Source organism: Lynx rufus, unplaced genomic scaffold (assembly GCF_022079265.1).
Source record: "Lynx rufus isolate CCGP_SWC_20201006 ecotype Redwood Valley unplaced genomic scaffold, mLynRuf1.p SCAF_1, whole genome shotgun sequence".
Lineage (NCBI taxonomy): Eukaryota > Metazoa > Chordata > Mammalia > Carnivora > Felidae > Lynx > Lynx rufus.
In genome coordinates this window covers 158,920,977-159,065,155 of record NW_025814823.1, presented here as the reverse complement: position 1 = coordinate 159,065,155, position 144,179 = coordinate 158,920,977, and the positions used below count along the sequence as shown (strand labels likewise).

General features: G+C 36.9%; 2 protein-coding genes across 2 annotated transcripts; both read left to right on the top strand.

Annotated features, from left to right (window-relative positions):
* The first annotated feature begins 56,401 nt into the window (after positions 1 to 56,401).
* On the top strand, positions 56,402 to 78,470 carry RIOK2 (RIO kinase 2). Its single transcript, XM_047089552.1, has 10 exons — positions 56,402 to 56,556; positions 58,892 to 59,030; positions 59,890 to 60,006; positions 62,053 to 62,228; positions 65,608 to 65,696; positions 67,879 to 68,070; positions 70,515 to 70,607; positions 71,783 to 72,307; positions 73,802 to 73,898; positions 78,184 to 78,470. Exons 1-10 carry the CDS (start codon positions 56,491 to 56,493, stop codon positions 78,346 to 78,348), a joined length of 1,659 nt encoding a protein of 552 aa, XP_046945508.1. The 5' UTR covers positions 56,402 to 56,490; the 3' UTR covers positions 78,349 to 78,470.
* A 2,155-nt stretch (positions 78,471 to 80,625) lies between these two features.
* LIX1 (limb and CNS expressed 1) lies at positions 80,626 to 139,865 on the top strand. Its single transcript, XM_047089549.1, has 11 exons — positions 80,626 to 81,683; positions 83,230 to 83,295; positions 83,511 to 83,613; positions 86,947 to 86,995; positions 88,419 to 88,549; positions 88,754 to 88,899; positions 107,159 to 107,322; positions 124,587 to 124,727; positions 127,020 to 127,115; positions 135,354 to 135,431; positions 137,330 to 139,865. The coding sequence occupies exons 5-11, from the start codon at positions 88,437 to 88,439 to the stop codon at positions 137,615 to 137,617; spliced, it is 1,026 nt and encodes a 341-aa protein (XP_046945505.1). The 5' UTR covers positions 80,626 to 81,683; positions 83,230 to 83,295; positions 83,511 to 83,613; positions 86,947 to 86,995; positions 88,419 to 88,436; the 3' UTR covers positions 137,618 to 139,865.
* The last annotated feature ends 4,314 nt before the right edge of the window (positions 139,866 to 144,179 follow it).

The window sequence follows — 144,179 nt, the reverse complement described above, 5'->3', positions numbered from 1 at the left end:
AGCTACCCAGGCACCCCTAAATTTAAAAATCACTTAAAGGCTTAGCACCATTCCTAGCACTAGAGTTAGTGCTTACTCAGTGTGCGCTAATAATAGTAGTAATAGTACCGCCTTAGATTTATGTCAGGAAGCTCACAAGATGGAGTTAAGGTTCTCCCCTGAGCTCTTTTGTTATGCTGGCATCCATGACATGAAATTTATGTCATATTTGAAAGCATGTCAGGGAGGATGGCATGCCTCCCAGTGTTCTCCAGGAGCAGTGGTGTTGCACCACACACACAGATCTAAAAATCTAAGCAGATTTCAAAGTTGCTTAAATAGCTTTCTTGGCCAAGAGTCATGTAAGTCGCCAACTGGCAATGAAATGATTTTCCACTCAAACTTGGCAGCAGCAGGATTTAAACGGAAAACTGGGGGGGGGGGGGTGGACAAAGGAAGTAATATGCTTCCTTCCTTGGGGTAGTTTTGGACTCTTTGGCAACACAGAGAAAAATTGTAAAAAATTTCATGAGTATTATAATATTTTTAATGTATCAAAAGTAAATTGAGATGCAATTAATTGCTAGCTACCATCAGAACCTCCTTTCTACCATTTTTTCATATTCTACAAACCCTTTTTCAAAAGACAGCAGAATTTCTTCATTTGACTGCTCTCAGTCAAGTAGAATGAATCTGGATATATTGAGTCAAATAAGAGACACTTTTACTTCAATGATCCTGCATAAGTTATTCTCTTCTTTTAAAAGATAAAATAGAACCCAACAGGAAAATAAGTCCATTCGTATTGACATTATCCTTAAGACTAAGAGAAAGAAGATATAAGGTAAAGGCCAATGGATGTTTAAATCTTCTCTAAGCACAATTCCAGCTCAAAGTATTCTCATAGTATCCTAACCAAATTAAAAAACTTGTAAGGATAAAGGTTCTATACGTTTCTGCAGAAAACACTACTCCTAAGTACAAACGGAATATTTTCTTATTTATGCATACTTAAATACCAAAAAGGATTTAAGGCAAGGCGTAAATACACATATACTATATTGAGATGGGGCAAAAAAAAAAAAAAAAAAAAAAAAAAACATGAATGAGGAAACCAGGAAAAAAATAAAGCAATTGCAAAAACAAATAAATAATAAAGATATGGATACTAAATGTGGGGCATAAACTTGGTCTAAGCATCCTAGTAGTCAAGTACAAAGAGGTCAGTCATATTATTGGATATCTATAAAATTAACAACAACAACAATCATTTGCTCAAGAAAAGTTACCTTTATGTAACATATTCCTCCTGCTGGAGTTCACAACAAATTTCTTATACTTGTTTGTGAAAAGGAAATTTTTTTTTATTTGGGCTCTAGAGCAGAATGTTCTTATATTTCAGAGATTTCTATTATGTTTAGGGAGAAGATGTAATGATATCAGCAAAAATAAATAAATGTATCTACCTAAGAGAGAGAGATCACCTAGTAAACATATCCTATAATATTCCTCTGTATAATTATTCTGATACTCCTTTATAAAAATCTGTAAGAAAGATTGCTTCATTTTCAATGATGAAATTGATTTACCATAAAATGCTTTAAATCAGAGACTAGTGGTTCTATACTTCATGGAACTATATGTCTGTAGTAGACAGAATAATGGCTCTCCAAAGATGTCTACATCCTAATCCTGGAAACCTATAAATGTTACCTTACATGCAAAAGTGACTTTGCACGTGTGATTAAGTTAAGGACTTTGAGATGGTGAAAATATTCCGGAGTATCTGGATTAGCTCAATATAACCACAAGGGCACAAGGGTCCTCATAAGAGGGAAATAGGATCAGAGTCATAAGGCAGGGTGATGACAGATGCAGAGGCTGGAGTGATGCAGAGGAAGAACCACTAGCCAAGGAATGCAGGCAACCTCTAGAAGCTGCAAAAAGCAAGAAAATTGATTCATCCACAGAATTTCAAAAGGAATGTAGCCCTGCTGATATCTTGATTTTAGACTTCTGATCTTCAGAACTATAAGATATTAATTTTATGTTGTTTTAAGCCACCAAATCTATGGCAATTTGTTAGAGCAACATTAGAAAACTAATTCAATAATTTCGAACTAACGTAGCTTTCTTGATAAGTATATTACTTATCAATTTCATGAATTTCTATGTGTCAAAAGTAAGGAAAATGTATATAACTTTTAGAAATAATGCTCACTTGAAAATACATCTCCTATATTTTAGCTAAACGACAAAATGAGCCACAGGTTTATTTAGATACTTTAACAATTTTTAAGCAGTGCTTCACAGCACACTAGTTCTGTGGTATATTAATTTTTGTATTAAGCACAAAAAGAATTCTAAGGTCAAATAAATTGGCAAAACTGTATTATTTCATAATAGAATAAAGTAATTTTGTAAAAATTACCCCAGGAGTCTAAATCTACTGAGAAAATTTCTGGATTATTCAAAGGATCCACATAAAACCAACTCTGCTATAAAGAGTTGGTGGAAGACAAAGGCACAGTAGTATAAATGTATTAATTATAAGGGGTGCCTGGGTGGCTCAGTAGGTTGAGCGTCCGACTTCAGCTCAGGTCATGATCTCACAGTTCGTGGGTTTGAGCCCCACATCGGGCTCTGTGCTGACAGCTCAGAGCCTGGAGCCTGCTTCGGATTCTGTGTCTCCCTCTCTCTCTGCCCCTCCCCCGGCTCATGCTCTGTCTCTCTCTCTGTCGAAAATAAAAAAAAAAAAAAAAAAAACATTAAAAAAAATTTTTTAAATATACTAATTGTAAGATGAAAGTGTCATTCCAGGCTTAAAAGTCTTGCTTATCAACCCTCATCACAATTTCACACTCCTCAGCTCATGCCCAGCAGCCCCCTCTGTCATCCTTTCTCGGCAGGCACAAGGTCTATTCGGTAAATAGACTCTTGGATAACATGCCACTGACTTTGATCATGGGAGCAAGCTTAGACTTTTATTTCAGGAATTATATCTGTCTTTCTCTGAATGACTTATTTTGCTTAGTGTAATACCCCCCAGTTCCATCCACGTTGTTGCAAATGGCAAGATTTCATTCTTTTTTATTGCTGAGTAGTATTCCGTTGCATGTGTGGGAATGAATATATATATATATATATATATATATATATATATATATATATATCTCACATCTTCTTAATCCATTCATCAGTTGATAGACATTGGAGAAATGACACCAGGACTGCCTGCCAAACAAAGTGAAAAAAGTAAGTCATTTATCTCACTTATGTAACCCACCACCTTACAACTCACTCACCCAACATACTCCAACCTCCCTCATCCAGTTCTCTCCAGCAAAAAAGGGAAAGAAATTTGTCAAGAATATTAGTGGACCACAGTGGCTCCTGGGTGGCTCAGTCAGTTGAGCCTGACTTCAGTTCAAGTCATGAACTCACGTATCGTTGAATTTGAGCCCCATGTCGGGCTCTGTGCTAACAACTCAGCCTGGAGCCTGCTTCAGATTCTGTGTCTCCTTCTCTCTGTTTCTCACACACTTGCACTCTCTCTCTCTCTCTCTCTCTCTCTCTCAAAAATAAATAAAGGTTAAAAAAAAAAAGAATATTAGTGGATCACAAACCTCAAACACAGACATTGATTGCATAAGCTTCAGCCTTCTCCTAAATAACAAGATTTCAACACACTCAAAGTTCCTCAGACACAGAAAAATAACTTCAAAGATTGTCAACAAGAGTCAAACTTGCCCTCTCACAGAAATGCTACATTAAAAATTTTAATAGGTTTACCCACTGAAAAACTAATGACTACCATGAATCCTTAAGAGAAAAGGAAAACTATACCATATTTTCACACATTATTTATGACCCAGGAACTTTCTTCTCTGTAGCATCTACAAAACATTTGGAAAACAACTTGCTAGTTAAATATGAAATTTCCTACAAATTGGTCAACACCTTGAAAGATTATTAAGGCCGGGGGGGTGGGGGAAGAAGAATCCACAAAAAAAAAAATTCTACATGGGCAATCTGAGATCTCATTTTGGCCAAATAACATGGTAAATTAAAGAAGCTTGTTTCTAGATAACAGGGAGGAGTTTGGGGCCTTTACTACTAAACACCTGCAGCCAGGTTAGTTGGAATTAGGATAGACTAAGAATGCCCAATTGTCAGGCATGCAATTAAATCGAAAATTATGGTCATGAGGCCAAGATAGGATCAAAATCAAGGAGGTCAACATCTGGCATGAAATCAACAGAGATAATAGAAAGACAGGTCACCCAAATTCACCCTAACCTGCCAACTCATACACAGCACAGAAGCTAAAATAACATGATGCAAAATTAGTACCTCAGCAACACCCCAAGTACTAAAAGTTAAGCTTTAGGAGAAAATAAAAATATATCAGGCAAAATAAATGATATCTTGAGAAATAACTGTCACTATTTTTGAAAATCATAGAAAATAGCCACATATATTTGACAAACAATGATTCATCAAGCTGGGAAATCCATAGACTGTAGGCCCAAAATAATTTCCTTGTTTATGATCCTCTTGTTTTTCCTTAAGAACCAAAAAAAGAAGAAAAAAAAGAACTTTCAAAAGAATCAACCATTAAACCTCTTTCCTTAAAATGTTATCAATTAAACTTTCTTATTCCAAAATATTTTTAAAAGAATAATGACTTATCAAAATTTTATATTCCAAGAAGAACATAATTATAAACACAGTTGTTTTTTTTTTAACTTGGAAAGCCTGTAAACACCTACAACTACACACACCAAAATACAAAACCCAAATCAGTAGTACACAGTATAGAGTCTTTTGGAAAAAAACTTCACATCAAATGGCCACCAGGTGTGACTTTATTGTCTTAGGTGAGCTTATTTTTCTTTTGTGCATCAATGATGTGATTAATTTTGAAACCAAATGATGTATATCAAGCTTACATTACTTATATTTTCACAAAGCAAACTTTAAATATTATCACAATAATCAATCATTAAAACTCATTCATTCATCCAACAGATATTTAATGCTTTCTCTAAACATTGAGCTAACAATGGTGAGTACTAATCTATGTGTCTGTCTTATAATTTCATGCATTTAATTCCTCTCCTCACAAACATAAAATTACTTGTGACAAAAAATAAATAAATATTTTATAGTTATGTATCCTTAGCTCTTTATGGAAATCCATATAGGGAAGATAATTCTTCTAAATCTTTTAGTGGGACAATCTTTGAAACTGTGTATTCTGGGAGGTTTACTATATTTTTATACAGTTTTGGATGGCATGTTTTTTAAAATATTAAATTAGTTTACCTTTTTCCTCAGGTTTATAGATAGCACAGAATTTGGTCATTTATTTTGTGACTAAAGAAAATAAATAATTTCAAAGAGAAAAAAAACGTTTTAATGCATGCTTTCTTAGTAAGATGGTAGGCATTTGTTTTTTAAAAATCAAACTAAATCTGCAGAGGTTTTGTGCCTATTTTCACTTAGTGTTAAAGTCTGATAGCATTTCCACTTGATAAAGTATTTTAGCAGAAACACTTACCATAAAAGCAGCCGTGAAAACTGAAATGATATACTGCAACCTGAAATACTTTAAAAGAAAATTGCCTAAACAAAAGATTTTCCAGTAGCTAGACAACCAGCTATATTTGTAAAAATAAAATTGTTCCCTGAAGTAATAGGAATGAGACCTAATTTATTACATTTGCAAATTACTTTTCCAAAAGTGTTGTGGCCTTGACCCTAAAATGATGGTTAGACTCAATATTTCTTTGAACATATCATAACTGTTGATTTAATAGAATCATGTTTTTTACAACCAGTTATCTCTTTAATGTAATGTCTTATATTATGTAAGTAATTTCAGGACCCAAAGAAGGAGCAATGTCATTGTTTATAAGAGCAGTTAAAAATAATATTATGTAATTTAAGCATCATTTTCAGGCAAATCTATTACCAACCAACAAGGTTATTCTTCACTATGTAAGAGACATTATATTATATGTGAAAATATTATCTCTACTCCTGTGAATCCTAAATACTGAGGAGGTAAAACTAGCAAGTTTTGTCTGCAGTTTTTTTAGTATGTCAGTTTGGAGGAGGTTTCATTTTTTATATTTTGCGTAAGTAAAACCCTCTTACTTTTGAAATTACTCACTACAAAGAATTAGGTGTATTAATAGAAACTTCTTTAAAAATAAAATTATTTGGGGGGGCACCTGGGTGTCTCAGCCAGTTAAGCGTCCAACTTTGGCTCGCGTCATGATCTCACAGTTAATGGGTTCAAGCCCCGTGTCAGGCTCTGTGCTGACAGCTCAGAGCCTGGAGCCGGCTTCAGAACCTGTGTCTCCCTCTTTCTCTGCCCCTCCCTGCTTGCTCTCTGTTTCTCAAAAATAAATAAAAATGTTAAAAAAATTAAAACTTAAAAATAAAGTTATTTTGGGCATAGAAGTGTCTGGAGAAAGGGGATCAGACATGCAGTTCATTCAGTTTAATAATCTGCAAACAATATAACATACTATGGGGAAAGGACATATTTTTCTCAACATTATTATTCACATCATACATCATACACATGATGAAATTGCAACTGAGAGATGTTAAGTAGCCCAAAATCATGAAGCTTTTGAATGGCAGCACTGGGCTTCAACCACCATAGATAGCTAAGATCACCACTTAGCCTTTTCCAACAGATTGGGACCACCTAAATTTCCTGTTCACCCCACAGTGAAACTTCACTTTCAATGGTATTCTGAAAATAAATAAAAACACAGAATGCATTCTATAAACCAGCTATGCTCAGCCTTGCAAAATCACTACAGGAAATATTTATGTATTCTCAGGCTAGAAAAACATTATATAAGTCATTTAATTTTGATTGTAATAAACTATTTTATGCCTAAGTTTTCTTTCAGGAAAACATCCTAATTCAGGTGCATAGCAAAGGCAAGTTAGAAGAACTAACGATGTATCCTCCAAAAATCTTCTAGGGATAGAATCTCTAGTTCCATTTTTAGGTCTCCCCTCAAACACATAAACCTCTCATATCTAACCTTGATTTTCATACCTAGCCATGATTCTCATACCTACTGAATGATGTCCTTCTCAAGTCAAACCTCTTGGCCATATAGGATGGTCATAGAGGCAAGCCAAAGGACACCACAGTAACTAACCCCCTTTAGTAATATTCTTCACTGATTATTTTTAATTAAAAAGAAAAAGAAAGGCATTTTATACACAAAAAATAATTTTCTTTTCCTTTTTATTCAATTTGTTATGCTTACTCCAAGCATAAATTAAGCATTCCCATTATAAAATATTTAAGGCTTCATTTAAAATTCTTTTTTGTGATTCTAGTAATTCATATTCAGGCAGTTTTGAGTCCCTAAAAGCAGCATAAAACTCATTTTGAAACCAATTTTCTTATTTTGCAAAAAATCAGAGAAGGTTCAAACTGCTCATGTAATGAGATTTTTATAATTAATAAAGGCTTTTTGAATCAATAAAATCTACTTGTGTTTTCCTAGTAATCTTAAGTCTTTTAATACAATACTTAGTTAAATTTCTAAAGAATTTGATGTAAATGTTAGTGTTAATCAACCTACTCTGGCCTCCTTTTTACCTGTTTAGATTCTTCTATTTCTTCAAAACCAAGCCCTTTCATCAAAACTTCCCAAAGGCCTCTGCAAGACGGGATAGGTGTACTTCCAACCTGCCACCACAACGTCCTAGGAAAAGCTCTGTGTTATCATACTATACTGTACTAATACCTTTACATGTTTATCCCCACTTCCAGAATGTAAACCTCTGAAAGGAAGGAACTTTATCTTATTTGCCTTTTAACTGCATTTAATAAATGTATTTGGAAGAAAAGAAGTTATTAAAATCAAATATAGCTCTTTCCTTTTTTCCTTTCATCTTCTTTCTTTTCTGAACATTTCAGACAATTATTATATGGGGCAGAACAAGACAGGCATCTAGGTACAAAATCAAGTGGGGTGAGAAAAGTGTCCAGGTAGAAGGGCTGCTCAGAAGGTTCCTGAGGACTACTCATTACCTGAGTGGGGTAAGTGGGTAACCAGGGACAGGAGGTCAGAAGCCAACTGTGGCGACACAGGAGTCCCTGCAGAAGGTTCAATTCAAGGTAGGATATCAGAGTCAAAGCAGGGTTAGGAAGGAGTCCATGGGTTGTGGAAGCCCAGTATGAAAAGTCAGAACCCAAAGAGAATAAAGGAAGCATCCACTAAACTCAGATTATCAGGGCCCTGGTAGGGTAAGGAGGGTGTCCTGGCATGGAGTATCAGAGCTCTGGCAAAGTGAGGAGGGCATTCCTGTAGAGAGGCTAAGCCCAAGTCCTATGATGAGGGAATCTATGCAGCACAATGTTTAGCACAATGCAGAGATCAGAGATCAAAGCAGCTAAGCCAGTGAGCAGGGCAAGAGGGGTGGCAATAAGGCACAGGAGTTCTGAGCCTGAGCAGGGAGAGGTGAGGCTACCAAGTAAGGAGCTGGATGTGAGGTGCTGCTTAAGCATGGAGGTTGAGAGGTGCTGGCCAGGTCCCTTCAGTACTGGATGCTAAGACCTGGCCTGCAGTGTTGTAATATGGATGTGGTGAGCAAGGCATCCACATAGGAAGCAGTGATGTTGGTTATGTCCAGAAGAATTGAACAAACAAATAAAGTGAACAAAGTTATAATAATTATAATGGGAGCCAAGTTTCTCATTGTCGATGAAAAGTAACAAATACAGAAGATGCCAAAACTTAAATGAAACCTGAGGAATTTTGTTTTGGAATCAAAATTTATCTGGGAGACTAAATGGGCAAGTATAGCTTAAAATTGTTCTAAATTTTAAAATAATCTGAGGAACTGATTATTATCATACTTTAAATATTAATTACAGTATATTTTAAATAATATAAAATTTAAATATTACATGGCATATTAATCTTAGTATATTTATTTATTTTTATTTTTTTATGTTTATTTATTTTTGAAAGAGAGACAAAGCGCAAGCGGGGAAGGGGCAGAGAGAGAGGGAGACAGAATTGAAACAGGCTCCAGGCTCCAACTGTCAGCACAGACCCCTACATGGAGTCCGAACCCATGAACCATAAGATCATGACCTGAGCCTAAGTTGGAAGCTTAGCCAACTGGAACCACCCAGATGCCCCAGTTTTCGTATATTTAAAGCTTTGATATAAAGATTCAAAAATAGTGGGGAGGGATGATAATTCACTAAAGGTGGTAGGTCCTGACCTGAGGAGATCTAGGGTGGCTTTACCTTCTTCCAGCTCCCCCTCCTCTCTGGCTCCACACCCTGTAGTACTGGGCATGTATATCAAGCCGTATATCAAGCCTTTGCCTGAGTGCTAAGTGTTACAGCACTCTCCTCAATGAGCAGACCATCATCTGAGGAGGTAATGGCAGGATGGCTTAAGCCCATCCATCCACTATGGTGTCCAGGTGCCCCACAGAATGCACACATACCCCTGCCACACCAAACCACAGGAATACAGGCTGACTTCTACAGCCTCTTGTCTGTGTTCATTGTCTCTCCCTAGTTCTCTTGCTCAAATAGACATAGTAAATCAGCCTCAGCTGCAAATCAATTGTTCTTGCAGTAATTCCCATGCTCTATAAGCAATTCACTTGGAAGCCAAATATCTCATTCCCTCTCTCTCTCTCTCATTCTCTCCCCCCTCAGATATATGTATATATATGTACTCCCTCCCTAGAGTTCTTTTACAAACCCTGGAGGGAGGGGTGGCATAGAGTCAAAAGGAGGGTGTTTTATATGGTTGCAAATTGCAGGTCTGGTTTGAGCCCTGGAGGGACTGTCACACTTCTACTCCCTTTAGAATATGAGATACTAAATGTCAGGTATGTTGTTGGTTTTGCGCCCTAGTCCAGAGCAACAGGAAAAGTCCCGCATTCAAGAGCCTAACACATACGTTAACGTAAAGAAAAATGTCAGGAAATATACACGCAAATCTGGTGACCATGGTTAAAATTCAGTAGGGGACTGGCATGAAAAAAGAGAACATACATAGGTACTATCTAAATCTTTTCCAAGACTATATTCATGTATTACTAGTGTAATTTGAAATAAATCAAAAGCAATGAAAAATTTAAAAAGTAATCATTGTCAAAAAGAACATAATAGTGAATATAAATCATAGAATAGGCTTTGTCACCATAAAAATCAATAAATAAAATTAAAATATGAACAGACCTGCCCATATAAGTAAATTATACACACACACACACACACACACACACACACATATATATCATATAAATACATTTTTTTAAACATTAAAACCCTAATGGGAAAATGAGTTAGAAACATGATTCAACTATCCATAAAAGATGAAAGACAAATGTGTAACTAAATTTGAGAATTAATCAGTATCTACTGGTTGTCTCGGGATATTGGATTATTGGTGAGATTTCTCCCCTCCTTTTTTTTTTATAAAATTTCCACAATGAACATCTATCTTTTATTTAATTTTAATGTTTATTTATTTTTGACAGAGAGAGAGACAGAGCCTGAGCAGGGGAGGGGCAGAGAGAGAGACACAGAATCTGAAGCAGGCTCCAGGCTCTGAGCTGTCAGCACAGAGCCCAACGCAGGGCTCGAACCCACAGACCTCGAGATCATGACCTGAGCCAAAGTCGGACGCTCAACCGACTGAGCCACCCAGGCGCCCCAAACACCTATCTTTTAAAAATCAGGAGGAAAACAACTGCCGAGCCCTACCTTCCCATCCCCCCAAAAATTAGCATACTAAAACTCCATTTTGGTGAGAAGAAAAATTTCTCTCCTTCAATAATTGTGACATTTGATATAACTGTTTCTTTTTTTTTATTATTTAAAAACTATACCTGCTTTTTCTGCCTTCACTTAATTTTTATATGAGGGAATGGACTACTAAAACCAAAGATATCATATATTACAAAATTAAAATGTCAATCTATTTATAGAATAAGTATAATGAAATCTCAATACATTCATTGCAGTCATGAAACATGAATAACCTTACATAGTATATTTCCCTAAGAATAAGTGAACTATAATTTTTTAAGAACTTTTATAATGCACTTTATTTCAAAAAGAAAAATGCACTAAGCTTGTAGAGCTAATCGTGTGTAAAATTAACCTGAGACTCAATTAACAAAATGAGTATGGTCTATATCCATGTATTCATGGTAAAGAATTTTCTTCAAGAAGCTAACCCATAACAAAATCAAACACCAAGACACTTGTATCATTCAGACTAGCTCCCTGCTCTGAACAAGGAAAGCTGGAAATGGAAGAAAGAAGCAATGATCAAACAGAAGACACGGAAGCACTCCTATGAATGCAAATGGAGAAGCCTGACTTACACCAAAAAGCATTCTCTGACAATTCAAAGACATGAGATCTGCCAGTGGATTCAGTCTTTCTATCCATGCAGCTGATAAAACCCTATCAACTGAAAAAGAAACCATAAATTATATATTACCTGAAGCAAAGATAAAATCAAGGAAGTAATATAGTTTTATGAGATCATTTTAATAGTTTAAATGAATCTTGGGTTATTCCTACTAATTAAATCAAAAAGAGCCAAAGGTTTGTTTTGGGGGTAGGGAATTAACTTAACATGATATTTTGACATATTCCTTTTTAAAAGAGTGGGAAATGTTACCATTTTTTTTTCCACATTTAAAAGTATTTCTTTCATTAGTCTAGTGTGGACTCAACTTTACTAAAACTGAAGAAGATAAACAGGACAGTATTAAGCAAAATCCTCTTGGCGAACTAGTAAATATCTCATCCAATTCTATTTAGAGCTTGTTAAAGAGAAGTTAGAATTTTAGCAAGTTGAAAATTTGTCACATAAAAAAAATAGCAGGCAGTCCTTCCCAGTGCTGGACACTTAGTGAACAAGCAAAGTGCCCCTGATCACAGTGGGAAGGTTCACAGACATGACACATTCAGTGCCAAAGCAAGGGCTCTAATTAGTGAAGGGTTCCGGTCTGACAGTAAAGGGCTTAACCTTCCTCAGGAAATAATGAGCCGGACAATGTTTGAAGCCTCCATGCAAGTTTTAGAGAAAAATGGGGGTTGCTGAGAACTGCCTTAAATGCCCTAAATGGACAGACACAGATGACCGAACAATGAACTGTACACTTGGCAAAAAAGGAGAAAATACTTGATATACGCTAGCATCCTCCAGAGCAGCATTTCTCTTTTGTCCCTGAATTAAGAGAAAAAACAATTTGATAGGGCATATTATTTGGTTGAATTACTTTAAAGAAAATAGAAGACTTGGTGGAGAAGATAAATTCTCTGAAAACTATTCCTAGATACCAACTTTTATGATAAGGCAACATCTGGAAACTTCTCTGAAGATCAGAGACTAGTCTCAGTTTAAAGGCTAAAAGTTCATTAGCAAACATAAACATTCAGTGGTTAGAATTACCAAGTATGATGTCCAAGCCAATGATCCAAACCCTAAGTAAATGAGAACATATCCTTCTTCTCTTCTAATCTAAAAAATTACTACTGTTCTCAAAAGTTGCTTGAATACATGACTTTTTACTCTTAACTGCACAAACTCTAAGGAGTAAAAGAATAAATGTACCCTGACTTTTATTTAATAAAATTGAATCTGGGGAAAAAAATACTCATTTTTGATTGTTCATCAAAACAATATCCATTCTTTAATAAACTTAATCATTGGTTTCCCCTACTTTACCTACTGAACTTGTTACACCTAAAATACCCAAGCCTTCCAGGATATTTACAAACTGAGATATATACATACATATATACATTATATATACATATTCTATATATAAAAATATGAATGTTTTACACATTCTAGTAATGCAGAGTTGTGTTCCACTATTTGTTTAGAAGGTATAAAAACTCTTGACTGAGTAATAAAATATTAATTGCATTTGCTAAAAGATGCATTTAAAGAATTATAAATCCTAAGTAAATAAAATTTATAAACCACCCAAAATAGTATTAAAATCAAGAAATAGAGTTAGAAATTTTAAATAAAGAGCACTGAAAAAAATAAGTATCTAGTATAGGCATTGTATTAGTTTCTAAATGATGAAAAATTCTGTATTCTAAAATACATCTGAACCCAATGATTTCAGCTTTATCGAATTGAGGCATTAAGAATTATACATTCATTTTCCCAATTAGGAAATTAGGACACTAGGAAGTGGGGTTTTTGTTGTTTTTAGTAGAAATATTTCAAATAGCATACATACATAGACTCCAGAGAGAGAAGGAGAAAAATTTAAGACTTGCATAGAGTTATCTATGTTTGTTTCTTTTTCCTTCTCTTTTTTGCACAAGCAACAATTTTCTCTTAGGGCAGAATAGTAAAGGCTCTGCTGTACCATGACTCTGGGGGGGGGGGGTGGGGGAAGAAGGCACTTTATCTGCCTCATCTCTTATCAGGTGAAGGGAGAATTATATCCTGGTGAATATTTAAAAAGCACCTTTCCAGCAGGCCTCAGTGTTCAAAGATCTCATGAAACAGAGGTTCAGGTTAACTAGAATGCTGGGCAAATGACTTGGTATTTTAAAAGACAAACTAATAGATGCAAGCTACATTATTTGGAAGAAGGCTATTGAATTTGAAAACCGATTGCATATAGGGACTAAATATAAACACTGAAGAGAATCACAGGTTTCAATTGCTCAGGCTTATAAATTTGGCTGTTTTAAGTTTATACCTGATTTTTTATTTGCCAACATAGTGTTCAAAATCAAAGCTTATATCTGGAAAAATAAAATGCACCTTTTTGTGACCAAAGAAGGTAATAGCACTTATCACCTTCCAGTAGACTACACTATTTACTTACTAACTCTCTCTATAAAAATTTAAATAATTAAATTAATATCATTATATTATTATCATTTTTCTCTCCTGCTGAAATGTAGGCTCTAGTATGGCAGAGATTTTCATAGTTGTTCACAAACATGTAGAACAGTGCCTGGCACATTCCACAAAAATTGTGAAATGTATAACTAAAATATAAAAGTAAAAATTAAAAGGAAAATAATTCCACTGAAAACACTTTACAGTACAACAGAATTAGATATTACTTTTTTAAATAATCTACAAGAGTTATTTTGTTCTCTTTAAAGAAAGGGTGCCATACAACCAGACCCTCTGGCATCACCCTCAGCTGGAGAAAGCCCTTTCCATGGTGACCAAGTCTTACTGCCTGGGTCTCACCACCCTGTAGACCTTGGCCCTAGTTCACCACTCGTGAGGTAGTAAATCCCATACAGGGCTCTGGTACTTTGCATCTGAACTGATTCTACTATAAAATGTATACTGCTACTTATTTAAGGAAATAAACATGGATTAAATGTTTAGCTCCTTAAAGTCCTGGAAACAGATTTGAATAAGGCTTAGAGCCAAAAAATTAGACACAGTTTGAGACTGTAAGAATTTCTATGTTCTTGGGGCACCTGGGTGGCTCAGTCAGTTAAGTGCCAACTTCAGCTCAGGTCATGATCTTGCGGTTTGTGGATTTGAGCCCCACATTGGGCTGTGTGCTGACAGCTCAGAGCCTGGAGCCTGCTTTGGATGCTGTGTCTCCCTCTCTCTCTCTCTGCCCATCCCCCACTCATGCTCTGTCTCTCTCTGAATATATGCTAAAAGAATTTTTTTTAATAAAACAGAATTTTTAAAGAAGAATTCCTATATTCTCTCTGCTTACCCAAGCATTGGATTTTGAAGTAACCAATGTAAAGCACAACTGCAATTTTTGGTTTAATCATAATTTGGTCATTAAATATCATTTGAAATATGATCTATAGCCTATTGAAATATAAGGATAATTCAAAATGTTTGGTAAGCTATAAATAAAAAATGAGGACATTAAACATCTTATAAAAGATTATGATAAATTTTGTGAGGGGTAAAATTGAATCTCTTCTCACTAATTACCTCTCCATCTCAACACATACTGACTTCAATCCTCTCCATCACCCCCATTTTCACCACACAAGAAAGTATTGTCTTAAAGACATCAATGACATCCTTCTTGACAGATCCTCTTTGTAATTATTCTTTGGTCAGAATTTCATGATTTTTACTCTCTAAGTTTAGGTGGCACTCCACAACCCCAGATATTTCCCTGCTGTTATAAACAGATCTTCTGAGATATTTCACACCCCTTCTCAGTGAAGTCATCCCATGGAACCAAATTTTCTTTTTTTTTTTTTTTTCTTTTATTTCCATTGACAGCTCACACATTCTTGCACTATTATCTACTAGAGAGTATTCTTGGAACAGGTACCATATGACACTGGGTGACTGTTTGCTAGAATGAATGATTCCTATTCTGGCCTGTCATCAAGCCTATCGTATTTATCACATGAGATTATGAGATATTGATTAAAAATATGCCAATAGAAAAAGATAAGAAATATAAAATGCAAACCACCAAAGAATATGGAAACTTACAGAAAGAGTAACACAAAGCAAGAAATAACACAGCATAACCCCAGATAAAGGAATAGGCTTCCCACACCCTCAAGTCCCCCTAAAAACAAATAGTGCAAGTAGGAGTTCCACAGAGGGTGAGTAGTTCAGTCTTGCCATCCTCATTACTACCTCACATGAGTCTTCACTGTGCTTATTTGCTATATAAGCTAGTGACTGATGTTAAAAGCTCTAGCCCATTCCTGACTGTTCACTGTGAAACTAGAAGAAATGAAGATATAACATTCCACAGGAGGCCCTCGGTTTAAATCTGTCCTAGATCCATTTCTGCAGGCCTCCAATACCATTTACCTACGGAACAACTTGAACTCTTTCATTGTTTCAAAAGTAACAGGTTCAAATATACCCTCCTGTTCAGAACAAAGTTTTTTTCCTTTTTTTAAAGTTTTAAAAAGATGTTATCCTGCAATATAAATAACTCATCTTAATGATTCTTATTTTTATTGGCTAATCTGTCCCCTTCTATCCCTACAGCCACCGTATGAGGCTAAGTTCATAGACAACTTGAAGTAAACATGTCTGTTATGGGCTGAACTGTATTTCCTCCCACTTAAAAAGTTGAAATCAAGGTGTTGCCTGGGCTTCATTCTCATATGAGCTCAGGTCTACTTCCAGAATTGAGCCCGACACAGGGCTCAAACTCACCAACCATGAGATCTTGACCTGAGCCGAAATCAAGAGTCAGACGCTTAACCGACTGAGCCACTTAGGTGTCTCAATTTGTTAGTTTTCAACTGCTGTAAAACAAATAAACTGAAACTTAGAGGCTTTAAACAACTTTCATTTATTATCCTACACCTTTGTCGGTCAGAAGTCTGTGCACAGCTTGACTGGGCCTCTATTCAGGATCTTACAAAGTTAAAATCAAGATGTTGCCTGGGCTTCATTCTCAACTGAGCTCAGGTCTACTTTCAGAATTCAGTTTCTTGTGGTTGTAGGACTGAAGTCCTGGTTTTCTTGCTGACTATCAACTGGAGATCAGTCTCAGTAACTAGAGGCCAGTCTCAGGTCCTTGCACCACAGCCCTTTCCTTCTCAAAATCACCAAAGGAGAACCTCTCTCACATTGAATCCCTCAGACATTTCAAATCTGTCTCACTTGTCTGTGATCTCTAAACACATGTTTAAAGGACTCGTGTGATTAGATCTCATTCACCCAGACAATTTCCCTATTTTAAGATGTATTAACTACTTGGCATCTTAATTACATCTGCAGAATGCCTTCATAGCAGTGTTTGAACAATTGGGTGGAGGTATGTATGTACACCAGGGGCCAGAAATCTTAGGGACCATCTTAGAGTTCTGCCTACCACACTAATATATTTGGTTTTGCTTTTAAAGGAGATGGGATAGGGGCGCCTGGGTGGCGCAGTCGGTTAAGCGTCTGACTTCAGCCAGGTCATGATCTCGCGGTCCATGAGTTCGAGCCCCGCGTCAGGCTCTGGGCTGATGGCTCAGAGCCTGGAGCCTGTTTCCTATTCTGTGTCTCCCTCTCTCTCTGCCCCTCCCCCGTTCATGCTCTGTCTCTCTCTGTCCCCAAAAAAATAAACGTTGAAAAAAAAAATTAAAAAAAAAAAAAAGGAGATGGGATAAAAGTAGGCTGTAGGTGGGGTGCCTGGGTGGCTCAGCTAAGTGTCTGACTCTTGATTTTGGCTCAGGTCATTATCTTGCAATTCATGGAATAGAGCCCCATGCAGGGATCTGCACTGACAGTGCACAGCCTGCTTGGGATTCTCTCTCTCTCTCTCTCTCTCTCTCTCTCTCCCTCTCCCTCTCCCAAATATTATTTAATGTTCAAATTATCATTAGGAAAAAAGGCTGTATTGAATGGAGATGGCTTTTGCTTTCTTAATAAAGTCATTTGTTTTGTGGAAATACCACAAAAAAAGAAACCTATTGCAAAAGAGAAATAGTCTAAAACTTAAAGTAGCATGAAAAATACAAATAGAAAAGTAGAACAAAGAGGAAAAGTCTTTTGGTCTTTGGGTTGTTTTGGTTCTTATTTTGGGTTTTTGTTTTTATTTTATTCTGGTTTTTAGCAAGTCAAGTGGCCAATCTGGAAGCCTAAATCCAAATGTTTTTTAAGAGGGAAAGAAAGTTTATCTTTCAGAAAAAGAGAACTCAATTATAACTAAATTTAGAGCATAGGTCAAGTTCTCTCTATGTTTTCTTAGTAAATAAAGAAGGAAAGCCAAAGAAATCTTCCCTAAAATTCCAAATTAAATATTAGTTTATGGAAGTTCTAATTATTTTGGATATTTTCTGGTTAAAAACATGTCTTGTTAAATCTCTCAGCTATACAATATATTTTTAAAGAGAGAGAATGAGCAGAATAAACCATCTCCAGTCTCTTAAGAAAGAAAGCTATTCTTAAATTTCTGCCTAGATTAGTAATATAAAAGTGAAGCATTGCCCTCTAGAGGAACAAGAGCTTTCTAGAGTAGGCAACTATTTAATGATAATGTAACGTTACTATAGACATACTGCCAAACTAATTTCAGGTTTATGTTCTTTAGAACATAGAAAAGAAACAGAAAATAGCTTTGGCATAAGAAGCACCAAATTTTTTTTTCACAAATTTATGATTTCTTAAGAATTTGGTAAACACTTTCATTTCTGGTATGTTAATTTATAAACCTTCAACTAATGTATTTGTACTCCAATTATGCAATATAGGTTTGTCTTAGAAAATAAAAAGGTTTTGGTTTTTCTAAAATTTGTCAATTTAAATCCACCAACTTTTCCCTCACTTACTACAGCAAGAGAATATACAATACATATGATCTTAAATTAAATTACAAAGAAAAGTGGGTAGAGGCACCAGGGTGGTTCAGTATGTTGAGCGCCCGACTTTGGCTCAGGTCATGATCTCCCCATCTGTGAGTTCAAGCCCCGCGTCAGGCTCTGTGCTGACAGCTCAGAGCCTGGAGCCTGCTTTGGATTCTGTGTCTCCCTCTCTCTCCACCCCTCCCCCACTCATGCTCGCTCTCTCTCTCTCTCTCTCTCTCTCTCTCTCTCTGTCAAAAGTGAATATTTTTAAAAAATTAAAAAAAAAGTGGGTAACAAAACTGACTCATATAATTTTGCTACCATTTTCAAATATAATATTTAGATAGTTCAAAAGCAAGTGAGAAATAGAAGAAAATTTAAAACTTCAAAGGCTAGATTTGGCAATCCATGTCAAGAACTTCCCCATTATCAAAAGAGTTTTAAGCACACTCACATTATCCTAGGGGTGAAAATCAGAAACAGAAGCAAGTTGTTTAAACATCTAGATCTCACTCTTAAATATAATTAATCAAATTATTTGTTTTCAAATTATTTTCCCCAGAATCACAACTAGGAAGAAGACAAAGCACTGCCTCATTCATGCTTCCACCAAAGCAGCATTTCTCATCTTCCTGTTAGGGTTCCATATAAACCTAAGTGGTTCCAGACTTTAAAAAGGAAGGAAGGAAGGAAGGAAGGAAGGAAGGAAGGAAGGAAGGAAGGGAAGGAAGAAAGGAAGGAAGGAAAGGAAGGGAAGAAGAAAGGAAAAGGAAAGGAAGGAAGGAAGGAAAGGAAGGGAAGGAAGGAAGGAAGGAAGGAAGGAAGGAAGGAAGGAAGAAAGAAAGGGAGGAAGGAATTAAAATAGCTTGAAATCTGTTGTATTGTTAAATTCCCTTTTTAAATTGTATAACTCTATTTCCTTTGTTTTTCCTCTCTCCAAGAGTGGCAGCAGCAAGGGTCTGGTTGCTTAAGGCTAGTTCCTAAAATGAGAGATCATAAGGAATGCAAACTCAAACCTGAAGCAAAGGGATGAAAACAGAATAGGATATTATACGTTCTTAGCATAGATTCTACACTTTAGAAGACTCTTGCAAAACATACATACTAGTAGAGCATTTTGCAACGGGGGTCTAAACATACTATGACACAGAAAATTTCTTTGCATGATGTAGCATTTTTCATCATCAGCACATACCTGACAGCCATCTCACACTGACTGTCATAACTAGAGATATAACTCTTGCTTCCTATTTTACTCCAAATCACCATAGTATATATATAAATGTTTCACAAAATAGAAAAATGAGAGGTTTTAATGAACTATTAAGGAAAATTGCCAATAGAAGTTCCTAGTTGGCCTCTTGTTTTTCCACAAGCAGAGGATTAAACTATTCTTTAGGATAGGATCTGGAAACTACAATCTTCTTTGCATCTTGAGATTCAGCCATATTATAAAATTCTCAGTCACTTGTTTTGAATGCAAAGATTCTTTGACCTGTGCATGAGAAACTTTATGACACAAACTACCTGTGTTCATTTAGTCATAGAATCCAAATTGACCAGGTTTACCACACAATCCTGGCTCGTTGTCATCCCCTTTTCAAAAGGCAGTTACCACATGCGGTGGCACCACCACAGAAGAAATGAAATTCTTCTTGAATAAGTCTCAGAACAGCTCTTCCACTTTCTTTGGACACTCACCAAGGTTGCTTACTACCCTGAACTTGAAATCAGCAAGCACTTCAGAAGCACTTACCCATTCACTTGAGCCAAATTCCATCATTGCTCTACCTCCAAACTCATCTATCCTCTCCTCCAAACCTACCTGGTAGACTCTAAATACTTTCTTCCCCTCAACTCAGTCACTTCATCTTTGCCTACTGCCAAACAACGTGTAATCATATAATAGGGTTTAAAAACAACTTTCTCACTTAAAATGTCTGATATAACTAAGCAGAAATACATTTAGAAGAGATATAGAGGGGTGCCTGGGTGGCGCAGTCGGTTAAGCGTCCGACTTCAGCCAGGTCACGATCTCGCGGTCCGTGAGTTCGAGCCCCGCGTCAGGCTCTGGGCTGATGGCTCAGAGCCTGGAGCCTGTTTCCGATTCTGTGTCTCCCTCTCTCTCTGCCCCTCCCCCATTCATGCTCTGTCTCTCTGTCCCAAAAATAAACGTTGAAAAAAAAAAAAAAAAAAAAAAAAAGAAGAGATATAGAATTATACAACAATAAGATGTTACACAGAAATTTCTATAAAAAACATTTCAGAGTAGAAATTGTTTAAAATTAGTCAATAATTAGCGCTCACAATCAAGTTCACAATCCAAATCCTATCCATGATTTTCTTTCACACAAATTTGGAAGACTTAATACTGCCATAAGGTTAACTACCTTCAATAAATCATTTTCATGAGGAAATCATACTTTTAAAGGTCCCCATAAATATGATCAAATCCTCTTACGTCTGTCTGACTGCAGACAGGTGAAATGATGTTCCAAAAATACCTGAAGCTTCCTGGAGAGAAACAAGACCTGCTACATCCCCTGTTGAGAAACCAAGGTCCCCAAATTATCTATTATTCTTCTACCATTATAGTAATAACACATCTACTATGTATTTACTATATGTCACATTCTGTAAAAGCACTTTTTAATGTATTCACCAATCTTAAGTGTATGATTATTATTGGCATTTTACAGACAAAAAAGAGAAGCACAGACAGGTTAATGATCTGCCTAAATTCATCAGCTAATGAGAGACAAAGCCAGGATTTAAATCCCAACAATCTGGCTACAGGCCCCAACTACACTGAAATGCCTCCAAAGTCTAGGGAGGAAAAGTGGTATCTCTGCAGGACACTGCAGAGATTTCCCCCTCATAGCAAGCTGTCCTAAGATTTTACAGTGCCATGCTAGTGTTCTTTATAATGGCAATAAATACTTTGTTTAAAGAAATGAGAAGAGGGGCACCTGGGTGGTGCAGTCAGTTAAGCACCCGACTGTTGGTTTTGGCTCAGGTCATGATCTCAAGGTTCTTGAGTTTGAGCCCTGAGTTGAGACTGAGACGGCTTGGGATTCTCTCTCCCTCCTCCTCTCTCTCTCAACATAAATAAATAAGCTTTAAGAAAAGAAAGCCAGGGTGCCTGGGTGGCTCAGTTGGTTGAGCGTCCAACTTCCTCTCGGGTCATGATCTCGCAGTCGGTGAGCTCGAGCCCCACGTCGGGCTCTGTGCTGACAGCTCAGAGCCTGGAGCTTGCTTCAGATTGTGTGCTCCCTCTCTCTCTGCCCCTCCCCCACTCATTCTCTCTCTCTCTCTCTCTCTCTCTCTCTCTCTCTCTCTGTCAAAAGTAAATCAATAAACATTAAAGAAAATAATATAAAAAAAAGAAAAGAAAAGAAAGCAAAAACAAGTCAGACATGTTAAAAAGCTGAAAAATAGGGGGACCTGGGTGGGTCTGCCAGTTAAGTGCTCAACTCTTGATTTCGGCTCAGGTCATAACCTCACAGTCATTAGATATAGGTCCCATGTGGGGCTTCGTGTGGGGCTTCATGCTGGGTTTGGAGCCTGCTTGAGATTCCTGAGATTCTCTCTCTCCCTCTCAGAAAAGAAAAAAACAAACAAAAAAAAAAGCCGAAAGGTAGAACAAAGACTTCACAAATATCAAGATAATAATTTTATTATCTAACAATTGCTGTAATACATTTTCTTCTTACATTTTTGGCTGCATACTCTCTGACCACTTCTTAAAATATTAATTATTTGAAATATCATTTTCTATAGACAAAAGGCTAATTTAGTCTTTTTTTCCAAGACGTCAGCCTTAATGTAAGCCCTTAAATGTGAGGCCCTAAAGTTTAAGCTTCATTATTTTATCTGTAAATACACCTCTTTTTGACATACATTTGTACATAGAAACTATGTACGTAACTGCACATAGCTTCTTGCCATGATTTTGATCTGATATTCCCCTCAACTCTTTTTCAAATAATTTTTTTTTGCCTTAAGAACTCAACTCCAAATTTAACTTTTCCATACTAAATAATTTCCATTTCCATTCTATGGGAAAATTTTAAAGCATAGTAATATTCTGATCATTGATTTCATATCAGGCCAAATTTTCTAATTCTCCTCTTGAAAGGAAAAGCAAAGATGATGTTTTTTACTTCACCCTTCAGTAAAAGTATTATAGACATTTGAAACAAAAAGGACTACTGAACTATAGCTCTTCATAATTACTGCAGAAAAGAAAGGTACATATCATGTACTGTGCTATATTCCAATAATGGCTACCAGTGAAAATATATAAGGAAATGTGTCTAATTTTAACATTTTCTCTAAGCATCGAGATCCTGATAAGTCTTTCCATTACAAGATGGGCCTAAAGAAAAGTTTATCATCTGTGGTTATTACACAGATATAAAGTATTATATGCATGCTTATTTAGAGTTCTTTAGTATGTTATCAATTTAATTTTAGATGTATGTCATTTATTTAATTTTATATCATCTATTTTATTTGCATTCAGTAACTATAGCTATCAATCTTCCCTCCAAATAACTCACCTCCCATTTTGAATTTTTTTTATTTTAGCCTTTAAAATCTGTGTAGTGGTATCTTGTGATTTTAAAATGCATTTCTCTAGTAGACATGAAGTCAATGTTGATCATCTTATGTGCTTATTTGATATTTGTAAGTCTTTTCTAGTAAGATGTCTCTATATGTTATGCCCATGTTCTAATTAGATTTTTTCTTTTTCTGTTTTTTTAAATGTTCATTTATTTATTTTGAGAGAGAAGAGAGAGTGCATGAGCGCATGAGTGGGGGAGGGCAGAGAGAGAGGGAGAGAGAGAGAATCCCAAGCAGGCCCCACACTCAGCACAGAGCCTGATGCAGGTCTTGATCCCATGACCATGAGATCGAAATCAAGACTAGGACACTTAACCAACTGAGCCACCCAGGTTCCCCTAATTAGATTTTTTCTAATGTGAGTTTTGAGAGCTATTTGTTTAAATAGAAGTCATTTGTTAAATTTGCAATTTGTAATATTTTCTCCCAGTTTGTAATTTGTAATTTAATCCTTTTAACGGGGTCTTTCATAGGGTAGAAGTTTTAAATTTTGGTGGGGTCCAATATATCAAAGTTTCCATTTTGTGCTTTTGGTGTCATCCACACATTTTCAATTGTATGTGAAAAATATACATAAATGTATTTAAGGTAGTAAATATGAAATTTAATTATCATTGAAAATGTCATTTGAAATCCTAATTTTTAAGTTTTAATGAAAGACTAAAAGAACCTATCTAAGCCCAGATGTCTATCAAAGACACACTTCTCATTCTTTTTGATATATACCCATCAACAAGATATAAAAAACATTGAAAAGTGAGAAAACAACAGTGAAATAAGTGCCACTTGATTAAAGCTCAGGTAATACATTATTTTTATGTAACAGTTAAAACTGTGATTTAGTCTATTTACTGTCAAATTTGTAATAATATCTACAATAGTTTTATGTCAGAAGGAAAATGATATTGAGGTCACTGACAGAGAATTACAGCTTCTCTCAATATTATTTTAAAAATATCCTTATCAACAAAGGTGATTAAAGTACAAGTTTTGACTTAGAAATTAAAGGAATACATGAATACTTTAAGTAAATGAAACCATGAGCAAAAATTATATTTAAAACATTACATTTTATATAATTACACAAGAAATAAAATTCAGATAATGTAATTAAATTTCAGAAAAATGTGAAGGTCAGACACAAGAATGTTGTGTTTTGTGCATAGGATTCCTCATTACCTTTCCATTTCTACAAATGTATTTCACTTTATACTTAATTTTTTAGTTATACTAAACAAAGTAAATGACTGTAGTATTCATTTATTTACATTGCAGTTAATGTAATGAATAAATTGTGCCCTATGTGAACCAAATCAGATTCAAATATTTAATCAGCACTTGCCAAAATTATCTAAAATTATTTTTCTCAAAAAAAGTGCAAGTTGGGTAGGGCTGTTTTTCAAAAGTGGAAATTTTAAGTTCATTAATTTTCATTACTAATGTAATTTTAAATTGTAATGCTCTAACGCATCTGGCAACTGGAGCCAAGTTTCACAACTCACATTCATCAGTACGCAAATATTGACATTACAGTGTCTATCTTATTAGACTTGTGAAATTCTGATATTCCTGACTTCCAAGGTATCATGATAGCTTTGTAAAATTTTTCCTGACACTTTTGCCTTTATCATGTAAAAAATAAAATGAGAATTACACTCTGTGGGCAGAGTAACAAAATTACTTCAGTTTCTTGGGAAAGATTACTAATATTTTTCCCAGAAAAGGTTTAAACACAAAATAGACTATTCATGTGATCCATAATAGCATCTACCTTTTTTTGTTTACTATAAATTAACATATACAATGTCTGCTCTATGTAATACCAGTGTTATTTCTAATCAAACATTTCCTCATAAAATTCTGTGATCCTACTTTTTCTGTAACATTAAGTTCTCAATTCCTTATAATGCATGAATTTATCATTTATAATTTTAGTAAATATTTTTTGTAATTCTTTAAAGTACTAGGAATGAATTGGCTTTAGGAAGCATCAAAATAAAATAGAAAATTATTAAAGTAAATCCTTCTGTTACCAAATAAATCACAAGAACAAATTATTCGCCAGTAAAGCACTCTAATATCACCACGTCCTTCTTATTTCTCCTTTCTTCACAAAATGTACACAGGCAGTAAAGCAAAGAGAGTCAACATTTCTATTTCACTAATAATTATCTTTACTCACTCTCAATAGGGTATGAGATTATAACTCTATTTTATAAAGTGGCTGATCACAAAGATCTCAAGAATGTGGCCAAAGCCCCTAATATGTACCCATTTATTTCCCAATAGTATCGCATTCCAGGAACAGCTCTGCATTGCCTATATTCTCTTCAAGTAGAATTGTTATCTTAAAATAACCCTGTTCTGTACATTTAGGGGAGAAAATCAGTAACAGGATGTTATTCAGGATAAAATAAGTTAATAAAACAATTATAACCCAATTAGTTTCAGTCATAACAGAGGATATTTAATAGCAATGAAATACCATGACTAGTTCAAGATATGTCACACTTTTGTTTATCATTTTCTTTGCATGAAACCAGCCTATGTAACTTCATGGTCAAAGTTTATTATAATTTACAAGTAAAAAAAGGGAAGATTAGAGAATTTAAGTAACTTGCTTAAGATCACAGGCTAATAATATTAGTAATAGAAAAAGTCAGAAGCAAAAATTGTTAAAAAGACTTTTAGAACTATTTTAACACTAGTGAATCCATCTCCTTAGATCTAATTTCACAACCTATTTATTACTAAACACATTTGCAATAAACTACCCATTATGTGGTTATGCCATGCTCAAGACCATGCACAAATCTTCACTATTTCCTTATCAAAAGAAAATGCCCTCTGATAAATTCCCCTAATTTTTTTTTTAAATTCCACTCTTATTGTTCTAGTGTATCTATTTAAAAATTTTTTTTTTAATTTTTTTAGTGAAGAAATATATAAAGGAATTCTTTGGTCTTCTATGGCTGTCATCAATTCCTATTTTACTGCTAACAGTAAAGGCTGATGCTATACATGAAATTATAATAATATGTTATATAGAAAGGAACTGAAGCTGCTATTTTGGACCAGAAACTCTGCACACAGTAACAATGTGAAACTTACTTAGGATTTCCCTCTATACTTTGAAACCTAAAGCTATACTTCCAATCTCTAAAAATATACTCAATTAAATAAAGGCTGGTACTTACCAACAACTTCCTAAAGTAAAAATATTTAAGTCTCTGCATAATGTCTGAATTTTTAAAGTATATGTTTTAAAAATAGAGTATATTTCATCTTAAGGCTGTTGATCTATTTGTTAAAGGAATGGAGAAAAGTATAAGAAGAAAAAGAATCTAAGAGATAAGAAGGAAGAGGAGAAGGAGAAAAAGATGAAGAAGAATCACCATCATCATCTACTCTCTGCTCCACTACATCCCTTCACTAATTCCTCAACCCTTTATAATCCTATTTTTGCTCACAAGATTGCAGAATATTCTCTCCATCAAATAAAAACAGCGTGTGACCTGTATACTTCCTCTATCTCTTAAAATTATCCCTTTGGCTTGCAAGATAATTCTGTCCTTACAGCTTTATTCCCTGATATTTCCTTCCTTTCTGTTCACCATCTTAAATGTCCATGTCACCCAGAAAAAATGAAACTATCCATAAGAAACTTAACTGAGTCATAGACAAAGCTCAAGACTATTTTAGGTACAAAAATATACAATACCCAATAAACTAAAATTACAATGTCTGGCATCTAATCAAAAATTACCAGACAGACAAAGAAGCAGGAGAGTATAAACCGTAAAGCAGAGAAAAATTAATCATCAAAAATAGCCCAGAACTGACACAGATGATAAATTTAAGACATAAGGACATTAAATCAGCTGTCATTACTATATCCCATATATAAATAAAACAGGAAAACTGCACATGTTATGTTTAGATGTAAAAGATATGCCAAACCCAAATCAAACTCTAGATGTAAAAACTAAAAATATCTGAAATATATTTCAGATTAGACTAATGGCAGACTAGATACTTCAGATGAAAATATTAGTGAACCTGAAGACATACATATCAATAGAAACCATCCAAAAGGAAACACAAAAAGAAAAAAGACTGAAAAAAAAATGAATAGAGCATCAGTAAACTGTAAGTTAACTTCTAGTAACCCAATATATGTCTAATTAGAATGTCTAAAGAGAAAAGAGAAAGGAGAGAAAACATATTTGAAGAAATAAAGTCTGAATTTTTTACAAATGTGATGGAAACTATAAACTCACAGATCTAAGAAGTTCAACAAACCCAAGCAAAAGAAACATGAAGAAACTACACCCAAGCGCATCATAATCAAGTTGCTTAAAACGAATGACAAAGAGATAATCTTTAAAGCAGAGTATAAATTTTCAAAATAATAATAAAATATATCCTCTTGTGGTCTTCTCTTCATTTAAAACCAATCTAGATTCCTATTTCTCTAGTCCTTCCAGGGGTGCCTGGGTGGCTCAGTTGGATAAGCGTCTGACTTCAGCCCAGGTCATGATCTCAGGTTTGTGGGTTTGACCCCAAGTCTGGTTCTCTGCTGACAGCTCTGAGCCAGGATCCTGCTTCGGATTCTGTGTCTCCCCCCACCCCCCCCCCACCCCTCTCCTGCTCCTACTCTTTCTCTCTCAAAAGTAAATAAACATTAAAAAACATTTTATAGTCCTTGCAATCAGGACAAATATTTTATTTTTAGGCTAGAAGCTAAAATTCAGAAACAGTGCTGGGAGTATGGAGGCAAAAGAGGCTCCTATGGCCTAAAATTTAAGGAGGCACTTGCCTGACCCTAAAAGGAAGTATCTCTTAAACTTTCATCCTAGGAGCCTCTCATGCTTTCCCATAGTCCTGGCCTTGCTCTGCAACAACCATCAGAAGACCTCTGTTAGTTTTAATAATGAATATTACAGCCTCATAAGAAACTATTCCTGGAGATGCACATATATCCTATAATCTATCTTTTTCAGGAAACAAAGTTCACCTCATTTATCAACAAACATAAATTCAGCATACCTTCTACTTAAGTGTCAGATATTACTGAATCCCATGAAGAAACAACATAAGATCCTTACTTTTAAAATGGTCATGCTGAGCAAGGAAAATTATCAAATGAACACTTACTACAAAATTGGTAAGTACTAATGGGAGGAATAAACTAGGTGCTATAGGGGCACTGGGAAGAGAGGGCCTAACAGTGAAGATTAGGAAGAGGGTTCTGGGAAAGGCTTTCTAGAAAGAACACACCTTCTATGGTAGGAGATACAAATTCATCACTATAGATCAAATATAAGAAAAAGTGACAGTGCATACACAATGGTAACTAGTAACTGACACTACATGTTCACTGTGCAAGAACAGAGGGTGATGGGAAATATGGCAAACTGGAAAATGATCCAAAAGGTGCCCTCAATCAACACAGCTAATTGTTGCTATGTGGAAAGCAAGATCACTGTCAGATATTCTAATTTCCCAGAGGTTAGAAATCTGAATTTTTGTGTGAAAAATCTCAGATGTTAAACACTTGCTATTAATTCACACTTCTAAAAAACACCATGCAGGCCAAACAAAATATATCTGTAGGCCAGATTCAACACACCAATTTGTTATTTAAATTATCCACACCTATAGTTCTCTCTAACCCCTGCACTAGACACTTAGGAATTCAGTATCCAAGCATTCAAATTAATACAAGTTCTCAAAACCACTGAGATGTTTAATTGTATTTTCTCTTAACCCTTGACTTTCCCAGGTTGGAAAACCCTGGTGATGCATGTACAAAGAAATCTTTCAGTTTCCTCTCACTATTTCATGTGGTTCTTAAGGAACATTAAAGTAGGCATGCTTCCAATCTTAAGTCATACTAATAGAACAAAGATAAAATACTCTGTTAGAATATCTGATATGAATTGTGTATTGGATGTCAAAGTCCAAATGATCAGGATATTCTAGTTTTAAGATCTACATTCTATTAAGAAGAGACTATTTAAAAGTCCTTTTAAAAACCATAATCTCTAAAGCAAATTAAACTCTGAAAGGATTATGATCATCAAGCACAAGGAAAAAGAGAGAAGTGGTCAAAGATACCAGTTATTCAAAAGCTGACGATGAATGCCTTGGTTTTTCTTCCTGCAATTTATCTTTGTTTCATAGAAAAAGTAAACATGTGGGATATTTGTGAAATAAAGAAACACCAAGTTATCTTAAAAATAAGTATACCATTTACTACACTGCAACTTCAGATACTACATTGGAATGAAAAATCAAGAATTCTTTATTAATATCTGCATTTCATGATTAATTTTCCCTATTACTCAGAATTCATCTATATATAAGACTTAGTCAAAATCTACTAAAAATTACAATATTGGCCTTGAAAAAGTTTTATGAAGGTAATTTTAAAAATAAATAAAACTAAACATATTCAAAATCAAATTATTAATAAATTATCACAAATAGGTTGAACAAATCAATGTGTGAAAGACCTAAAAATGATCAACATGTCTGTTTTTAGCTCAATGTGGTGTTTCAGAATTCAGGATATTTTCAGAAACAGATTATACAACCAACTTTGCTCTCATCAAAATAGAATAGAAGAAAATATTGAAAACAAAGTACTGCTATTGCTTGGACTTTTCTTTATGGATCCAGGGTGTGTGAAGACTCAAGAAGGTGAGAAGAAAGGATTTGGAGGGTTATCAGACCATACAACCCTGATGATACCTCTTGATAAAACAAAAATTAGCCATATGTTAAACAAACACAGAATAAAATCTAGATGTTATCAGAATACTTTCTACTTTTTATGATAAAATTGGGTATAGGGAGAGTGGGGACAGAGTTCTGACTCTTGAGTGATACATCTGTATTCTCCAGGAGACTGCAAGGTCCTTGCAGAAGGACCGTGTCTTTTTTTCTCATTGTGGCATACCCAGCACCTAGCACATGGTAGTACACAAGCATTTTAATAAATAAGTAAAATAAGTAAGTATACAGTGTGTTATCTAATAACTATACTGTAAACTTTGCTAAATATTTTATTCAATACGGTTACGGAGTAGAATTTCTGATTAATAAAATAATACTTTTTTTGGTTAAAGAATACTATTAACAGAGAAGTCTTCTTGCAATTAGAAGCAGCTTAAAACACACACACACACACACACACACACACACACTGATTTTGAATTAAACCTGACTTGAATTCAATTTCTACATCTGCCATTTAGAATTAACTTAACCTCTCTGAGTTTGTTTCTTCATCTATGAGCAACACCAGGAGTAATACTGTTCACCTCGTTAAAGATGGTAAGAGGGCAAACACAAAGAACATGTAAAGTACATGGCATGGGCATTTGGTCAAAACTGGTAACTATTATCATTTTTAAGAAATAATAATTTTATTAAAATACTAAACCCTAAAATCCATTCCAGAGTTTGGGGTGTTTTTTGCTCATTTAGGTCATACTTCAAGATCTTTCAGAGTTCTGTTTGAATGGATAATAAAACAAAAATAGCAGAAATGGCACTTAACACAGACTTAACTGCTAGAATTCCAGATAATTAAACATCCTCCTAATGTACTAAACTACTACTATGTAGCAGGCATCTGTACTCGAAAAGCATACTGAACAGACAAAACTCCCCAAGAACTTATATTTTGTGGGATTTGGGGGGATGGGCCAGGAGACAGACAGTTAATAATAAACATTATAAATATGGTATTTCAGCAAGTGATTAGTGCTATTAAAATAGAGAGTGGACTAGGAGAAGATTGGGAGTACAGGGCGGGTGGGGATGAGAATTATAATTTCAAATTTGGCAGTTGGAGTAGATGTCTGGGAAAAGAATGTTTAATAAAAACCTGAAAGAGGCAAGGAACTTGGCTATGTGGGTAGTATTCTAAAAATAAATGCATATTCAATAATTTTCTTAGTTTATATGCTATTGATTTTTTATTTATTCTACTTAATTCTCTAATTGTTAATCCTCTTTTTAATCATATCAATATTTTCTTACTCTTTTTTACTTGAAAACTCCATTTCAGGTCATGGGTGTGAAACAATGATCAAAAAGAAAACCGTTATTGAATAAGCACTCAATAAGCACATTTTTTTAATGCTTATTAATTTTGAGAGAGAGAGAGCAGGAGAGAGGCAGAGAGAGAGGGAGACACAGAATCCCAAGCAGGCTCCAGGCTCCCAACTGTCAGAACAGAGCCCCACGTAGGGTTTCAAACCAGAAACTGCAAGATCATGACAGAGCTGAAGTTGGCTACTTAACCAAATGAGCCTCCCAGGCGCCCCAATAAACATATTTTTAATAGAGGTGCCTGGGTGGCTCAGTTGGTTAAGCGGCCAACTCTTGACTTCCACTCAAGTCATGAACTCATGGTTCCTGGGTTCAAGCCCTGCATTGGGCTCTGCATTGACAGGGTGGAGCCTGCTTGGGATTCTTTCCCTCTCTCTCTGCCCCTCCCCTGCTCTCGCTCTTTCTCCCTCTCTCTCTCAAAATAAATAAACTTTGGTTAAAAACCACAATTTTAATAAGTATCTTTTAAGAGGCAAATTAAAGTAGCATGCTTAAATTTCAGAAATGACCCTTCACCCAGTAGTATCTTAAAAATAATGCATTTAATAGCATTGTCTCCCTAAAATCACTTAAAAATGTGACCAGTACTTTTTAGCCTAACAGACAAGTATTATTGTCATTCTAAGTAGACCAGCAGATGTGCAGTTCTTGTGGAGCAAGATAACCATAAACTATACAAGTTTCTACAGGAAAGCATAATAAAAAAGCTGATAAATAAGATTCTAGGGAATAAATTAATAATTTTTCACTAATCAGATCTCTGTGTGTGCTCCAAGAAAAGAACAAATTAAACAACCAGACTAAATAAAAATCACTTAAAGAAAAATAGAGAAATTATAAAAACCATACACGATTAGAAATGTTTAATAGAAAAAAAAACGAATCATATAATAGAGCTACGAACCCTAACAGTTCTGAAAAATGTTCAAGCTGAATTATAAAATAAACATTCAAATATATATTTTAATATCCTCCCTAGCACATTTCAGTATTTCCCTGAACCAATTTTATGTACATGTAATTTATGTTTCTATGTCAAACACCTGCATGTTATAAATATATTAGCACAAAAACCTATTTTGAGTATTTTATTAAATCAGAAGTATATACTAGTACGCTTCCATTCAGTTGAAGAAGTTAATACAAGAATTGTTGGCTAGTTATGGTATAAAATTGTGCCAGGAAAAACATTCATTTATTTATATACTGTAGCACCTGAAAATGTTTCATTTACACTGTGCCCAGAACCACAAAATTTATCAAATAAATTTCCACACTCTCCCATCCATGTGAAGGCTACATTTCCAAAGACACTGTAAAATTCACATTAATTTTAAAAATAAAAATTGTACTACATAATTATATCTGAAAACAAAAAAAGAAAATACAGTATTCTGTGAAATACGAAAAGTATAGTATATTAACGATTTTGTAAAATATGCAGAAGTTGGGGAAATGATGATCTTAAGAACATTAAACGCAAAAAAAATTAAGATTGCATTTGATAAAGATGAAAAATCAGGGGGCCTGAGCTTAAAACAAGTTATATTATTGTAATTGTAACAAATGTAAGAAGACCTGAAGTTTTCTATTTTTAAATTATTATTTATTTATAATACTTACAATCAGCCTTTTAACATAGCATGGAAAAATTATGACATCTAAATACCCAAATCAAGTCAGCCCGAACCTATAAGAATGGAACCTAACTAAAATTCATATCCCTACATTTCACTGATATACAAGGGGTGATTCTGTGCCCTCCTCCTCCCCTTCCAGGACATCTGGCAATATCTGGAGACATTTTTGGATATCACAACTGGGGGTAGGGGAGGCAATACTACTGGCATCCGGTGGGTACTCAATGCTGCTACACATCCTTACTGTAGAGCACAGCACCCACATAAAAAATTATATTGTTCACAATGTCAATAGTGCCCAAGTTGACACATGCTGCTATTTACATAGACGCTTTTTTTTAAGACCTCATCCCTGGGTCAGTCAACTATAAGCAGGATAGTGGGACCAAGTAGAACAAAGGACAGTGATCTCCATAAAGAATACCTCAGAAAAGAGCAATATATGAGAAGGCAATATGATTGGTCTATCTCCTATGTTGACAAAACACAGAACACCTTCTTTTCCACCTTCATGCAATTGCTTCCAATATTTCTGTCCCACCTGTCCAGAATCTCTACTTCTTTGGAAGTCAATATGTTCAAATCCTCCATGTGTCTTTTTCATTTTTTTAATATGCAAAACTCATACATACCCAAAAGAGAATAGTTTAATATAGCCATCACCCAACTTTAACAAGTATCAACATTCTGTCATTTTTTACTCTGTCATCTTTCATCTTGATTCTACCACTCTTATTGAATGGTTTTGATGGAGTATTTAAAAGCAAATCTCAGGGGCACATAGGTAGCTCAGTTGGTTGGGCTTCACACTCTTGATTTCTGCTCAGGTCATAATCTCATGGTCCGTGGGTTTGAGCCCTTAATTGGGCTCTGCATTGGCGGCACGGAGCCTGCTTCGGGTTCTACCTCCCCCCCTCTCTGCCCTTCCCCCACTCATTCTCTCTCTCTCTCTCTCTCTCTCTCTCTCTCTCTCTTTCTTTCAGTATAAATAAATAACTTAAAAAAATAAAGGCAAATCTCAGACACCACATTATTTTACCAATGAGTATTTCTCCCTATATTTTTACCCCTGAAGAAAGATATTCAGGATGACCTGGATATGATCACCCTGAAAGTGGGCAACAATAAAATGAGGTAAATTAGATAAAGTGAAGAGGGAATGGGAGGGACCAGATCAGGCATGAAGTAGGACAAGAAGCCAAGGCTACAAGAAGCCAAGGGCTGCACACCAAAAGATGGTAAAAGCAAAGATGGTGTTTATAGCAGCTGCAGTCAGATGCAGATCAGTTAGTTAGGACTTGCATGTAGAGTAAGGCAGTAGTGAGATGCTATCACATAGATGCCAGCAATGAACCAAGTGTGAATCAAGAATCTTAATAGGTCCCAATGCTGTTGCTAATTCTAACAATCTGATAGCTATCTAGAGTGCTTTTATAAAGACTCTGACAATCCGAGGAAGGAAAAAAAAAATCCAATATGGGTGGGGAATAGACAAATGGCAGCACCTATGTTACAGTGTTGTCATTTCTGGGAGCTACAGTAATAAAACATGGAGAGGAAACAAAGCTTCCATGTGAAAGGCAGGCATTACCTGAGACTCTAAGAGGTCCAGAAAAAGGAAATCAAAAGTAGCATGCATCATACTGCAGAGCCACATGAAAGACCGGTCTGCTTGTTGGCATCCTGCGTATCTTTACCAAATGTGTGTGGCCCTACACTGACAAGTTTGTTCAAAAAATACCAACAACAGGGGCTCCTGGCTGGCTCAATTGGTGGAGCACACAACTTTTTTTTTCCAAGTTTCTTTCTTTCTTTCTTTCTTTCTTTCTTTCTTTCTTTCTTTCTTTCTTGGGGGGGGGGGGGCGCGAGGGGCAGAAAGAGGGGGAGAGAGAGGATGTCAGCACAGAACCCTACACAGGGCTCAATCCCACAAACTTTGAGATCATGACCTCAGCAGAATCAAGAGTCAGATGCTTAACCACTTAACCAACTGAGCCAGCCAGGTGTCCCAGGAGCATGCAACTCTTGATATCAGGGTTGTGGGTTTGAGCTCCACTTGGGTGTAAAAATTACTTAAAATTTTAAAAAGAAAGAAAAAAAAAGAAAAAGAAAAACAAAGTTGTTGCATGGCTTGCAAGTGTGCTATGAATATGTGAAAATAAAAGTTAAGAAGCTAAGATTCTAACTGTGTATTCATGGGAAGGATTTTAAAACATTGGTTTAAATCAAAGATGTTTAAATCATAAACATACAGCCCAAGGGAAAGACCATGTACCTTGGCTCCTCTGTTTCCCAGTCTCCAAACAGCAGCCTGTATATTCTTCTCAAAAGCAACTGTGACTATATCACACCTGCTTAAAACCCTTCAATGTTTCCTACCCTAGCCCAGAATAAAATCCAAAATTCTAACACAGTCTGAGCTGGCCCTTGTCTACTTTTCCTCCTCCAATGGCATAGCATTCTGTCTCACTCTCCATCCACACTGACTTCCTTTCAGATTCTCTTTCTCTCTCTCATAATAATCCTTGTGCACTTGTTATGCCCAAGGTGGTGTGTTTAACACTTTACATTTACAATTAATTTAATCCCCTCTAAACCTTATAGAATAGGTGCAGTTACCATGTCCACAATAGAAGTAAGTACCTTATCATGGAAAAGCCAAGTATGATGTCTAATAAATAAAAGGCTTCACTACATGGACTTCAACTAAAGTGTCTGCAATAAAGACTTGTAAAATATAAATAATTTTTTCCAGATCACAAACAAGCACTAGTCTCAAGTTATTGTTTTTTTTTTTTTTTTAAAGAAGAACAAAGTAGCTATAAAAACACAATAATGCCTCCACTTAGGTCAGACCTTTAAATTTTTTTTTTTTTCAACGTTTATTTATTTTTGGGACAGAGAGAGACAGAGCATGAACGGGGGAGGGGCAGAGAGAGAGGGAGACACAGAATCGGAAACAGGCTCCAGGCTCTGAGCCATCAGCCCAGAGCCCGACGCGGGGCTCGAACTCCCGGACCGCGAGATCGTGACCTGGCTGAAGTCGGACGCTTAACCGACTGCGCCACCCAGGCGCCCCAACTTAGGTCAGACCTTTGATAATCTCTAATCTTGTACTAAGTGTTGGCTTAAGAAAAAATGTCTGAAAGCCTGTCATGAAATTCATGAACTTTATATGACAAGATAAGAAGAATTACACATAGACTCCAACAATTAAGTAAACCACATCATGGTATTATATGTGGACACAATAGCCAGTGAGAAGTAGAAAAGTAGACCAGATTTTATTTTCTTTTTGGTTTTTCTAAACAATCTGAAGCCTTTCAATTTTAATGAATGATAACACAACATACCCAACAATGTGTCAATGCATCACAGATTAGTTTGATATTTGAGATTTAAATAGGATTTAAGTCAGGGAAGTCCATCAAGCATAGTACAGATATTCTCATTCTAAAAAACTAAAACAAAAGCTTTGATACTTATATATTGAAGCTTCAGTTATTTTTTAAAGTCTACATTATCTCTAAAATACTGCCTAAATGGGGTGTGATTGTACAATATAACAGCCAGTCATATATTAAAATATTCAAAATAAAATTTCTTAGAGGACTGAGAATTCACTGCCTTAAATATATGGCATGACTCTATTGTGCTAATGGAGACATTTGTGAGATTTGTATCTGTGTTTGAACATGTATGTATATAAATTAAAACACTAAGCATGAACAATTTGTAGCTGTTTTTACAAAACCCAGGAAGTAAACAAACATTGTAAATTTTAGGTTCATTTATTCAGGAAAACATAATGTATTTACTTTCTTTTCTCTGTGCTCAAATCGGTCTTTAACTATCCTATTATATGTATGCATGCATGTTTTTAATATTTACTATGTTTTACTGACTGCAAAAGTAATTACATACATTGTACATACTTTGAAAATGCAAAAAAGAGAAAAGACAAATTTTAAATACCACAACTCAAAGAGGATCACTCCTCTTAAAATTTTGGTATATGTTCTTCCAGGTTATATATTTATTCTAACAAAACTATGAAAATATTGTAGAAACTGTGTGACTATTTTTAATGTAACAATTACCTTTTTACATCCTTAAATATTTTTTTAAAACATGGCTTTTAAATAACTATATGTGTGTTTTTACTGTAACCTAATTCAAGAACCTTTTGGAAATTGGTAGAATACAAAATGTAAATAAACATTAACTCTCATAGCATAACATTAGTTTAATCTGATTTTTATCATTATTGAAAGGCAAAATAATCTACATTATATTTTAAATTAAAATAAATTGAAATATCACACATGAATTTAAATATATGTTCAAATTATTTCATGGATCAAGAACTCTAACATTCAAATTGTTCAACCAATATGATACTTGGGAATCATGGAAACAAAAATATTTTGTCACAAGTTTTAAAATACAATAATTAGTTTGATCAGGATTGTAAAGACTATTCTTTTAAATAACAATAATAAATAGCCCATAGAATTCAGGATCACTCACATATTATTTTTAAAAGGCTTCTTTTTTTCTTTTTTCTTTTTTTTTTTTTTTTTTTTTTTTTTTTTTTTCTCCAAAGTAGGCTCCACACCCAGCATGGAGCCCAACACAGGGCTTGACCTCACAACCCTGAGATCAAGACCTGGGCTGAGATTAAGACATAGCTGTTTAACTAACTGAGCCACCCAAGTGCCCCTTAAGAGGATTATTTATGAGAGATTTACCCAATAAAGAATAAGGAAATTAAGAGCATGCAAATTATAGTAATATTTAAAACTTTAGTTTGAAATAATTTTATATTACAGAAATATTATAAAGAAGGTACAGCTTCCTTTAACCTCCCAACCTTAACATATAAGCATGATAAATCTATCAAAATAGGAAGTAAAAATTGGTGCAACACTATTAACTAAAATTCACATTTCACCAGTTTTCCAGTAATGCTTTTTTTTTGTTCCAGGATCCAAACTAGGATACCAAACAAATATGGTTGTCTACTTAGTCTCCTCCAATATCTGTGAATTCCTTAGTCTTTCTTTGTTTTTCATGACCTTGATACTTTTGAAAAGTACTTGTATGGTACTTTCAGAATATTCCTCTATTTAGGCTTGCTTGATTTTTTTTTTAATGTTAATTTATTTTTGAGAGAGAGAGAGAGAGAGAGAACCCACACAGACCCTCAGTCAAGCAGGTAAGGGGCAGAAAGAGAGGGGATCAGAGTATCTGAAGAAGCCCATCTGCACCAACAGCAGAGAGCCAGATGTAGGGCTCAAACTCAGGAACTGAACCTCGAGACCTCTGGGATGTTAAGTCATCAAAATAATTAATAAATTTTGGGAACAGATACTTTCCGGCAATGCAAATATCCTACTTCTCCTTAAAGTGTTACCCCTTAACTTTAGCATTCATCAGATTTGCTTATAGGAATCATTACTGTGCTGTGCTGTGCTATGATTTTCTATTTCCCTCATTATTTTTATATTTATTATTTGGAATTCATTTGTAAGAGATTTATCTCTTGTCCTCCATTTTACTTATCTATTCAATTATTTATTTGTGTTAGTATGGACTCACAGATACCTATTTTATTTTGGGGGTTATAATTCAATACTATTGCTATTTATTTCATTGCTGAAATTATTCCAGCTTTGACTATTGGTTCTTTCAGGTTGTCTTCTGCATCCTCAAAGCAGTAAAATTTTTTGGATGTCAAGAAAGGGAAAAGGATGGTTATTCCCACAGAGCTGTGTCTGGAGAGCCTGGGACCTGGGGGAAATTATACCACTACCTCATCTCACACAAGGAGCTAGAAGTATTTGTCTGGCTTGGCCATAGAACCCAGGGCCTGAGAACAGCCAGGCTAGGTGTCAACTGGTCCTTACAGGTCCTTAAAACAAGAGGACATGAGGGGAATAAGCGGGTTGGTGACTGCTCTGTACACAACGGACTGTGTTGTGAATGACAAGGCAAAGTAATTTTTTTTTTAAGTGTACAGTTCATTGGCTTTTAGTATATTCTAAAAGTTACACAATTATCACCTCTATGTGATTCCAGAGCATTTTCACCATCCCCAAAAGAAACGCGTGGTTTTCTCCTGACATTTTTGACACCAACTATGCGGAGTTTTCTCCATACCAACAATAAATTCTCCAACACCAACTGGGTGTCCAACAATCAATTCAATTCTGACACAAACTCCCGGCGTTAGTGCAGACCCCACAGGTTATGAGCCCAGTCGCACAAGACCATCTCTATGTCAGATGCTGGCTGCAAACTGGGTGCTCAGCCTATCTACAGTTCTTTCTAGCCAACTACAAATTCAGAGGTTCCCACAACCTATCACATTCAATAATTCACTAAAACAGTTAACAGAAATTTTAAAAAAAAAATTACATTTTCTGGTTTATTATAAAGGATACAATTCAGAAACTGCCAAATGGAAGAAATGCATAGAACAAGGTATGGAGGAGGAGGGCTGGCACAAAGCTTCAAAGTACTCTCAGGGATGCCACACTCAGAACATTAACGTGCTTACGAACCTGGAAACTCTCCGAACTCTATCCATTTAGGGGTTTTTAATGGAGATTTCATATTGTAGGCATTGCTAACTAAATCACTGGCCAGTTGTTGATTGAATTCCATCTCCAGCCCCTCTCCCCTCCCACTCTCCCTCCTGGAAAAGTCGGTGGGTGGGGTTGAAAGTTCTAACCCTCTGGCAACCAGCTCCCATTGTAAAGCCATCTAGGCTTCCCTCATGAATCATTTCATTACCATATAAAAGACAGTGTCAAATAAAATAAAATAAAATGTAGACCAGGAGTGAAGATTCCCTCAAGCAGCAGACAAAACCAGTTAGACCACAGGAGCAAAATTTAATCTAGTTTATTTCATGAATGCAAGCAAAATTTAACATATTATTTCTTGTAAATGCCTCCGATAATCATAAATAAAACTTAAGTCATCTTCCTAAAACAGTACATGATAATCACTTTTAACCAAACCTCTGCCATCTGGAAATCTCCACTGTAGTAAACAATTATTGTAAAGGTTAAACAACTTCCTTATTTTCACTTTACAAGCCATCCTGTAATGTTATGACTCTGAGCTTCATATCACATTTGGGTTTGAAGTCTCCCTGTTCACAAAGAGTTTGTTTCTCACTCAATATAATATTTGTATCAAGTAAAGTTCTGTGAATTTTCTTTTGACAACAGTAAATTCCAAGACTTTTAGGAGCTCTATGCTAAGAACTCAGGAAAAACGCCAAATGTTTATTTTTTTATTATACCACAAAAATCTGTGCCAATTAGAAGTCATTCCACATTCCCCTTCCTCCAACCTCTGGCAATCACTAACCTACATTTTGTTCCTATGGATTTGCAGGTTTTGGACATTTCTGACAAAAGGAATCATACAATACGTGGTCTGTTATACCTGTTTCTTTCCTTTAGTATAATGTTTTCAAGGTTCATCCATGTTATAGAACGATCAGTACTTCATTCCTTTTTTTATCAAAATATTTTTCCATAGTGATGGGATTTTGGAGTAATGGGGGTCCGGAGCCAAAGACCAAGAAAGAATTCTTGAAGACGTCTTTGGCACAAAAAGATGATTTTATGAAAGCACAGGGACAGGACCTGTGCTGGGCACAAAGAGCTGCACTGGGGCTGTGAAGAATGGTTATATACTATGGATTTGGGGGAGGTAAAGTCAAAAGGGAGGCCTCCAGGAGGACTTTGATATGCTAAAGAGGACTCCTAAAATACCTGAGGCCTTCCTATTGTCAAGCTAGGGTGGTTATTCCTCTAGTAAGGCATAAACATTAGGACAGTAGGGGGTTCCTGTAGAAATGTTATACCCTGTATTTGCCTCTGTATTTGCCTCAAGTCAATGGGCTGTAGGTTATAAGGAAATTTAATTTTACCTGCCATTTCCTTCTTGCCTCTGTTCCCCACATCACTATGTTGGGGCTCCAGGAAACTGAGTCTATAGGTTTCTGGAGATTAGGTTATTGATAAGATTGCCTTTTTCTTGTAATTTACTATGATATTTGTAAACTGATAGAGACTCATGTTCTGTATGACTGTGATTATCTATCCATTAACCATTTGTTTTCATTCCTTTCGTTTGTTCTTGGGCAGCCAGGAGTGCCTGAGGAGTATCACACCTATCCCATCTGGGGGGAGGGAGGTACGCTAGCTTGTACTTTGCCCTCAGCTTGCCTTATGCTCCCTCATCAATAGTATGGATATTAACACATTTTATTTATCCAAGAGTCAGGTGATGAATATTTGGATTGTGTCTATCTTTTGACTATTATAAGAAATGCTACTATTAATATTAGTGTAAAATTTTGATGAAATCCAATTTATGTTTTTCCTTTACACTGTGCTTTTAGTGTCATACCTAGGAAACAATTATGTAATCCGAGGTTTCAAAGGTTTATGTCTGTTTTCTTCTAACAATTTCAGAGTTTGAGCTCTTATATCTAGGTCTTTGATACATTTTGAGTTACATTTTTGTATATAATGTGAGGTAGGGGTCCAACTTCATTTTTTACATGTAAATATCCACTTGTCCCAGCACACTTCTGGATTCTCAATTCTACGACATCAATCTTCACACAGTCTCATGATGAGGGAGCATAAGACAAAGTGAGGGCAAAGCACAAGGTAGCACACCCACCTCCCTCCCCCAAGATGGGATATGTATGATATTCCTCAGGCACTCCTGGCTGCCCAAGAACAAACGAAAGGAATGAAAACAAATGGTTAATGGATAGATAATCACAGTCATACAGAACATGAGTCTCCATCAGTTTACAAATATCATAGTAAATTACAAGAAAAAGGCAATCTTATCAATAACCTAATCTCCAGAAACCTATAGACTCAGTTTCCTGGAGCCCCAACATAGTGATGTGGGGAACAGAGGCAAGAAGGAAATGGCAGGTAAAATTAAATTTCCTTATAACCTACAGCCCATTGACTTGAGGCAAATACAGAGGCAAATACAGGGTATAACATTTCTACAGGAACCCCCTACTGTCCTAATGTTTATGCCTTACTAGAGGAATAACCACCCTAGCTTGACAATAGGAAGGCCTCAGGTATTTTAGGAGTCCTCTTTAGCATATCAAAGTCCTCCTGGAGGCCTCCCTTTTGACTTTACCTCCCCCAAATCCATAGTATATAACCATTCTTCACAGCCCCAGTGCAGCTCTTTCTGCCCAGCACAGGTCCTGTCCCTGTGCTTTCATAAAATCATCTTTTTGTGCCAAAGACTTCTTCAAGAATTCTTTCTTGGCCTTTGGCTCCAAACCCCACCACCACTCCAAAACTTCATCATCACTCATACTGTCTTGACAACTATTACCTTGAGGTAAGTTTTGAAATTAAGAAGTATCTCTGCTCCAACCATTTCTTTTTCAACATTGTTTGACTATTCTGGGTTCCTTTTCTTTCCATATGAATTTGAAAATCATCCTGTCAATTCTAGCAAAAAAAAACACAAAAAACAAAAGAACAGTCATTTTGGATTTTAAAAGGGATTGTACTGACTCTCTTGATCAATTTAGAAAGGATTTCCATCTTACCAATATTAAGTCTTCCCATCCCTGTATTTGTATTTATTTAGGTCTTTTTTCATTTTTTCAATGTTTTGTAGTTTTCAGTGTAAAAATCTCACATTTATTTTGTTAAATTTATCCCTAAATATTTATATTTGTTTATGTTACAATAAATAAACCTGTCTTAATTTCATTTTTGAATTATTTACTGCTAAATGAACAGATAGATATAGGATATGGTTTTTCATATTGATCATTTATACTGCAGCCTTGCTGAACTCATTAATAAATTCTGATAATTTGTATGTGTGTGCATTCCTTAGGATTTTCTATATACAACATTATGTCATCTGTGAATACAGATTTTATTTCTTTCTTTCCAATCTAGATTAATTATATTTCTTTTTCTTACCTAATTGTCCTAGCTTGTTCCTTCAGTACAATGGTGAACAGAAGTGATTAAAGTGGACATCTCTATCTTGTTCCTAATCTTAGGAGTAAAATTATCAGTATTTCACCACTAATTGAGATGTTAGCCTTGTATTTTTCATAGATACCCTTTATAAGGTTGAAGAAGTTTCCTGTATTTCTAATATGATGAGGTGCTGGATTTTCTTCAAATGCTTTTTCTGTACCTTCTGAAGTGATCACAGGTCCTTATGTATATCTTATTAATATGGTCTATTATACTGATTGGTTTTTATATGCTGAATCAGCTTTGCATTCCTGGAATAAACCCCATTTATTGAAGTGTACAATCCTTTTTATATGTCTGCTAAATTCAGTTTGTTAACATGTGGAGGAAATTTTGACTCCACATTCACAAAGATATTGGTCTGTGATTTTCTTTTCTTATAATGTCTTTATCTGGTTTTGGTATCAGAGAATACTGGCTTCATAAAATCACTTGGAAAGGAGTTCCTTCTCTTCTACCTTTTGTAAAAGAAGAATAAATTAAAAAAAAATAGCTTTATAAGATTTTATACGGTTATTTAGCAATCAAATTTTGAGTGGGGAAAAAAAGATAATTATAGAAAGGATTTGTAGGAGCATGGACTTCTACTTTTGGCCATGGTATAGAAACTAGCATTGGACTTAACCTCTGCTATAAACAATTACAAAATTGGGCAAAATATATGATTTACTGCTTTTATAAATTTGACCAGCTGATGATATAAAAGAGAAACATATCAGAGGAGCTTTAGGACTCTTTCTGCACTATAGTGCAGGGAGGAAGAGCTCTAGTAGAAAGTTATCTGTCTGACTGAGATGCCAAGGCAAAGATTGGTGGCTGAGGTTTTGAACTAACTAGGTGTAATGGGGCATGATTCACAGAGGAGAGAGTTGTGATAAGGGGGTTACATAGAAGTATGAATAAGAGTTTCTTCAAGGCTCTGGCCAACATGCAAACCAAGCATTTCAAACTGAGATTCCATGAGGTCAAAGACAGTAATTGCTGAGAGTTGAATGGAAAAAAAAAGAGAAGTTACACAAAAATGGAAACTGTTGTATTCAGGCCAGAGGGAATGAAAATCTTGCAGAGTTCTTCAGGTACTCAGATGCAACTCCCAAAAAGATATTCCTTAACAGTAAAATCCACACCCTAAAAGAAGTGACAAATCCTAGGACTAAGGACAAGACAGAAATAGACCTACATTAACAAGTCAAAATTCTAACAGATAAGAGGATTTTCTAGTAATTTAACTGGAAAATTTAATTTGTCAGAGAAAAGATACTCAACACCCAAAGGAAGACAACACAGAATCCCTACAACCTGTTATCCACAATGTCCAGTATAAATTTTTTTTAAATGTTACATTTAAGAAAATAAAACCTGGCCCATATTAAGATAAAAAGGAGTCAGGGGCGCCTGGGTGGCGCAGTCGGTTAAGCGTCCGACTTCAGCCAGGTCACGATCTCGCGGTCCGTGAGTTCGAGCCCCGCGTCAGGCTCTGGGCTGATGGCTCAGAGCCTGGAGCCTGTTTCTGATTCTGTGTCTCCCTCTCTCTCTGCCCCTCCCCCGTTCATGCTCTGTCTCTCTCTGTCCCAAAAATAAATAAACATTGAAAAAAAAAAAAATTTAAAAAAAAAAAAAAGATAAAAAGGAGTCAATAGAAAAATGTCTCAAAATGTCCCAGATGTTGGAAGTAGCAAAAAAAGACATTAAAGAGGCTGTGACAAATATCTTCAAATACCTAAGAAAAAGACCTGATAAGTAAACATATAAGGAAGTTCTACATAGAAATGGAAACTATTTTTAAAAGATTCAGTTGGAATTCTAGAAGGTAGGTACAGAGACACACACATTTATAAAATTTAAGTCAGTAAGAGAACTATATTAATAAACATTGTCATATATTTATAAATTATAACTGTTAAAATTCTTAAAGATTAAATCAAAGTAACAAAAAAGATGAAAGATTCAGATTAGTAAGCTAATGTGTCTGAGTACAAGTTAAATTAGAATGATCAATGTTCAAAAGACCCTTTAAGGGGCGCCTGGGTGGCGCAGTCGGTTAAGCGTCCGACTTCAGCCAGGTCACGATCTCGCGGTCCGTGAGTTCGAGCCCCGCGTCAGGCTCTGGGCTGATGGCCCGGAGCCTGGAGCCTGTTTCCGATTCTGTGTCTCCCTCTCTCTCTGCCCCTCCCCCGTTCATGCTCTGTCTCTCTCTGTCCCAAAAAAACAAATAAACGTTGGAGATTGCTCCTTCCTTTAAAAAAAAAAAAAAAAAAAAAAGACCCTTTAAAAGCAAATAAACATTATCAACCATGCAATATCAAAAAAAACAAAAAAAACAAAAAGTACTTCACCAAAATTAAGTTTTAAACGCCAGCTATTTAAACCTGTTAAAATATTAACCATATATTCATGATACACATTCTACATTAGAGGTTTGAAAAGCAGAGGTAGAGACCAAATAGGTGGCTGAGAAATGGATAGACAATTCACCTTTACCAAGGCTATAAAGGATTCTGTTGATGGGAATTACAAAAGTGTATGTACAGAAGATTTCCATGAAGAAAGCTATAATTTCAACCCTCTGTAGAGAGACTGTGTGTATTATCTTCACTTCACCATTTCACCCAAGCCTAGAAGGAGGAACTTAAAGAAAACAAGAATTAGAAAACTTCACATATATTCCCTGCAGCGGGAACAACATCATCTATTAAATGACTTGGTCCTGAGAAAACTTAAGTAGATAATGGCAGAGGGGTTCCTGGGTGGCTCATTCAGTTAAGTGTCTGACTCTTGGTTTTGGCTCAGGTCATTATCTCCCAGTTCTTGTGTTCAGACTCCGTGCTGACAGTGCAGATCCTGCTTGGGATTCTCTCTATCTCCCTCTCTTTCTGCCCCTCTTCTGCCCATCTCCCCCAAAAATAAATAAACAAACTTTAAAAAAATAAAGTACATTATAGCAGAATAGACAGGGATGCATCTGGGAAGTGACTGTACTCCCCTACAATGGCTGATAGAAATGTGTGAATCCTGAAGACAAAATATGGAACTCATGGTTGGTATGTTGGTCTAGGATCATTCAAAACAAAATCATATCTAAAAGGAACACCTGGCTCCCTGTTGTATTCTCTCAATAGGATCACTTAAAGGAGACAAGAAAAAAGGAAGAGGGGAAAAGGTCTTGCCCCTTCCTGTATTCTTCCTATTTCTGTCAGTGTCACCCAGCTATGACACTTTACCCCTGACAAACAGTTGATCCTAAAGCAGCAGTAAGCTGCAGTTTCACTCCCAAAACCACCTTCATTGTGCCCCTCAGTGATACCAGTGCCAGATGGCCAGTGGCCCTCCCAGAGTTCTCAGTGCAGCACCCATATTCCTGAAGTAACAACAATAATCAGGCAATGACTCATCCTTAGAAATCTGACTCCCAGCTTTTAAAATCCTTCCTCCAAGCCTCTCAGATTTAAAAATATTGACAAATTTCCCTCTTGTACCCCCAGACTTAGGGAGGATATCTGTTCTCTAGTACTTGGTAAATAGTTCTTTATATAAAATTCTCTAAATTAAAATAATTGATATGGTTCCTGTTTCCTGAGTAGACTCGGAGTAATTCACCTTGTAAGTTTCACTGTCCTTGGTAAAACCTAATGCATAACTCATGAATATGACACTGCAGAATTTATCCTGAAGCTCATGCTCAACAGGTAGTGACCACAAGGAAACTTATAGTGACCACAAGGAAACTTATAGACACAAGTGTCTATAAAAACTTTACACTTAGTCACCCACTATAAATGAGCAAAATTCTTTAACCTCTTTGAGGGTTGCCCAACCAAATTGTGGAAGCATTGGATGATCTCAATACAACCCTCTCCATTTGCTTTTTTCCCAGTAGGCCCCTCCAGCCAGTCTTTTGACTTAAGACTCTTAGGAGTGAGAGAGCTGACAGCCCCTATATCTCCTAAATTTCCAGTGCCCCATGTGAAGTTCTGTAATTGTACCTATTTAAGGTCCTATCATTTGGCTTGAGGTAGAGGCCAGCACCATTTTCTTCTTGGAAAGGTAGGGGAGGAAACATTAGAAAACACTGACATCTCTCTCCCAAGAAATACTCAATTATAAGCTTCCATCTTTCAGTCTTCAATAATATCCAGTCTCCTTTTACACAGAAAGGAGGTAAGTAATAGGTTAATGAGAGCAGAACTGAGCTTTGGAAGCCCCCCTTTCCAATCTCACATAAATGGGTAATGCTTAAGTTTAGAATGGAGATAATTAGCATCTATGAGCCTTGACCTCTAGAGCCTCCTTTGAAGCTCCAAATAATCAGAAAAATATTCATGTAAAATCCTGTATATATTAATTAGGTTAAGAAGCAATCTTTTGTAACAAAAGACCCCCTAATACAGCAGAAGTTTATTGCTCTCTCATGTAACATTCAGAGCTAGACAGGTGGAATAAAATGGGAAGGCAGCCTGTTCCTTGATGTCACCCAGGGACCAGGGCCCTTCCACATTATTTTTCAGACATTTCCTTCAGAGAATCACCTTTATCTGTGAAGCTAGCTCACTACCATGACAGTTAAGGTCCAGTCTATGGAAGAATGGAATAAAAGAAGGATCTGCATACTCAATTTTTAAAAGACAAGACTCAGAAGGTGCATTTATAATTTCTACTCACACTCCATAGGTAAAAATTAGACATGTAACCACATCTAGTTCTAACAGGCTGGGAAATATAATCTCTAGCTTAGGGACCATGTGCCCAGTTGGAAATCAGCAGCTTCTATTGATAAAAGAAAAAAGGGAAGAATGGGCACTGGGGATAATTAGCAGACTCTGCTAAGAATCATTCATAAATAAATTCAAATTTAAAAATGAATATTGAAAAAGAAATTGCTGAAAAAGTTTAACATGAAATTCTATATTCAGAATTTTTTTTTTCAGAATAAACTTTTAAAAATAAAAATGGGGGCACCTGGGTGGCTCAGTCAGGTAAGTGTCCAATTTCGGCTCAGATCATGATCTCACAGTTGGTGAGTTCAAGCCCCATATCAAGGACCCCACTCCGGATCCTCTGTCCCCTTCTCTTTCTGCCTCTACCCCACTCGTGCTCACTCTAAAAATAAATAAACATTTAAAAGTTAAAAGAAAAATAAATAAAAATAGTTTTCCTTAAAAATTTAGTCCTAAAATACCTTAAACATCATAAATCATAATCTATCTTGACATTTAAGAAACTAATGTTGAGATCATTGAAATCTATTGTCAGTGATCTAGAGAAATACTGAAAATGGTGGGAAAAAAAATCCTTAGATAAGCCAGGACCCTCAATGTAATGCCTTCAAACTCTTATGAAATATTTTATCTGAGCTAATAAAATAAAAACAACAATAAAAATAACAGTTTTTATTTCACCTCACTTTCTTTTATCCACCTACCCTGAGTTAGGTAGGAAAATGCCCAGAGCAGGAACCATAAGGAAAAAACCCAAAAGACGGGTTCAGTTTATTCACAAACTAAATAATTGCTCCAGTGACTATAAACAGGGCACGTGTTAAGTATTAGAAGACACCACCTCTAATATTTATACAAATAGTGAAACTTCTAACAATTACCAGCCAATAGGTTATTTTAGGCTAAACTACACTGTATGAGCTTTATTCCATACAGGCTTAATATATGTTAGATATGTTCAGATAAACAAACCAGTTCAACATGAACTAATAATCAGGCGGCAACTAGATAAGTTAAAGCCAACTTCCAACTGCCTTGACAAGAACTCCCTAGTAGGTTAATAAATGAGTTTGGAATATCAGGAGTATTAGGGACTATGGTAACCCTAATCACTTTTTAAAAGCTAATTCTAACATATCCCAATGTCCTCTGACCATAGATGGCAGCTTAATAAAGCTAGGAATTCAAAGAGAACTAAATAATCGTATCCTTGGAGACCTGTTTGAAAAAGGACACCTGTAGTCATAAAAGTAGAATCATTTGAACATGTCTCAAGAACAGTGATTTCCCAAAATGAGGATGAAAGGATCCAGTATATGAACTGCTCTGTTCAGGGTGGACTTTCAGCAAACATGTGGAGGTATTTATAAATTTACCTAAGGAAAAGAATTTGCAGTATGTGGGGGTCTGGCACAGGTACTTCCTTCCATTAAGCTTAACCAGAACCCATTTTCACAAGTTGGATCCTAGAGAATGTGTATTTTTGGACCATCACCTGTATTTTATACAGAAAATAAAAGTGTTTTATTGATTATTCTTTTTTTTTAAATGTTTATTTATTTTTGAGAGACAGAGACATAGCATGAGCAGGGGAGAGGCAGAGAGAGAGAGGGTGACACAGAATCCAAAGCAGGCTCCAGGCTCTGAGCTGTCAGCACAGAACCCAATGGAGGGCTCCAACTAACCAACTGTGAGATCACAGCATGAACCAAAGTCAGACGCTCAACCTACTGAGCCACCCAGGCGCCCCTTGCACACTTCATTTTTAATATTTTCTATTTATTGACCATTTCCTACTGAAAGTTTAATACATTTTATATAAAGTCTACTTTCATGAGAACTCCTTGTTTGTGAGCAAATAATGTTTTCACATTAAAGAGTAGCATATTAAGCCATGTTAAAGGGGAAAGAGTAAGAATGCTTAACCAAGTTTGGAAGTCAAGCAGTAGCTTAGCCTAAAAAAAGCTATTCTAACAGAGGACCAGTTAGTTCTCCATAGTCTAGAGCATGTTTTTAGAACCCAGATTCACTATTCAAAGAAAAAATTAAAAAACTAAATAAAATTTAGTGTGTGGAAACAATTAAAATTTGAAAGAGTAACTTGGAAAAGTAGGCCAAATACTCTAACTTGTAATCAGGATAATTACACTATTTGGGGGAACTCAAAAGTCCTTATTTATTAAAAATATCTAACAGAATAATGGGATTATTTTTCATTCTTGTAAACAAAAAATATAACAACAAAATATCAAAACAAGACTAAAATTGGTACATCCATTAATTAAGGCAATAAAATGGAAGAACAAAAATCTAAGTTATTTATTCTCTGAATCAAGGTACATATAAAGAAAACATACCAAAAAATTAAAAAAAAAAGGGAAACCATAAAGAACTTTACTTGATAACCCTGTACAGGTCTTTAAGGCAGACAAGTACAGTATCAAATCTCAAAAATCTCTTAGAGATTGTGCCCCTTATTAGGCTAATGTCTCTTACCTCCAAAACCCAGACCACTACACTCCACTTTCTGATGCCAGGACTGGAATCATTTCTGCTTTGCCAGCTGGCTCTACATTGTACTCTGCTGAAAAGTAATCTTAAAGGAGGAAGAATCTATTTGTTCCTCTATTTCCTGTTTGTTTCCTTGAGGCTTCCTAGGTATATCATTTTTGTTAGCATTGCCCCAACGCCACCTCAGCCCATCAGCAACATCCTTGCATAGCAACATCTGAGTGTAGTTTGCAGTTCTTCCAACCAAACCAGTCTTGCTGAACCAGTTTTATTGAGTCTTCCTGCCCCAGGGTTATTTGCACTCCTCAGAGTGTCTGGGGCTCAGGTCCACAGGGCCTCTTTTCTAAGCTTCTAAGTCATTTCAAACCTCTTATTTTAGTTGCTCAAAGCTTAGTAGTGGTAGTTATGATGCTTTAGTATTCTCCTCTCCCATTACAGTTTTTCTTTTTTTTTTTAATTTTAATGTTTATTTTGGAGAGAGAGCGTGAGCAGGGGAGGGGCAGAAAGAGAGGGAGACACAGAATCCAAAGCAGACTCCAGGCTCTGAGCTGTCAGCACAGAGCCTGATGAGGGGCTTGAACCCACGAACTGCAAGATCATGACCGGAGCTGAAGTCAGAGGCTTAATCGACTGAGCTACCTAGGCGCACCCCCCCACCACCATTTCAATTTTCTTTAGCTTTATGTCAAATTCATGATTCTTAATATTAAATTCCATGTTTAAATATCTATCATGGTTTCTGTCCTAACTGAACTTAAAGTGAGTGTCCAGTAGTTCCTAAGGTGCTATAAAAATCACCATGGCTTGGGAGGTACAGTTAAAAAAAAAAAACAAAAAACAAAAAAACGTGTATGAATAAGAGAAGTTAAAGAGTGTACCCAAGGTCAAAAAGCTAGTTAGTGGCAGAATTAATCCAATGACCTCTAGCTTAGCGGTCTTATCCTGCCTATCCCATTTTTATAGCAGGGTCCTATTAACACTAAGCTGAGGGGCCAGAAATGGTAAAAGTTAAATTCCTTAGAAAGCAGATCTGTACTATATTAGGGGTATTAATAAGAAGTGCTCTTATAATCAACCCTTGGAAGAGAGCAGGGAAAAAGCAGGAGTAAGCAAAGAAAGAGGCTGATATGGGATGCAGTACCAAAGGAGGCTGCAATTGATTCTACAAGGAGTTTTAAAGATAGGATGATTCTTCAGAGTTATGCTGAATTGGTGCAAAGAATTTGAGCACTTAGACGTCTATGTCAATCAGTCACTGAATCTATGCAAACCCAGAAAGGAAGTATGACCTTGGGTGAGATAGATCCTACAGCCTATGCAATCCAAGTGGAGGCTGACTGCTGAGCATTTTCTGCTGGCAGCACTTCCAGGAGCTGGGGGGAGTAAGTCCTTCATTCCTGGAGGGGGATAGCTGGGTGGTACATCACAGTGTCCACCACAGTCCAACCCGTATGCTACTTGGATCTACTTTAAATTCTGGAAGCAACTTCAGGATTCCAATGAACTTCTCTTCTCGGGGAGATTAATGGGAAAAACTATAGCCCACATCACTGCAGCTAGTCTTGGGTTATAAGTGATACTACCTTCATTTACTATCCATTTTAGATTACTCTCACCTTCAGTTGGCATGCCTGCTGATCTCCATGACTTGTCTGGTGGCATGATCCAGATACTTGCCTCAAGGTCTCAATGGTTTCCCATGCCATGTCTTCTTGCAACAAGTAGTCTGAAGAGCAGGTAGCAGCCACAGCTAATTATTCATTTGAACTCTGGCTGTGTCCCTTGGCAGAAATATTCCCCATTGAAAACCAAAACTCCTAAACCCTCAGAGCCCAGAGTTACTGAGATGGAAATTCCACAAGCATATTATTGGGAATGACAGTGGGTAGAGCCAATACTGTGTCCATTCCTTGATTTCTGGGCCTATATATTCAACCTACTGAGGACCATATCACTGATCTCTTAGAGGATGGCAACCAAATTCACAGGGTATTACCTCTGATCTGCCTCTTCAGCAATGCCTTCTACAGGCTGTTCATTCAATAGACTTCCCCATTATTCCATCATACCAGCAGCTTCTGAATGGTGTAGAATGTGATATAAGCTGGGATCCCATAGTCATATACATACTGAGGTATCTCCTTTGAAGTAAAGTGCAGTCCCATGCTGTAAGAGCAAACATTCTGTAAGCCTTATGATACTGGTGCAAGCTGAGGCTCTGCAGACAGGAAAAGCAAACCTATGACCATAATATATATCTATGAGGAATCTGTGTCTCTGGCTCTTTTATGGTAGAAGGGGCCCAATGTAGTCATTCTGATACCAAGTGACTGATGAGTCTCTTCAAGGGATGGCATTATACTCAGCATTGGTGTCTGAATGTGGATTGGGTATTCAGGAACAGCAGTAGCCATTTTAGCCTTCGTAATTTAGAGTCCGTGTTGTTAAGCCCATGCTTAGCCTCCTCCATCACTGCTACCTTCACTAATTCATTTGTTTACCAATTGTGACTTCACTGTGGTGGCAGGTTGCAATGACAGAGGCTGGCTGTCAACAACTAGACATGGTTTTAGTCCACCTGGTTGTTCAGTGCCTCTTCTGTGTTAGATGCTTTCTGGAGGGTGTTACTACGCAATCTAAAGATCTTCACCCTTCTTGTCTACTCTAATATGCCCATTCTCATGCCTCTATCTCAGAATTCCTTATCCCCAATCTAACAATTTTTGTCCTTTCCAGGCCATTGACCAATCAGCCAAGCTAATCACCACTATTCCTCAATCCATGTGTATTCTAACCTTGGATTATTTCTCTTGCTAAACAAAGTGGAGTACCAGATGCATCTCCAAGGCTCTGACCATTAGGAAGATATCCTCTTACTTAGCTTTTAAGGCCACCCAATTAGGGCTAGGGTTCAACAATATCAAACCAATTCATACATGAACCAAATGTGGCCTTATTTTTCCTTCACTAGTTGATCTTAAGGGATCACCTACTGAGGCATGAGCTGAGAGGCACTTGGGCAGGGGAATCCAGGCTACCTGGTCATGCAGCTTATTTGTGTCCTCTGGTCTTGCTTGTGTTCACTCCTGAATGAACCACTTTAACCCTATAATGGACTGTTGCTGAGCTTGCCCAAACTTATAACATGGCTGACCAACAAATCAGTTTGTGAAGGACAGTTGTGGGTACAATATCACCTAGTATCTCAATGTCAGGCACTCCATCTCTCTCAGGGATCTGCATATGCACAAAGCTGCTTTTCAAAATTTATATATATATCTCTGCTGCATATTATGCCATGCTCCAGAACCCTTCAAGTCCACCTGTGAGTTTCTCATTGGAATTTTCCATAAATTCCACATATCCATATATCCCATACTATGTGTTTTCCTACCACTGATAGTTCCAATACCCAAACATATATGGCACTATAGCCCATGTGCAGTAAAGTCTATCACAATTTTTTCTGACATTGAGTATAATATCTTAAACATAAATATATCATTTTTATTTTCCTTGACTCTAAACTTTTTATTCAATCTCTTTGTTTCAAATTTTGTCCAGTTAATCTAATTTCTAGCTAAGGGGGGGGGTCATTAAAAAGTGGCCAGGATCATTAAAGATAAAGAGCTACAGAAGATTAAAGGAGGAAGAGTTTACTTGCCTTTGAAGTTATGATAGGTTGAATAATGACCCTGCCCCCAAAAAAAGATATACATGTTCTAATCCCTAGAATCTATGAATTTATCCTCTAGGGAAAAACAAAAACAAAACAAAAACAAAAAAACCTTTGCAGATGTGATTAAAGATCTGAAAGGGCCCTAAATGCAATGACATGTATTTTTGTAAGGTAGCAACAGAGGGAAACACACAGAAATGGAGGACGCAATGTGACTACAGAGGCAGAGATGGAGTGATGCAACTATAAGCCAAGAAATGCCAGTCGGCACCAAATGGCGACAAAAGCTGAAAGAGGCAAAAAACAGATTGCCCCTTAGACCCTCTGCAGGGAGCATGGTCCATTACTGTAAAAGACAAAATTTCTCTGGTTTTAAACTACCAAATTTATGCCTATTACAGCAACCCTAGAAAAATAATATAGAGATAATAAAAAGAAAAGCTTCATGGGATGTGTAGTGTATTAAGAGTGATAGGTCAGATTTACATATGTAGTAACTAGAAAGAAGATGAAAAAAGGTGGGAAGGTGAGCATTACAGATGAATGGAAAAGGCAGTGAGACAGGAAATCAAGGTAATTGTACAAGAGAAAACAAAGCAGTTCAATTAGTTAAGAGTATATGCTACTTGCAAGTAAGCAGTGATACAGATTGTAGAAGATGGTGACTGCCAGCCTAAGAAGTCTGAATTAATCTAACAAGTCTGAACTTTTATCCATAGACAAGACGCCCTGCAGCTTGTTAGGACAAACTCTGGGTACCGGAGGGGAGGGGGGCAGAGGGAAGAGGGGGCATAGTGGTGAGATATGGGCATAGGTAATAATGATGTGCTAAATCCTTTTCATACCTCTCTGTCACACTATTCTCTTATTTTTTATTCATCTCCTTCCACCCCAAGGCTTATGGTCTGGGATTCTTTCCCCAGGACCAAGCAAAAATTCTGGCATATACATTTCATAAATGGTAAATGAGCGAAGACAGAATACTGTATATTTTTTGTTTGTCATTACTAAGCATGGTACAATAGAGAACAGAATATTGAACAGTACTTGCATCACTTTTACTCTTCCAGGGTCTGATTAAGATGATTATATTAAAAACATATTTTAATATTGAAAGTAGAAGAGATTTAGCCTCAGTGTGATCAACCCCAAGGACTACCCAAGAACCAGGGCAGCAAGTGGAGCCAAATCCAGTCAACTAGTGGTGGCTGTCTGGGTCAGAGTTGAGAAGTAACATAAGGCTTGTGCCGTAATAGATTAGCAATGTCTGCTAAAATGTTGGATTAGGAATAGCCACCAAACGACTTGTGTTTCCCATCTCACTCTTGCTCATTTGGTTAGTCATTTGGTTTATTTAAAAACTTTTCATTTTTATGTGAAGTACAGAAAGAAAAATTCCATTTCAATGGAGGTTTCCATTAGTTGAGCATGGTTAATCAAAGACTTACTGCATTCAAGTGAAAAAAGAAGCCAAAGGTTGTGGTGTAGAGGGGACAGAGGACTGCTCTGCTGCCTGTATTCTATGGTTTCAGACTATTAACTATTCTGACTGGAATGAAAGCACACATTCAACTGCTTGTCTTCGAACAGCAGTGCATGTTTTATGAAAAGGCTAACTCTGTGTTTGGACAAAGCAACATACTCACTAAGGCCTTGGAGAGTTGGAAAATGGACACATTGGCCCGTGGAACCCCAGCAGGAAAAAGGGGACTCTGTAAAAAATGGACTCCAAAGTTTACTTGCAAAGTTATAAGACTGAAATCCAGAGAGAGGCTAAACAGCAGTGGCTGGGAATGGAGTCAAAGCTGAAATAGGCCACAGTCCTTCGTGGCCATATGTAGCACCCACATCTTAATGCGTGACAGGGATACCAAAATAGGTTTAAACTGTAGTTCATGAAAGGAAATATAAACACAACCAATATCACACAAGTTTTGTTACCCCTGTTGCTTTAGTAGGGAAGGTAGAGTACCCACCCTCTGAGGTGCAAGTTGTTTAAGGTCCTGCTCCGGTTATCATTTTTGTTGACGTAGAAAGTTCCAGGGTCAGTGTGGGTGGCTCTCCTAAAGCCCTGAAATTACTCCTTGGCCTTGGATAAACATCCTCGTTGATTCGTTACCACCAGTCAAAATGGCCCACTTTCTCTGGAAATGCGCGGGAGAAGCGACCAAGACAGCCTGCGTTCGACACAGCCTAAACGCCACCCCCGCCAGGCGCAAGCGCACTCCCGACTCTCGAGCACCAACCTAAAACCAATACTGAGCAAACGCACGGAGTTCTCACTCTAGCCACGCCTTCCTCTTTTCTCAGCAGGTCCTGTTAGGGGAGGCATGTCTGTATAATTACTATTGTTACTTTTAAGCGCGCTTCGGTTCATTTTCCAACCACCCTTATTGGAACTCACTTTGCCTTAAAGGAGGAATTGCTGTTTGTGGGTAAAATTTTGCTCCTCCCGTTAAGTTGCCATTCTGTTGTTACAGACGGATGGTGTCCTTTAGGCAGCCAATCCTGACAGATATGAAAAATAAAAGGAAATACTGTAGAGAATTTTTGAAGTCCGTTAGTTTACATGAAAAAGTCACTATACAAAAAATACTCTGCACTGACCCATACTATATGCATCATAAAACTCAGAAGGCATTTCATTTTCCCACGCCAGACTAGTTCTTCTATTTATTAACAAGGACCTTCAGGAAGGATCAGCGCATGCGCGAACCATCCGGCGGCGGCGGCGGCGGCGGTGGAGAGGCTTGAGAGAGACTGGTGTGTGGGCTTACCTTGTGCTCCTCATCTGTTGTGAGGGAGACTTGTGGCTTGATCTTGGGCCGCCATGGGGCGAGTGAATGTGGCCAAGTTACGTTACATGAGCCGGGATGACTTCAGGGTTCTGACCGCGGTAAGAAGTTCGCCGTTTCTCCCTGTCCCCTGTCCTTTCCCACCGCGGTTTTTCTCTGCTCCTCGAACTCGGCTCTCAGCTGAGCACGCTGTAGGCCCTCCAAAGAGACCCAGACTGGGCACGGGGAAAAGACCCGACAGTCGGGTGTTTCAGAAGCTTTTGGTCGGAAGATTTCGTCTCCCCTAAAACAGAGCAGAGGCCCCTCTTCTAATCATTTCCTTCCTTTCTGCTCCCGTCTTGTACTCCAGAGCCACACTTGCATCTCTGTGGCCTGGAAAGCCTCTGAACGCTCGGCTTCCCACCACCCGAGCAAGAGTTTAAGACTCTTGAGAATTGATAGCACTGAGTTCCTCACTCCCAGATTCACTTACATAGCATTTATTCAGTTTCATTCACTCAACGCTTATTTATCTGGTTTTTAGTGACAATCTTAGGGAATTCACCGGGGTACGAGACAAGAGTGACAGATCATCGAGTAAACGAATAAATAAATAAATAAATAAATAAATAAGGAGGATAGTATCAGATATTAAGTGCTACGGAGATGATAACGAGAATAATAGAATAGAGACTTTGTGCACGTTTGGGATGGGGCGCATCGATGCCTTCGGTAAATGGCGTAGTCCACTGAATGTTTTAAACAGGGAAGTGACAAAAACTGATTTTACTGGTCATAGTCTTATGGCACAAATATCAGCAACACATAGATTAGGCATTCCCAGAATAAAACAATGACTTTTTTTTAGAAGATACCATCTTTTGCTTAAATAGGCAATACTTAAGGATTAAACTGTCAAATGCAAATTCATTATGAAGTTTGGAAGACACGTTTCTCTTCCCGTAGATTATTTAATTCAGCTGTACTTTCTCTATACATCTGTCACTTCTGGTAGATAACCTTCCTTCTTTGCTTCATCAGCATGTTCACTTAATCTTTAATGCCTCTGACAGAAATAGGGGAGTCAAGAGAAAGAATGTTAGAGACTAGGAGAGATGGAACAAAGCACGGAAAATGAGTTAAGGTACGAGGTTTTGATTGGGACATCAAAACAGTGCCAGATTTATCTTCCAAAACTTGACTTCTGTGATATTTTAAACTCTTCTTTAAGGCTCACCAAGGAATGACCTACTCATTAAATAGAATATTTCAGTCTCAGTTGAGTCTTACCATCCTTGCTATCAGTGGCCACCTTTCCTTGACTCTCTCTTCCTTTACTTCTCAGTCGCCTTCTACATCAATAACCCTACTTTGACTGGCTGCCCTTACTTTTTAATGTGAACTTCCCCCCAAATTCTGTTTCTCAACCCTCCTTTGTCTTCCATTATCTTTTACTTGATGATCACATCCACTTGGCAGCTTTATCTGTTACCTCTATCAAATAATTGACAATTTTTTCCCTTTAATTGTGACTTCATTACTGAGTATAGATGTATCTTTCCACTTTACCTTAAACATCTTTGTTTGAAGGACCTCCCAGAACTTGATTAGTGTCCTTAAAAAATCTCTGTTCATATATCACCCGTATGTAAACCCTTCAAGGGGGTCCATTGTTTCTCAAAAAGAAATCTGAAACTCTTTGGTCTGCATTTCAAGGCTTTTTATATTTACTTAAAAGCATTTTACAGCCTTCCTTTCATGAACTCAATATCGCATCTGAGCTACCACTGTACTAGCTGTTGTTGTGCTCTGTACTGCCTTACATATGTGCCATGTGCAAATCTTTTGTCTTTCTCTGATATTCCCTTGTGTACTTTTTCTGTTTTTCTGCATCTCACAGTCAGTCTCAAGTGCCACTTCTTCCTGAAACTGATCCCCCTCAGCTAGAATTATTTTTGTTCATCCCTGAGCCACTTCTTTTTTAGCACTTACTGTTTCTTGCCTTCTAATAAAATTAGATGTATCGGTTCTTATTTACACTATTAGATAATAAATTCTCCAAAGAGTTGAGAGTTATTTGTGTATATTTTTCTATCTTCCACTATTCCTGCATGGTACTTTCATGTTAAATACCTTTTTAATAAATATCTGGACTACCTATAGTTTTTACAGATAAACATTTAGATGTCAACAAATATCTTAATATTTGCCACATGTCAGTAATTGTTAAGCACTCACAGTTTTTACCTGTATAGTTTAGTAGAGGCAGAATATGAATATCAGTGATTATATATCAAATTATGATTTAATATATGTCCAGAGAAGGTATCACTTATGTCTCCAATTGGTTGGGGAACTGCATGATCAGAGAAATTTGAAGGAGAAGTTAACTTCTTAGTAAGGTTTTGATAGTAGCTCTGTGTTGATTATGATTGCATATAATTCCTTTAATTTCAGGTTGAAATGGGCATGAAGAACCATGAAATAGTTCCCTGCAGTTTGGTTGCTTCTATAGCCAGCCTTAAACATGGTGGCTGTAATAAAGTTTTAAGAGAATTAGTGAAACATAAACTCATAGCTTGGGAGCGTACCAAAAGTAAGTATTTATGGCACCATTTGTGATTTTTCATATAACTGGCTTTCCCCAGAGCAGTCATTTTATTTTATTTTATTTTATTTTATTTTATTTTATTTTATTTTATTTTATTTTATTTTATTTTATTTTGTTTTATTTTATTTGCAGAGCAGGCATTTAAAAAGGTAGAAAATCAAAGTTGCGAGAACAGCAAAGCACTCTATCTAGACCCGAAAACCCACATACTTTTACCATGTTTTATTAGAGTAGTCACAGGGCCCACCCAGATAAACAGAGTAAAGAAATAGTCTCTATCTCCTCATAACAAATTCCAATTGCAGAAGAGCAAATAGGATAGAGATAATTGTTGCCACAATCTTTGGAAAATTTGCCACAGGACTCTAGAGCATTAACTCTCAAATTATCCATGGTGAGGAATGAGTTTGTTTCTTTCAACCTGCCATGGAGCCATACTTTATTATAAAATAACAGTTAAAAAGTAATTACTAGGAAAATGAAATTTAAAAACTGATAAAATACAGGCACAAATTCCTTATTGGAGCTAAAGACATAAAAAAAAAAAGCTTGGTGAAAGTGATTTAAAAAATACTGAACTTAACCACTTCATTCAGTTTCTGTGTCTTATCACAAACTAGTAGTACATATAGACTGGTGTCAGTCTGTGAGTTGTGCTTTGAGTAACACCTCTCTAGAGAGAAAATACAAATTATAGGAAGAAATGCCAAACTCATAGGACTGGGTAAGCTAATCTTTTCAGCTAAGACTTCTTACTGTTTAAATTCTTCTCATGACTTGAATTAATGTGACTTGATTGTGCGATGTAACTAAAATACAGTCTTTCTCATTTTATTTTGTCTAGCTGTCCAGGGCTATCGGTTGACAAATGCAGGATATGATTACCTAGCTTTGAAAACACTTTCTTCTAGACAGGTAGTTGAATCTGTTGGAAACCAGATAGGTGTTGGCAAAGAATCTGGTAAGTGCTAACAGTACTACTGAACTCATTTTCTTTGCTTTAGTTTCTCTTTATATTTCTCTTTGAGAAAGCATTATCTTTTTTTTTTTTTTTTTTAATGTTTATTTATTTATTTTGAGAGAGTGCGCCTGCCAGCATGAGCAGGGGGAGGACCAGAGAGAGAGTGAAAGAGAACATCCCAAGCAGACTCTGCCACTGTTAGCACAGAGCCTGATGTGGTGCTGCATCCCATGAACCAAAGTATGAGATCATGACCTGGGTCAAAACCAAGAGTCAGACACTTATCCAACTGAACCACCCAGGTGCCCTGAGAAAACATATCTTTTAAATTTTTCCATTTTTTTCAGCTAAGCAGTGAATTGAAAAGTTAGTTGGAAGCAGTAAAGTTGATGAAATTACTCTTAGTTTGGTAGGTTATTGTTTTTCATAAGTCTCTCATTGAAAATTCAGTTATACCAAGAATTCATTTTCCGCTAATAACTGACATCTTTGGCAAATATATTATTTGTTCTTTTATATGTTATAATGGACATTTGTAAGAGTTAAAATATGTAACACAAGGAAGTATTAGAAGACAGTGACTAAAAGCTACAACACATTTTTCTACCGCAGAAATATGGCAAAATTAAGTATGTGTAGAACACAGAAAAAAGCATTCTAAAATAGCATTGAACAAATACATAATGCAAGATTGCTAAATACAGCAGTGTGTGTGTGTGTGAGAGAGAGAGAGAGAGAGAAATGTGTAAAATGAGGTAATTTAACACCTCTTTTTAGATAGGCTGCCTCTTATGTCCCATTTTTTCATTTAAAAAATAACATTTTTTTGTTTATAAGAACTTCACTGTATAAATCATAAATAGTACAAAAGAAAGTAAAATAAAAAGTAAAACTTTATCCTAACCAGGTCTCCATCTGTTGTCATACTTTTGAAAGCTGTTACTGTTGACTGCTGTCTTATATATCCTTCTTGGAATAGTCTATGTAAATAATAGTATATAATGCACTGAAAATATGTATATATACACATATATATCTTTTTAATCACAGGTAAAAGCAAATATTACTTGATTTTTTTCCATTTGATTCATTTGATTTGGGTTTTTTTTTTTTTAAGATTTTATTTTTAAGTAATCTCTACACCCAATGTGGGACTCAAACTTACAACCCCGAGATCAAGAGTCCCATACCATACTGACTGAGCAAGCCAGGTGTCCCTGGATGCATTTCTGATATCATTTCATGTTAACAGATAGATCTTTCTCATAGTTATGTAGAGTATTACATGGTATGTGTGCTCTGTAATTGAATTTACCAGTCCCAGCTGTTATGGACATTTATGTTACTTCACCTTTTCTTTTGTAGATAATGATGTGGTAGACACCCTTGTACACATGCCTCTGTGCACATGTACAAATAAATTTGTAAATACAGTCTTAGAAATTGAATTATTAGCACAAAAGTTAGTACATTTAAATTTTTGATATTATCAGATTTCCCTTCAAAAGTTTACGCCAGTTTATAATCCTGCCAATGTGAGAGATAGTTTGTTGATGTGTAATAATTAAAATCCTTATGAATAATTAGGACATGTTTTAAATGTCAGTATTAACAAATACCGACTTTTATTGATAATTGGAATACTTAGGGGAATATCTCCATTCTGATTACTATAGGATTATATTCTAACAACTGAATATTATTTATTGAAGCAGTTAAAGAATTGAACTTTGTGTTGTTGAAAAAGAAGATATTAAATTGCTTATACGTGTAGGATGCTAAAAGACAATTACATTTTTCCCACTAAATTGAATTGAGTGTTGAGCACCTTTGGAAGTAATAACCTTTGACACACAACATCCCTCTTTTCTTTTGTAGTAGATATTAATACATGTCATTTTATTTTGGATTGCAGTTAAAATAATTTTGCTGAGTAGTAAGTATTCGTGGTTATTAGGAAAGATATAATTGATGTAAATAAAATCAAAATTAGGAAATTACAAGTGAACTTTTTTAATAATGCTCTTTTTTACATCTTGGCTCTAGATATTTACGTTGTTGCAAATGAAGAAGGGCAGCAATTTGCATTAAAGCTTCATAGGCTGGGAAGAACCTCCTTTCGAAATCTGAAAAACAAGCGTGATTATCATAAACACAGGCATAACATGTCTTGGCTTTATTTATCTCGTCTCTCTGCCATGAAAGAATTTGCTTACATGAAGGTATTTTGTAAATAATTTTATGTCTCTTAACCAAATAATACATGTAACTGAAAGGACGTAGTGACATTTACCAGTCTATTTTCCCCACATCTCTCTACCCCCAGTCCCAGTCATTACACTTAGTTTTAACTGTTAATTATTTTTGTTATTTGTTTTTCTGGTGATTTTTTTTCCTATGTGAAGGCATTTTTAATCGTTATTAATGCATAAAGGCAACAAGTATTCTACAGTATTAATAAGGTATTACAATGCAAATTAACAGCTTTAAGTAATTAGTGATGTAATTGCCTCACAAAAGTGTGTGTGTGAATATGTATCCATTTAGTATACATAAATATGCATATGTTTGTCTCCAGTTGAAAACCCCAGGGAATTACCTTTAGTGATTATCTGTAGAAACCTTAGTGTCTCAGCTAAGTTGACTAGTACCTTTCCTTCACTTAATGGAGAAGAAATGTTGATGTACAAATTTGCATGCATATTAGGAATGGTAAAAATCTTTAGGTTTTCATCTTTTAACTTCAAAATTAAGTTCAGAATATATTTGTTAAGTTTCTTTAATAATCAAAATATAGGGGCGCCTGGGTGGCGCAGTCGGTTGGGCGTCCGACTTCAGCCAGGTCACGATCTCGCGGTCCGTGAGTTCGAGCCCCGCGTCAGGCTCTGGGCTGATGGCTCAGAGCCTGGAGCCTGTTTCCGATTCTGTGTCTCCCTCTCTCTCTGCCCCTCCCCCGTTCATGCTCTGTCTCTCTGTGTCCCAAAAAAATAAATAAACGTTGAAAAAAAAATTAAAAAAAAAAAAATAATCAAAATATATATCTTCGATAACATTTAAATTAAACAGAAAATAATACTGTATTTTTATTATTCTCCAGTAGTATTTATTTGTTACTACTTAACTTCACTTTTTAAAATTTTACATTATTAAAAGTCACCCTCGGGGCACTAGCTGGCTCAGTCAAAAGAGCATGCAACTCTTGATTTCCGGGTTATGAGTTTGAGCCCCACATTGGGTATGGAGTTTACTAAAAGTACATACATACATATGTACATAATTTACATACATAATGCTATAGTATGTGATTTGTAAATGAAAGTTTTGGAAATTGCATTTTGGTGTTGAGTAGGTTAATTCATGTGCTTAAATTTTTAGTAGTTATGGGGGAAGAATTCTGAAGACAATGTAAATAGCTGATACTGATACCATACATGTTATGTGTTTCTTGTCTTATATACTAATGGTTTGTATCTTATAATATTCAGTAAATAAGCAGTTTGGTAGAGATTATTACACATTTTCCTAAAACTGTATTAGGTGTTTTCTCAGATGTTTATATGAAGATACTAGAATAGAAGCAGACTGTGCATCAATAGCTCCTTAAATTTATTCTCTTTTTTCCTAGGAGGGAGTAAGATTAAATTTAATTAGATAAAATAAGATTAGGGAGTAAGCCATAGTGCAAGAGCTAGACCATTATGACAGTAGTTAAGGTTATATGCTATTGAGCTGCCAAAGCATGTTCAGAACTACTTGTACTGAAAAAAATCTTCAAAGCCAAACAAACAAAAATCTTTGGGGAGTGGAGTTCAGTTCCTCAGCAAGGAAGATAGGAAATAAATGCTTTATGAAATTAGCCCTATTCATAAATATGTACGGAGTATGAATTGTATGCCTACCACACTGTATTAAGTACCTGGCATAGGGTGGGCTGAAGGTGTGGCTACCAAAGGAATAAGTAATGAAGTCAAGCATCTATAAGTTGGGAATATAACACAAATATACATAAAGAAACATTTTAAAATTAAATTATATGTTAAGCTTAGAGAAACTTCTGTAAAGTAGAATAGTTGATGAAAGAGGTTTCATAAAGCAAGTAGGAGTTGAGTAGAGTCATGAAGCATGCATATGATTTGTCTCTAAGGATAAGATAGTAAGACAGTGTTGTTTGCAAAGGAGCTCTGTGCTGACAGCTCAGAGCCTGGAGCTTGCTTCAGATTCTGTGTCTCTCTCTTTCTCTGCCCCTCCCCTGCTCACCCTCTGTCTCTGTCTCTGTTTCAAAAATAAATGATCATTATATATGTACATTATATACACGTATATCATATATAATATGTATTATATATATATTATATATGTGTCTATATTTATATTATAAATAATAGACATGTATATATTATATGTAGTATATATTTACATTATATATTATATATGTGTATATTATATATGTAATATATTGTGTGTAATATAAATATTACATAGACTTATTATATATATTATGTTTATAATATAAATATAATATATACATATATATATTTTTTAAAAAGAGTATTGGGAAAACTAGGACCTGATATGTGGATTAAAGAGAGTTCTGAAAACTAGGAAAAGTTGTTGAGACTGAAATCAATATTTATAAACATTGTAGATTGTTCTGAATGGAGCATTGACCTAAGTATTTTAGTTTGGTATTGGTACTCAAAATAAAGGTTAGTTATGGTGGCAAGAGCTAGAACCACTGTTAGAGCAATCAGGTATAAATAACAAAGGCCTACTTTCAAATGGTAACATTCCAAATTGCAGAGAGCATAAACCTAACATATTTTGGAGGAAGTAATAACAGGACTTTGTAAGCAAAAGGTAGAAGAAGTTAAGCATAAGAAGTTAAGAAAAGATGGATTTATGGATGATCTGAAGTAATATGACTCAGACTACTACTGTGTATATTTGTTACATAATTTACATTGTATATTGTGGTCTGAAGAAAAAGGTCAATGCTCTGTAAGCTACAATACCTGATCTTTTGGGATATTTCATTTTCTCATCTGCCAGAAGACAAGAGTATTTCCTCACTCACAGTTTATTTCCATTTGAATTTTTAAGCACACTCCCAATTGATGGCAGAAATGTAAAAAAATAGGAGGATATATCCTGGGGTGCCTGGCTGGCTCAGTTGGTAGAGAGTGTGACTGTTGATCATGAGTTCAAGCCCCACATTGGATATGGAGCCTAATTAAAATAAAGATTAAAAAATAATAAGTATAATAAAAAAATAAATAAAATGAAGAGGGTATATCCTAGGAGATTATAGGCTTCTTGGGGACAGGCTTTTTTACATTCATTTCTGTAACCCTAGCACCATGTATAATATTTAGTAAATGTTCAGTAAATTAGCGTTTGGTGAAAAAGTGAATTGTTAACTGGTTTAAAATTTTATTTTATGTGTAGCTCATTTTGTGCTGTGAATAAGCCATAAATAATCACGTGTAATTTTGTAAAATCTTGTATGTTTCTTCTAGTTGTGGGCAGGTATGTTTACTTTTATTTTACCCTAAATATTAATGACCTCTTCTTTAGTTTATACCTATTTTTGCTATATTTTAGGCATTGTATGAGAGGAAATTTCCAGTCCCAAAACCGATTGATTATAATCGCCATGCAGTGGTAATGGAACTCGTAAGTGGCTATCCTCTGTAAGTATTTATTATTCTTGAAACTCTGGATTCTAATAAATAAATGTAAGGTTTAGTTTTCAAAAAATATTTTTAATTAAATGAAATATTGCTTCTGGAAGGTTAGAAATTACCACAAAGCAATAGTCTCACATGCAAATTAAAAATTCAATTTTGTTCTGATAGTATGAATTTTGTAATCTCTGTAATTTATTCAGCATGTATTTATTAGTAATCTAGTATATACTAAGCACTGTTTTAGTAGGCCTACCAGTGAACAAAATCTCTGCCTTCATAGAGTTTATGTTCTGATAGAAAGAGACATGCAGTAAATAGCTAAACAAGGAAATACATGATTATCAGATGGTAGAAAATGTTATAGATAAAAATAAAGTAGGTAAGGGGACAGGGAGTACTGAGGTGAGTGGAGGAAACTGCTATTTTACATGAAATGGTCGGGAAGAGTCTCATTGATAAAGTATTTTTGAGCATAATCCTAAAATGAGTGAGAGAGAAAACCATGCAGATATCTAAGAGATCCAGACAGAGGCACCAGCAAAGTACATAAATCCTGGGATTGGAGCATGCCTGCATGTTCAGGAAGCAGTGAGGAGGCTAGTGTGGCTGGAGTTGAGTGGATGAGGGCAGAGATAAAAAGTGATGAGATCAGAGAGGCAACAGGGGACTAGATCATTTAAGGTTTGTAGGCAATTGCAAGGAACTTTTAGTTTCCTTTTTAGTACATTTGACATACAAATTTAAATTGTACAGCATGTTGATTTCATATGTTTATATATTGCAGTGTCGTTGTCATTGTAGCAATAGCACAAGGCTTTTTTATTTTGTTTTGGATAGGAATCCATTGGAGGAATTTGAACTGAGAAGAGACATGATGTGACTAATGTTTTAATAGAATCGCTGTGGCTTTTGTTTTGAGAATACATTGAAAGGTGACAAGGACAGAATTAGGAAGAAAAGCTAGGAAATTATTGCAATAATCCAGTCAAGAGATGATGGTTGTTTAGATCAGAGTTGTGGATGTGAAGGTGATAAAAAGTGGTTAGATTCTGAATATGTTTTCCAGGTAGAACCAACACGATTTGTTAGGGATTGGATATCAATATGAAGAAAGGGAAAGTCAAGGATAACACCAAGATTTTGGGCCTGAATAACAAATTAATTGGAGGTACAAAGTTGTCATTTACAGAAATGAGAAAGACTGCAGGAAGAGCAGCTTGGAGTTAGAGGATGGGATAGAATCAGAGGTTCAGTATGGGACATGCTTAAGTTTGAGATGGCTTGGAGTTCAGAGAAGTATAGATTGAGGTGTTTAAATTTTTTTTTTTTTCAACGTTTATTTATTTTTGCAACAGAGAGAGACAGAGCATGAACGGGGGAGGGGCAGAGAGAGAGGGAGACACAGAATCGGAAACAGGCTCCAGGCTCTGAGCCATCAGCCCAGAGCCCGACGCGGGGCTCGAACTCACGGACCGCGAGATCGTGACCTGGCTGAAGTCGGACGCTTAACCGACTGCGCCACCCAGGCGCCCCTAGATTGAGGTCTTTAAAGCCAACAGCGTAAATGAGATCACCAAGAATTATTCTAAATAAAGGCTCCTAGTATTAACCTTTGAGCTCCAAAATTTAAACGTCTGGGGAAAGATGAAAAACTAGTGAAAAAGACTGAGAAGGAATGATAAACATGGAAAGAGGACAGCCTGAAGAGTTGGTGTACCAAGAGTCAAGTGAAGGAAGCATTTCAGCGGGGGTGCGGGGCGGGGGGCGGAGGGGAAGAGGTTAACTGAGAGACCGCATATGATGAAGTCTGAATTGACCACTGGATTTAGCAACATGGAAATCATTGGTAGTTTTGACTCTACCTATTGCATTCAAACGAAGTAGATGAAAACCTGTTTAAAATGAGTTCATTAGAATGGGAGGGAAAAAATGAAGTAAGTACATGTAGAGGAGTTGGGCTGTAATTATCCACGAAAGTGTGTAGTAGAAAGAGAATATAGAGTTGAGACAGGGTGTGGCTTTTTTTTTTTTTTTTTTAATATGTGGGAGCTGTTACATCTTGTCTGTGTGCTAATAGAAATGAAGAGAAAGCTGATAGGGAATTAAGAAATGGAAAAAATAATACGCATGCCTGCTTTCATGAAAATCATAAATGAATATAAATAACCTGTTTTCACACTTTCAGATGTCAGATACACCATGTTGAAGACCCTGCATCTGTATATGATGAAGCTATGGACCTAATTGTCAAACTTGCAAATCATGGACTGATTCATGGAGATTTCAATGAATTCAATCTCATTTTGGATAAAGATGACCACATCACCATGATTGATTTTCCACAGATGGTTTCAACTTCTCATCACAATGCTGAATGGTATATGCTAAAAGTGATTCTGGATATGGGTGTGTTTACGTGTGATGCAGTCATTTTTTTCTTAATTTTTTTTAACTTTGTAATACCGTGATTTGGCTCAATAACTGGTTTGAAGTGACTGATGTTGATGGTCTAAAAATTTGTTCTTTTATTAAAGGATACAAATTAGGATTTCCCCCCCTAAGAGAACCTATCTTATTCCTCAGTATTTTAAAGGGGAGAAAATGTACTTTGATCCAGTTGTTAAAACCTAGTCATTAAGTTTTTGCTGTACATGGGAAATCTGAAGAAACTGCCTGCTTTATAAACCATCAAAAGAATTTGAATTACTTGTGTAATCGGACAGACTTCTGAAAGTCAAACTTTCTTAGGTGGAAAGTTCAGCAAACTTTTATTCAAACAGACTTTTATGTGGAAGCCCAATTTTTAAAACAAAGTCTGCCCAGAAGTAGAGACATATAGAAGGGAACCCTAGGACCCCATCCTCTCTCTGCTCCAAGAGTGTTTCACCAAGCATAATTTTATAATCATGATGACCTTAGTAAAAATTATGATCTTGAAGTGGACTCAGTTACCAGACCAAGAATATCTCTCCTATCATTTTTAGTTTTTATTTTATCATTATAAAAAAAACTCATGTAGGGGCGCCTGGGTGGCGCAGTCGGTTAAGCGTCCGACTTCAGCCAGGTCACAATCTCGCGGTCCGTGAGTTCGAGCCCCGCGTCGGGCTCTGGGGTGATGGCTCAGAGCCTGGAGCCTGTTTCCAATTCTGTGTCTCCCTCTCTCTGTCCCTCCCCCGTTCATGCTCTATCTCTCTCTGTCCCAAAAATAAATAAATGTTGAAAAAAAAAAATTTTTAAAAAAAAAAAAAAGAGAAAAACTCATGTAAAACCTCATCCCTAACATAGGGCAGAATCTCTTTATATACTGTGGTAATCTTACTCTTCACATTACTTAACCATGTAAGCCAGCCAAGTTATGAAGTATGACAATATTTTACTTTGTATTTCGTGACGTAATTGATTGTAATCAAAGCTGAATATTTTTTACCTTCCTTTCCAAGTTATGAGAAACTTCTCCTTTCTCCTGAAGATAACAATCGCTATCATTTACAAATAAGAGTGTATGAATTCTTGGAAAGTTTGAACTCAAACCAGTTTGTGTTCAAACTTTTCTTCCTACAGATTTTCATAAGAAAATGTCTATACTTATTCCAGAAAAAGAAGATGTCATTTAAATATAAATTTAAAGAATATTTTTAACCAAAAAATATTAATAGATTAACACCTGGTGTTTGAGTGTTTAACATATCTTTAGATGATGACTCATCACCATTTTTATTACTGTGGGGTAACAGTCACACAATGAAAGAATATTCAGGAACCACCAGAAGTAGAGAAGGAAACGGTGACAAATTGTGATATTCAAAGTGTAGGCTGCATTATTCTGTAGGGAAACAGTATGATTTAACTTGCTATTTAATGGAGAAGTACTAGGGTAAAGGAGTTGTACTATGTAGCAGAAATTAAGATGTAAATTAATTAATAAATAATTATAAAAAGACCTATGTCTGCTTTTGAAGATTTTGAGAGTTTGTCTAATTAGATGAAACATAGACATAAATAAAAAGATAATTTTTAATTTACTGAGGTTTTTCCCTGGGTGCCCTAAAATTAGGAAAGATTAGCACCATTATCTGTTTCCAGACTTTCTCTGAAATATTAATATTCAAGCAGATAGTGAATTCTGTGTGACCCTGTTTCTTAATTCTCCCTTATCTAGAAACCTAGAGAATTTAATCTGTTCCCACTGCTTTATGGTGGCCTAAAAAAGCAACCTGATATAGGTCCTTCTACCATTGGTCCAGATTAGCGTGTCTTCAGATCATTGTTTATAAACCACAGCATTATTTATCTCTCTTGGATGTTCTTGCAAATTAGCTAATGGATAATAAAGGTATATAAACATAATTTAATGGTCCCCAAACTTTTTCTTATGTGTCACTAATCTGTTTCGTCTTTAAGCTTTTGTAGATGGGGTTCTAGTGGGTATAGCTGATGAGAAGTATAACCAGACAGGCTGGAGACTAAAAAGGAAAAGTGGAAACCTGCCCCTAACTGTAGACCCAGTCTTTTTTTTCTGAGATTCAGATGCATGTTATTTTCACTTAGTATATCTATTACAGTATGGGAAGGCCTCTAGTTTTCTAACTATAGGGACCATATGCCTTTGAAACCTTATATTTTCTATTAGTTCCTCTGCTTTTTTGTTTTGTTTTTGTTTTCCAAACACACTGGCATCTGATTTGTCTCTTTTCTTTCTTGTGAGTAACATCTTTTTTCATATAATGATTAGCAATATCATTAATAAGTATATTGTCATTGGCTAATGAGGAAAAACATGAGCAACAAAGGCTATATCAAAAATGATTCTTCCTTTTGCAGGTATTTTGACAGAGATGTTAAATGCATTAGAGATTTCTTCATGAAACGTTTCAGCTATGAAAGTGAGCTTTACCCAACTTTTAGTGATATCAGGTTTGTACTCTGCTTTGTTTAAAATAATAAAAACTGTTTAAATATATGATTTATTGGGGCACCTGGATGGCTCAGTCAGTTGAGCATCCAACTCGATTTTGGCTCAGGTCATCATCCCAAGGTCGTAGGATAGACCTCAGCATGGAGCCTGCTTAGGATTCTCTCTCTTTCTTTCTCTCTCTCTCTCTCTCTCTCTCTCTCTCTCTCTCTCTGACACCCTGTCTCTCTCCTTCTACCTTTCCCCCTCCCTGTCTCCCTCTGTCCCTCCCTCCCTCCCTCTCTGCCTCTCTCTAAAATAAAAATAAATAAATAATACTTGATTTACTTAGTTCTGAAAAGTTTAACAGTTTCATCTAAAAAATTTCCAAATAGTAACCATTGACACATAATCATTGTTGAGTATCATTGCTGTCTAGTGTATAAATGAAACTTAAAAACTAGAAAATCCTGCCTTTGTGCCTTTGGTCTATTAAGGCTATGTTTGTGAATTTTAGGGGAGTAACACATTTAGTTTCTTATAAATTCACGAACTTTTATTCATATTGGAGTTTATGTTTTTCCTTTATACAGAACAGAAGCTATATTTACTTGATTCATGGAACATAATTATATGTAAATTTTCAAAGCAAAACTTTTTCATTTATTTTATATTCTTAATTATGACACTTTTGTGCTTTGGGATGATAGAACTTCAAAGAAGAAATCTTTAGCGCCCATTAAAGTCAATTTATTAAATCATTATCAACTGAAGTTTCTGTAACCTTTCTGCTAATATTTGTTGCTATTAATAGTCTTTGCATGTGCACACACACATGCGAACTCAGGAGGAGCAGAGAGAGAAGGAGAGAGAATCCCAATTAGGCTCTGTACTGTAAGCACAGCCCAATCCAGGGCTCAATCTCATAAACCTTGAGATTGTGACCTGAGCCAAAACCAAAATTCGTACTCTTAACCAAATGAGCCAGGCAGTCATCCCCATAGTCATTTTGTTCTTAAGTGACAACAAAAATGTATCTTTTATATTTGTATATTTAACTATTACATTTTAGGCAAAGAAAAATCTTTAAAAATACATTAACTATTAAACTCATTTCAGAATTATAATTTATCAGAATAATAAATACTTACCCATGTCAGGTAGATTTTTTCCTAATGTTTGTCATTCTTTTTTCTAGGAGGGAGGACTCTCTTGATGTAGAGGTTTCTGCCAGCGGCTACACAAAGGAAATGCAGACAGATGATGAATTGCTTCATCCATTAGGTCCAGATGATGAAAATACTGAAACAGAAGACGGATCTGAATTCTCACCTTCTGATGAAGAGTTGTCAGAAAAAGCAAAATTTCATAAATCAAAAAATCAAAGTGATCAGAAGTCTGCAGATGAATCCGCTGACTACTGTTGCATATCATCTGGACACCTTGAACAAATAAAGGGAGAGGATTCGTCAGAGGAGAGTGCTGATGCACAAAATTTTGAATTACCTGAATTCAGTCAAGCTTTAGAAGAAATAAAAGGTCAAGTTATTGACAACAATTCTGTAACTGAATGTTCTGAGGAGACAGACAAAATTGAAAATGACACTAGGCAAAATGGTAAACCAGGTCAAGGAGGAATCCCCATGAGCTCTGAAGACTATGAAGATGCATGCCCTCATCTTATTGCCTTGTCGTCAGTAAACAAAGAATTCAGGTCTTTCAGGTATAGATTTCTGTTGATTGATTTTTTTTTTTTATTTTAATGTGGAGACCTATACTTTCTTCAATTCTGATAAGTGAGTGGCGTTTTTGTTCTTGTTTTTCAAATGATATAACAGAGCTGTATTCTGTCCCATTATGTTTAAAAACTGAGAAAGCAAATAACCCTTTTATTGTTAAAATTTAGATTACCTTCTACAATGGACCTAATCCTCGGCAATTTATTGATTCGTTTTTAAACAGTTCTGCCTTAAAAATGCAAACTGATTACTTTAAAAGAATTATTTACAATAATTGGTAAATTGGTCAAGTTCTAGATGTACGAATGTTCATATATTTTTGTAGTTGTATATGTGTTTGGTTTATATGTAGTCCAGTAACCATGTAGTAAATGTGCTCTTTTAAGATATCTACTTAGAGTGAATTTTCTCTGGTACTTTGAACCTTCTATCAATATTTGTTCATGTATAGTTAAAATTATTTAACATTATATGTTTTTTTTTCTAAGAGTTTTTTTTTTCTTGCAAATATTAATGAATTAGCAGCCTGAACTTAGCAAAAGATAAAAAATTTAATTTTTATATTTGGAATAGTTTATCCTGAATCATGAAAGGAGTTTTAATTATTTCAAAATAGTAATAAGACAAAACTATATCAATAGTACATTTATTAGGCATTTCTCAGCACATCCTAAGGCTGTCTTTAGAGTTTTATCGTGAAACAAAACATGAAAATTTTGTGCCTTTTCTGTAAAACTGTATCTGGAGTCTCGGGGCAATTACAACTCAAATAATAAATTTGTAAAATTAAAATTATAAGTTAAAATCAAGAGTGGCAGGGACTGAGGATTTTAAGTAATTGAAGAAAATCTACAGAGGTTAAAGAGTCTTAGCACAGAATAACTTGTTCTCTTTAAACACATGTTGGGCAAAATTTGTATTATTCAGAGTAGAAACATAAGGTAAGAGATGTTGCTGAAAAATATTGACTGTTCGGTGTTAATATGGTCTGAGTGTCTTAAACTTTGTATATATTAAAACTTTGAGCAATGTGTAAAACAAGTTTGTTTCCATCATTGCAGTTTTTCTCCCTTAGCAGGGCAGATGATACAGATTAAGAATACTGCCTCTGGTCCCATTACATCTTTTGTTGTTTAGGAGATGGCAGGGAAGTGTTCTAAGAATTTAAAAGTAAGAGGCAGATATGTGTAAAGTTCAATGAAAGAACAAGAGATTAGCGGAAAAGAGATATAAATTCTGGGGAAGTGGTAACAAATTTTGATGGCTGAAACATTCTAACGTTTTGCAGTTTTGATGGTGACTATTAGAATGCTGAAAAATGGAAATTATTAATATATTGGGCTGAATTGTGAAATGTGTGAGTTTTACCTTCACAGAAATTTCAAATATAACGATATTTTATTATGTAAGGATAAGTATAAATGACACATAATTAACTATAAAAAATTAGGTAATTTGTGACTTTGTTTTAATTTTAGAGATGAAGAAAGTATGGAAGATACTAAACAGTACAGAACAAGAACTCTGAGTGTTACTTCTGTGGGCAGTGTTTTAAGCTGTTCAACAATTCCTCCGGTAACTATTCATTCTTTTCCAAATGTTGATTAGGTCACTACCCTGGTTGGATTGTAGATACTCAAGATATGGTCTAGTCCTTGCATTTTAACAATGAGGAAATTGAGGCCCAGATAGGTTACATGACTTTGCTCAAGATTTCCCAGCTACTGACAGCAATGCAGCTACAGTGTGAAGATGTGCCAGCTTCACTAAATTTTGAAGGAGAAAAATAGGTAATTTAAAAATTTTTGACCTAAAGGTTTTGTTAGACATTTAGCAGCAATGTTCAAAAGAATTTCTTAAGGGACATTTTCTGTGCAGGATAGTGAACACAAATAGTCCAGCTCCTGGATTTTACTGCCTGCCATACTCTCCAGGCTGCCCAAGAGGAAGAATCAGTTTACTTCCTTTGTAGATTTTAAGGAAAGAGATAAAATTACATACTTGGTGTATTGGGGACTTCCCTTGTACTTAAAGCCATTAAGCTGCATATCCTTAAAACCAGTTTTTAGTGATAACTTCATTTAATATAAACAAAAGAAGAAAATCAATTTAGAAGTTAGAAAGGAGGCAATAGGGGCACCTGGATGGCTCAGTTGGCTGAGCATCCTACTTCAGCTGAGGTCATGATGTCACAGTTCATGTGTTCAAGCCCCACATCAGGCTTTGCGCTGATAGCTCAGAGGCTGCTTTGGATTCTCTCTCTCCCTTTCTCTGTGCCCCTCTCCCATTAGTGCTCTCCTGTCTCTCTCTCTCTTTGTCAAAAATAAACATTAAAAGGGGCACCTGGGTGGCTCAGTAGGTTAAGCATCTGACTTTTGGTTTCAGCTCAGGTCATGATCTCATGGTTTTTGAGTTCGAGCTCTGCATCATACTCTGCTGACAGCATGGTGCCTGCTTGACATTGTTTCTCCCTCTTTCTCTCCCTCTCTCTCTGCCCCTCCCCTGCTCACTCTCTCTCACACTCACTCTCAAAAATAAATGGAGTTAAAATTTAAAAAATAAAAGGGAACATTAAAAAATTTAGAAAAAAAACCAGGAAGAAATAAAATTATGTGGAATATGAATTCAAAATAAAAGAATTTTGTTTTTACTGAACTTATGATTTCCAAATTCATATATATTGTCCAATAAGTTAAAATGTGTGTCCTATGGATATAATATGGGATATTTACAAAATTAAATCAGAATTATAAAAGATAGGCTAAAAAGAACATACTGTATTCTATAACATAACACATTTTTAATGGTTCTAGGAACTTTCTTGATAATATGAACATTCAGAGTTGTGAGACCAAAATAAAAGTGAAATTCTATAAATGTATTGATTTTTATATACTCTTTTCTGCTGAGCTTATAATTTACTTGATATTCTAGATGAAAACTATAAATGTTTGGAATTTTTGAAACATCTATTAATTATATTAAAAGATAAAAATTTCCCTTTAAGTATTATCAACCTGTCTTTATTAAGAATTTCTCACACTTTATGATTGTCTGTCCACCCTTGGCTTTGATATTTTCTATACTTGAGTTTTATTTACACTCTTTCCTTTGATTTCTCAGATTCCAAACATAAGTGCTTTTATACAATTACAGTGGCATAAAATTGGCAACCACATATAAAGAAAAATTTAGATTACTAACTCATGCTAAGTTATGCTGTCTTTTGTATATAAAAGATGACACTGACATTGTCTGTAAGTCTTGACTTTACCTCATTTCCTTTATAGCTAATAGGAACTTAAAGTTTAAGATGGGGTCAAACCTATAATGAATTGCATTATAAAATACAAATTTGCCTTCTAAGAGGAAAAAGATCTCTTCAGCCAGCTTGATCAAAAAGATTTCCCTCTAATCATTGGAAACAAATTGATGATCTTAACTCTACATTCTTTTGAAAATTTGGTCTCCCTTTTTTCCTTGAGGTCACATTTCATTTTGTTAAAAAGTCATAAGAAAAGAAACTTTATTTTTTTACCTCTGTTAATTTGATGATTATTTTCCTATATGGTAAAAGATTTTCTCTGTTCTTTGAAACTGTAATTGTAAGATGTTTTCTTCATATAAATACTTCTGTCGTTCTCTATTTATTGGCAAAGTTGCCACCTGTGAACCCTGTTCTTTCTAATATGTAACAAATTCTTATTAAACATTTAGGTATATTGCTTTTTAATAAACATATGGCCCACAACAACCAAACAACAGAATCAACAAAATGCATTATTTTTGTTTAATTTTTTATGTACTCCCTGAAATAATACACAAGTGTTTTTTAAAAAATAAATACTAAATGAGATTTTTCTCCTGCCTTTTTTTTTTTTTTTTTTTGAGAGAGAATGAGAGAGAGAGAGAGGGAGAGAGAATCTTAAGCAGGCTCTACACTGTTGCATGGAGCCAGATGCAGGGCTCAAACTCCTGAACCATGAGATCATGACCTGAGCTGAAATCAACAGTTGGATACTTAACCTACTGAGCCACACAGGCACCCCTTCCACTTTTTTTTAACATGAAAAAAATTAACCTTGTAGGATTCATAAATTGTCCTGGATTAGAAGGAGGAGCATGCATAATAATCCATTATTTCCTTATTTTCTTGAGCTTCTTGATATGATTATCCTGTGGTCTCATCAAAGTGAAGAACCAAGGGGAAATTCACACAGAATATTTAGAAAAGAAATTGATTTTTTTTTCTTGAAAATATTCTAGAGGCCTCTGAATTCCTCTGGTTTTAAGTGTGGTACATGCTCTACTGTTGTCTTCCTGGGATGATCTCTCCTTTCCTATTTGTTTGGTTGCCTCTTTTCTAGTTCCATCTCTTTATTTGGCAGTATTGATTCCAGTAATTATTTGAGTGAATGGTAGAAGTGGTACTTTTTATTGCTAAAAATGTCTTTTTATCCTGTTCTCACACTGGATTGGGAGTTTTAAGTGTTCGAGTTGTAGTTTGGAAATGATTTTCCTTCAGAATTTTGAAAGTATTGCTCTCTTATCTTTGTTGTAGTTAAGATGTTTTTCTCATTCAGGGTTCTGGTCTCTTGCTGGGGTGAGTAGGCTATGATAATTGCCTGTCTTCTTCCTAGGATAGGGAGGGGTGCTAGAGCCCAGTCATACTTGTTCTAAACTTTTCAGCCAGTCCTACAGCTTTCAGTTCTGAAACTTCTGAGGTACCAGTTCCTTCTAAGTCTCCTGCCTTACTGGGTTTGGGGAACTACATCTCATGGGATATCAGCCCCTGCAGGGAATTGAAAACTGAATGTTCCATCTGTTTATTTTCTTAACCTTTTTTCCCATTGGGAATCAGTAGACTAAAATCAAGAGGGATGACTTGTTAAAGCCTGTTAATTGAATGTAGTCTGCTTACCTATGTAAAAATGCAAAGTCTGCTTTTAACTCATCTGGTCCAAGTTTTATAATACACATGTGCAATTCAAGAAACATAAGCCGACTAGTTAGGCCATTTTTACCTCAGATTGATTATTCTTTAATTTTTTTTAACTTGACAGGTTTTAATAAATGTTTCTTTGTGCCTAGCAGAGTGTAGGGCATATTAACAAGAGACCTTTCCTTCAATGCTTGCAGTGTTTATTTCTTTTTTAGGAAATAAGTAGGGTGGTACAAGGGTATATACAATTAAATAACAGGCTGTAGTGCTTCAGAGGAAGAAAAGATTATTGGGAGCAGAATATTCAAACTTTTATTCATCTTGTAAGTGACATTGGCAGCCTGGGTCTTAATAAGAAATAATTTGAAGTTATGATTATTCACTGAGAATACATTCTACATCTCCCAGAAACTGTGTGAAGACTTTACCATGTAACTGCTGCCATCAGGTCGTCTCTATACCTGAAGTTATGAAGGCACTCTTGGATAAATTTTGGCCAGTAGTGAATGCTTTCAAACATAATTTTCTACTACAAAGCCATGTCTACTTTTACCTCAAAAGCCGAGGAACAAGCAGTTTTTTATCTTGTTGGGTAAATTTTTTTTGTTTTTGTTTTCAGTTTTCCTCATGGACACTAGGTGGCACTGTTGTGGTTTGTTATTCAAAGAATTGTGACTACTACTTTTTGCTATAATCTGTATTTCTATTAGGAATTTAATTTCTTCTATTTTATAACCATTAATTTGTGGTTTATTTTGTTGTGGTTCATATGGTACTGTCAGTGTTTGGAATTTAAGAAATCCATGCTTGTTAACAAATATGAAAAATATTAACAATGTAAATCTTTGTTTTATTGAATATTGTCTCCTTATTAAAATGTTCAGTAATCAGTAATACTAATTCATGAAATCTTTCCAGGAATTGGTGAAACAGAAGGTGAAACGTCAGTTGACGAAACAGCAAAAATCAGCTGCCAGACGTCGATTACAGAAAGGAGAAGCAAATATATTTACAAAACAACGGAGAGAAAACATGCAAAATATTAAGTCAAGCTTGGAAGCAGCTAACTTTTGGGGAGAGTAATATATTTAAGATTTTGAATGTTTTCCAGAACATTAGTATGATCCCCTTTTAAGCCATCTTTAGTCTTTTCTAGACCAAGGCAGATACATAAATAGATAAATAAACTCTCTTTCATATATTAATTTGACTCCTTTGGTATGTGTCTTCTAAAGAATAATTTTAGTAGTTCTGCTAAACCAATTTAATTCCTCCAAATATTTTAGATGATTAGTCAATCTGCTAAAATCTGTTTTTTAAAATAATCTTTATTAGGCATATTTGCGTATTTAAAAAAAAACTAAATTTCACTATTTGTGTTGCTTTTTGTTCTCTACCAAAAACAAGTAGATTCCATGGTATCAAATCCCAGTTTTTCCACTTGCTAATGAAAAGAACTTTAAGCAAGTCGTATATGTGTCTCTCTCCTTTTCCACCTCAATTTTCTTACTATTACAATGGATTTGTAACTATTTAATAGGGTTGTTTTTAGGACTAGGTGAGATAATACACAGAAGCGCTAAGAACAATGCCCAGCACTTTGTAAACATTCATTAAAGTATAGCTTTTAGAATGATACAATGATTGTAATCATGTTTAGCTTTCTGATACTCTGCTAACAATTTGTTTTTATTTTCTTTAACCACTGGGAGAATTTACTGCCACCTGTTTTTCTTAGGCTTCAGTATTTTTTTTTTTTTTTTTTTTTTAGCGTTTATTTGAGAGAGAGAGAATATGGGCGCGATCTGGAGAGGGTCAGAGAGAGAGGGAAAGAGAGAATTCCAAGCAGGTTCCATGCTGTCAGCACAGAGTCCAACGCAAGGCTCAATCTCACTAATAACTATGAGATCATGACCTGAACTGGTATCAAGAGTTGGACACTTAATTGACTGAGCCACCCAGGTGCCCCAGTCCAGTATTAAGGATCAGCTGGTGATGCATAATTTTGTTTTCCACTATTTAAATTGGTAATGTGGTCATGGGAACAGAAAGTTGCCGTAGTCTCACCAGTTTCCATATTTGTCCGTTTTTATGCAGGCCTGAGCAGAAGTAGAAGAGTTAGGAGTATAAGGAGGTAGAAGGGATAAGGAATGAAAACCTCTTTCTAATATTCTTGGGTGGGTCCAAAACATGTTTTCACTTCACAAGTAAATAGTGCAGGGGAAAGAAAATACATAAGGCATTGTAATACAAAGACTTTGTAATCCAGTGAGATTGGAAGATGGGTGCTTAAGTTCATCTACCTGATGATATTCAAGTCTCAGCATCACCCAGTAGGCCAGAAGAGGGGCATCACCTATGGGAAAAAAAATGACCACTAGATGGCAATGTCACTCCACAGTCACCAGCCAGAATGTCCTAAAATAGTGCAGGGGAAAGAAAATACATAAGGCATTGTAATACAAAGACTTTGTAATCCAGTGAGATTGGAAGATGGGTGCTTAAGTTCATCTACCTGATGATATTCAAGTCTCAGCATCACCCAGTAGGCCAGAAGAGGGGCATCACCTATGGGAAAAAAAATGACCACTAGATGGCAATGTCACTCCACAGTCACCAGCCAGAATGTCCTAAAATTACTTGCATCAGTGGTAATGATCTACTAGAGGAAATAACAGCAGATTTATTTCCAAGAATGATAAAGACAGCAGATTCCCTTTCACCTTTGTAAAATTCATTCTTCTGTTTGCAAGACCTATCATTAATAAATACCTTTAATTACATAGACACAAGAAAATGTCCAATTCCCTTGAAAATTAACGCTAACTTGGAAAGTGTTTACCTAGCTTCGAATTTTAGGTGTCTTCACAGCATTTACTAAATAGATCTACTTTAAAGCATTTCAGTAAAATAATGTTGAAGACATCTTAATAGAACCATAGAATATTTATGTTGCAATACATATTATATTTAGAGTATCAAAGGTAAACTGGGAATGAAACTATATGACATCTTCCTACTCGATTTTTATTCAGTTGATGCAGTCCACTTTTGGGTACCTACTACATAAACACTATTACTCTAGGAACTTTGAAATCTAAGTAAGCAGTTCTTATCCTGAATAGCCTCAGGTTTCTTGTGGTTGGCAGAACAGATACATCAAATGCATAAATCTAAGCAAATTATTCAGTGTCTAATCAGTGTCTAATATTTTTTTAATATTTATTTTTGAGAGAGAGCGTGAGCCAGGGAGGGGCAGAGAGAGATCTGAAGTGGACTCTGCTGACAGCAGAGAGCCCCCCCATATGGGGCTGTAACTCCCGAACCATGAGATCATGACCTAAGCTGAAGTCAGATGATTAACTGACTGAGCCACCCAGGTACCCCTACTCACAATTTTTAAAAGATGTTTTTGAGTAGTCCTCAATTAGAAATTAGAATTTGGTCTATCAAACAAGATGTAACCCTCACATTTAAAACGTCCATAGTGAACAATGAGCAAAAACAATTTAAGTGTACTACTAATGTAGTCCAGGCATGTACTGTGGTTAATAAAACACTTTGAGTCTACGAGTTCCAAATTTAGATCCTGGTTCAACCACTTCCCAGACCTCAAGTGCCTTCTGTAACCTCTCTAACCTCACTTTTTTGATTTGTGAGATGACATTTAATAGTGCCTGTCTTAGAATTATTATAAAAATTAAATAACACCTGTAAGGAGCTTAGCACAGTACCTGATACATGTTATATATTAGGAAGTATTTCCCAAATGATTTCAGATTACCAAAAGGAAGATTCTGGAGGAATCTTTTCTATTTCCAAGGTCACTGATATTTCACCTGTGATCTTTTTGGTGCTGTTTTCATCTCAACGTACAAATGCTTTGCTTGTAACCTTGCATCCTCTACTTGTTGCTCCCACGAAATAAGTTTTTCCTACAAGATAATGCAGTTTATACTTGTGCTAAATAACTTTGTGATATTGGTAGCCATGGGTCTGTTCTTTGGTGCCTAGCTGGCTGTCTTTGAGCTTTCTCCAGAACCTTAAAGATCTTTTAAGGCTACTAACTAGAAGATAATCATTCTTTTAGTCAAGTACTCAGTAAATGTTATGACAAAACATAGTTGTCTAGTTAAAGAACTTAACAGGTAAACCCGCAGCCCAGAGGTTTATCAGCCACTTCCACAAGGTGGAGGTGTGAGTTCATTAGGTTCTCAGGGAGAACACTTCCCTGAGGTGTAAGTTTATTTCAAGTCTCATTCAATATTCTGGGTGGCTAAGGCTCACCATCTCCATTATTCTTCATCTCTCTTCAAAACATCTCCCTAGAGAGCATCAGGCCATATCTTAGTTTGACCTTGATTTGCTATATGAAAGTCTGGAACCATCTTATGCAACTGTAGAAGGCTGGGAATGAGGTAAAGTTCAAAATAACCGTGAGTTACACAGTTGTGTAATAACAAGGAGTGTAGGAATAACTCCAAAGTCTACAACACAGTGAGGGACTAATATTGTTACATTTTAAATGTAAGTTTTTCTTTTGTCTTACTATTTTAAATAATGATGACATTAAAATTAGTATTTTATATAACATTTAGAATCAGATTATGTAGGCTTAATTCCATAAATAGGAGTGTGCCTCATAATACAAATAAAGTATAATCCTTGGAATATTTGTCACAATATTACATGGTTCCATTTAAAAAAAAGTAACCACTTGAAATGAATGAATCCAATAAGGGTGATTACTATAACTGCTTTTAGTGGAAGAGGTTCAACTTACATTAGGAATAAAAATACAATATTAACCCGTACATTTTGCACATGCTTGATGTTGTCTAAAGATACTGAGGAAGTATACAGACTTTTAAGATAAAATTTTTGTTGACCTAAAGCATCCACTATATTTGAAGAAACAAGATTAAACACATAACAATTAAAGGACAGTACAAAGTCAACTGTCCTGAAAGCCTGACACCATTGATCTCACTGAGGAACCTCCAAGGACAGTGGATAAGTGAAAGTTCAGAGTGATTTGGTGAATTATAGGGAAGAGGGATTTGGTTGAATAGGTAGATTAAAAAAAAGAGCTTGCAAAGAGGAAATCATGCAGAAGACAAATAAATGTAGTGTGCTATGGTTGGGAAAGGGGTATTGTGCAGCAAATGACCAAATTAAAGATTATTTTAAAATTTTTGTTAGAATTTACCTTGATGTATTGGAAAGGAGCGATTGTAGATTTTGAGCAGTGTAATGATTTGATTTTAAAGGGGGTGGTGAGGCACCTGGCTGGCTCTGTTGGTAGAGCATGCAACTCTTGATCTTGGGATCATGAGTTCAAGTCCCACATTGGGTGTAGACATTATTTAAAAATTAAAAAGAAAAAAAAATTAATTAAAAACTAAAAATAAAGGGGATGGAAAGGGGAACTAGGGAAACTTTGTCAGTGTGGGTAGATTGGAAGGAGTCTTGAACAGAAGCTAAAATGTTGCCCAGTCTCCATAAGTATTAAGGTTTAGACAATCTGGGATAGAATCTTACTATTATACTGGAGGTGTAAACATTCTTGATTAGTTTGTTTTTATTTTAGAGATGAGAAAACATTTTTAGATGTAAAATTACTTGCCCAAAATCACATGGAGTGAATAGGGTTGGGAGTAAGTGGGAGGAAAAAATGGAATTGGTAAGTACCAGGAAGGTGAAAGGTAGAAAAACCAGAGTATCTGTGGTTTAGAACTTGGTATCCAGCCCAGGGGTCTCTTTTGCAAAGTCACTAAGGTCCACAAACTTTGACTTGTCTTCCTGGTGTTGTGGAGGTATGAGAGGAGACAGTCCTTACAACCAGGTCCAGGTTTTGAGTCCTATTCTCCACAAAATTTCCTCCCTTTTTAGAAAACATGTTGGGTTTTTTTTGTTTGTTTTTTTGTTTTTTTTTCCATGATAAGCCTTTCATTTTTCTCACAGGCCCAAGAAAACCGATCTCAGTAGACTGAAGCTCTGCCTGGAACATTTCTGGTTGTTCATGAGGAGGTAGGAGGGGATTAAGGTGGTGAGGTGGGGAGTAGTACTTTTTCCTTGAGCTCAAAGCTACTGAGGTACCTGGGGAGGATCAGAAGAATATATCATTCTCTAACTTGGTCTTTCTCTAGTTTTTAATTCGTAGAAACACAGGCCCCCTTTGTATGCAGTTTTCTATTCCTCTTTGAAACAAATTTTGAAAAGAAATATTTCTTCTGTGTCAACAGGATACATGCTAAGTGCAGTACTCTGATAGTGACTGCAAAGGAAGTGAAATGGAAATTATAGTTTACAATGTGAAATGGATGGGCGCGAGGCTTTTATCTTAATGTAAGCATATCCATAAATATAGCCTGAATTGAATTAAGAGTATACTAATGATGCAATCTTTACAGGAAGTTTCATCTAAAATATATGGAGCTATGAAGTTAGTGGCTTGCTTGAACTTAGTTGATAGCCATCAACTAATCTCAGGTTTAAGTCATTTATTTACAGCCAATAAACATTCTTCCTGGGTTTGTTTTAATCTAATATTAATATTTTTTTTGTAGTCTAGGTTTTCATTTTACTTTGCTCATTACTGTTGCAAAGATTTAAACCTTCCAAAGAAGTCATACCCCAGAAACATGACCATCTAAAGGAAAAAAAAAAAAAAATGTTAGCTTCAATTAGTCTATCCTTTCTTTAAAGGAGACCTCAACTCTTTGCGTTTGACGAGAGGCTCAAAGACTCAGCTGGAGTTCAGACACCTTTTTTAGGATCAATCTGATCACTTTATAGCCACAACCTGTGTAAATTTTTTCTTCAACACGCAGCAAAATAAACTCCTGTACTGGATAGCAAAAGGTAGGGGGTGGGGATGGTTCCTGTGAGAAAATGCAAGGAGAGGGAGAGGAGCCCTAGTTATTACTAGATAAACTTTTATGAAAGAAAATATTGTTGTAAAATCCACTGGAAAAAGTCACTCCCAAAACAAAAAATGTTAAACTGTTTTTCTTTTTCTTTCAAAGTATATATTATGCTGGAAGTCAGCCAGCCACAGTTAACAGTAATATGTTCAGTTTTCCACAGAACACATACCTAATGACCCAAGGGCTTGGCATCAGTATCTCCAGTCTTGTAAATGAACATTCAAATTCTCTCACCTTACTAGTAAAACCTCCTCTGGTGATATCTTTGGCCTCTAAAGTATTTCTTAATCAATTTTTACTTCTCTTCCAGGACCAAATACCAAGACAGAGCTGGGTAATTGGTTACTTAAAATAGTCAAGATGACATGGGCTCATTCAGTCCCCCAAATATATATATGTAACAGAAGGTTTGGATAAACGGATGTACTTTCATTGTTCTTTCTGGTTAAAAGTGTTGATTCTAACTGCCCTGACACAGATAAAGAGCAGTTCACTAGCAGTTTTATCTTGTGGGGAAGGATATTATTTTAAGAAAGCATTTTTTATAATATTGTATGAAAATGAAGAGATGTACATTCTTTTAATCTATAAATGGGATATTAATCAATTTTCTACTTACCTTTTCACGTAGTTAAACAGATTAGTACTTACTGGTGATTTCCTAAATGTAGTGAAATATCAGGGTAAATATGTCTGAAATAAAGTTATTTTATGTTACCTGTGTCTTTTGAATTTGTCAGAACTTTTGTCAGAAGTTGCCTTTCCAACTGACCCTCTCATGAATACCTTGATTCAAATATCTCATTGACCTTTCCCAGTTAAGAGTTAACAAAGTTGATGTTAACCAGCTATTCATTCTTCCTACTGGTGTCTTTAGTTTTGTTTAGCTAACACTAAACAGTCATTAGTTATTACCTCAGCAAAGTCACTTTCTTCAGGGCCTTGCCCTTCTTCACCCTCCAGAACACCCCTAGAAACGGTCCTGCACATAGGCAACCCTTGACCCTCTTGTGCCAATCCAGCTCTTAGGGCCTTCCACCCATCTCCCATTGGAATCTGGATGGATCTGCTATGTTCCCCATTGTTTTTGTAAAGGATTTACTCTCTGTTTATTTAACTGCATGACTTGAATTATTTTTCATTTTATTTACTTTATCTTAAATTGTAAATTTTTAAGAATCAAAGCATTAGCAAGTAAGTGAAGAAATTATTTCAGAGAAGATAATCTTCCTGAATTTCAATCAGTGTCTTCTCCCTTCTTTAGGTACTTGATCCTCTAGAGATGAGTAGCTATAAGTTGGCTCAGGCTCAGTTACTGCAGTGGAGTCTGCATGCCTACATGCCTGGAATCTCACCATCTTCACTACAGCCTCACCTACAGGCCCATTCTCCCGTTTCACCTACCCCAGGCTCCTCCAGGACAGAACAGATCATGAAGTGAGGGGGCACAGAGGATAGTGGAGGTTCTTTCCTGTTTTTAACTAAAGATGATTATTTCATGCATTTATTATGTGTTTTAACATTCTGCGTGTTATTTCAATTGGTGACCCCCACTTTCTTATCATTTTTGTACCTGTAATGAACTACCCAACAAATATATTACTATAATGATAGGAATAAATTTTCTTTTCCTTACCAGCAAAATGATTGTTTCCATAGACGTTTTTGCTGCATAGTGCATGAAACGGTACAAAATATACCACCTTGATTTCTCATCTTCTCAAAGAGTTCTGTACTCCCTGGGAGCTTAGTAAGTGTGCTATTGCACTGAGTCTTTCCCTTTTACCATTGGGTGATAAGTTTTGATCACTAAATATATCAGTTGGATGGCATTTCTCACACATCTGAGTAGCATTCTAACAGGATTTGTAAAAACATCATTTTGGTTTTCACTGTAGTCCTCTACCCTTGTTTTAATACCTAAGTTTTGCTTTTGGCATATGCCTACAGTTGGCTGAGGTTGACAGTGAAATCTAACATGTGAACTGTAGAATCTGTACTAAATAGACAGGGGTATCTTAGGTTTTTCCCACCTCCCTCATATACTTTCTACATTAAAGACATAAAAGGGTGAGAAACCCCTGAGTTGTTAGTTTAAACTGTCTTACATTAACACTCTAGAGTGAGAAGTCTTTATGGATGGGCAAGGAATAAATGCTTAGCAGAGGATTTGGAAAACTTCTGTTGAAGCATTGGGCCTGATCAGAAAGAAGAAACTATACTATCCAACTAGAATTCTTTTTTAATTTTTTAAAATATAACTCAGTAAATATCATGATATTTTTACAAAGTTATCTTTGCAAAGCCGTTTTGGAGTTCTCTAAGCAGACACTCAGTTTGTCTTTAGAAAAATCTTATGGAAGTTGAAAGTTAATTTTCTTAACAAATTCTTACCTTTCATTTTAGTTAGCATTAGTAATGAATATCTTTGGGCTGTTTTGTTTTGTTTTATTTTGTTTGTTTTTGGATTTTTATTGTGTGTGCGTGTGTGTGTGTGTGTGTGTGTGTGTGATGAGTATCTTTGAACTCACCATATTAATTTGTGTTTCTCATATTGTTGAAAGGATATGAAGTTTACTATGGGATTAGAAGTGATCTGTTTGAAGACCAGTCCAGCTTTTAGGAAATAAGTGTAAGAGTTTTCAGAAAGCTATAGTGTGTGAAAATATTTGTGGTCATTTGTAATATAGCTACAGAATCATAAATGTTAGATCTTAAAGAAAGCATTCAGCTCAATCCCCTAATTTTCTAGATGAGGACTGTGAGCCCAGAGAAGACATGACTTCTTCAAAGTTATACAGGTAACAAATATCAAATCCTAGATTTTACTAATACAAAATTCAGTATTCTTTTCATCACAATACACAACCAAAATATTTTTATGTACTACTAAAGATAAGCCCATAAAAAGTCTATTTATTGACCAAAATCTCGGCATAGACCAGTTTTACATTATCAGACTCGCTCCTTTGAGAATCCCTGGCTCTCTAATGGGAACCTTATATGTTTTGGTTTCCAATTCAGTATCACACTGAAAGTACTTTCATTCATTTATACTTTGTGTCCAATCAATGTATAATTTTTTTTTTTTTTTATCTACAAACCATCTAGCTTCTCTTTTAAATTCTAAGCTCATGAATGGCAAAGATGCTGATGATTTCCTATTTGGTGCAGCCCATGTAAAGTAAAGTACACTTTGGAACCCTAAATAAGTGTCTTAACATGTAGCGCTACTTCTTTCACATCCTTTTTTATAATAATATCTTTGCACAGTGGGGCAGCCCCATGTCTCTGTCATATGTGACATATATTCCCTGTGGACATTTACTAAGTAATAGTCATTATGATAAGACTTATTATGACAGCACCATTTCCTCTGTTTCCTTTTATTAAGCCCACCCATATTCTACCATCTAGCTGAAGAAGCCTATTGCATGGAAAACATTTTACTTTTATTTTGTCGTTAAAGGACTGTTTTCAGTTAATCATGCAACACAACATAGTTATGGAATCTGGAAATGGGAGAGCAATCTCTTGTGCCAACTCCGAAAAAGTATTTTAAATAAAAGTAAAGTAGTCCTTAACAAGTCTTCAATAAACTATCATAGGTTATAGCCATTAAAATCAGTTCTTTTATATGTGGTATGAATCCTAATTATTGCAATGGAATCTCATGACATGTTTATGTCTCCTGTGGAAAGACTATTTAACCTTGTCGTGAGTGGTATGGGAAATAGAGAAAGAATCTGTTAAGGTATGTTAGTAACTACCTATATTCTATTGAAAAAAATATATATTTTTGCTTCTTCTGAAATTTTAATAGAAAGAATTAGCACAAAATAAAAGGAAGTGAATAATATCAGAATTCATTAAACTCAATCTTTGGAATGATTTTCCTTGAAGAGTCAAAACAAAAACAAACATTCCTAGGCAAGCCAAAAGACAGTAACAAGGTTTTATTTGCCACTACCCATCATAAGTGACAATAACATGGGTGATGGGGAAAAAAAAAAGAAAAACAACTTTTAAACTTGGCTCCCAGAGAGATGCCCCTGAATTCAAATACCATAATCTGGTCCCTGGCTATATCCATACTCTTTATAGCACTTCTTTACCAAAGAAGAATTTAGATTATACTAATTCTGAACTGAAAGTCCTGAGCTGGAAATTTCTTTGTTCCTAAGGTAATTTCTTTGACAAATAACCTTCTTGATTTTATACCAGGGGACAGCACATTTGAAGATGGAGGACCAAAAGAAATACCCAAGTCGGAAAGCTACACACCATTCAGGCAGAATCTGGTTGGAGAGGAAAGCTGGTCTCATGATCAGAGAGCTTCCCCAGCTAGCCTGTAGGTGGGTGTGTTTAACAGAAGGAAGCAATGGGAACCCGCCTGTCAGCCAGCCTTTAGAGCTAATTAGCTCAGCATACAACAAAGATAAGTGAGCCTGGGAGGAGGGCCCCCTGAGGGGTCTTTAGATTCTGGGAAATGTCTGATTGGCAGATGTTAAAAGGGATTCTTTGGTAATCCTGTGCATCAATGAGCTGCACAAATTCAGTCCAGGACTGCAAGAATTCAGGCATGAGGACACTGTGCAGCAGGCTCACACAGGCAGACCCAAGATGGACAGAACCTTGGAATCCCTGAGACACATCATTGCCCAAGTCTTGCCTCACAGAGACCCGGCTCTAGTCTTCAAAGACTGTAAGTACTGAAGGGGAAAAAGTTTTCTGAAAATAGTCCTAAACGTCTAGTCACATCCTATTTAAGTATGATTTCTCCTAAATCTCTGTAGTCGTGTGCTGTGGTCTAAGTGATATTTAACTTGTTCCTGACTTCAGTCAGGAGAATGATTTCATTTCACCTACGGGTATTAGTTGCTGGGTTATTTTGTCAGTGATACATCTTGCTAACTGTTTGGAAGTCTTTCCTAAAATATAAGCCTTGCCTAAGACTTAATGAACTCTTCCAGATGCTTTTTTAAATAAAACACGGCTGATTGCTAATGAGATTAAAACTAAAAATAACTTAGAAATGATAAATACTCTATATTTGTTAACCTGTTTCACCCTCCATAACATGTTAACTGTGTTAAGTCAAATATTGTGTTTGTCTGAAAATTTTTATTGCAAACAAACAACAATAAATCACCAGTGAGCTCTTAAATTTTGGTAACAAATTATAACACTTTAGTTAAAAGGCCAATAAAATTAGCCTTCCCATATCTGCAATGTCCCTATCCCCCCAAAATCTAAACAGCTATGGCAAAGTTATTTCAAAGTCTTTTTTAATGATTATGAAAAATAATTCAATCAAACTTCCCAATTCTAGCAATACTATTATACCATTTGTCATGTAACTTAGTTTCTGGAACCAATTTGATTTTCTGCTGCTGCAAAACAGACTATCTTCATGTTGTATCTTATCTACAGTGAGTTTCATATTACAAAGGGCTTCTGAAATAGAATTTTGCTATGGAACTGCCCAAAAGGTAAAATGCATATGGAATTTTTTTTTTCTTCAATAAGTTACAGCTTTCTTTGTGAATCTTGTTATGTTTGTCTCCATCAAAACATCACTGCTTTGGATTTTTGCTCTCTGATTGCTGAATAATGTTAGTTTCCAGATGTCCTTTTAGTTTATATTTCTCATATGTGTGATGAAGAAAAAGAAATGTTGGGCCATTTTATCCTATAAAATTTTCTTCTTAGAAATAAAATTGTAACCAGTATGCCCTTTAATGCATAGTGGAAGCCCTTTATTTCCTTCCTCTCTTCCTTCCTACCTTTCTTCCTTCTGTCTTTTTTTTTTTTAATATTTTCTTCAAGCATATGTCAATAGCTATGCTAGACTAATGAAAATCACTCCCTCCCCCAGTCTAGCCTGGAGTCTATTCAGGTTTGGTGTGTTTCTTTAAGTGAAAAGGGAAGGAAAGAATGTCTTTCTCTTACAATAGCACTGAATTCACTAGTGAAGGGTAAAAGGGCTCTTGACCTGCTCAAAGCTTTGGATAAATTGTATAGAGCCAGGGGTCTTATACTGTGGATTTGGAGAATGGAAGCAGAAAAAAGAAAAGAAAAGAAAAGAAAAGAAAAGAAAAGAAAAGAAAAGAAAAGAAAAGAAAAGAAAGAAAAAGAAAGAAAGAAAAAGAAATAGAGGAGCAATTTTTCACCAAATTTCTTGTCAATTCAAGAAGTTTACTCTGAAATTATATGGTCTACTTTTTAAGTTGAACTAAATCCCAGGAATTGTTTACAGTTTAGCCAAGAGAATAAAATAGAAAAAGGGTTAAAATAAAATATGCATTATGTTCTGTCATCCAGACCTTTGCAGGAACTCTTTTCTATGGAAAAATAAAGAAGTGTCCAATTTTATATATTTCATTCTTTAACATAGAACCCAAATTTGATCAGATAACATTGCCTGTTTACCCTGGAATAAGCTGTACTCTGCAACTGCTTGCATGGCTTAATAGGTGTGAGTATTAAACTGCTGATCCTCTCCCTTCAGGTGTTTCTAATCTGAAAAATGACTAAATGAAAGTAAGCCAAATGGCAAATTTCTATGCCAGCGGTTTTTTATAACATTGAAACATCCAACCACTTACCATCCTCATGGAATAAATGGGAACAGGCTTACACACTTTCTGGAGCAGGACATCAAAAGTCTGCCTGGGGGTTATGCCATGCCTTGGCAACCTATCACGCACGTGCCAGAGTTTAGCACGTGGACTCATTTTCTTTGGCACACCCAAAAACTGCTGCCACCACACTCATCTTTTACACAGCTTGTAAAAAGCTGCCATCAGCCTTGAACAGCAGGTTCTGAGCAGCCTCCTCTCCTCCTAGTCACTCCTGGCCCCCTTTCCCCCAACCCAGTCCAGTCTCTTCCTGCTATAAGGAAAGGGCTAAGCACTTGAGCACATCACTGCCAAATCCTTAAGAAAAATTGCTACCTTGCTTTCCTGCAAGATGAAAAGCCAATCCAAGAATTTTTAAAACCCAGAACAGTTGAACAAAGGAGCATTAAAACACACACACACACACACACACACACACACCACATACTCTAAAAATGTTTTTCTTAATTTCTATAAATGCAAAGAAAGTTTTTTTTTTCTCTTCATTCTTCAGAAACACATAATACAAGGAATGTAAATGATCATTCAATTAATTTTATGCCTTCAGTGGCTTTTGGTTTGTTTAAAAACAAGCAATTGTAAATTGAATTTTCTCTTCAAGTTGGTCAGGAAAAGCACCCAGAGAATTTTCTGGTCTGAGATGGATACACATGGGGATAGTTATATTCATTTAAAGAAATATTATTTGGATGCTTTTCTTAGCATCCCAAGTGGCATTTTGCAATGAACTAAATCTCTCATTTGTTTTAGACAAGGTGTTCATCCAGCAATAGTTGCAATTTTTTTTTTAATTTTCTTTCCTGGAAAGAAATGAATTCCATAACAATTTTTTTTCTGTTTCCCCCTATTTCACGTTTCAAATAAAAAACAATGCAAAGACATTTAAATAAGGTCAGCTCTAAATTTGAAATTTGCTCATCTAAGCTGACACTGGACTGTTCTCCACTACCTAAATGTCTCACATTTGTAACAAGTAGCACTAGGAATCTCTACACCACCATACAGAATCTCTTTGCTGAGAAATTAAGGCATATATCCATGTTGCCTTCCATTCTTGGCTTTGTGTAACATTCAGTTTCTTTTCATTTATCATATGTCACAACCAAAGATGAGCTATCCTAAGAGCAGCCCTTGTCAGCTCTTTTGAGAGTGTGTGCGAGCTTACTATTTATTTACCACTGTTTGACAGTTCCTCATGTGCTTTCTCAAAGGAAATCCACATGATTTCAAGATGGCTGAACATTCAGATTCTTCTGAGTGTTAACTTTTCACATGACAATAGCATAATATGTTTATCTGCCATCTTTGGGCTCTCTCTTTATCCATGCATAGTAATGCTAGGGTATCAAGTTCTCATCATGTGATGACAGGCACTATGCTAGGAACGTTTATTCACAACAAACCAGTAATGTAGGTACTATTGTTAATTATAGATGAGGGAACTGAGTCTCATGAAGTTAAGGTGACTTGCCCAAGGTCATACTGTTAAATGAGTGATACAGCCAGAATTCAAGTAGTGTATTCCAATTCCTCACCTTTAGCCACTACAAAACTACAAGACAACTATTGGCTCCTAGAGGTGTTATATAACCATGTCATTTGTGCTGTTATAGGAAAATGGGGGAGGGGACAAGGGAGGAGGATTGAAATGACCTCTTTTGGAAGTATGGAGGGAACCCACTAAATAGGCACATCTGAACAGGAATATGACAGGAGGGTCAGAGGGGAAGGGCATGTTTGATGAGAAAGAACAGCTTGTCCATAGAAGCTAAGGCAATACAAGAACAAGGCATTAGGGGAGGTGGAGACAAGGTGGTAAAGGCAGGTGGAATGATGCAGAAGTGTAGGCAACAGGGAGTCTTCAGAGTTAGCAGTGATCCTAGATTAGTTATGCAACTTTATGGTTTTATGTTGCATTGGGAAAAATATTATATTGACATCTTTTGGAGGCACACTTCCTCATGCTAAGTTAGGGAGAATTTAACTTTTTCAATGGCGAAAATCCTTTTGCCTATTCAGGCAAGATGCAAGATGTGTGAATATAAACATGCCTGTAGTGAGAAATCACTTTGACTTAACTGAAAGCCCAAATCAAGTCAAACTTTATTAAAATAGATTGTTAAAAAAACTGTCTTAGTTATCATTTAAGCCATGAGAATGTGTTAGTTTCCAGCATTGACTGATAAAGCGATGTTAGATTTCATTAATATGTTTTACGCCCAAATTTCATCGTGAAAAAATGAGACGTTTCCTTCCTAATCATTGCACAATTAGGAAATGTCTCACGTATTTGAGGTGCATTAACTTCCATTTGGGAAACGTTTTTCGGCATGAAAGGTTTTATTTATATCAGATAGGTGAATACTTCAAAAGGTTCATTTTTACCCTTTGAAAAAATTGGACCAGACTATAAAGTTATTAAAACCATGTTAGTAATCATGGTTCTGGCTGTATGCAACCCAAGAGAGCAAAAATTCTCAAGAGTAAAGTATTTTCTCTATCCCATGCTTTTTAGTGGAGTTATCTGAAATCTATAAATTTGATGATACATTTATGGGTTTTGCATTTCACAGAAAGAAATGGAGTAGGATGTAAGGGATGAAGGTACTTATGCAGTAAAATCTCTACACATATTGCACTGCATTCCACCACAAAGTGTGCCTAAAAGAATATGGTTTAAAAAAAATCTCACTGCTCACTAGCTTATTTCCGATTAATGATTGAATCTTAATTACAATAATTTTAGCATCTAAACTGTGAAGCCTGTTGAAGCCTATTGAAATGCTAATTTTACTTTATTACAGGATACAACTAGAAACAATTATATAATTATACTAAGAAACAAATGCAGATTTTGGTTCAGCTATCAGTGGCATAAACACTGTTTCCTAACCCTTTTTTCAGTATATATACATTTGGTAGAATTTAAATACTAAAAGTATCAGCCCCAGAGGAAAACTTTTCAAAATGGGGAAAAAAAAAAGTGGCTTCTTGATCACTTAATGGCCATCTGTCTTAATACATTTATTTCTTAATACATAAGTAAGATTTAACAAATCAAAACAAAATATGATCTATATCCATCCTGTGATCAAATCTAGAACTTCTTCATGGTCTGCTGTCTCATCTCAACATAGGTTTTTTTTTGTAGCAGTTAAGATTTGTTAGCCTGATCTCAACTTTAACAACTTCTGAAACTCATGTGTTAAGTTACAGCCCATAATAGGATACAGCTGCACAAGGGTGAGTTTCTAAGTCATGATTTTTCTGTTTAAATGATACGGTTTTACTGATTATGTGCTACAGATTGATTTAAGAAATGTAAGACAACTTTAGAAGCCTTTCATAAAAGAATCTTCTGTATTTAATACATTTCATATTGAAGTTTTAACCCCAAAGGCTCTTACTTCTTTGCCTCCATGTTCAAATGCTCATATAAGTTTAGTCTGTCAAGGTAGTTAAAACAATCTTATTTTAAATTAAAAAGAAATAAAAAGATTTTTATTGAAAGTTTAATATTGACAATTGTCAATAATATTGACAAAATATTACACTCCCTGTAGTTCTCTATATTCTTTCTTTTGTGTCCATGGAATGCTATTTGAATTATGGTTTGGCTTTTTTTTTTTTTTCCTGCTGCGATGATAATCAGTTGATCCCTATTTTGATCTCATCCCATCAGGCAGCTGTGGGAACCCGTCATTTAGTCACCACTCCTTTGACCCTTATGGCCTATATTATATAGTTTACATTTCTCTTGTGCAATATGAGTTGTAGCTTTGCTAGCATGTTTTTGTCCACACCTAGGTTGGATGTCCCAGGAGGGCAAAGCCATACCTTGCACTTCCATGTGCTCTCCCACAGGGTCAGGCACCTAGCAGGTGCACAAAGACATTTTTGGTTGCTGATTGATTTGTTTTCTTCCTCACAAAAAGAGGAGAATATTTTTCCTATTGTCAGGTGTTCTCCTTTATTATAAAATAAACTGTACCTGAACCTTCTAAAACATCATACAGTGATACCTGAAACACAGCCTAATTGCATGCATGGTTAAACTGACAACCATATGAAATAGGATGGAGGAAAAAAGGACTCTGGAAATAAACACCCTCTTCAAACAACTTCCCCAGAGCACTGCCTGGGGTTGGTCATGGTAGAGCACCTCCAATCATTCCATATTCCACATTGGCACAATAACTTAGATTACCAATCCTTATATTCATCCTCAGGGTCTAACCTCAACCCTGGGTCACCAAAGGCCTTGCACCATGCTCTTTAGGGCCAAACTCTGTCTATGCCTCATACTTTACATAAACCCTAGTTAGACAGCTATTGCAGAGTCGTGAAAGGCTTTTTTTTTTTTTAAATGTTTATTTACTTTTGAGAGAGAGAGGAGTGGAGAGGGGCAAGAGAAAGGGAGACACAGAATCGGAAGCAGGCTCCAGGTTCTGAGCGGTCAGCACAGAGTCCGATGGAGAGCTTGAACTAAGAGCCGTAAGATCATGACCAGAGCCAAATAACCAGCTGAGCCACCCAGGAGCCCCGTGAAAGCATTCTTATAATGACTATACCTAGGAAAAGTACATTATACACCTAAAGCCACATCTGCACAGATTGAGCATTTTAACTAAACAGAATTGGTCAGCAAAGCAACCAGTGTTTTTTTTAATCTTTGATTAGTTATCTAAAATTAATAGTCCTACAAAGTCTCTTAAATACAGTGTAATGTCAGTGCCTAATGGAACATGAGAAAGATATATACTTCCTGATTGATTAAATAGATTACATCAGGTTTTTATTCTATGTAGCTTTGTGATTGGATGACATCATCTGACCATGATGCACATATAAACCACACATGGGAACTCAGGCATGCTGCTGATGCTGTTTAATTCTGGTATACTTCATGATCTTTTATTTTATTTTAATTTGTCTTTGTGATTCCCTTTTGCTCCTTCATAGTCTTTCCCCTTTGCCTTCTTTAAAAAAATGACTCAGTACTTCCAAAGATATAAAAAATAAATGTCATTTACTTTAAAATTTTTTTAATGTTTATTTATTTTTGTTTAATTATTTTTGAGAAAGAGAGACAGAGTGTGAGCAGAGAGAGAGAGGGAAACACAGAATCTGAAGCAGGCTCCAGGCTCCAAGCTGTCACCACAGAGCCCAATGTGGGGCTTGAAGTCACAAACTATGAGATCATGACCTGAGCCGAAGTCAGATGCTTAACCAACTGAGCCACCTAGGTGCCCCCAAAATAAATGCCATTTAAATGTCTCCCCAAATGATATACAGTTCAGTAATTTTAAATTCTGAAGGTCAAAATTAAGCCAAAAAGAATGAGATACTTTTTTTGTACATTTTGGACAATCTCCCAAGAGGTTAACTTTGTAAAACAACCCAAAGGATCATTTCAAGAAAAATGTTCAGGGAAGAGCATGGGGACCACAGCAGAAGAAAAGAAAAAGCCAACAAAAGGAGAAACACAACCGGCTTTCCAGCTGCTGAAGGAGCTAGGCACTGATTCAAGTGCATTCCTAAAAGAAAGTTCCTCTCCTGGGAACAAAGTAATACTCCAAGTTGTCTCAGTCCTGCTGTGTAGCTGTGGCTACCTTTGAAAGAGTGTCTACACATAAGAAAAAGGGGCCCAGGATTCCTACACGTTGTACCCAACCTGACACACAAGCTGTGCCAGCAAGATTCCACTGGCCAGATCAAAACCTGGCAGAACCTGAGGATGGTTATAAATAATGAGACAACTAGGTCTGTTGGTCAGTGTCCTGCAGTTTACCAAGCCAAATGCAAGACCCAAAGGTATCCCATTTTACTACCCATTTGGCATGAATCATAAATTGGCATCACACCTTGAGCTTGCCCCTTAGATTATTTGGGGGATCTTTTTCTATTTGTCCTCAAAAAAACTAAGAAATCACATTTGGCAAGAGCAAGCTGTACGTGATTGAACTGCTAGAATAGAAAATACTAATTAACTTTATTTTAAAATATCACCTGCTAAGGCTAATTTAATTAAAGATTATATTAAAATATTGCATAACATAAATCCATCTGTTTAGAGGCAGAGAATCAATTTAAAAATATGTTAATCATCTTGAAAGCCTCTTAATGATTTATCCTTAAATGGTAGCCTTTCCAATTTGTCTTAAACTGTTTTTGGCAAGTGATATTTTACCCAGCTAGAATTTTTTCTCTGTAAGGCAGAAAAGAAATTGGTTCTTTTTTTCTGGTAGATTTATAACATACTTTTAAGATCCCTTTTTGCTAGAAAATGAATCTTTTCCACTTAGGACTTATCTCATATTAGGTAGTTGAACTGGGCAACAAACTATAATGTTTCTATTTTCCTGAAACATAAACAGTCATTAGCATTAATTTTAAGTGAAAGTTAGCCCCTGTCATGTTTGCTAAAAGCAGTTGTATTGCCTTTAGCATCCATATAAAGTGAATAATATGGACAAACATCTCTGTTTCCAGATTTTGAGATGTAGCATTTCATCCATTTATTTTCTGGCTATTATGAAGCTTTGTCTTTACCAGCAAATAGTATCAAAAGAGGCCTCCCTTTACCATTTCTGAATGGTATTGCATTTCCAAAATTGCATATTTTGGAAATAAATAGCACAATGTGTACAATTAGAGAATTTTCAGACTTGCAGACTTTTTTTTAGAATGTTTAATGATATGGTTTCCAACCCAGGAACAATCAGTTTCAAAGATGCCACATGCAAGCATATAATCATGCCTTTTTCTTTCTTCCATCACCTTCTCTAACCACAAATAATAGCTAATGCTCTAGTGCTTACTATGTGTGAGGCTCTATTCTGACATTTCCCACTTAAGCCTAACAGAAACTGTGTAGTAAGTACTGCATGTTACAGTTAGAACTGGAGTAGTTAAGTAGGTACCTTTGACTGGTAAAGACAGGATTCAAACCCAGGCATTCTGACTCCAGGTTCCATGATTTTAACTACTGAGTAAACTGCCTGCCAGTTGATAAAAGGTGGAGAGAGAAGACACAGTATACATTTTTTTGTGTTTGAACCAGTGTCTGTATTTGAGGATTCTTCTATAACACGCTCTATAATCCTTGGGCCTTTACATTCTATACATCTCAAAATGCCCATATGAAAACATAGATCATTTCTCCCTATTGGCATCTGCATCACACGCATCCAATCCGTGAAAATGACAAGCTCCAAATTTGTAGGATAAAAGCCCTCTGAGTGTCTGGTTATTGATGATCTTGTCTGAAGGGGATTTGTCCTTCTTCCAGGCTGCAGAATGAGCCCTCTCTCGCCTGCCTCATCTCCTACCCACTTCTCATAGATTTTTATGCCCAAACTCCTCCCAGAAACCCTCTCTTTGGTTCACTCAGATGTCCAAGAGCAGCCATACATTCTCTCCAAGTGTCTGTGCTTGTGTCTTCATGGATGGAGTCACCACAAGCAGCACAGCACCTTAGGCAAAGACAAAGGGCAAGGGACCCTGTGCTCCTGCCTTTCTTACCCACTCGGGTAAAGCTGGGGCACTAGGACATTGGGGTTGATTTCCAGTTATTAAAGGAAGCTAAGTCCTCTTACCCTGTCTCCTATCAAATCATACCCCTTTCCTAATGGCACCCTTTCCTATGCCCTCTTAAACAATTCCTTGGCTGACACATTATTTTTCTTACTCTGTTTGTCAAGCCATCCTTACTCCTTGGAGAGCACAGCTTCTTTCTCATCATGGTCTATATCTCATTCTTCTGAAGTGGCTCAGCTTAGGCCTTCCTCCAGGGCAGACTTTTCCTGAACTTTTCAGTCTACATTCATTTGCTTTCCCCGTGTGGATTGAATTCTTGTGCCACAAATTTTTAGGTTTTAAATATTACTTTAAAAACATCTCTGTTCTACAATGTAGCACTCGTAATATTTTCTTCACCAATTATATTATCATGTATTATTTCTGCAATCAAACTGTAAATTGTTATGGGAAGAAGCCTGTTATGAACTTCTTTTTAAATCCATATCATCAAGGTCATGGTCATCAGATAAACTATGCCAGTCAGTACACATTGCTGGTTAATTATGTTCCACTAATGCCAGAAGCTACTTTCAAATCCTTTTCAACACATTGCTCTAGGCAAGTCAGTGTAAGCGTGTTTGAGTTGGCACTCCAAGACAAAATTACTTACCATCTCTATTCAGGGGCTTCCTAAACTCTACTTTTTAAGAAAGTGAAGACCTTGTTACAAAGTGAGTAACAATCATGTGTCTACTCTGACCAGGCTTCATCTTTCTGCCCCTACTCCACCATCTCCAGCTGAGGCATGGCTGCCACCACCATATCCATGCTGTGTGAGCACCACAGTGGTTCATACATGAAACCTCCTATTCTAGAAGGAAGTCTTGACCTCTCTAGGAATTTTAGTGACTTCACTTACCTTCTACACAGTCATTCAGTTGCACTCAAATAGTTCAGAAAGGTAGAGTTTTCTTATATCCCAAGTGAATTCCACAATTGCTTCCAGATGAATAGCCCTGTGGTGTATACCAAGAAGGCTACAGAAAAGAATGAACCAGAGTCCCTGCCCTCCAGAATCTCACAGTCTGCTGTGAGTTAAATAACAGAAAACTGTATTCTGTAAGATGAATGCATTTCATTCCTCTAGCCAGAAAGAAGTCCAGCCAAGTCTGACTTTATCAGTTTAGCCTGGAACACCACATCCATTTCATTAGCATGGTTTAGAGGAGATTAAGTGCTAAGACACAAGGCCACTAATGGAATGAGAGCTCAGGAAAGGAGATCCATATGGGCTGGAACCCATGAGTAAGGCATGATAGAATAGGTGGTATTTCCTCTGAAGTATGGGAGTAAGTTGGATGGATAGAGGGGAGGAGCAGAAACAACACTCCTGGGAGAACTTGAACCAAAGGACAGGTAAAAAATAAGAACTATATGTTCAGGAACAAGTAAAGACACTGCTTTGCTGAAACTGATTGGGGGTTTCTATAGAAAAGATCAAAGGTTGGATGGTAAAGGTATTCCACATGGTTGGATGTCTTCACTGGTCATCTGCCTTCTGTGAAATCCTTAATGCTCATCTTTTTATAATCAAAAAGAAAGCTTGAGGAAGGGAAAAATGAAATCCTCATTTATGAAAGATTTTTTTGGAGATAGAATTGCCACTCTGAAAACTCTGTCATATTCAAATTTCAAAACACAATGACAAAGAAAGTAGCCATACTAATAATGCCTATAAATTACAATGCAAATTGTCTTGTTGATACACAAAATAATCAAAACTTCCGAAGTGGTTTATGTTAGTTCAGGCTATTGCAACAAAATACCATAGACTGGTTGGCTTAAACAACAGAAATTTATTTTCTCATAGTTCTGAAGGCTGGGATGTCCAAGATCAAGTTTTCAGCATATTTGCTTCCTGGTGATAGACCTCTTCCTGGCTTGCAGATGGCTGCCTTCTTGCTGTATATTCACATCGCCAAAATAGGAAGCTCTGGCGTCTCTTTCTGTTCTTATAAGGGCACTAACCCCATCATGGGGGCCCCAACCCAATGACCTAATTTAAACCTAATTACCTCCCCAAAGCCCCATCTTCTAATACTATCATCCTGGGGGTTAGGTCTTTAACATATGGATTTGGTGATTTGGGGAAGGAAGGATAGGTAGGAGGCACAAATATTTAGTCCATATCAGGGTCAATCACTTGTGTCCGAGAAAGCAATTTGGGGAAATGCAAAGGATTAAGAAGTTTGATGTGCACAGTAAATTCAGAGGTTTAATTCCTTTCTTTACTCTCAGATGTTATAATCTGATAGAAGTCACAAAAAAGAACTAAATTTCATGCTATTATTCTTAGGCCCTCCCCAACGTTTCTCTCTCCTTCTACTCCTCTCACACCCCTAGTCTCAGCCATTTGATATTCTATTTCTTTGTAGTAATTTTACCAGTTTAACATCAGTTACCTTGAAAAACATAAAACCACTGATGACCTGTGGGTATTATACCGTGAACTAGTAGGGCTGCTCAGTTTGTCTTGACTCCAGCATTAGGCAAATTGTTAACCATCTACCTTATCCCAGTCTAGCTGAGGATGCACTACCTCTCTCATACTGTGTCCAGATTCACTGTGGATGACCAATTTATCTTGTCTTGGCTGTGGATAAAGACCTTTTTCTTTAGTGTCCATTAAAACAAAGTAGAAAGTTAAAAAAAACAAAACAAACTTTACTAAACTTTGAGAGGAATAATGCATAACCAAAAATGATATGTTCCAAACTATAGCTTCTTGACATTAAGATGGAGGGCATAATCAGGCAGAGAATTGACCTTGGCTTTTGCTCATGGCCCTGTGCCCAGGAAGCCTGTCCAAGCTCCTCATCAGTCTTTTATCATTTCCTCTTCTTCCTCTTGTTTCTCTGTTAGTCATCCTTACTTGAAAGAAGGGACTAGAATGGGAGGCCCAGTCACTGCCCTCTCTGAGGTATACAATCAGTGGGTATTTACACCGTTGCTTTAAACCAGAGCAAAGTGTTGGTTGAAGATTGGTCATCAGGATACCTGTTCACATCCTGGCTGCTCATTCATTATGACAGTTCCAAGCTGGGAACATGTCATATAACCTGAATGAAAAAATACAAATATTGGCCTTTGCTTTATTTGACTTTATCAAGAACGTGTCAAAAAAAAAAAAAAAATGCCCCCTGGGAAAACATAGGTGAGGTAATTCTTGTGGAGAGCCTCACATTGCCAACAGCCTCACAAATGCAGCATATCTTTTATGCTTTGATGATATTCAAATACTCAACTAATATTAATTATGCTCATACTATGTTCCAGACTTAGTGGAAAGAAAAAATGATGTAATTCTTCCTCTAAAGAGCACTGTCTTCAGTAGAGGTAGGCACACATGAAAACAACCTAAACTCTGCCATAATTAGAGAGTGTCTCAGAATGAACAAAGAGCATAGATTATAAACTCAGACAGCACTAGGTTAAAAATCCCAAGTCTAAGACTTAGTAGCTGTTTGATTGTACCTTGAGCATCTTTAATGTCTAATCTATAAGTTGTGGATGATAATACCCAATTGTAGGGGATGTTATAAAGATTAAAAGAGACACGGTACCTGGGTAGCTCAGTTGGTTAAGCGTCTGACTTTGGCTCAGGTCATGATCTCACAGTCAGCGAGTTTGGGCCCCACGTCAAGCTCTGTGCTGACAGCTCAGAGCCTGGAGCCTGTTTTAGATTCTGTGTCTCTGTCTCTCTCTGCCCCTCCCCTGCTCATGCTCTGTCTCTCTCTGTCTCAAAAATAAATAAAAACATTAAAAAAAATAAAGAGTAAATGAGAAAATGCATAGTGCCTGGCTTATAATAGGTACACATGGATATCAGAATAGCAACTGCTTCCTATAACAGGACTTCTCAAACTTTAATGTGCATCAGATTGCCTGAGAATCTTGTTAAAAATGCAGATTCTGGGGGCACCTGTGTGGCTCAGTAGGTTAAGCGTCCGACTTCAGCTCAGGTTGTGATCTCGTGGTCCGTGAGTTCGAGCCCCGCGACGGGCTCTGTGCTGACAGCTCAGAGCCTGGAGCCTGTTTCAGATTCTGTGTTTCCCTCTCTCTGACCCTCCCCAGTTCATGCTCTGTCTCTCTCTGTCTCAAAAATAAATAAAGGTTAAAAAAAATTTTTTTTTTTTAAATGCAGATTCTGGTTCACTAGGCCTGGGGTCGGGCCTATGATCCTGCATTTCTAACCAGTCCCCAAGTGATATCCATGCTGCTTCTCAGAGAATTGAAGTTTTTGAAACAAGGATTTTGTGATTATTTTGGCTTTGTTTTTATTTTTAAGTAGTTGATGCTGAAAGTGAATCTTAAAAGATAACTAGACCATGCAAGAAGTCAACAGCCACTGGGGAAAAGGGCATTCTAAGAAGAGGAATGGAAGTAAGAGGCTTGCCATTAACATAAAATTCAAGGAAGTGTAAGGGGCCTGGAAGGTGTCTTGAGGAGAGAGGAGGGAGGTGGCTTGTATGGAACAAGAGAGTATCAAGACATGGAGTCTTCTATGCCTTGCCAAGGAGTTATTTATCTTATAGGTAATGAGGGACTCAGAGAGGGATTTTAAGAAGATGTGAATGAGAGGCGCCTGGGTGGCTCAGTTGATTAAGCATCCAACTTCGGCCCAGGTCATAATCTTGTGGTTTGTGAGTTCAAGCCCCAAGTTAGACTCTGTGCTGACAGCTCAGAGCCTGGAGCCTGCTTCAGATTCTATGTCTCCCTGTCTCTCTGCCCCTCCCCGCTCACACTCTGTCTCTCTCTCTCTCTCTCTCAAATAAAAAATAAATAAACGTTAAAAATTAAAAAAAAAAATGTTAATGATTTCATGAACCGTGAGATTTAGAAGATTACCCTGGAAACAGTTGGAGGATGGGTTGGATAGGAGAATAATGGAAGTCAGGAGGATATTATGGTATACTGGATGAGATATGAACCAATGCAGCAATGGCAGTACAGATTGAGAGGAAGTGGAGATTATGCAAGACATTAGGATATGGAATTGGTAAAACTTGGGCATTTATTAGAATGGAAAGAGGACATGAAATTTAAGGTTCCTGCCAGGTTTTTGATTTAGGTGACTGAGTAGGTCATAATATTACTTTCTAAATACTTCAGGAGGAAGAGAAGAGTTTTTGGGAAAGAAAATTAGTTGAGTTTGGAAAATGTTGAATTTGTGTGACATCTAATAAGCAAGTATCTATTAACAAAGTTGGAGCTATAGGAGAATGGTGTGGGAACCGTTGGCTTATATTATGGTAGATGCAGTCATGGAGCTAGGTTCTGTCATTTAAGGAAAATGGTAGAAAGCAAGAAAAGACAAGATTTTTATTCAGATCAACGTGAGGGGTAACGGAGGAAGAGAAACCCAAAAAAGAAACTGAGAGCAAATGGTTAAAAATAGAAAAGCAGAATCAGGATGAATACTGTCAGAAAAGACTAGAGATATGAACATTTCTAGAAGAAACTGACCAGCTATGTCAAATACAGTTAGAGGTCAAATACATAAGAACTGAAAATTAAGATTTGTTGATATTTGCTAGAGCAGTTTCAGCAGAATAAAGTGCAGAAGAATAAAGTCAGATTGTGGAGGGTTAAAAATGAATGGAAGATAAAGAATCAGAGATAGTAATATAAGATATTCTTTCTAGTAGCTTAGCCACAACAGGAAAATATTAATAACTAATAGCCAAAAATAGTCCCAAGGTTGAGTGTTTCATTTAATTGACTGATTGATTGATTCATTATCTTGAGCATGCCTATGGCTGCTGAGAAGTTGTGAATAAAGAGGAAACCTTTAAAAATAGGAGGTGAAGAGAATTACTACCAGAACAATGCCATTTGAGACTGGAAGAAATAATGTGGATCTGGGCACTTGAGCAGATGGGTCACTAGATGTGGGGATGGATATCACATGCTTGGTAGCCCAATTTTTTTCTGTAATAAGGGAGACAGGATCATTAGCTGAGCATCAAAGGGCAATTGTGGCTAGGGACTAAATTGTGTAGTGAGGCCTATCCTCAAACTTGGGTGGTTTTCTTCAGCAGAACTTAAGCCTCTGCTTGCATTTCCTTTGACATTGCCCATAAACCTTGTTGTTACTACTTCAAAAAAATAAAGGATCATATGTTTCATAAATAGAGTATCCTCTGCTATACTGATTCTTTGGAATTTCAAATAGCAAGCTGGCCTTCTTCCCTTTGCACTCCATTCATCAGGTTTTCCAGTCGACAAGAGGAGATAGAGATAGAAAGATGGATTGTGTGTGTGCATGTACATATGTTGTACTCTTTAGAGGTGATGACATACACAGAACTATCAAAGAAGTCTTCCAAGGTTGCAGAATGAAAAATTTGAAAACTGCTACTCGTATTCATATAGAAATCTACTTATTACATACCTTTGAACTCTTTAATCCACATAGCTTTGCATGCCAAAATTCTTGTGTTCATTTTACCTAGACTATCATGAGTCTTCATCTTCCAACTTCAGTTCTCAGCTTAAATTCATCCAACAATGAACTGACTTAAAATAGCAGTCTATTGTGCCTTGTGGACTATCAGAGCAACAGTTTACTGGCTTTTGTTTTAGGCTTCAGTCTTTAAGACATCCTGCTGAATTCTGGTGGTCACATGCAAGTAGAAATGCAAACCAGAAAGCTCAAAAATCCTTGCTTTCTTAGAGCTGGGAGGCCAGGGAAGATGAGTAGCAAAAATACAGTTTAGGATATAAAAGTTCTATTTAGAAGTACATCAACTGGTAGAAAATATTATTCAAATATTTTTGAATAAATGAAAAACTCTGTAATGACCAATCTCACCTTGACCACTTCAACATGTACTTTTTAGTTAATTCACCTACACCCTCTGATAGTCTTATGTTTTCCTTTTTGTTTTTCAAAACACTTCTTAAATACTAACCATTACAGTTTTAAAATATACACAGGCATCTGATTCCTTAGGCATCTTGAGAATTTGCCTGAACTGCACACTATGAAACTGATCCACGACCTAGGAATGAGGTAAAGGTGCCACATGCTCTAGTAAACAACTTAGAAGGTGGTTGTGCATTGTTTTTGCCTCCAGGTTAAACTCTGTGACTTTCCTGACTCCCTGAAAACTATTGAAGCCCAACATTTTGAAGCACAGTTAGGAATGTATTTAGGAGAATGCAAAGGACATAGGCACAATATTATGCAAAGACTGTTTGGAAGAACAAAAACTATTTAATCCAGAACTTGAGGAAACCTGAGAGTTGTCTGTATTAGTATACTTTCATATACAAGTGAAAGACACCAATACAAAATGATTTAAGGAAAAAGCAGATTCATTGACTCAGGGGCTCAAAGTATTTCTTTGGAACTTAGTTTTTCTTTCTCCATCTCTTGGTTTTACACTTCTCTGTGTTGGCTTTCTTCTCAGCCACGTTTCTCCCTTGCTTGGGCAGTGCCACACTTACCTCCTATCCTCCCAGCAACCTAGTGAAAAAGGGGAGAATCTGGTCTTCGAACATTTCCAACAGAAGTCCTGCACTCATTGGTTCTAAATGACTTGGCTTTGGTCAAATCTCCATCCCTCAACCCTGAAGAAGACATGGTTGAAGGAAAGATGATTGTTTAAAGAAAACCTTTATGCTATTCCCACAAAGAGGGGAAGCAAATGCCAGGCAGTCAAAAACAACAGATGTCCTATATTGCCTTCATGCATGTGGTGGACTTTCATGTGGATAAGGGGATAAACTTCTGTGAGGCCCCAGAAATGAGAAATAGACCACTTGCAGGAACCTTACAGGAAAGCAGATTTCAGCTTACTCCCAAAAAGGATCTTTTCACAGAACCATTAAAAGTTGAAACGGGCTGCCTCAAGGTGTGCCAAGTGCCAGCTCCTTCCCTATGTTAAGGCGCAAGCCAGATAGGCAGCTGTCAATAGTGTTGTGTAAGACATTCCTACATTAGGCAGAACTTTGCCTGCATGACCTGTAAGGTCTCTTTTGATGCTACAATTCTATTATCCTTGTTAATTTCCACAATTCAATTTGCAGTACAGGATAAACAAACCAACCAAATTTGATCTGAAACTTCTGCAGGCTATCACAGGTCATTTAATCTAAAACACATGGCTATAGCCATTACTATGTTTTCTGAAGTCATCTAACAGACGTAGTCCTTAACAAGGTCTCCATGTTATTAGTTTCACTTATGGCTTTTTCCAGCCTCCTGCTTATTACACAATTGCCTTTCATTCTCCTTTAGATTGGGATGGAGAGGAGCATGAAAGAGTTTTCTTCTTTCTGCCTTTCTCCTCTTAAATCTTATACTAGGTGGGTCCCAATTGAAATCGCATTGTTTATATCTTTACCTCCAAATTTGGCTTTCACTTTGTAAGTGTAAGAATCTATGAGAAAGGGAGCAGGGGCCATGGATAACCATAGCTCTAAACAAAGTTTATTGAAACAAATTTTCAAAGAAGAGTGACGTTTTTAATTTGATATTAAAAATTAATTTATAAAGTAAACTTAATATACTGCAACATTATTAGAATTAGGGTACCAAACCACTTGAGCCATACTCATAAAGAGATAAACACATTTGCACTAAATAGGAAAGCACTCCCTCCCACTCCCACAGTACATACTGTTCTGCCTAAATTGGAAATGACATGTTACACAATCCAGCATGCAAATAAAATTTTGTTTTTGCCAGAGTACATCCTTCCTTAATAACCAATTGTGTTTTTTTGTGTTTTTCAGTGAATGTTGTGTCAATGTTACAGGAATTTTGGGAAAGCAAGCAGCAGCAGAGGGCTGCATTCCCAAGTGAAGGCGTGGTGGTCTATGAGTCACTGCCATCTCCAGGACCGCCCTTTGTGAGTTATGTGACCCTCCCAGGGGGAAGCTGTTTTGGCAACTTTCAGGTAAGAAACAACCATAAATTGGTCAGGAAAAGTTAATTGGGTTAAGAGAGTAAGTCGTTTTATAAAATGGTAACATTATAAGCTTTCTTGGTCGTAGTGAAAAATAAGTTGTGTCATATTCCATTATATATACAGTTTGGTCAGGTCTTCCAATTTTTTTAAATGTAAGTGTTTTAAATTACGTGATGTTTCTTTGTGGAAAATTAATTTTATAGCATTTTATTTGCTGATAGCTGCTGCCTTTCCCCTCAGAATATTTTAGAATAAACCATACAGAACAAGGAAACTCTTGCAAAGTCCTTCCATCAGGGGCCTTCCATCAATTTTGTAATCAAATGCTAATCAATCTACTACACACCAAAGCACCAACCAACAGCAAAGGTTGAGACTCACAGGTCTGAGTTCAGGCACTTGTACTAAGCCCAACTTCTGCCTCTGAATAACTGTATATCCTTGGGAAGCTGATTTTAACTTCTTGATTTCACTGATTTTGAAATGGGGAATAATATCCGTGGTGTTAGTTGGGAGTCATATCTGATATATATGCAATATACTTATATGCACATACCAGGTATTCTAAGTATTTTTTGGTAATTATTATAAAGGCTCTTTTAGTTGGTTAAATCTTTATTTTGTTTATGATTAACATAAATGATGATGCATTTCTAGTTGTATATCAACTCACACAAAAACATTGCCTATATTAACCATCAACTTATGATTGTCCAGTGTATATGACAAATACTCATTGACTAGGAAATATCAAGCATTGGGCCAAGTGATGAGGATATAGTCCATACCTTGGAGAAATAAGTGTGCAAAAAAATTATAGTAATCAAATAGTTATAGATGAGGGTCATGAAAGCATAAAGAAGAAACTTCTCAGTTTACCAATCACCTTTCTAAGTACTCCTTTAATGCAGTAACTTTCTCTCTCAATTTTCCATAACTGGCAAAAATGCTTTAATTATAGTTTATGAACTATATGCTCAACAAGCATTCAAGTTTCCCTCTTAGGTTTGACAACTAGGAACCCCAGAGGCAAATTTACAGTGTACCTCTTTGCAGTGTGAGTCTACAAAACTTAATGTCACATAATTAAGGACTAACATTATACTTGATATTATTTATATTTCTACCTTTACTCTCCCTTTGCACCTAGTGTGCCTTACTCATTTATTTTATCCTGCTACTGTGTATCTATTACTTGTTATTTCAAACCTTTATGGAGTGAGTCTAATAAATAGACCCAAACCATGAGGGTGTCTTTGCCAGTCAATACAGGGGACATGGCATTCCTAGCATACAGAACAGTATGTGGAAAGGCCTGGAGGAAGAGAAAACCACAAGCACTTTCAGACTTTGGGAAACCTAAGTGTGTCTGTGGCAGGGAAATGGTAGGAGATGATGGAATAGGCACTCATATCAAACCATAAATTTTCTTCATACTTTGCAAAGGAGAACAGGTTCTATTCTGTATACAATCAGAACCCCTGAAGGATTCTGAGCAGGAGACTGATACATTCAAATGTGTTTCAGAAGGATTATTCTGACAGTAGCATGACAGTAATTTTCAGGAACTGTTTTCAAAACTTCTGGCCCAGCCCGCTACGGAGGTCTTGCTTTCTCCTACCCTGAACATTGATCAACAGTGGACCTCTATTTGACCTCTGACTAATGACAGTGAGTTGCCTAATGAAGATGATTTGAAGGCAGGTCTAGAAGCCTCAAAACAGAGTTTAACATAACCACAGATACTTAGACAAGGATGAGGGAGAGGGGAAGGGGAAGAAAGGCAGCAACTGAGAAAGGGATTCCCAAATCATGTGAACCTGCGGGCCCATCATTGAGCATTCTAAGGTGAAGTCTGCCTACTCATACAGAGCTTCCATCAGACTTCTCATTCAGAGGAGACCTTCTAGGCAGAACTTGCTCTGTGGCAGAACTACTCAGCCACAAAACAAGGTCTTGCCAGCCACCTGAATGAATCTCTTTGTCCATGAATGTAAATGGTCTAAAGACCACCAAACATCTGAGGAAAACTAAAAACAGAAGAGAAAGGCCAAGTCAAACAAACATAAGAATATAAAGAATTCAAGCAACAGATGACATAAGAGAGGATTCCAGTGAGAATCCTCAGAAAATTGTGGAAAGATATTTATCCTTGAAATAGCTATGAAACAAAGGCAGGGAACAAGAAATTTAAAAATATGGTTGCCAAATTAGAATAATAAAAATAAATAAATAAAAGAGGAGTAAATAGATGAGTAGACATAGGTCACAGCCAAATTAGTAAAGGATGACAAAGTAAAAATTTTATTAGTAAAGTAAATGTTCTACAACATAGAGCAAAAAGACAAAGAGATGGGAAAAAAATTAATACAGGAGATATGGGGATAAATCCTGGAGGCAAACGTTAATCTCATAAGGGTTCTAGAAAGAGACAAAGGAAATAGTGGTGAATAAATATATAACAGAAACAATTTTCTTTGAGTTAAAGAAGTCACAAATTTTCATATAGAAATGAAAATTTATTTTACATTTCTATAATGTAAAATTTCTATAATATGGAAATGGCCTACCATATTCCAAACAGGATCATGATGAAAGAATCACAGAGTTCCGTGGGACTTAGAGAAAATATTCTGCTTAACAGATGGATCAAGAGCCTTTTTTTTTGATACTAGATTTGTAATTGATCTCACTGGTTTGGGTTTTAGTTTTTGGTTTTATTTTAATGTAGATTGAATTTGTATGTAAGATAGGTTTGGAGGAACTGATGTCATAGGGCAAAAAATGGCAAACCTGGTCAACAAAACTGAACTATTCTTTTGAAAAGATTAATAAAAAACATTTTTGGCATTTCTGAGTAAGAAACAATACAAAGCATATACTACACTAAGCATGATAAAAGGAATGCAATCATAGGAGTATAATATAAGAATACTACATAAACAATTATACTGAAAAACATGAAAACTTAGATGATATTAAAAAAACTTAGATGATATTGACTACGTTTTGGGAAGTCTCTGTATTATCTTTGAAACTCTTCTATAAGTCTACAATTATTTCAAAATTAAAATTTAAAAAAGGTTTTCAGTGGCTCCCTATTACCTTCTTATTAAAGTTTAAATTCCTTAAACTGGACCCCAACTTTCCCTTTCAACTTTATCTCCCTGAATTCCTCTTCTGACACTCAATGCTTCAGCCCAACTGTTCTTCATTTATATCTTGACCTCTTCTAGCTACTACTTATATGCATATACTTATATGCATATGCACAGTCTATAATAAAATGTAAATGCCTCAGAGATAGGCTCTGTATCCTATCCCTATGACTCCAAGCACTGTGCTTTGCATATAGTAATGCCTAATAAATTTTGTTGAAGGAATAGCTAAATGAATGAATAAAAAATCTCAAAAATCACTGAAGTTTAGGGGTGCCTCGCTGGCTCAGTAGGTTAGGCATTTAACTTTTGATTTAGGCTCAAGTCATGATCTCACACTTTGTGAGTTCAACCCACATGTTGGGCTCTACACTGACAGTGTGGAGCCTGCTTGGGATTCTCTCCCTCTCTCTCTCTCTCTCTCTCTCTCTTTTTCTGCCTCTCCCCTTCTCACACTCTTGTCTCAAAAATAAATAAATAAACTTAAAGAAATCACTGAAGTTTATATTTGTCCATTATTGTATACGATCACTCTTCATTGATATATAAAATAGTATATATATTATTATATGCAATACAATATATCAAATAAGGTATTTTACCTAACTATAAGATGGTGGGCTGGCAAGGAAAAGTCAGAAACATTAAAATCAGATAATATTATTATGTTCATATCTGTGGCTTAATTTAAAAATATTATTGTAAAAAACCATCTAAGTCTCTCTGACTTTAATTTATGTGTAATACCTTTCCTTCCACCCTATACCCATGCCCATGAATAAGCAAGATTTGGCCATCCTCTCACCCAAGTGTTCATTATGTCTGTCCTTATGTAATAAGTACATTCATTATAATCTATCTAGAATATAATGTGTATGACAGATCAGTGCATGGGTCTAGAGCACAGGAGTTTAAGAAACTCAAATTTTCTTGTTTTTGTTTTTTGCTTTCACTACACTGAGAATTATGAATTTCCCAATCATCTCATAAAGTTCTACTTAAAATGATAGGGCTTCCCCTAGATAGTACATTCAACATCCTCCTTGTGGTCTTTAAAAAATAGAAGACAAAATGAGAAAACTGAACTCTTCAATAGGGAAGCCTCTTGGTGATTTCTCTAATCATTTCAGAGTCTCCTTTACCTTATGTTTAAATCATTATATTTTAAGGTTCTCAGGAGGATTGTTAACATCGTTGCTTTAAAAGATGCAGAATTTCCTGAATCAAATGTTTTGAAAATGTGTTTGGGTGATTGGCTGACAAATCTGGTCCCTTAACCCATTTGGCCTTCCAAAATATGATTTGAGAAAGGAAAACCAGGAAATAGAAAAAAGAAAAAAAATTTCTCCTAAAGCAACATCCTTACCCTTTTCTTTGTCAGTTCAGAAACCATCTTAAATGTTATTTTCACCATATAACATTTCATCATGTTTTTGCCAGCAGTTGGCCAGTAAGAGCCTACATGCTCATTCCTGCAATGCTTTTCACATAATCAAATGTCACCCTTGTGCACTGCAAATCATTTCATGATGGATTATTAATGCCAAGACCATGTGCTGAGACATGGAGAAACCATTATGCCAGCAGTAGCCTTCTTACTGAGCCATGGACGTCACCTCCAATGGTGCCAAGTAATTGAAAATACTTGAAGTGGAGTATGGGACTGGATTGAAGGATTAATCCTTCTGGTTTCATGAAAGCTGTAAGAGATTATGCCCATTCATTCTTTAGAAAAATGGTATTCAGACTTAGCTTTAGTTTTCTGATTAATCAAAGGAAAGCAGTCAAAAGGCTCTGATGGACACAAACCACTGGTTTTATGCAAAGAAACCTCCCACTGAAGTAAATGGGAGGCTTGTGTCCAAGAAGACTAATTAAAGAACTTTCAGTTAGTCTTGACACCACAAGCCACAAAAAAACAAAGAGCCGGAGGGAAAGACAGCAGCCATAATCTTGTTTAAACTATGCCTTCCTAAATTACTATGTATTAGAAAAAGAGAAGTGAAAATATGATTCATTTTTGAATTTCAAAACAATGAATAAATGACCTATTGATATTAAATTATTTTTCTTTTAGAAAGTTATATTGAAACACATTAGTTCTTATTGTGTCTTTTATAACAGAAACCATCCTCTAATATTACAGGCATTAGGTAGGAATTCATGCATTTTGGACATATTTTCTTTATGCCATTTTCGTCTAGGCAGTTAATCCTTCCCTAGCCACATATCATGACCATGAAAACTTGCAGTAATTTCCATTTTTTTACAATAAGAGCAACACAGAGGCCATCAGATCAACGTCTGGCTCCCCTTTTGATGAACTCAGAAGGAAAGCCACTCACTGCTTCAGCAGCTGTTTCTGTTTTCAAATGCAAAAGGAGAACTTATTTGAGTATTTTATCTTATTTTCTATTTTGATTAAAAGGTTTGATTCAAATTTTGTTTTCCGGCCAGTGACGTGGCCTTCCAGGTAGCCTGCTAGGGTGATTTGGATTAATGAAACTTCATTCTTATTTGGAATAAAAACCAAAAATTCCTTTGAGTGTAGTACTAGACCATGCGATTATTTATGTGCGTAAGTTGGGATTGAATAAAAAATGTGTCCCCTGGCTAAAACACTGATGTGATAGCTCGATTTATTTGAAGTACAGGACACTAAGCCATTTGGGTATCATATCTTTTTTCACATAAACATTTTGCTGTTGTTAAAATTTCTTCACAGAAAATAAATATAGGTGTTAAACATGGTTCGGGTATTTAGGCTGTTTTGTGTATTGTCAACCACCCCACAGAACTGAGACATTTCATATTTCCAGAGGCAAGCCATTGATTGATTTTTTTTCAACAAATATTTGGTGTTGCATAACACGGCTGCACAGTTGAGAGATGTGAGAGGAACACACAGAGCAGATGAGCTCCTAGCAAAGCTCTGTCTCTAAAAGGCTTTTCATTTTTATGCCTCTTAATTTTCACACCAAAACTTTTGCCTGTGAAGATACCTAGAAAAACTACTTTTCCAAGATATATATGGCCTAAAAGAAGGAGAGGACTGTTTGATTTTATTGTGTTTTAGTTACTTATGGTAGTAAGCATACTTCCCCTGTATTATCAGATATAAAACACATGTTTTACACTTTCATGCATTGAATGATTCTTCTCAAAGTCCACGGAATTAAAAGTATATTTAAATCACAACAAACTAAGTTTATAAAAGTAAGTTTTTACCAGGAGACATGGACTAATAGAAAATATGATTAATTCATAGACTTGGTGAAATGGAATCATAATGTTTTTTTCACTGTTTATTAAATAAGGCCTAGCCTTAACATTCTGTGTCCCAAATAGAGATTTAGTTCCTGCCAGAAAATTGAGACTCTTACCCTACACTAAAGCTGTTTTAATGCAAAGTATTTCTATTTGAAATCATCCATGACCTCTCTTCTCTGTCTCCAGACTTGTACACCTTGACCCAAATGCACAACACACCATGCAATGTAACGTAACTTCTAAAGGAGGCATTTCCTGGTAGAAATCTCCACAGGAAAGCATCCTGTGTTGCAACTAATGAGACCCAAAGATAGGAAGGCTAGTTATAGCCCCTTCCCATTTGAAAGTCATATGTCAAGACTTTAATGACTTGCCCATGAAACTGGGAGTGCATATTGTTTTTTATTTATTTATTTTTTTTTACATTTTATTTATTTTTGATAGAGAGAGACAGAGCAGACGTGGGGGAGGGGCAGGGAGAGACGAGACACAAAATCCAAAGCAGGCTCCAGGCTCTGAGCTGTCAGCACAGGGCCAGACATGGGGCTCGAACTCACAAACTGCGAGATCATGACCTGAGCCAAAGTTGGACGCTTAACCGACTGAGCCACCCAGGCATCCCAGGAGTGCATGTTGTTTTAATGAGATGTTGTATTTATTCCCCAGCCCTGTTCCTTGACTTTAATCTGTGTCTTTTCTTAGTGAGCAAAGTGAACAGAGATGCTTGGCCTCCAAATAGAACAGAGTGCAGTGAAAGAAATGCTTGGGAAGAGAATCCACAGTAAATAAAGACTTGGGACTATCTTCACAGGAGTCTCCAAGCCCCTAGTTGAATGAGCTTTAGGAAGATACTGTCTCTCGAGTTGCTGAGTGAGGAAGAAAAGCTGACTCCATCTTGCCCCGTCCCCCCTCCATCCCTCTCAGTGCAATCAGAGCCAAGTCCTTTTACATCAAAGCAACTATAAAAATAAACCAAAACTTTGAGCCCTGATCAATTCATCTTGTCTTCACCTGAACTTGAAAAAAGCAAAGGAATAAAAGAAAAAAGGGAAAGAAAAAAACGCAAGGAGCAAAACACAACATGGTTTTGTAATAGTTACCAGGGACCTTGGTCTAGGTATGTGTGTAGAATAGCATTTGCAGCAGAGGTAAACTAGGAGGAGGCCAGGTGGTTTATATTATAAAAATAACATTCTGACCCACCATGTGCATGAAACGTTTCTTTCAGTTGACAGGAACTGGTGAGTTTTCTCTGAAAATTGGACTCCCAGACCACTCCCCTCCCCCATACCTAGCAAAGACCCCGATTCCCAGCACACACAGAGTTCCAAATTGCTCCCAACATATTTGCAGCCAGCCTGACCTACAGAGAAAGAGACGCAATATTAACTTGAGTGACTGAGTTTCAACGGTTGCCCTTTTTCACATCACCATCTGGAAGGAGAAAAAATGCTAATATATCCACAATTAGATAAATTGGAACACATGCAAATGTTCATGCTTAGACCAGGGCAGTCAAGGTCTTAAAGAACTGAAAAGGGGACAATTAGCAGCAGGGCCTGGCTTGCGGCATTCTTTGTGCTGATGCCTTGCTGTCAGGATGAAACAGAGGTGTTGGTGACACTGACCAGAGCTGGCAGGCCATACACACACAACTCTGCAAGTCGCTTGCTGAGATTTGAACTCTGATTCCCAAAAGCAAAATTTTTCCAACCACCTGAATGACAGACTTGACAGCCTAAAGGACTTGGGCAAGAATTCTCACCTCTCAGTCAGTTTATTTGGTTTTGCCACCTGCAAAGTCCCAGCTCAGGACATCCCTTGGGTAAATGTGCCATTCAGGGAATGCCACCTAAGTAACACTGACCTGCCCTTGACCCCAAGGGGGACAACATTTTCAGGTCTGAATTCATACGTAGATTCGATCTGTCACATTTGCTATTACTGTTCTTATTCAAAAATCTAATTTCTTAAATAGACTATTTTTCAACTCCTTGGCTATCATTAGTAGGGACTGAGTTAAGTGTGCCTAACTTAGTTTTGTACATTTTGGACCTACAAACCATTTTTTTTTCTTGATGTCTTTCAAATACAAATATGAAAGGGGCGCCTGGGTGGCTCAGTCTCCCAGCAGACAGAAGTCTGATGTCCTCTCAGAGCCTGCATCAGATCCTCTGTCCCCCCTCTCTCTGCCCTCTCTCCTGCTTATGCTGTCTGTCTGTCCATCTGTCTCTCTCTTTCTCAAAAAAAAAAAAAAAAAAAAAAACTTGAAGCCACAAGAGAATTAAAATAAATAAATAAATAAATAAATAAATAAAAATATGAAAAATACTAAAAAGTCTGATGTTTAAGATGGAAAAAAGTTACTTATATTGATGTCTTTCCATGTGCTTTCCTATGGAAAACACTGTAGTTGAGATGTATGTACAGTAACATCTTGAGGTCCAGAAACAGCCATTCAACCCATGTATTCTTCCTATTTTCTAATACTAAGCATGGGGAAAATTATTAATCAAATGAAGGCTCTCAGGGAAGTAACTGTTCAGAGTATAAATTGTGCCAGCCTAACCAGGTTTCTAGGAACAGTAACACATTTATCAATACTTGTAAAGTATTTAATAAATAATTAACATTAAAATTCATTTCTTATTAGGCATTTCTATTTTTTTCCCTTTTTTTTAATGTTTATTTTTGAGAGGTTGGGGGGCGGTGCAGAGAGAGAGGAAGACACAGAATCTGAAGCAGGCTCCAGGCTCCGAGAGCTATCAGCATCAGCAAAGAGCCCGATGCAGGGCTCCAACTCACGAGCCGTGAAATCACGACCTGAGCCAAAGTCAGACACTTAACCTACTGAGCCAGCCACACAGGCACCCCAGGCATTTCTATTTTAATAACATGTACATGACACCCAAAATTTTATTTTACTTAAGAACTTCTGTACATCCTAAAAAGTTGATAAGTTACTATTTTATTTCAGGACAACCTACTGACTCACAAATTAATCTTGGTTGAATAATTTGCCATTGTACAGTGCCACAGTTTGGGAAATTATCATGGAAGGAATAAAAACTGCTGAGCAGAAAAGGAAAATGGAGACCTCACTTACTTAAATCAGCAGTGCTTATATACTTCCTAAGGGCCTAATTTTAGAACTGTCATAAAGAATTTTTTTTTCAACCTGAACACTGCATTCCTTGATTCTTTGGTAGAAGCAATTTCACTAGTGAGAAATTAACATTTTGATGATAGCAGAGGTGGACTTCCTATTGTGATATTGTGATTTATAATAAGAAATACATATTTCTTATCCTTCAACACATATGTCTTTATCCTTCCTGGTCCCTAGCGCAAAACTCCTAAAATGCTGAGAACTTCTTAAGTGGTAAGAATAAAAAGGTATATTTTATTACTCACAAAAAAACCCTTTCTTCCACACCTGAGTTTATGTTAATGAGGTGATTTCTGAAAAGCCCCTAATGATGATGGCTGGTTGCCAAAGGAACCAACCAAATGAGTGGAAGATTGAAAGTTTCAGACCAAGCAACTGACCTCTTAGGAGAGGGGCTAAAAATTAACTTAATCATTGATGGTCAAAGATCTAACCAATCATGCCTATGTTATGAATCCTCCACAAAAATCCTAAGTGATGGGACTTGGAGAGCTTCTAGGTTAGTGTACATATGGAAGTTTTGGGAAGGTGGTACACCTGGGAAGGACATGGTACTCTGAGCCCCTTCCCACATTTGTGCCTTATGCATCTTTTCCTCAGGCTGTTCCTGAATTGTATCCCTTCATAATAAATGAGTAAACTAATAAGTGTACCATTTTCCTGAATTCTGAGAGTTGTTCTAGCAAATGATAGAAGAGGAGGGAGTAATGGGAACTACTCATTTTTAACAGGTTAATCAGAAACCTAGGTGACAACCTGGACTTGCTATTGATGTCTGAAGTGGGAGCAGTCTTGTAGGACAGAGCCATTAATCTATGGGATGTGATGCTATCTCCAGGTAGATAGTTTAAGAATTATGTTAAAATGTAGGACATCCAGCTGGTGTCAGAGAATTTGTTTGCATGGGGGAAATAGTTGTGTTGGTGACCAGAGTATAGAAGTATAGAATGTTTTTGTATAGTAGAGGAGAGACTTAGACTTTTCAACCATGAAGCCAGTGAAGCTTCTATCTAGGTTCCTTCCAAATCACAGTGCCAACTTTTTAAATTCATAATTTCATATTTTCCTTAAACAAGGTCCACCAAATTGTGTGAACTTCAGTCCCCACAAAATCATGGTTCTGACCCTGATATTTACAAATGAGACACTAATGGGACAGAAGCCTCCAAGAGAAGTCCTGGATTCACCTGCCTCAGAATCACCTAGAAAGTTAAAATGCAGACCTCCCCACTGCAATCCTTTTAAAGAAACTGATTAAATTGGTCAGATTGGGGCCCGGGAACGTGCATGTTTAACCATTTCCCCCAGTGATCTTACTATGAACACTAAAGTTTCTGAACTCTTGGTTCAGATCCTGGCCTAGGCTTATCAATGATCTTCACAGTGTAGGCTCTTAGTGGCTTGTTGGTGATCTAGCATGCAAAATAAAATATAAGGCAAGAACGAACTGGTCTTGGGGTAATTTCTTATCTAATGGAGTTGGGGACATTTAATTTAAATGACTTTTTCTCTTGAAGAGTTAGCAAACACTTCTTAAAATTATTGAGCACTCATATGTGGTAGAATTATAAATTCTCTTGGCCCCATACTTCATCAAGGGGTAACTTCCAGCCAGCATTAGAAATTTCCTACAAGGGATGACATTTGATCTTCTCATCTAATCATAGCTGACCTCTCTCTCCATTTTTCTTCTTCCTATTGCCCAGTTAGAGGAAAGCACCAAAAGGACAGTAGAAAGGAAGCAGATATAGAATAATTGTCAGCACATTCCCCTCTTCACTAAGCACAGTTGCTTGCCACAGCATACTGCTTCCTCTTTGGCTTTTTGTTCTGAATGAAGTTGAATTTGTCATGCGGGGATGGGAGGAGACAATCTTAAAGTCTTTTGTCAAAATGACCCAAAGAGTATCAAAATAGGAGCTTTGGCTAAAGAACTATATCAATTTGAGGAGTGCTATGAGATTTTAGCTAAATTATTTATTCCATCTATTCCAAGGTGTGTGACCATTTCTGTGACAAGCACAATAGTGTAGTAGTTAAAAATCTTGGCTCTCAAGTCAGGGAGACCTGGGGTTTAATCTTTTTTTCGTCACTTTTTAAGTTATATAACCTTGGGATATGACCTCTGTTTCCTTATCTGCAAAATAAGATAACAAAGAGAAATGCCTTTATATCAGTGATCTATGGCTGGGTAACAAATTACCTCAAAACTTACACTCATTGTCTCATACTGGAGGTTTATAGTCAAGCTGTCAGTTGGAGCTGAAGTCATCTGAAGGCTTGATCTGTTCTGGAGGATCAGCTTCCAATATCACTCAGATGTCTGTTGGCAGAAGGCATTAGTTCCCTACCATGTGTGTTTCTCTGTAGCACTGCTTACAACATGGCAGTGGCCTTTTCCCAGAGAAAGCTATCTAAGAGAGAAAGCAAGTGTTACCAAGACAGATACCACAGTCCCGTTTATAACCTAATATTGAAAGTGACATACCATATAACTTCTGTCACATTCTATTGGTTACATACACCAGCCCTGGAATAGTGTGGGAGGGGACTGCATAAGGGTGTGGATGCCAGGAGCAGAGATCATGGGGAGCTATCTTGGGGCTGGGTACCACTGCCTTCCAATAGTTTTCCTCAGCACTGCCGCACTCTTTTATTTATTTTTTATTTTTTGCTTTAATTTTAGATTCGAGCCAGGAGGCTTTGAAATGATTATTGTGATTTATAATGTATCAACAAATGAAAGGCATCTGAGCATCAAGATAAATGTCTGAGTGGGGTCTACTAGCTGCTTGAAAATCATGTGGCTTCACATGCCTAAGAAATCCACAGCTGACTATCTCAACTATTAAATATTCCAGCTCTGCACTTTAACAAAGTGCAAAGGACAGAAGTTGTCTCTCTATATTAACAAGTAAGAATGGTTAGCGGATAAGGCATGGTTTATGAATCTGTATTTATGATTGGGGTCTGGCTGAAAAACTGAGAATAAACCATACAACCTGGGAAGTCTAATTGTAGCAGGAAGTTGTTTTGAAATAACATCATACTTCATTCACCCTCCAACTGATGTCTTTGATGACCAATTTGGACACATGAATAAAGTGTCCTGTCACTTACCCTATTTTATTTTCTTGCAGCATTTCCTACTGATGGTAACCGTAATGGTACCTATTCTTACAACCGAATCCACACTCTGATGTAGATTTGCCAAGCAGATTGCTTCTGGCTACATTTCTTGCCCAAGTGCAGGCCCTTATGGTTTGAGAGATCCCATTTAAATATCCCTAAAGAAAAATATGCAGCCTTTACTGGCTTGGATTTGTAGCTCTAAATTTTAGAAGAAAGCGGCTGGTTAACATTATAGACATTTTGAAGTACTTGTCTTTTAGAAATGCAAAGAACAATAGCAAGAAAAGCCTTTTGATGATTCAGAATTTATTTTATTTTATGTACTTATTAATTGGTACACTTTCTCCCCCATTTTAACCAAAGATTCTGTACATTGAAACAATAAAATAAGTAAAGACATGTGTCTGCTTTAAAATCTTGATATTGGTGAAGTCTCCGTAGTCCTTTTTCATGCTTTCTGGGAAAAGGCTCTTCTGTTCTCTCAGCCCAGCAGCACTTTGATCTCAAAAGCAGTGCCATTTGGTTGTAAATGTATGTGGCGCCTTTGATCTACTACTTAGCTGGTCTTATTTAAAATAGATAGCTTCTTTTATCTAAGTAGTGTTTACTAGGTCTCTCTCTATGAAAGACAGTTTAAATTGCTATTATTTAGATAGAAAGCTATATAAAGTTTCTTAAGATTGCCCAGATCTGAATCTAATTTCTCTAAACTCTAAAACCCCCAATGGCTCTATCATAGATTTTGTAAAGAAAATTCCTATTAAAATGGGATACTCCTACAGATGTCAGGTAATATTTGCAAAAACTTTGCTTTCTGATGGGAAACTGACTTTACAAAGAATAATAAACATATTCTACATTCAAGCAAAAATGGTAATCTTAGAGTGCCTGAACTAATGGCAATTATCCCTCAGAAATTCACATATTAATAGATTTTTATATTACTGTGTTATACATACCATACAGGGTATATTGAAATGGGATTTTTAAAATAATAAGTACATGTATTTAATTCTCTTCTTTCTGAGGGTTTTTTGAGCATTTTGTCAGGTGCCTTAAAGACTTATTGAATTTTTGGGGTGCCTGGGTGGCTGAGTCAGTTAAGTGTTTGACTTTGTCTCACTTCATGATCTCACGGTTCGTGGGTTTGTGAATTCAAGCCCTTGCATCGGGCTCTGTGCTGACAGCTCAGAGCCTAGAGCCTGCTTCAGATTCTGTGTCTCCTTCTCTCTGCCTCTCCTCCACTCATGCTCTGTCTCTGTCTCTCAAAAATAAATAAAAATATTTTTAAAAAATTAAAAAAAAAAGACTTGTTGAATTTTCTAGACTGTATTCAACTGAATACAGCAACAAGCTGAATGTCATTCAACAAGCTATATTTCAAGTACAGAGACATAAAGATGACTTAGTCACCGACTCTGCCTTTAGGATGCTTACCGCCTAGGGTTATGGGGCAGAGCACTGGCAGATAATTACATGGCAGTGTGGTGAATGCCTCTCATAAACAGTGATCCTCCCACCCTCACCTTGGAGTGGTCAGGGAAAACTTCCTGGAAGTGGTAACACCTGAGCTTCCATGAAAGCCCACTGATTCAGAACTCAGTGTTCCATAAATTCTCAGCCAAGTCTATATGACAAAATCAACCTATCTGTCCAGACCCCCCCTAATTGAATAAAGTAGCCTAAACCTCAGGAGAGAACTAAATCTTAAAAGGCTTTTGCTGCCTGAAGCTATCCCAAAGCCTTCTTGCTTGTCATTCAACTCTAAGGGGAAAAACCCCAAATCACTTTCATATATATTTTAGAACTTTAGCACCATTCTTTTTTTTTTTTAAGTTTATTTATTTATTTTGAGAAGAAGAAGAGAGAGAGGGAGACAGAGCAGGGGAGGGGCAGAGAAAGAGAGAAAGAGGGAGTCCCAAGTAGGCTCCATGCTGTCAGTGTAGAGCCTGACATGCAGGACTCAATCTCACAAACCAAATTGTGAGATAATAACCTGAGCCAAAACCAAGAGACAGATGCTCAGGGTCTCCTGGGTGGCTCAGTCAGTTAAGCGTCTTACATCGGCTCGGGTCATGATCTCACGGCTCGTGAGTTCGAGTCCTATGTCAGGCTCTGTGCTGACTGCGGAGCCTGGAACCTTCTTCGGATTCTGTGTCTCCCTCTCTCTCTGCCCCCCTCTTGCTCACGCTCTGTCTCTATCTCTCAAAATTAAATAAACATTAAAAAATTTTTTTTTTAAGACAGATGCTCAACTAACTGAGCACCCCCCCCAGGCACCCCAGCACCATTCTTTATTTAAAAGGAGATATTGGAACTCTCTCTGTGTTATAAATTAAAATAGCTGTGTATAATTGCTGTTTTGTTAGGCTACTGCACGTTTTTTCCATCCTCCCTGGGGTCACGTTTCTATTTCAGAAGTTTTGTCGTTATTTCATCTGGACCCTAACCATGTGGAGCACTTCCAAGTGCTGACCCTGGGAGCAGGCACTCTGAAGGATGCTCAAGAAGTATACAAGCTGCCTTCCCAGACCTGGAGGTTGGGAGAGGGGCAGGAAGAAGTGATCCGTAGCCAAGTATGGGATCGTTACAATAGTTGTCTCAACTGTCCAAAGAGGGAGGTTGCAGTGGGAAAATCACAGGGGCTGGATCCTGACCTCAGGGGATTCGTACTGGGTTTGTGGAGATGGAGAGGAGAGGCCAGCCTCTGGAAGATACAAGAGCACGAGTTTGAAGTGTTCCTCAGTCAGTGTCCGCATAGTCAGCGTGGGGCAGATGAGGTAGAGGTGGGGAGGTGTGGAAAGCAAACTGAGGGGGTTTGGCTTTTTCCCTGTGGAATTAGTGAATTCTTGAGGCTACAAAACTACAAAATAAATTGGGATCTTTGGTATTTTCCCTGTTCTTTCACATCAGTCACCAACCACTACTGATTCTGAGAAGCATGCATTTTAGGTGGTAGGAGCCTTGGAGACCAGAGGGCCTGGCCTCCCCATTTGTTCAGTGAGGAAATACATCCCAAAGTTTAGGAAGCCCGGGTCTCATGATCATGAAGTAGCAGAGCCAGAGGTGACTGTCCACGTTGTTGACCAGGACCTGCTTCTGGGCTTCTCTTCCCAGGGCTTGTTTCCCACCAGGAGTTTTGGAGTAGGTTCTACGACCCTTGGCAGTTCATAGGAACCTGTGGGAGAAATGGCATCACACCCTCCAGTAGGAGTGAGCTCCAAGGACAGTGCAGTTCTCACAGGGCTTCATCCCTATACCTGGACCCCCAGGGTCCATGCTAAGCCAGAATTTGAATAAGAGGAGTTGTAGCTGACAACAAAAGAAACAGGATAGAAAAGAATCAAGACACATTGAATGACCCATGTGAGCCACAGGAAAGTGAGGTTAGGAGAATGGAGAGCAATACTACTTTTAGGAGGAATTATTATTTTTTTTAATGAGTTGCTAATCATAGTCTGCCTATGGTTCCTAACTTCAGAAAGACCAAACAGGGCATATCCCACCCAACTGTGTGGACTGAGAGCAAGGTGGAAAGGGTGATCCTCAAGAATATCAGGGAATGGTTATTAGAAGGAAAGTGGGGGATAAATGCTGGAAAAGAAAAACAATAGATTTTGACATTAGCTCCCTTGTCCTAACCTGGACATGTAAGCACATACAAGACTGAGATATTCCCATGTGTCAGGTGTTCTCAGGATTTTACCTATTTTAACTAATTGTGCCTATCCTCAATGTGATGACATAGGAATTACTATTATTACCATTTACAGAGGAGGAAATTGAGACACAGAAAGGGCTAACTTGCCTATAGTCTTTCAGCAAATAAGTACCATAGCTTGAATCTGAATCTAAGCAGTCTAACTCTGGAAACTGTTTTCAATTATTCTGTTAAAAATATCTCCAGGGAACCTGGGTGGCTCAGATGGTTAAGTGTCCATCTTTGGCTCAGGTCATGATCTCATGGTCCATGGGTTTGAGTCCCACATCTGACACTGTGCTGACAGCTCAGAACCTGAAGCCTGCTTCGGATTCTGTGTCTCCCTCTCTCTCTGCCCCTCCCCTGCTCATGTTCTGTCTCTCTGTCTCTCTCAAAAATAAAATTAAAATAAAAATTTAAAAAAATATATATCTCCCATTTTCCTTCTTTCCTTACATTTTTCTCCTTCTGAAATAAGGATTTGAGGAAGGCACTGAAGACAAATGTAATCACCAAGTACACAGTAGTAGCCATTATTACTTTTATTATTATTTATTAACAGTTTTCAAAGCCGCTGGTGCAGAGTAGACATTCAATGACAGTAAAATAAGACAAAAATCAATTGAAGACCAACCAAGACATTTTCATGGACTCTAGGGCAGAAAGATAATCTCATGATCTTCAGGGGATTAGCAATGAGTAAGGAAGAATAGGTGCAGAGAGTAAATGTATGAATGGAAATGTCCAGAGATCCACTGAGGCAGTGAAAAAAATGGTGAGATGCTGAATCCTGTAATAACTCCTTTTCTCTTTTCTTCTTAAGTGCTGCCTAAGTAGAGCTGAGGCCAGACGGGATGCAGCTAAAGTGGCCCTAATCAACTCCCTCTTCAATGAGCTGCCCTCTCGAAGGATCACTAAGGAATTCATTATGGAGAGTGTGCAGGAAGCAGTTGCCTCCACCAGTGTGAGTACCCACTAGGGTAGAGCTGGCTGCAGTGAAACACTGAGGCATTTCAATCTTGGGAAATACTCAAATAAGCAAATTCTTTAAGAACTGTGCAGGAACTTGGGGAACTTTTTTTTTTTTTAAAGAACTTGGGGAGTTCCTTGTGCAGGAACTTTTTTTAAAGAACTTGGGGAGCCTGGCTGGCTCAGTTGTGAGTTCAAGCACCACACTGGGCATAGAGTTTACTTAAAAAAAAAAAAAAAAAAAAGAATTGTGCAAGTTTAAGTTTTACCCATGAAATCATTGATTTTCAACAAAACTAACACTTGGATTAGAAATCAAGAAATTGGAACTGTCTTCCTATGCCACATCACAGAAATATTTTTTAGACGCCCTGGATCACCATTAACCAAACTTTAAATCAAAGTAGATAATTTGATCCATCCTGATTTGTTTACTTGAATGTTAGCTATTTGAAAAGCGTTGATTCTTTTAGGGTTTGGGAATGCATACAACTGAATACTGTTTTAATGTAGAGATAAACTAGCTCATTTTTCCCCCAAACTTGACTGATGATAAAAATTATCTGAAGTGCTTTAGTAAAAGTACCAATTCCCCAGCCAGTGTAGGAATCTGGCAATCTGTATTTTTAAGGAAAGGCTGACTGCTCAGATATGGAAAAGCCATATTCCCAATATTTGTTAGCTCTTAGAATTATCATGCTTAATAGGAATTACTTCTTTCAGAGAGCTGAAAACTTTTTACAGAGAAAATTTCTATAATGGACATAATTAATGCAAAATGCTATAAGAACAAAAACTGTCTTAGAAATCCAGGAGTAGATGATTTGCCCCTTGTATTATGTGAAGCTTCTGATACTTGTTACCTGCAAACTACAATGGATGAAGCCTTGGTTTCTTACTGTGGCAGGTGTCTCTGTGTGTGTCCTCCAAAAACAGGAACTTGGCATTACTGAGGGAATTAGCCACCTCCTGATTTTGCCATTAGCATGGATAAACCCCATCTGAGATTTACATTCTCTGATTACCTTAATCTGGTTATAAATGTTCTGTCATTTTGGAGAAGCTGCTGAAAATGAAGGACACATTATCGCCCTAGCAGTGACCCTTTTGTTCCTTTTCCCCTCGTAAATGCTCTTGTCACCCCCAAGAGAGATAAGAGAAGGGGTAAGGGACAGAGAGTGGTTGACCTGGCAGGAAGACATCAGGGGGCTCTGTTCTGTATCTGCTGTCAGGATGAAAGGAAGCCTTTATTTTCTTGCCCTGTAAATTTGAAGTGCCTTTGAGGAAGAGAGTTAGGAAAATGATGCCTGATTTATATGTGTGGAATTTACTCAGGAGCAGGGAGGGGCCCTCAGTGTAAATGTAATTTATCATTTTTTTCATGGAAATTTCTCAGGAAAGAGAATATATAAGGTTTGCAGGCTCTGGATGGATTTCCTCTGGGATATTTAAAAAGCCAACATAAATATTTCAGCAGCGGCATGTTAATGTTATTGCATTCAAAAGCTATAAATTTGCTAGTATCTGACGCTGGCAGTTGTTTGTTCAGTCTCACAAAGGCATTGCCCACTTTCCCAGAAATCCAAGGCCCTGGGATACTAAAGGGCAGGCCCCAATGCCAGCCCACAGCTTGTGTTAGTTTTTTTTATTGTTACTACCCCTAACTAAATTGAAGGGAAATTTCAGTTCTACTCGTCACCCACCCACCTTGTTTCCTAAAGATTAAGCAGTCCAGAAGTGAAAAAATATACACCAAGATCCATGTCTCCAGGTCAAACACCAACGTATTATAAGAACTCCCATTAAGAATCATGGCAGTAAAATATGAATGGTCCGTACAACCAGAGAATTATTTCCCTCTCAGTTATATAATCTTGCCTGGTTGCCATCAAATCAGAACAGGGTCAGCATTTCAATGTTTCAAATAACAGATGAAGGCAGCCTCAAAGGGCAACCACTCAAACATTACCACCATCAACAGCAAAGACCTTGTGCAAGATACAGGAATTTCTACTTTGGGAAAATTATTCTTTTAGGAAGTATATAATTAGTTAACATTCTAATCAAAATCTAGATTCAAATTGATTACAAAATCCTCCTCTTTACTCTGAGTCATGATGAGATTAAGAATTTTATCCCAAATCAACTGGACACTTGGTTGTAGAATGCACACCTGAAAGGTCAGGAAAATAGAAATTTCACTGTAGGGCCATGGCATTAATTCGTGCACACCAAAAGAAGAGGAGGGAAAATCCATAATATTTTCCTTCTCTGCTTTCCTCCCAAGGGCACTTTGGATGATGCAGACGACCCCAGCACCAGCATTGGAGCCTACCACTACATGTTAGAGTCAAACATGGGGAAGACCATGCTGGAATTTCAGGTATCTGACTTCCTGCTATATGTTTAATTTTGCTACACAATCCAGAAACTTGTGAGAATGCCACTCTTATCATTAACATCTCCTTTCCCAATAGTCTAGTCTTTTTTTTTGTTTTGGGCCTTTTAACCTAACCCTCTTAGAATCCAGCATGGTAGCTCCATTATAGCCACACCTCAGTAGACTAAAACAAACAAGCAAACAAAGCAGAGTCTTTGCTTTCTTAAAGGGAAGTAAAAGGCTTAAGTCTAAGGAACAGCCGGGGAACACCACCACTTGAAGACCTTGTAACATTTCACCAGCTTTTCAGTACAAAGTTCCTTTTCAGCCAAACTGAACACTTTGAAGTGTTGGTTTTGACCATTTGGTTCTTAATTTTCGGAAGTCATAGATGAAGTTGCCTACAGTGTACATCAAACAATGCCCCCCTCACTTCTGGCATTTCCACTAAACAAGATCTGACACCACCCATTGTTAACTAAATCAAAACATTTATCAAGCTGTAACTCTGTTTCATCCACTGCTGACAAGCAATAATAGAGCTGAAGAACTATATTACTTATTATTTGCAAATCAATACCATTAACAATAAGAATAATACTCATTGACACTTATTGGATGCTTACTTTGTCTGACACTGTGCTCACTGTGCTGAGCATTTAACAAATAGCATAATTTAACACTCACAATAAACATATGAGTATTTATTATCCCCATGTCATCAGGAAAGGAAATGTGCCATATTTAGTCAATTGCAGAGCAAGGGTTCAGACCCGTGCAGTCTAATTTCTGAGCTCACAGTCCCAACTGTTATCTTTTATTGGACTGGGCAGATGAAAATTCAGCAGTGATTGGGCATGAAATGTGTGCCCTCTAAAAAAACTAAACTTGGATATTTTTTGCAATGCTAATAGGAATCAATACACAATGTTATAATGAAGAGACTATACCTCCAGTATTTCTGTTGTTAGATTCTGAGAAGCAATCAAAGATACAATGTTTTATGGACCCAAATGTTCATTATGGTGTAGTTTACAGTGGTCTTACAGTTGAGCTCTGAAGCCACCAGCTTTCAAATACCTTTCAAACTATTTTCTGGACTGCAATGCCATAGCCACTTTGTAGGTGGATACGTCCCTCCTGCCCATTTTTAAAAATCAGTATTTTCCTTCATTAGGCATTTGTTTTGTTCTCAAAATTACCCTCTCTTCATTCAGTCACCCAGTTTTGTTTTTTTTTTTAATGTTTATTTATTTTTGAGAGAGAGAGAGTAAGTACTTATGAGTCGGGGAGGGGCAGAAAGAGAGGCAGAGGATCTGAAGCCAGCTCTGCACTGTCAGCACAGAGCCTGATGTGGGGCTTGAACCCACTAACTGTGAGATCATGACCTGGACTGAAGTCAGACGCTTAACCAAATGAGCCACTCAGGCACCATCCTGTTTTCTTTTTAAGTGGCAGTGGTCTCACTGGCCTTTGAGGCTGATTGTCTTGGTTTTGAAGAGACTGGGTATCCCTAAAGCATACCCTCTGGGATAGACAGGGGCATGCATCAGCTCAGTGATTCTGAGCCCAGACTCTGAAGTCGGCTGGCCCAATTTAGCTTGGCTCTGCTTCTCACCTCTAAATCTGTTTCCTCATTGTATGTAAATTAGGGAGACTATTAGTACTGGCACTACCTCACAGTGCCATGGTGAGCGTTAGATGGGACAATATAGAAAGAGTCCAGAACAGTTCCTAGCATATGGTAAATAATGAATATTTGGGCGCCTGGGTGGCTCAGTCGGTTGAGCGGCGGACTTCGGCTCAGGTCAGGATCTCGCGGTCCGTGAGTTTGAGCCCAGCGTCGGGCTCTGTGCTGACAGCTCGGAGCCTGGAACCTGTTTCAGATTCTGTGTCTCCCTCTCTCTGACCCTCCCCCGTTCATGCTCTGTCTCTCTCTGTCTCAAAAATAAATAAACGTTAAAAATTTTTTTTTTTAAATACTCAATGAATATTGACAACTGTTATTATATATACTTCTGAAGAAAGACTGCTTCACCTGAAAGGCTACCAGATGGATTCCCTTGGCAACTTTAACTAACCTAAAGGTTTCAAATGAGGAAAAGATACCTCCCTGCACTAAATATTTCAGGGCTCTTGCTGTAGGATAAAAGGGTGGAACTGTAAAGGGTCCATACTTTTCCCCCATAAATAATCTAAAGTCAAAGAGAAAAAAATGAAAGAGAAGAGGATAACACAAGAGAAAGAACACCAATTTGTCAAAATTGGATAGACTGTGTGACACCTGCCCTACCACTTCCCACCTGGGCACTTCAGTATTCTGAGACTCAATTTTCTCGTCTATAAAATAGGAATCATAATGCCCATTGTGTAGGATTTTTGTGGAATGCACATAACGTGACATTTATACAGCATCTAGTACAGTAATTTCCCCAAGGAAGAACCTCATTTATTTTAATTCCTCCCCTCTCAACCCCAACCAAAGAAAATTGTACTTCTTTTACTATAAAATGAATGCTGCCTGCTCTAGTACATAGAAGCTTGTATGTGATTTAGTAGCTGTTTTCAGAAAACTAAGAATGATTTTTGAATGTAATTAGGTTATTAATCTGGCAAAGATGAGGGAGGCAGGATTTTTAAAAATTCTTAAAATTTTGTCCAAATACTATGAAAGGCTGTACTCAACCCCCTTTTAGTAATACTTTAATTACCTTGCAATGGGCTGTATGTTTTCTGTGTGGTCTATGTAGTAAGGTATTTAAGTATGTGAAATAATAACTTGAATCAAACTGTGGAAATGGTTCATAAATTCTCAGAACAGAGGCTAGGAACAGGATGGGGGACAAAGGAAGAGGATGTGAGGGCAGGAAAAATCCAAACTCACTCCCCCAGTAGGGATGCTGGCAACCCAGGAGGACGGCTGTGGAACACATCTCTTTTCCTTCCGCCAGTTCTAGGTTGCCTGCTGGGTCCCAGCACATTCCTTGGTGGCCTGGGTTAAATGCATCAGCTTGTTTCTTCACGTAATGGGAATTGACCACAGACCTGGGCTGTTTGTAGCCGACACAGCAATTCAGTACCCCTGGTGGGTAATAGACGTATGTCTGTATCTAGCTACGGATGACTATACCATATAAAAACAAGGCGGGTGTCTCCTGACTGCCTGCAGGCTTTCCAGGGGGGCTGTCAAGGAGGCAGCACTCAGAGGAAACGTGATAGGCTTCTGCTTACGTTCACTTCGTGGGAGGGAAGCTGGGTAGCCTTCCCATACAGAAAATTGCCTGGTGTGTGGGGGGAGGGATGGCGACAGCACTAGCCACTGGGTCTTGTCAAGGTCAGATTTGAGGCAGACTTTGACTGAAGCTGGTTAATATATTTACTCTGAAGCCTAATGCAGTCCAAGGACGACTTGTTTATTTACATCTTTGCTAAATTCTCCAGGTCGCCTTTTAAAACCTCATCCCATAAACAAATTTCCTCTTAAATCCATTCTCTTGGGTGGGGAGATGGTGCCCACCTGTTTTTCAAGTTCTCCATTTACAGTGTTTGTTTTTCTTATTTCTGATGAATCACAGAACCAAGAGAGTCTCCCAGACAGAGTTCTAGAGAGAAGCAGCATGCATTTTCTCCCCACAAAGCAGCTGAAAGGGCATTGTTCCTAATAGGAGGCAACACCAGGAAGCACTGAGGACAGAGCCCAGCTGGTGGTGGTTTAAACTAAATGAATGACAAATTGAACCAGGAAAACTGAAGAATGAAAGCTGCAATTTGCACTTTTTCCTAAAGATGAAGAAAACAAAGGGTTCAATTCTCCATTTGATATCAAATTTATTTTACTGATCAGGACTGGCTACATAATTCTTGGGGCCCATACAAGATAAAAATGCAGGGCCTTTGAAAAAAAAATTGCTAAGAATTTCAAGTCGATGGAGACTTAAATCAAGCTTGGGGTCCTGTGTGACTGCACAGATCACAAGTTCATGAAGCTGGCCTTGTCCCTGAGACTCACCAGAAGGGATGACTAGAAAAGGAGAATTAAGCATTCACCTCAGGCACAAAATTTAAAGGAGTTTCAAAAAATTCAATGATAAAGACAATATTATAATGCACTATTTTATTTTATTCTTATTTTTTTTTTTTAGAGAAAGAGAGTGCAATCAAGGGAGAGGGGCAGAGGGAGGCAGAGAATCTTAAGCAGGCTCCACGCTCAGCATGGAGCTCAATGTGAGGCTTGATCCCACGACCCTGAGATCATGACCTGAGCCAAAACCAAGAATTCTACTCAAGTGACTGTGCCACCCAGACACCCCTATAATGCAATATTTTAAAAACTCAAAATGAAGGTGTGAAAATTCATAACAAACAAATATCACCCTAGTCCCAACCCCACTTATAGGCCAGCTTCTTGTTTACCTGTCAGCCTACCCAGACTCCCCAGGCTTCTAGGTCAGCCACATAACAAGAAGCATGGCACAAAGACATGAATAAGGAACAGGTCAGATAGCTCACCAAACATATTTCCTTTAAAGTGATAAGGTTTTGGGGCACCTGGGTGGCTCAGTTGGTTGGGCAACCGACTTCGGCTCAGGTCATGATCTCACGGTTTGTGAATTCGAGCCCTGCATCAGGCTCTGTGCTGACAGCTCAGAGCCTGGAGCCTGCTTCAGATTCTGTGTCTCCCACTCTCTCTACCCCTCCCCTGCTCGCGCTCTGTGTCTCTCTGTCTCTCAGTAATAAACGTTAAAAAAAAAAAAATTAAAGTGATAAGGCTTTGACAGGTAGAAAACAAAACCATGAAAACCAGGCAGCAGGGGATTATGATGACCTAGGAAGAGAATCCTTACAGAGGCCCACAGCAGCCCTCTCCTTGCTCTCCTTGCCAATCTGCAATAATGCAGGGATTTCTGATGGAATCAACGAGAGGCATACAAGGATTTCCTGGGGTTAAGAGAAGGGCTCAAACAGCTTCGGGAAGATTTGAGGATAGTAAAGGTGGTCTTATGAAGGAAAATAAAGAAGTAGGACAGGAAGAATGTGGAAATATTTCAATATACTTTACATAGTGATCATAAGATTAGCATCTCTACAAAGGAAGGCAATGACTAGATTGGGATGTAATGTAAGAAGGCAGAAAGAAGGTCATCTTCCCTGTGGGATTTTAGGAACAAAAACAGCACTGAGAAAGAGGCAGTTGTGTTACTGCTGCAGCAAAAACTCCTTGGGGATGGAATAGAAATTTGGACAAACCATAAGGGGTAAGGAGGAGGGCTCTTCCACAGTGAAAAACAGTTCAAGTCTCTGTGGGGAAGTTTTTGAGAGATGTCGGTTGCCGAGGGACATGGGAACAGTTTTTGGCTCTGTTCATGGCAGAATTGTGGGTGCTAAAGTCTTAGGAGGAATGCTGGGTGGAATGCCAAGAGTTTATCTGGAAAGGGGGCAGTAGTTAGTGTATAGATAAGAATGAGAGCTTAGAAGACATTGGAGGAAGAATATGTTACTAAGGCAAAAATTGTAGGATGGTGGAATTAAGAGCCCTGTAGGCTGTTTCTCAAACTGGGCCACAAGGACAATATCAAGAGGGCTGTTGAAAGTCACAGAAGAAACTCACTATATCTTTCTGGGTTTTACTGAGTGTAACCATTATAAACTTGGGTTGGGGGGAAAGTCGAGGAGTGGAGGTGGTATGCATTATTTTAAAAAATGGATATATACACTAGAATACAAAATAAAACATGAAACGGAAAGAGATGTCTTATTTGGAAATAGTGGCCCTCCTGTAATATCACAGAGACTGTTTCCTATCAGGACATAAAAAGTGTTCCTTTTCATTTTTATGACTACCAAGTCTCTAGTGAGTAGGTTTAAAGGTACAATGAGAAAGGTAGCACAGATTTACCCTCTTCAGTCACTGGGGTTACCTTGCTGAGAAGCACAGGAGTGAGAAGCAGATTACATAAGATTTAGCTGTAGAACAAACCAACTCTCACTTTTCCAAATTATCAGAGTGACATGACAGACTGAAAATCTGGACCAGGGAGAAGTGAAAAAGAGAGGGCATAAGAGGGGCAGCTTCCCTGAGCAGTGGAACCAGAGCCCTAGGCAGATAGTGGCATCTCTGTTTGGGGTAGGAGGAGTAATTCTGCTGGTATCCATGAATTATTTTAATTAATAGAAACACATGGTTTTGCTTTTACTGAAGTCTCTATGGGCTCTTTGAGTGCTTACTTGAATAATAGAATATAGACAAAACCCCAAACTGAAAAGAAGGGAAAAAAATTACATTCTACTGGCAATTTTAGACATAAGAATGGTGATATTTGCTCTTCTGATCATCTTATAGCTTTAAAATTCAATAATTTTAAGATGTCTGAAATCTTAGAATGCCTTAGGTCTCTTCATTTTCATAATTTAAGCTTCTTCCTGAGCAAGCAGAGGTAAAGACAATAACAATCAGCTTTTTTAAATGGTCGGTAGGACATCTGTCTCAAAGTTAAGTTTTCATAACTAGTGTCATGACCAGGAATTTCCTTAATTGCATTGTGTGTGTTGTTTATGCTGTTAATCCACAATGGGGGGGCGGGTAGTCTCTCTGACCAAAAATGAAAAAAAAATGCAGATAATTTCACTGGAAGACGCATTAGGAAAATAAAATCTTCAGTATGTGTATATAGTTTACCTTGCCCTTCATATCATCAAGGGAAAAGATGCTGATAGAAACTCAGTGATGTGCTCAGCCCCGGGCCACTTGATATAGGGACTGTGGATTGGTTTTAAGGTCAATTACACTTTATTACCCATATTTTTATGCATTTTCTTGACTGAATTTATAAACATAGGAGAATTTTACAGTTTCTGTGGTTTGTCAATTATATGTTATCTATATTTACTTTTTGGCTAAAATTTAAATGGTTTCTTTAATATGTAATATTGTCACATGATTCAAAGCTCAATAGGTAACAAAGAATGTCAGAGGGAGATCTCCCTCCCCATCCTCCCAGACATTCCTGTTCTCTCCCCAGAGACAACTATGTTACCCAGTTCTTTTGTATCTTGCCAGAACTCTCCTGGCATTTACAAGCAAACATTTATAAGGGTTTTCTATTCTTTTAAATCAAATACCAGCACACAGTATATGTGTTGTGCATCTTGCTTTTCTTTTAACACCACATCATAAAGACTCTTTATACTAGAACCTGGAGAGCCTTCTCATTCTCTCTCCGTGAATGAAAGTATTCAGTAGCAAGAATGTATTGTAGGGGAAGAAAATAATTTTCCCTCTACCCTTATGAGTTCTTAGCTGAGACCCCTGAAATCAAAGACAGATTAACATAAGAAAAACAGAAGTTTATTAGCATATATACCTCACATATACATGAGAGATACTCAGGGAAAAATAAGTATCTTCCTGAGGTGGCTTGGAATTTATGATAAAATACCATCTTGATAGGAAAAGGGGAGGCAGGAGATGTAGGCCTCTTAGGGGATAGCAAATGATTTTTAAGAAAGATGAATGGGCCCTTAGTAGAATAGATAGGATGTATAATACTTTGTGACTGTTTGTTTGGGTATGGTGTGGACTTCCAGTTTCCTTTTCTATAGTAAGAGTTGGTCTTCCCTGGTTGATAAAATTCCTCAGGAGGAGATTTATCAAAACAAGTTCCTTTTGTCTTTAGGCAGATAAGGGGAGTTCAGGGAAAGACTTTCCCTGCATTTGATATTTTTCAAGTGCTTCTGGCTTAAAATAATCAATATACCAAAATGGCATGTTTTGGAATGACATGTCCTAAACTTATATTTTGGAGTAGCATATTCTGCTACCCTTAAGTTTCATACTTTCTAAAACCATTTCCTTAAAAATGATCATTTAACATATTCCCAGCCTCAGGCAATTTCAAAAACAGTACAATGAATAATTTTGCCTGCACATCATTCTGAGATATGCTGGTATATTTAGATAACTTCTTGAATGTAGAGTTGTTACAGTATATGTATTTTTAATGTTGAAAGATATTTTTCAACTACTTAGTCATTTTATTGTGCAAATGAGGATGTGGCAGAGGAGGGAAGAATGCTCAAGAATCTTGGAGACTCTGGTGTTTGAAAAGTCTCAAAATGTTCTGATGATATTGTGTATTCTATTTTCCTGAGATAGTTGGGGATCAGAGTTATGTCCTACCCATCTCTCACACTTTCTTTCACATTTCTGCTTTGAGATTAATGACAGGTGTTTGGGTTTTGTAGGAGCTGATGACCATTTTCCAACTACTGCACTGGAATGGAAGCCTAAAAGCCCTTCGTGAAACAAAGTGTTCCCGACAGGTGAGATTTTCCAATCAAGAACAGGTTTATGTCATAGAGACTGAGCAGATGGCTTGTCATCTTCCTAGATTTCCTTTATTTGGATTTTTCTCTGTTTAAATTTGGTACTTTATGTATTAAGAGCAGAAGATACAGGAAAAAAATATATAAAACAGTCTATTTGAGTCAGGGACTGACCAACTAGGCATGCTAAGGAGAATATTGCCTGGACATGGGATTCATTTAGCTACCTGTACTAAATGCCAGAATGGAGGGATCATTAAGACAGACTTGATTTCTAAATCAAGTGCTAAATCTACTCTACACACCTGCCCAACCTTAGAATTTGTGCCTTCACCGGAATCTACCCCCAAAACGAAGAGCACACTGTATACACTGTATGTTAGCCAACTTGGCAATAAATTATATATATTAAAAAAGAATTTGTGCCCTCTTCTGTTCTCGAATGCAGAAAGAAATTTGAGAATGTACTGTTTCTGAACTGCTTCACTGAAGAATGGTAAAGTTATCCACTAAAAGTCCCCAAAGGGCAACAGAAATGATTATAAAGCTGGGCAAGCTGGCATTCAGTCACCTCAATTTTTTGGTTTGGAAGTTTCTTCCTTGTTTTTCAGAAATGGGGTCTCACTATTTCTTTGTTACCTATGAGAAGCACCCTTCCCCCCCTTTTTTTAATGGCAAAGGCAAACCCTCTCCTGTGTATTGAACAGCTTTCACCTGCTATCTTCCAATATTTATGCTTTCTTTGCTTTCTTTATGCACCATTAGACTTTGAAAGATGGCCATTTATTTTTGAGAATTTGCTAAAAGGAATTTGTATGAGGAATAAAGCCTCTACTAGTCAGCTAGATGTGGGTGGATATAAGAGTTTTCCATGCACTGCAGCCCCAGGAGTTTTTAGTTGTTCTTTGGTTAGAAAGTCTGGCTTTCAAAATGTCAAAGATGGAAAAGAAAGAAGTAGCCGACAATGGTTTTGGCTATTTTTTTTCTTTTCCTTTGATTTTATAAAAGGCCTTTGAAACTCACTGGGTTAGTTATAAACACTTTTCCATGGTTGTTTTTAATTTGTTAAGGTCATAAATAAATACCATATGTTCTTGAAAATAAAAATAAGCAAAGCATCCCCTCTACAAGATCTTCTTAAAGTGTATCCATCAAACCCATACATTATGTTACAATGTATTGGCAATTTTTTTCACATGAAAATTGACAGGTAGTGGCCAATTTTTAATTGTTTGCAGAAGAAATACTGTACATGAAGTTACCATTGTATCAATAATGATAATGCCTATGTTCCACAATACACTTTTATAGTTCTATTTGTAGTTGCTGTGAGCCATTTGGACTGTCATCTATCTTCCTTAAGCTAACAAATTGACTCTTGTTAGGAAGTGGGCTCTCCTGGTTTCTAAGTCTTGTCCTCATTCAAAGCCTCCTGCTTTCTGCAGGGGGTGAGACCAAACCCAATTATACCCTAATCTTTCCATATAACTGTTTCCATCACTCCATCTTGCTGAAGGAGAAAATCCTGGGCAGAAGAGTTCAAGGAATAAATGAGGTAATATCCATGTGTGAAGGAATGCATTTTCTAAGGAAGACATTTTCTAGCAACGTCAGAGTTCTGTTGTGAACATTATTGAGTCATTCTTGGTGGTAGTGTTTTGACTTAGCCTGAAGTGACCCTGCTTTGCTTGACCAGCTTGGCCCTTCATTTGCTTTAAGAAGCATATCATGGGATTTGGTTTCCGTGTGTAAACATCAGAGAGGTTCAGTTATTGGTAAAACCTCTATGAATGTGGATGTGGGGGGTGGCAGGGACAAAGGAAATGAGGTGTTGGAAAGCCACGAACACAGGTGCCTTTGTTGCTCTTCACTGGACTTTGTCTCTTGGCTTCCAGGAAGTCATCTCCTACTATTCCCAGTATTCCCTAGATGAAAAGATGCGCAGCCACATGGCCCTGGACTGGATCATGAAAGAGAAGGAATCTCCAGGAATTCTCTCTCAAGAGCTACGGATGGCCCTGAGGGAGTTGGAGGAAGCCAGGAAAGCAGGACAAGAACTGCGGTTTTACAAAGAAAAGAAAGAAATCCTGAGTTTAGCCCTGACTCAGATCTACAGCGATCCTGACACCTCCTCACCCAGTGATGATCAGCTGAGCCTAACGGCTCTTTGTGGCTACCACTAGCAAGGCCAGGTTCCAGCTGGCCTGAGGTTGGCAGAGGCTGGACTCTAACATTAGGAAGCTCAGTGAAGGAAGTTGTTGGAGGCTTTACCACCTACAGCTACCACCTGAAGGCTGTACTAATTCTTCCCACCCATTCCATTCATAGACTCTCAGAGTAATAGGATCCTTACAGGTCCCAACAATTTTCCCATCACACTTTCAAGAGTTCCTCCTCTTACTGAAAGGATGGAGACAGAATTGTTTGAAAAACATTTCCCAGGTTTGGCTCTAACCTAAAGCCCTGTTGACATGTGCCTTCCTAGATTATGTATGTTGTTTTAAACAATGGGCCAGTGTAGCATCCCCCAAAAGAACACCAGCTGGGACTGGGGAAAGTAGCATGAGAGCAATTTTTAAAAATAGTTGGGATTAAATAAACAACATAGAAAATACACATGGGTCAGAATTTCTTCCTAAGCTTTATAAACTAAGAGACACTTCTACTCTACTAGGTAAAATCCAAAATTCCAGTGGCAATTTTATCTGGACATCCCACTATCAAAGATCTAAAGTGGTAATAGTGAAAATACGTGATAAATTTAACTTGGCTTAAAATGCCAGTTATAATAATTTTAAAAAAATCCACACTCTTCGGTATGGGGATAAATTTCACCTAGAATAGTACTCCTATTCCTCAAGAAGAATTAGTATCTAATTTTAATGAGTCCTGCAAACAGTGATGTTCATTTTTAACTTGCAAATAGATAACTCAGATTGATTTGTTTTTATTTTTGCCACCACAGTCATCTATGTATCATGGAGACAGTCACTGGATTTTGAAAAATCATTAGCTTTTAACAGTGCTTGCATTTGATTAGTTTCTCGAGCATTAGAGAGAAGAGGTATTTAACTGTCTTTATTGTTGTTCAAGAACATAAGCCAGGAGTAGTTCAAATGTAGTGTCATTTCCAAGTTTTAATTAGACATTGTCATCTCTCTTTGAAAATGGCTTGGGTCAATTAACTGATTAGAAAACCAAAAGCAAATACAGACCAATTTTTAGATGGTTTCTGGTCACTCAAATTTAAGAATGGCAGCAGTGTGAATTTTAGACATTTGTAGGAATTTCCAACTTTATAACACAAAAAGGATTATCTTGCATTTAGTCCAATAATTCAAAATAAAGGATACAGTTTTTTCAATGTTAAATAAGATTTCTTTTTCTTCATGTTTAAGTGAATGCAAACTAACGTTCCTGAAGGCTAAAACCATTATATTTACATTAAAGTTTACAAAAGCATGATAGCTTAACTTCATATATAAATATGTGCAGATGTAATTATCACTCCTTAAGTCCCCATGAAAACTATATATATGGATCATGTATTTTGGAATTAGCCTTTAAAATAAAAAAATTAATTTCAGATATCATATTTCTCACACCAGGGGAAAATTTAGCTTCTTACCTACTGCCTTACTCTGTCGTGAAAGGTAATACTATAAATATTAGATAAATTTAATTTAAAAATATTGTGTTAACAAATGTCACATTTCTCCCCAAAATGAGGCTAAATGTCACCTAGAATAAAACTAAAACTATATTCCCTTATAATCCTAAAAAGGAATTCGAATTAATATTTGCAAGTTGAATAAATTTTAACATTAAGAAAACTTTCTGTTAAAAGCAATTTTTTCATAAAGTCATTACTCTTTATCATTTCATAAAACTGTAATTTCCCATGTTAGGTGTGATTATAGGTAGGTCCATCTTTGCTGCATTTGCAGCTTTTGACCATGACCACCTAAAGCTGACACCATCTAATTAGATCCAGGAAGGGGAATCAGCAAGGAAAATGTTAAAATTTATTCTTTGCTCTATAATTAGAAAACTGTACCTATTACGTGAACTAAAAGCATTGCCTTTGGCCAATGGCAGTTTTCCCAGCTGGTCAGAACTGCCCACTCTTCCTGGAATGGTATGGAACCTATAGCAAAAGAAACAAAATTCAGAATCTCTGCCATTGCTGGAGCCTTTTAATGCTCATTTATAGCAAATCAATTTTAGCTAAGACATAAGGGCTGCCAGTACATCACTTAAACATTTATAATTCCAGACCTAAGAAGAGCCATGTTGAAAAGCAAAGTAGATTCTTCTTCTTCTTCTTCTGTATCTTGTTCTCAGTGATACACTGTGTTGAAGGGGATTAAAGTGGAAGATTCTTGGGGCGCCTGGGTGGCGCAGTCGGTTAAGCGTCCGACTTCAGCCAGGTCACGATCTCGCAGTCCGGGAGTTCGAGCCCCGCGTCAGGCTCTGGGCTGATGGCTCGGAGCCTGGAGCCTGTTTCCGATTCTGTGTCTCCCTCTCTCTCTGCCCCTCCCCCGTTCATGCTCTGTCTCTCTCTGTCCCAAAAATAAATAAACGTTGAAAAAAAATTTAAAAAAAAAAATAAAGTGGAAGATTCTCTATTTTAAATATATGGAGTTCTGGGTCCTAAACTTTTGTGGTTATAATGCCTTTGAGAATCTGATGAAAGCTATGGACCTTCTCCTAGGAAAATAGAGTGAAGCATATACCTTCAAATTCATGCAGTTTCAGAGAGTTTGTGAACCTCCCCAACGTCCATGGATTGCTCTGTCTAAGGACCTCCAATTTAGAATCTTGAGTACAGACTTATAGTCTCAGACTTTTCAGCATGGATCCAAACTAGCTCAGACCAGCCCTGTGTAGCCTATTTCTAAGATAAATGTTATCATCCTTAAATACAGAATTGTACTGCATTTTGACAAGAATGGTTTAATCTTCACAAAGTCCAAATATATCAAATTGCTATGAAAAAAGAGCTTAAAACAAACTAGTCACTAAGTGTGTGAACCTATTAGAATATTGTCAATCTAATAAAGACATTATTCCTCTAATGATCAGAATTTGTCCATTTGTTCAAAAGCTGTAGTCCACTGATATGTTCTCCATTTAATTTATTCACTTACCTCTAGAAAAGGAGAATAAAATCACAGATAGTCCTGAAATGCTATACCATAATCAACTATGAATCTAATCATCTATGTCTCAGGAAAAAGAGAAAGAAAGCATAAAGATTTAACACTTCCCTGTTTCTTTCGGGGAAGCTTTTGAAGACAACAGTATTATCATAGTTGACTTCATCTCTAAGATACTTTAGAGAATTCTGAGTTATATCATGCCATGTCTTTCTTTCTTGCCATGGACAAAAGAAGCCAGACTAAGAATATTTTCATTATCCTTGACTGTATTTAAAAGAAAACATTATTCAAGATATTATCACTTTTATATCATTGATACTTTTTTGTTCTGCCTTGCAGAAATGCAAGTATCAAGTTTTCTTCTATGGTGTCTATGGTGTAAAAGAGTGAATATTGTTTTCAGCCAGGGTCCTAGGAAAAAGAAAATCATTTTTTCTACCACAGTGGTTCTCAACTCTGGCTGCACATTAGAAATACCCAAGGAGCTTTAAAAATTCCAAAATGTCCAGATTATACCCTGACCAATGAAATCAAACTCTCTGGAAGTGGGGCCCAGGCATCAGTATTTTTTAAAGTTCCCCAGGTTGTTTCAATGTGCAGCAAGGTTTGAGAATGACTGCTCTATCCAGCAAGGTCTGGCTCAGAGGTCTATGGCCTAACTAGTGGAAGCTATTATTCCATTTAGCCTAGGCCCCAATTCAAATGTTGAGTTCTTTTGAGCTAGGGAGAACCAAAACCTTCAGCTTGAGCAAGAGGATCTCCTGGAGCCCAGAACTAAAGAGGGGCAAGCACCTGCATATCCACGTGCATGCGTGTACACACACACACACACACACACTGTATCTTAGCAGTACATCCACGTTCTGCCCCAGGGTCCAGGCTTTCTTTCTCAAATATGGTATGTAAACTATCTACACCAGAATCATCAGGGGGTACTCATTTAAAACTTCAAGTTGCTGGGCCACACCCCAGACCTGCTGACCAAATTACAGGAGAAGGTCTGGGTTATTTACCACTTCACCAGGTGTTTCTGATCACACTTAAATTTGAGCTCTTTTGGCCTAAAGCTACCTAACACATTTTTAGTAGGCAGAACAGCCCTGCCCCTTCTGACATAACTAGCCTCTTGGGGTAGAGTGCAGAAAGGAATAAAGAAGAGAAGGGAAGGTTATCTCTATCCTTTCTGAAAGGAAGCTGGAGAAAAACAGAAGGGGCACAGAGATATGGCTGCCTTTTCTCTACCAAAAGAGCAGCTCCCACTCTTTTATCACTTTGGCCTTAACATTTGGAATTACTTTTAATCCCTTTACTAGAAACTGTGGAAATCTCTTTTAGCTCACAGTTAAAGCCACTTCTTTAAACCTGACTAAACTCTGGTAGCACTTTGTTCCTTGGAGCAAAGTAGGCTGTGGGAAAGGCAAGCAGAAGCTTCTTCTTGAAAGCTGTTGAGTCTCTAGAGGTTTAGGAGTGAAAATCCCAGATTGCAATCTATTTTTAGCAGTTCCCATTTTAGCAGCAATTATGTTCCACAAATACGTTTGTAAGTCAATTGTTCAACCCTGAAGGCGCATTTTTCTATAGGAGCAATGTCAAATATGGTGGCAAGTTTCCCAGACTAGCCTACATAAGCAGTAGGGTACCCCAAATATTGATCTCTGGACCTAATACCTCTCCAGGTTGTAAGAGGGCAGGGGAGGGTGGAACAAGGACAGCTGAGGCTAGGGCACAGTATTGAAAACCTCCCGAGGCATATTTCTCATCCCAAAATTTGTTCTCCCGGCTCTTTATTTTCTCCTTGCTCCTCCATAGATTACCTTGCCAATACACCACCCACTGCCATCACTTGCTGCTTCTTATGATCATGGTTTCTTCTACTTGCTGACTTACTGAAGTAGAGAGGTGACTTTTTACTGCCCTCTTACAACTCTTTGAAAATTTCTAAGATGTGTTATCACTAGAAACAGGAACATTTTTGTGACCTAAAAGTGTCAGTTACTAAGCTTCTCTGCAGACTTTTCACCAGGGCTGGTGGGGAAAAACATAGACACACAAAGCAGGACAGGCTTTGGACAGGCTAGCCATGGAACCTGTCCCATTCCTCCATACTCCTAGATTTCCTGCGTTTTGGTGTTCTCATTAGGTTCCACATGACACTGCCCCATCCTGATCACAGCTGCCCCATAACTAGCCAGTGATTCTGAGTAATCTGGCTCAAAACTCCAAAATGGACTGATCAGTCTGTCCTCTCAGGAATGTGAACTAAGAAACATGAAAAGAATTTGCCAGTTTGAGTTGGGAGGTGAAGTTGGAAGAGTCATGTTCATGAAAGTGATGGTTTGTGCAAGCTGAAGTGAGGAGGAGAAGGAACCATGAGTCAGTAGAGCAAGCTGGTCAGTAGAAAGAGGAGATGCTGGTTGGTGCAGAGAGCAGATGCAGGGAGAGGCGGAGAGGCAAGGAGAAGGTGAACACAGGAAGCCCATGAAAGGATGGCAAGAGCTGTGTCTCAAGTGCCCTGCAATAAATTTTCTTATTCTTTATCTGAGTGGATCACATACCTTGCAACCAAGGAAACCATTCAGAGCAAAATCACACTCTATTATTCTGGATTTTTTTATCCTCAGCATAGACCCAAAAAAACTGACATCAGAAAGAGCCTCTTCGAATGATAAACATGCTGCTGAGAAAAGTAGATTTAGAACTTGGGACAGAGATCACCTTTCCCCACTCACTCCCCTTCCCCCTCCAATGTGGCCAGGAGTCCTCCCAGCTCTGAAATAAGTTTATGTATCCTATGCTGATCATCCTGCCCTTGCTGGACTGTGTTCTCACCTTCCACAGGAGGTATGACCACAGAGGGAAAATAGAACTCTATTTTTAAAAAGAATTCATAATCTCAAATGACTGTTGTCTTCTTAAAAAATTGGTTACCTTCTCTAACAATCCTCAAGAATGCTGTCTTTGGCAAAGACATTCCTGTCATGAACTCCTCTTTGGAAATGGTCCTGTGAATCCATGCAAGCAAAGGAAGAAAAGCAGTTTCTTTTGTTGGCTGAAAGCTTCTTGCCATCCTGAACTGACTAGTTTATTTTAGCAACTGGACTATTTAGATCAACTACTTAGCAGGTGTAAGGTGTAATGAATGTCTCTTGAGTAGAAATTTGTTAACAGTGTGTTGGTGCCTTCCTTACTCCTTGATGATGAGTTAATTCATTCACCAGTCTTTCTCTCTTCTACTAGACTAGTCAGGACTCACTTGATTGTAAGGTAGAAATCCAAATAGAAACCACTAGGCAAAAGGAGAGTTTATTGGCTTGTGACACAAGAGTCCCAGGATAGTTTTTGTTGCAAGTACATCTGGGTCCAGGAGCACAAACCGGGACTTGGTCTCTCTCATGATATAGATATGTACATAAGTGTGCACATGTGTATCATTGCTCATTTCTCAAATCGGCTTTCTTTTGTGTCGGCCTCATTAGGCCTGCTGTCCCCTGGAGCGGCAAGATGGTGACTAGTAGTGTCATGCTTCCCTCATAGCAGCAGAAGAAATTCTCTTCCCAGCAGTTGAAACCCAAATCCCAGAACT

What these genes read in the sequence shown, in the direction of transcription:
- RIOK2 (XM_047089552.1), top strand. Translation starts at nt 56,491, where the DNA reads ATGGGGCGAGTGAATGTGGCCAAGTTACGTTACATGAGCCGGGATGAC. An exon ending in CTCGTAAGTGGCTATCCTCT is followed by an intron (nt 65,697 to 67,878) that starts GTAAGTATTTAT and finishes TCACACTTTCAG; the next exon opens with ATGTCAGATACACCATGTTG. An exon ending in TCTCATCACAATGCTGAATG is followed by an intron (nt 68,071 to 70,514) that starts GTATATGCTAAA and finishes TTCCTTTTGCAG; the next exon opens with GTATTTTGACAGAGATGTTA.
- LIX1 (XM_047089549.1), top strand. Translation starts at nt 88,437, where the DNA reads ATGGAGGACCAAAAGAAATACCCAAGTCGGAAAGCTACACACCATTCA. An exon ending in AGACCATGCTGGAATTTCAG is followed by an intron (nt 127,116 to 135,353) that starts GTATCTGACTTC and finishes TGGGTTTTGTAG; the next exon opens with GAGCTGATGACCATTTTCCA. An exon ending in AAACAAAGTGTTCCCGACAG is followed by an intron (nt 135,432 to 137,329) that starts GTGAGATTTTCC and finishes CTTGGCTTCCAG; the next exon opens with GAAGTCATCTCCTACTATTC.